Source organism: Prunus mume, linkage group LG4 (assembly GCF_029339155.1).
Source record: "Prunus mume cultivar Tortuosa linkage group LG4, ASM2933915v1, whole genome shotgun sequence".
Classification (NCBI taxonomy): domain Eukaryota; kingdom Viridiplantae; phylum Streptophyta; class Magnoliopsida; order Rosales; family Rosaceae; genus Prunus; species Prunus mume.
Window position 1 is genome coordinate 13850503 of NC_142701.1, and position 113184 is coordinate 13963686.

General features: G+C 37.1%; 10 protein-coding genes and 7 pseudogenes across 16 annotated transcripts in view; 3 read left to right on the plus strand and 14 right to left on the minus strand.

Moving 5' to 3' along the window:
* Positions 1-8297: 8297 nt before the first annotated feature.
* LOC103327576 (uncharacterized) lies at positions 8298-9197 on the minus strand. The gene has a single exon (XM_008229909.3). It carries the CDS (start codon positions 9112-9114, stop codon positions 8530-8532), a length of 585 nt encoding a protein of 194 aa, XP_008228131.2. The 5' UTR covers positions 9115-9197; the 3' UTR covers positions 8298-8529.
* An 811-nt stretch (positions 9198-10008) lies between these two features.
* On the minus strand, positions 10009-17655 carry LOC148917958 (protein disulfide isomerase pTAC5, chloroplastic-like; annotated as a pseudogene).
* Positions 17656-22147: 4492 nt separating this feature from the next.
* On the minus strand, positions 22148-22885 carry LOC103327751 (uncharacterized). Of its 2 annotated transcripts, none has more exons than XM_089051351.1 (2): positions 22776-22885; positions 22148-22424 (listed from the first exon to the last, which is right to left on the minus strand). In XM_089051351.1, the coding sequence occupies exons 1-2, from the start codon at positions 22883-22885 to the stop codon at positions 22148-22150; spliced, it is 387 nt and encodes a 128-aa protein (XP_088907477.1). The 2 variants fall into 2 exon arrangements, with proteins under 2 accessions (XP_088907477.1, XP_088907476.1); XM_089051350.1 differs by having other exon boundaries at positions 22148-22437; positions 22774-22885.
* A 3622-nt stretch (positions 22886-26507) lies between these two features.
* On the minus strand, positions 26508-27291 carry LOC103327574 (uncharacterized). The gene has a single exon (XM_008229908.3). It carries the CDS (start codon positions 26925-26927, stop codon positions 26508-26510), a length of 420 nt encoding a protein of 139 aa, XP_008228130.2. The 5' UTR covers positions 26928-27291.
* Positions 27292-32473: 5182 nt separating this feature from the next.
* LOC103327750 (protein ANTAGONIST OF LIKE HETEROCHROMATIN PROTEIN 1-like) lies at positions 32474-34377 on the plus strand (annotated as a pseudogene).
* Positions 34378-40016: 5639 nt separating this feature from the next.
* On the plus strand, positions 40017-45889 carry LOC148917959 (uncharacterized; annotated as a pseudogene).
* Positions 45890-48030: 2141 nt separating this feature from the next.
* On the minus strand, positions 48031-49974 carry LOC103327572 (GDSL esterase/lipase 2-like). The gene is made up of 5 exons (XM_089050335.1): positions 49647-49974; positions 49394-49515; positions 49047-49259; positions 48628-48883; positions 48031-48507 (listed from the first exon to the last, which is right to left on the minus strand). Exons 1-5 carry the CDS (start codon positions 49906-49908, stop codon positions 48296-48298), a joined length of 1065 nt encoding a protein of 354 aa, XP_088906461.1. The 5' UTR covers positions 49909-49974; the 3' UTR covers positions 48031-48295.
* Positions 49975-64463: 14489 nt separating this feature from the next.
* LOC103327746 (GDSL esterase/lipase 2-like) lies at positions 64464-66460 on the minus strand (annotated as a pseudogene). The gene is made up of 5 exons (XR_016126081.1): positions 66152-66460; positions 65901-66026; positions 65492-65697; positions 65071-65326; positions 64464-64941 (listed from the first exon to the last, which is right to left on the minus strand). The product of XR_016126081.1 is annotated as a GDSL esterase/lipase 2-like (transcript).
* A 686-nt stretch (positions 66461-67146) lies between these two features.
* On the plus strand, positions 67147-69973 carry LOC107880880 (uncharacterized). The gene is made up of 2 exons (XM_089049626.1): positions 67147-67845; positions 68137-69973. The coding sequence occupies exon 2, from the start codon at positions 69103-69105 to the stop codon at positions 69697-69699; it is 597 nt and encodes a 198-aa protein (XP_088905752.1). The 5' UTR covers positions 67147-67845; positions 68137-69102; the 3' UTR covers positions 69700-69973.
* Positions 69974-70671: 698 nt separating this feature from the next.
* LOC103327745 (GDSL esterase/lipase 2-like) lies at positions 70672-73371 on the minus strand. 2 transcript variants are annotated; one of them, XM_089050333.1, is made up of 5 exons: positions 72810-73371; positions 72599-72720; positions 72253-72465; positions 71833-72088; positions 70672-71710 (listed from the first exon to the last, which is right to left on the minus strand). In XM_089050333.1, the coding sequence occupies exons 1-5, from the start codon at positions 73087-73089 to the stop codon at positions 71490-71492; spliced, it is 1092 nt and encodes a 363-aa protein (XP_088906459.1). In that variant the 5' UTR covers positions 73090-73371; the 3' UTR covers positions 70672-71489. The 2 variants fall into 2 exon arrangements, with proteins under 2 accessions (XP_088906459.1, XP_008228340.2); XM_008230118.3 differs by having other exon boundaries at positions 72828-73369.
* LOC103327571 (GDSL esterase/lipase 2-like) lies at positions 73285-75667 on the minus strand. The gene is made up of 5 exons (XM_008229904.3): positions 75311-75667; positions 75059-75180; positions 74712-74924; positions 74293-74548; positions 73285-74173 (listed from the first exon to the last, which is right to left on the minus strand). Exons 1-5 carry the CDS (start codon positions 75597-75599, stop codon positions 73962-73964), a joined length of 1092 nt encoding a protein of 363 aa, XP_008228126.2. The 5' UTR covers positions 75600-75667; the 3' UTR covers positions 73285-73961.
* A 1179-nt stretch (positions 75668-76846) lies between these two features.
* Positions 76847-78696, minus strand: LOC103327570 (GDSL esterase/lipase 2-like). Its single transcript, XM_089050588.1, has 5 exons — positions 78399-78696; positions 78177-78300; positions 77621-77849; positions 77252-77507; positions 76847-77162 (listed from the first exon to the last, which is right to left on the minus strand). Exons 1-5 carry the CDS (start codon positions 78661-78663, stop codon positions 76927-76929), a joined length of 1110 nt encoding a protein of 369 aa, XP_088906714.1. The 5' UTR covers positions 78664-78696; the 3' UTR covers positions 76847-76926.
* Positions 78697-80731: 2035 nt separating this feature from the next.
* On the minus strand, positions 80732-82499 carry LOC103327569 (GDSL esterase/lipase 2-like; annotated as a pseudogene). The gene is made up of 5 exons (XR_016126163.1): positions 82200-82499; positions 81941-82062; positions 81578-81790; positions 81217-81479; positions 80732-81125 (listed from the first exon to the last, which is right to left on the minus strand). The product of XR_016126163.1 is annotated as a GDSL esterase/lipase 2-like (transcript).
* Positions 82500-85861: 3362 nt separating this feature from the next.
* On the minus strand, positions 85862-87622 carry LOC103327567 (GDSL esterase/lipase 2-like). The gene is made up of 5 exons (XM_008229898.2): positions 87356-87622; positions 87152-87273; positions 86630-86860; positions 86269-86524; positions 85862-86155 (listed from the first exon to the last, which is right to left on the minus strand). Exons 1-5 carry the CDS (start codon positions 87606-87608, stop codon positions 85923-85925), a joined length of 1095 nt encoding a protein of 364 aa, XP_008228120.2. The 5' UTR covers positions 87609-87622; the 3' UTR covers positions 85862-85922.
* Positions 87623-94231: 6609 nt separating this feature from the next.
* LOC103327568 (GDSL esterase/lipase 2-like) lies at positions 94232-96031 on the minus strand (annotated as a pseudogene). The gene is made up of 5 exons (XR_016126176.1): positions 95768-96031; positions 95553-95674; positions 95105-95335; positions 94759-95011; positions 94232-94649 (listed from the first exon to the last, which is right to left on the minus strand). The product of XR_016126176.1 is annotated as a GDSL esterase/lipase 2-like (transcript).
* A 7091-nt stretch (positions 96032-103122) lies between these two features.
* Positions 103123-104598, minus strand: LOC103327742 (GDSL esterase/lipase 1-like; annotated as a pseudogene). The gene is made up of 4 exons (XR_016126112.1): positions 104446-104598; positions 103724-103953; positions 103378-103630; positions 103123-103251 (listed from the first exon to the last, which is right to left on the minus strand). The product of XR_016126112.1 is annotated as a GDSL esterase/lipase 1-like (transcript).
* An 8383-nt stretch (positions 104599-112981) lies between these two features.
* LOC103327566 (GDSL esterase/lipase 2-like) overlaps positions 112982-113184 on the minus strand; it is a 2224-nt gene continuing 2021 nt past the window's right edge. Inside the window, 1 exon segment of the mRNA XM_008229897.2 lies at positions 112982-113184. This exon segment is cut by the window's right edge and continues 233 nt beyond it. Within this exon segment, the coding sequence (XP_008228119.2) occupies positions 113182-113184 (3 nt within the window). The 3' untranslated portion in view covers positions 112982-113181.

Sequence of the window (113184 nt, forward strand, 5' to 3'; positions counted from 1 at the left end):
CGAAGGATGTACTCCCCCGCTCCTTGGTTAGGCACTTTAGATACGGCCGTAGCCTCGCTTGTACAGCAACATCGTTGATGACCGTGTATCTTGCCGATCGATAACGGAGTTTCGCCCGAGACTTATCGGTAGGAAGGGTTCCGCTTGCCAGAAAGCATAGATTGGAGACATCCATGTACCGCATCGAACGGTACACACCTCAACACCGCCATGCTTGGTTGGGATAATATCTCCACCGTACCTTCCTTTCGATCTTGTCATTTATTGCCGGGCCGCACGCGAGAGTGCATCGGTGTGGCTGTTTTCGACTTGGGATCCGCCATATTTCAGAGGCCTAAATTTTTTCAAGAGTTGGTGAGCCGCCGATAGGTAAGCCGACATAGAGGCATCCTTCGCCGCGGTTCGCCGCTATCCGATTCACTATGAGCCGGAGTCACCGTGAATGCCGACCGCTTCACGCCATGCTTTTGGCTAGCCAAGGCCGCCAAGAGAGCCTCATATTCCGCCGCTATTGGATGTCCTAAGTTGAATCGGAGGGCATACTCAATTTTGCCACCGTCCGAGTTGTTAATACCAAGCCGCATCGTAGCCTTGCTGGTTTACCGAGCCATCCACATGCGTAATCCGAGAGGAACGAAAGTGTCGGCGCTGTCCGCTCTTCCGGGCGCAGAAGGATAGCACTTTGAAAAGGGCGATTCCGATAGCGCATGTGTGAGTTCTGATATGAAGTCGAGACGACCTGACCTTTTCTCGCAGGCCTTGGCTTGAATCGTATGTCAAACTCCCCAACTTGATTGCCCATTTGACCAATCGCCCGACATTTCGCTTTTGGAGTACCGCCGGGCGGGTTTGTTAGAACTGATCTCGCGGCGCTGGAAGTATGAGCGGCCTTCGTGCCGAGACAACTGCGCCAACCGCTCTAAGGGTGGATACCGAAGCTCCGCGACTTTGGAGTGCCTTGTCGACATAGAAAATCGGTAGCTCGCCTCTCCGCCTCCGTGACGCACGAGCTAACGGCGTTGTTTGATACCGAAAGGTATAGGAGTAGCACTTCTCCGGGAGCGGTTTTGACAACAGCGGTGCCGCTCATGTAGTTTTTCAAGTTTTGAAATGCCTGGTCGCATTCGGGAGTCCACGCGATGTGATGTTTGCCCCTTTCAAAGCTTTGAAGAACGGCACGCACTTGTCGGTGGCCTTAGAGATGAAGCGTGTCGGCGGCGACACGTCCGTAAGGCTTTGGATGTCCTTCTGTGTCTTCGGCGTTTCCATGTCTATTATGGCTTTGATTTTCTCAGGATTAGCCTCGATTCCCTTTGGCTGATCATGAATCCGAGAAACTTACCGAAGATACGCCAAAGCACACTTTGTCGTTCACCTCATTCGTAGTCCTTCAAGATTCAACATGAGGGCCAAGTTTTCCAGATGCCACCCCGCTGCTCGGCTTTTTACCAACATCGTCGACATACACCTCCATAATGCCGCCGATGTGCTTGGCAAAATTCAGTTGACGAGCCGTTGATAAGTTGCTCCCGCGTTTTTCAAGCCGAAGGGCATGACGTTGTAACATTACAAACCGCGGTCGCTGATGAATGCCGATGCTCTATCGCGTGGTACATAAAGATCCGTTGTATCCTCGAGTAGGCGCCCATGAAGCTCGCAGCTCGTGTTCGCGGTAGCGCCGACGAGCCGGTCGATTCTCGCAAGGGAAATCGCCCTTGGGACAAGCCTTGTTCAGTCGGTATAATCTCGACACATCCGCCATCCTCCTTGGCATTCCGAACCATGACCGAAAGCCGCATGTGGTACGAAGCTTCGATAAAGCCGATGGCTTTGAGCTTGTCAACTCGCACGACGCTCGCACTGCTCGCATCATATGAGCGCGCTCGTCTCGACCAGGGCGGTGGAGATGTTGAGCTTGTGGTCGATGATATCGGGTGATATGCCGGGCATATCATTGTAAGACCAGCGAAGACCTCCGCCGCTGCCGTAAGTCGGCGAACCGCTTCGAGTTCGGATCTAGGCCGTGCCGATTTTACCCATCGATCGGGAAAATCCTCGCTCAGACCACGGCCGAGCTCTTTGGCAGCCGCGCTACCGGCGCCGGCGCTTCTCCCGGGTCATCAATGGGCCCGCTACCGCTCGGTAGTTCCCGCACGGTCATGGCTTCCATTGGCGGTTTACAAGCTACCGATTTAAGGGCGTGGCGAGCACGTCCGCGGCGCCGAGCCGGTCACTCTGATGACCCCAGACGCGGCGTAGGGAATTTCATCGAACATGTGGGGATAAGTGGGCTTTGGTCCCGTGAGTGTCGTGGCGCCCTATGATGATGTTATACGCCGCTGGGGAGTCGACAATGAGGAATTGGTCGAGGTCATCGCTTTCCTAGGGGCGGCCGAAGGCGGCGGGCGATCGATACACCGACCGGCTGGACCAGCATCCCCGTAAAATCGAGGAGGGGCGATTTGCCGATTGACCATGCCGCCGGCAATTCCCGTGCCTTTGAACGATCGGCAAAATTACGCTCACCGAACTCCTGTCGATTAGCACCCGCCTACATCAGAATCGCGATTTCGCCGAATGATCATTGGGTCATCGTGGGGTAAATGATCCATTCCTCCTCTTCTTCGCTGAATGTGATGGGCTCCCACCCCACCTTCAGACTTTATAGCACCGATCGCCCTCTATACCAAAACCGGGTAGTGAGCGGATGCACATATCGCTTCAGAGGGGCCTCACCGATGGTGCCGATCATGTTGATCTCGCCGATTCGCTCGTGCCGGGGCCTCGTGGTGGCTCGGCGATGTAATGATCTAGCTATCCTTCCCGAATCAGCGCTCAACGATCTTCCTCGCACTAATGCGTCGTGTTGTGGCCGCTCGCGGTGGTATCGGCAGATTTGCCGTTGTCCCGATTGTCCCGCCGATTGGGCTTTCGGCCGTCGGCCGGATTTGGTCATGCTCGCTCATCGTAATCGCTGTCTCGTATGTTGTTTTCAGCAGGTGAAGACTTCCGGCACGATCGCGATTCGGTAGTGGTGCTCGGTGGTCGTTACGACCGTATTTCCCGCGCCTTTCTTCGAAGCTCCGTGACGACCGCCATGGTCGCCCTTCCGCTTGTTCCCCGCCAAGAGTCATTATTTCGCCCGGATAACTCTTGGTCGCTGACTCCTCCTTCCGAGTCGTAGGCCCCGCTTTGGAGTTGAAATATTCGCCTTCGCATGAACCGCCGCCGCCTCATCAACTCGCCATACGCGGCGCCGCCATTACCGTGCACGAGGTATCCAAATGAGAGGATCGAAGGCCACTCTTGAAGGCGCCGTAGGCTGTCCTATCGTCCGCTCGGACACCTCGAGTACTGTGGATCAAGCGCGCCGCGCATCTCGTAGGGTTCGCCTTCCTTTGCCGAATCGTACGATCATCGGCAGAGTACAGCGGTCCGCTTGGATCATAAAGTGGTTGAGGAAAATCGCCTTGATTCGTCAAAGGAGTTTACCGCCCTCGCTCGAGACGGTAGAACCGGGCCTGAGCAGCCGTAAGGGATGATGGAAACAGAAGCATTGCCACTGTCGCCGAGGCCCTTGCACCCTACCGCGATTGAAGGAGTGAAGGTGCGCCAAAGGGTCCTCCACACCGTATAAAATGGTATACGCAACGGCTGCACCTCCTCGCCTTCTCTGGACTTTTGATGCGCCGTGAAGGGTCCCGCCAAGCTTTCCCAATCGTGACTTGGGACCGGGTTTGGTTGTCCTCCATCTTCCGGATTCTCGAAAAGCATACGGATAGTGGGGTCTCGGCTTGGGACCTCCTCGGATCAAGTCCTCAAGTTCTCCTGACTTGGTGGTTTTGGCTTCAATACCCGAGGGAGTTTCCAACGATAGCTTGATTAGATGCCCTTGGTGGGGACGTACTCATCGCCGGATTCCATTCCCGAATCCAAACCGTGGACCTTCATAAGGGGTGACTTATCTCCTAGGACCTTCATCCGCGAGTCCCGCAGCGGCATTAATCCGGATAGGGACCTATGCCGCTCGCATCCTTCTTGTCGCTGATCCGATGACGACAATCGTGTACACCTTCTTCGCACGTGAGGCTGGTCCTGTGGAGCCGACCACCAACTGTTGGAAGGCGCAGCGTTGCCCTTCTTCTTTCCCTTCCTCTACCGACCGGGTCCGCAGACTGGGAAGATTCGGCGCCCAACGCCTGTGTTTCCTTCTTGTTAAGCCGTGTGTTTCGCCTACTTTGGACGAGAGGAGATTATTATGTTCTTGAGCTTAGCCATTTCTCCGAAGGGAGGTCATCCGAGCTGAAGCCCGCTCGACCGTGGTCCAAGCACCGGGATTACCGGGGGTGCTAGGGTGCAGCGTGGGGCTTGCTCCACTTGGCATACCGTACGGTAATCCATCCTTTGATAGGAACTGTGGTCCTGAAGTGGTTCCCATTACGTTTTTTAGGAATTGTAGGTTGATTATTATCGAATTCTACAGACGGCGCTAATCGCTGACGCAGAAAAATGGTTCTCGCATTTTCCGCAGAACTTAGTGATTTCGCTGCCTTCGGTATGCTATGGCTTCGGTAGTGTTATACCGTAAGATAGCAAATGCTCGTAAGTCCTAGGTACCGTGTGATACCGCCGAAGGCTCTCCGATGCTTAAGTAAGTACGGATTTAGTAAGTTTGAACTACAGATCAATAGGCAGCATGCCATTAGTTCTGATTGATTACCTCCTAGCTGGGATGGTTGTCCTCTTTTATAGGCCTTGGGAGGTGTGCATTTTGTTTAGAGTTTCGATGTGGGACTGTGGACATTGATTGTGAGACTGCCACGTGTCCCAGATGCCAAGGTTGCCCTAATAGAGCGATCGGTAGATAAGATGCCGAAGCTAGATGCCGAAGGCTCCCATAGCTCCAGCCTGGTCCACGTGTCAAATGTTTATTGGCTGCTCATTTTGGTATAAACATCTTTTATTACCTTCCTTGACTGAGATGAAGCAACCGGGCTTTGTGGTAAAATTTTTGTCATGTCTAATTCAAACCTTATATTCAGATACACAGCTCCACTTGACTTTTTTAGCAGTTCCTTCAACTTTATGGACCAAAGAGAGCCGAAGCAAGTGTCCAAGAAGAGCTGAAACTTTAGGTGCCATGGACAAGGAGCATTTATGTTTATCAAAGTAGAAGGAAATTCTCTGCCATCGTACTCAAGCGAAAGTAAATTCGGGGTATCAATCTGAACCTCCAGAAGCTTGTTACACTTGTGGAGCTTCAACCTCCTTAGGTTGTGACTCGAAATCGTAAGCCTTCCTATCCATTTGCAGGCAATGTGTAATTCTGTAAGGAAGGGAAAACTAGAGAGGAGTTTATTGAAAGGCAACCGTGTGATGAGCTCAGCTTCAATGGAAAGTGTTTTAAGATGATGGCACATTCTTCCACATCGATGGTACATAGGTTCATACTCCGAGATGCAGAATCTATAGACAGACTTTGAAGGCTAGGTGCTTCAATGTGAATCCTCTCAAGTTGAGCAGCAGGAGGCAGCAACAGGACCACTTGCTTGAGCTTATCAAGCCCAAATATGTGCAAATTTTTGAATCCGGCACAACAGATGGGAATGATTTCCTCCATTAAAGGGCAGCTAGAGATGAGTTCCCTGTTTATCCACACGCAAAATGCGACATTTAGTGTCACTAGGGATGAGAAATTAGAGTAACAGTTTGTGGAATGGAAATCCTGTGTAAACACTAGATGCAAAGTAAGTCTTTTGAGATCATGGCATGCATCCATGTTAATGGTACATGGCTGGGTATAACCCCAGAGAGTAGAATCTATAAATAGAGTTTGAAGGCTTGGGGTTTCAGTGTGAACCCTTTCAAGATGATCATCCCTAGACACCTCCAGGATCAGTTCCTTCAGTTTATGAAGGCCAAATACATGCAAATTTTTGAACAATGGAGGAGAATGATTTCCTCCATTAAAGGGCAGCCAGAGATGAGTTCCCTTACTGTGTGATCATCCATTCGGACACAGGTAACCGAAAGCTTCCGGAGAAAATGGAAGTTTATGGTATCCTTAGAGTGATATGGCTGCTGAGGATCATGCAACTTGAAAACACAATTGCTTAACACATGTGTAATCAATGCCCTGGCACCAAAAATGGTTTGAGGCCTGCTGTACCAATGACGAAAATCATCTTTTCTACTAGTTAGCTTTATAATGTTGAATGAACCTTCTTAACCCCTTTTTTCATTGCCAAGTCAATCCATTTTTCAACAACAGACTCCAACTCAATATCAACCATGAGGTCCATGGACAGTACGAATTTCTGTAAGGCAAAGAGTTTGCCTACTGCAGAATCCAAATAAAGAGGCATCTACATATTCCATAAACTTGTTGTAAGTTCTAAAGTCTTCAGGATTAGCTTCCTCAAATGTTTGATTGCATAGAGTAGCATAATAATCTAGATCAAGACCTCTTATTCCGAAGTGAGATTGATCGAATTCGAAAATGGGGAAAGATGCATGAACATAGTGCCATCGCTTGGACAAGATACTAGTTCGATCAACATCTAGTTTTACGGGGAGAAAAGACAGGATATGACAGATGATAAAATCAGGCAAAGCTGAGATTCTGTCTGTGCCATCATCTATGGTGTGAAGCTTCATTCATTTGCAGGTTGAGCTATGACCTCAATAGGCCTCCTCCTCCTCCTGTATACAAATTAGGTAGCTAAAACACTTGATGAGATTGAATTGTCAAAGGGCAAGTAAATAATATATAACAGAATGTCAAAGGTTCATCCCTGGATAGACATATGTCACACCTCCATAAATAGAAAATTTTAAACGTAGAGCCGCGCGGCTATACTCCACAAATATATCTTAACAGTATAGCCGTTCGGCTATACGCTATAAATATTTTTAAAGCATAGCCGCGCGGCTGGACTCCATAAATATAATATTTTCAGAGTATAGCCGGACTGAAGATATAGCCGCACGGCTATACTGTATAGCCATACTCTATAAATATTTTAACGGTATAGCCGCTTGGCTATAGGCCAAAGACAGAATATTTTAAAAGAAAATAAAAAACAAAGTTCACAAAAAATTTAAATACTAATTATTCACTAAAGAAATAATAATTAGTAATTAAACTAATTCAAAAAGTCTAAGATATTACTTAATTGCACATATTAAATTAAAGAAGTTGGCTAAAAAACAAAAGTAAAGAAACTAATTATATATTTTTTATATATAAAAAATAGGGAGTTTCACTAAAACACCCAAAATGCGAGTTGAAATTATAAAAAAACCCAAGCACTATTTAAACATATAAACACACCCAAAACCCATTATTACACACACTCAAAATCCATTTATAAACACACCCAAAAAGTTGACTTTGGGGTTGATTTTGGGTGTGTTTCTATGTTTAAATAGTACTTGGGTTTTTTTTATAAATACATGTCTAGGATTGGGTTTATTTATAAATTTGTATAAAAGGTAAGCAAAAACACCTCTCCGGACAAACTTTCGTTAAGCTCCTCATTAATCTTTGTTAAAAATAAGGGGCATTGCATCTGTTAGGTTGCCTATCACTCTACGTATTCTTGTTTAGAATGGGACTTGAATATGCTGGACTTTGTCTCAAAAGTGGCTATGCAATCATTCGCTCCGAAGCTAAGTAAGTAAACAGCACCTGAAACAAATGCGTTCACCCTTACTTCACCCAGTTTCTCCCTCAGAAATTTCGTCGATCACGTTCTTGAAATTAATAATCTGACTTTTAACATCAATCACCTGTTAAAAGGATTTCAAATAAAAAACTTAGACTAGCTTTGATGGAAGAACAAGAGCTAGCATACATATGTTACATTTAGAACAAATTTGTAAGTGCAAGAAATCTGGCACATATATTAATGTCGTGGCAGAGATAATACATACCGATCGCTCCTGGTGAGTTTCAAACAGAGCACCAGCTCCTGCAGATGCAAAGTTGACTCCATACGGTACGGATATGCTAGACTAGAATTACCAACATCTGATCCATAACAAAAAAAAAACTCATCCAAAAAAACATAATGTAATGATGATACCCGCGTCCGAAAGTTTTATATCATCAGCCTCGGCAGAAAACTAGTCTTGTTTAAACAAGTTGTTCGTAAAGAGATATATACACATGGTTGTAACCGATGATAGGAAAAAATTCCTCATCTCCTCATGCCATGCAACCCATTATCTCACCGAGAGATATATGTATTCATAACCACAACATTAAATTCAAATTCTCAAATGACGAATATTGCAAAGGCAAATTTGATAATTATAATCATTAAAATAGTTCTGTAACAGAAAAACTATTGAAATAGTGATTACACAAAAGAATGTCTCTTTATCATTTCAGTGTGCTACAAATTTGAATATAACAAATAACAAATAAGAAATATTCATATCAACATAGAATTTAAATAAAATACAATAAATAGACAATTGAAACATAGTTTATGATTTAAGGCTTAGAGTTTAGTCCGTTCCCCTCTACATAACCAAGACAGCAGCGAAAACCCCACTGGCAAGAGATCCGGCGACGGCCAACCTATTCGAAATGGCACCGCTAGGGGCCGGTGCAGGAGCATCTCCAGACGAAGAGGGAGAAATCTCTGGAGAGGCCACAGGGGAAGACGAGGGAGGAGAAGGTGGAGAGTTGGCAGCTGGCTTGCTAGAAGGAGCAGCCTCCGGTGAAGTGCTCGATGGAGAGGGAGCGGTAGTTGGTGTAGTGCTCGATGGAGAAGGAGTGGCCGTAGGTGGGGTGCTCGAAGGAGAAGAAGAAGGTGGAGTGCTCACTGGAGAAAGAGAAGGTGGAGAGCTTGATGGGGAAGCAGAAGACGCAGCCTTAGGAGAGCTTGATGGAGAAGCAGAAGATGCAGCCTTAGGAGAGCTTGATGGAGAAGCAGAAGATGCAGCCTTAGGTGGATGGCTAGACGGAGAAGGAGCAGCTGATGGTGGAGTGCTCGATGGAGAAGCTGCATGGGACTTGGATGGTGACGATGCAGGGGATAGTGCCCTTGTTGAGGCCACCAACAGAGCAGCCATGATCACCAAAACCACGGCGCTGGGAGCCATTGTAGAGAGAACGTTAGGGTTTTTTTGTTTGTTTGTTTTTCTGAATTTGGCACTTCTCTCAAAAGGTAGAGAGAAGACCAAGAGGCAAATGATGGGTTGATGTCAATTGAGGAGAGAAGAGTTGCTTTTTATAGAAGAAAAGTGAGGAACTTGGTTAACAGATCTTCATTGGATTATGAGAAACTTGTTTAACCTCCGAATTTCAAGGGAGTTCTGGGCGGTGGAGATTCTCTCCTTTGATGTATATAAGGAATGTTTTTTTTTGTTATTAGAAACCGTCACATGACACCAAGAACGTAACTAAAATGGCACCATTGTCGTCACCAACTTGGGAAAAAATCTAAATTTATAATTTATTTTGCCCAACTATAGCAAACCACGTGTATGTTGATAAAACTCTTAAGTTTGTAATTTATTTTATGCTTTCATTAATGGGTATATTTACGTATCAGTAATGGGTATGGGAGGAAAGAGAATGATTTCTATTCCTAACTTTCCCTATATATATATAACAGTTAAATGTTAAATCTCGGTTTATTATTTGCATTAACATGTCCTATTGAGTAATGGTTAAATTAAATTACTTCATACTGGATTTGGTTTTCATCTTATTAAGGTAAAAATTGTTACCCCAGCCAACAATCACAGAGAAATGGGAAAAAGCACAGTAACTCCATGCCAAAAATTGTTAACCCTTGGCCTTGCTTTGCCTTCCATTACACGAGGAGATAGCGTGTATTCATAACAATTGTTAACCCTTGGTCTGTTGAATTATTGATCAAGTATTAAATTTGCCGACTGGCAACTTCCCTTTTTATTTTTCTCTTTAATTTCCAAGTACAACGTCAACTTGTTTTTTTAATTTTTTTTATTAATTAATTTTTTTTTATTTTTTTATAGTACAAGCAATAGTATAAACTTGAATATAGTGACTAAGACGGGAGACAGACAGGAGGTACATGCGCACAATAAGCGACCCTCCCCTCGACAAGTAAGACACCTTGTTGTGGTATTCATTGTCTTGCTTTCACCTACTTTTTTTTGGTTCCTGCTAAGTCTAGACGAATCTTTCTAGCGGTTCTCTCCAAGGAGAAAAGCACGATGCCTAGATACCTCTACTTTTGTAACTCCTTCTTTCACAAGTGTTTGCTGGACCTCTGAAATTTCTGTTCCAGAAGTAACTGCAGCTCCATTTGTATCTTCCCAAACAACATAACCCACGCAACCATTAGAAGAATTACGATGTTTCCGCCTATGTAGTGGTTCGCTATAGCTTATACGAACATGATCAGGTTGCTAGCTCAAGGCCAACCAGGAGAAGAAAATCAGTTTACCAATATAATCAGCTTCATTTATTAGTATCCAAAATAAGTTACGGTGTGTTACCAGTTACCACAGCACATTACATCACAGTCATATCGTATTTATTTGCATGTTAAGTGATTGTCTCATGAACTGGAACCAAGAAAACTGATGTCCTGAAAGTTACTGAAAATAGAGTCGGCGCTTGTGTTCGCTTTCAATTAAGTAACAGAGCTTCTTAGTTGGTACTTAGAACTGTTTGCTACAATTCTTTACAATCTGGTTGAAGAAAATGAAGGCTTAGGTTCACTTCAAATTGAACCATCAAATGAGTTTTTGGCTCCTCTTGAGGAATGCAAGTAATGACTTACCAAACCATTATGTTCAGTTCCAAGTGAGGAATGATATATTGGTACTGAAACTTAAAACATCAATGGCTTCCATTTAATAAAGGCTAATGGTATGTCGTCAGAAGGCTATACCTTTTCAGAGCAATGAGTACTCCTTTGTTATCCGACCCTCAATTTGTGCCACCGTATATAATTGTTCAAGAAGTTCTGCAGTCACTATGCCATCTTGAGGGGCGTCTAAGGAGGCCTGTCAAACAAGATATTATATTTTGCGTTGTGAAATTTTTGTTCAACTTGATGATTTTGAAATTTTACTCTTCATGCATTATACATAGTAACATCTAATGATAATTGAAACTTACTTGCCAAGTCTTGACAGCACGTTCGGTCCCGCTTGAGAACCTGGAAACCTCCATGTCTTCCTCACCCAAGTAAAATCCTAGTTTTTGCGATGCTTCTTGTCAAATAACAGGAACATTATATTAGAACAAGTCGAAATCACAAATATTACATCCAAAAAAGAAGCAAACACTAGAAAAGGAAATAACCACACAAATCCAGTTACAGAAAAAGTAAAGAAACAAAAGTTAACAACTTTCTATACTAAAGAGAAAGTTAATACCCCCTTGTAAGTCTAAAAAACTGTATGCTGCTCAGTTTTCAATTTGCCAAATTTAAAAGTACCATTTTATAATTCAAAGACAACACTAAATCATAAACAAAACACAAGAAATGAATGATAGACTCCGAAAAATCAAAACTCGCATTTCAAAAGCAAGCAGACTGCATAGCTCTGACCTCTTCACCTTCCGACCCTTCCTCAAAGCATTTCTGCTCTTCTTCTTCTCCTTCACTTCCAGAACGGCAGACACCTCCTCAATCTCCTCCAATACGATCCACCCTACGGCTCGAACTCGACCCCTTCGATATCAAAATTTTCTCGGTCAAAATCTGCAACAAGCCGGCGATGTGGGGCTAGGCGGTCGCTAGGCTGTTAGGCGGGCTAGGCGGGTGCTAGGCGGGCGCGAGGCTGCTAGGCAGGGCTAAGAGGGTGCTAGGCGGGCGCCAGGCGGCTAGGCGGGTGCTAGGCGGGCGCTAGGCGGCTAGGCGGGTGCTAGGCGGGCGCTAAGCGGCTAGGCGGGCTAGGCGGCGCTAGGTTATCGGGCGGCCTCCTAGGCCGGTTGTGTCTTTACGATGCCAAGCCGGAGGACGGCACCAAACCAAGAAACCAATCGGAGCTTTAGTTTGATAGAGAAGCGAAATGGTCGTGATCTGCGAGTGCAAGCTTCGTGTTAATATTTAAAGAGTCTAGCCGTTCGGCTATACTATTAAATATTCGAATATATTAATATTTAAAGAGTCTAACCGTTCGGCTACACCTTTAAAATATTCGAACGTATTTACAGTATAGCCGTGCGGCTATACCCTTCAAATATGCATTTTTGTCTTATCGTTTTAGGTTTTTGGGGCTAGAATATCACTTTAGCCCATTGGGCTAGAGTTATTTCTACAATTATTTTATTTATACAAGCGATATTGGGGAATGAAAATTTAAATTCTTTCTGATACCTCTCATTCTAATGATTTCTAACTATCTAACTATTAGCCCATTGGGAAAGAATAAAAAAATAGATTTTATTTATAAAAAATAATACGGGGTAAACCCATAAATACAACAACAAAAAATAGGGATCCACCAACATTTTGTGGATCAAAAAAGGTTGAATTTCATAGTATAAAATTGCTTGGGATTGCTTTTTTTAGCCAAAAACCTTATTCAGTTTAAGGTTAAGCAGTTTAAGGTGTTTGGTAAAAATAAAATAACCCAATTATTTTAAAAGAAATGGCCTTTTGACAGCAGCTTTTAAAAGCAGACTCTGGGTTTCTTTTCAAAGTTACTTTCAAAAAAAGCGGAGATAAACCTTTCATGAATTTTTTTAAATTCCCAAAATACCATCATTCATTTTAAAAAATGACACCACCTCTACTTTCACATCCAACTCCATCACTTGCACCATCACATTCACTACCTCCACTGCCATTGCCACCACCACCGCAACCACCACCTCCTCCAAAACCTCCACTTCCACCACCATCTCCACAACCAACACCACCACATGAGAATATATTGGGAGACGCACAAAAATGAGATGCCTTTCTAGATTCTAACCTTATGAACTACACAAGTAGCTAGCTCAACTAAGAAATGGTTTTGGTCATATAAAAAATTTCTTAGTCAACACCTTTTCTGGATCACCCCCACCTTTAAACATGTTATAGATGTTTCGCATGACAGGTTTCGGATCTTGGCCATTCTGCATTCATCTGGTATGTGGTTAGAAGAATTTTATTCAACTTTTCACTCAATAAATGGGAGTAAAAAGCACTTAAAAAAGTGTCACCTAGAATTATACATTCACTCATAAATATACTTGGTTATGCTTGCTCCTACATATGGCCAAAAGTCACTAGCTCAAAACCTACTTTAACTTCATCCATAATCTTCCTCAGATAAAAAAGATAAAATAAAAACCTTAATTTTTATTTTTTTTCCAATGACATATCTAAGGCTAAAGTGACACACTTTTTTATTTTTTCTACATCAAGTATTATTGTTTTTCAAAATTTAATTATCTCAGTACCTAACAAAATCGTATGGAAACAAGAACCATCAAAGAACTAGTTCCTATCAAGATAGTAAAGTGACAGGCCCCTTTCCCAAAGACCTGATAACAACCTTAGCCAACACCATGCAACTTAATTCAGCAATTCATATCCGTAGCCAACACACACTTTTTTTCAACAATAATGTTCAAAGAGTATAGCCTGCTATACCAGGATATATATATATTTTTTCAATAAATAGTATAGCCCGGCGGCTATACTCGGAACTTTTTGATTTTAATTTTCTATTAATGCTATACTGGGTCCTTTTAAAAAATAAAAAATAAAAAAAATCTCTGATTTTCTTTTATCGATAAGACTAGTTTAGAGCATTATCCATTACTATTACTTCATTACCGGAGTCTCCATTGTGCCATTTTGATTTTTTACTTTTCCACAGTTTTACTCATATAAAGAATTTAGCATTTTCCCGTTTAATATTTGTATTATATACGTACGTATATATTTTCAATAATACTTCCATTTTCCATACACGTTTTAAAGACTCGGTACAATACACGTTCTGTCAAAAGCAAACATACAATACACTTATGGTACACATACATACGTATTTTTCATTTTTAATACACGTGGTTTTTACAAAATTTCAACAATACACACAAAATTCACGTATTATACACATAAATTTCACATATTATTGAATCAAAATAATATATATTAAAATATTATATAGTGGCCGAACTTTTCAGTTGTAACTTGCCAAAATTATGCCGAATAAAACACGTACGGATTTTATTCTTATTTTTCTCGTTCCGTATTTTACTAACTATGAAAGAAATTGAGAGGCTGATATTATTTCTTACTTGTTATGAGAAAAATGCAAGATGGTGATTTTGCAATCCCTTTGCCAATGAGAACAACAATTTCAAACAAGGTTTTATGGGTATAGTAGTAAGAGAGGTGGTAGTTTTCTTCATGTAAAGTGTTGTTTGAAAAGTGAAGCAATTACCAAGACCACTCCAACCCAGCATGCAATTCTCTATGAAAAATAATGTGTGCGGTAACATAATTTAGTAGCACTCTAGAGACCGATGTAAATCAAAGGCAAACATTCTCACGAAAAAAAGAAGAAGATAAAATTGAACTCTCATATTGATTTACTGTGAAATTTCTCTCTTTTCAATATATGCTTTGGATATGTTGAAACTTGGAGCCCCAACTCACTTTGGCCAACTCCGAAATCGGGGGTACTTTTCAAGTGTTTTGACGCGTGGCAAACGCCATTCAAGTGTTTTAGACCACCTAGGTGTTTGGAAAATGCAGCAACAAGCTAGGCGTTAAGAAACCTGACTTTCATAATAAAGCCCAGCATATAAAGAAGCGTAGAAGTAATCACTCTCTCAGCCTTTTGAGTGAGTTCACAGAAAATGATCTTTGATCTCTAAGATTACAATGCATCTACTTGCATGTAGGGTTATTTTCTGTATTATAAAGTAGGGTTTTTATTTTTGATGCATAATATAGTGGGGTTAACATGAAAGAGTCAGGTGATTGTAGATGACACATGATCTCCATGTGAAAAGCATAGCGCAAAATCTGGAAGACCCCCACATAACATTGATTGATTGCGACTTGAAACAACTCAGTATGCCAAGATATACATATGTTGTCTGAAAAATAAGGTAGTAAATGAAAGGTAGGGCATGAAGAAAGAGGTTATCGCCACCATAACCTCTGGACCTCAATGAATATGATTGAACAAGAGTAGGCTATGTCCACCCGACCAAAACATGGACGCTCACAAGCACATTCTTACCAACAGTTCCAAGTTCAAAGTATTCAAGTCCAACATGAGTGAAGTAAAAGTTGCAATGTACTTTTAACATCTCGATAATCGGATAGAATAGTTGTCCACGATATAATTTGAGATTCAAAGGGGTCGTTGGAGCATTTCAAAATTTTACAACTTGAATTTACAGTACAAGAGGAGGAGGAGGGTAAAGTAGAAACTTGTTGAGCTTTGTCATCGCTTGGGGCGGTACTTTGTATGCAGGTTATCAAGATTCTTGGCATACCCAATCGGAGTTGCCTCATTGTCCAACACTTCATCCCATATCTTAACAAGATCTGTTTGCAAGGTTATTGGGTTAGTATAGGATATGAAACTAATGGAAAATATGAATCATAAACCCTATAAAAATGGGCAGGATGACTAACAAATCAGAAATATGGAACGATTCAATCAAGACACCGTGCAAGCATTACCAGTCGCTGAGATTGATATAGGTATACCACATTGATATAGGTATACTCTACTTAAAAAAAACATTTGAAATCTAGGAATTCAACCGTAAGCTTTTGAAAATCTCAAGGAATTTAAAACAGAAGCATGCATACCAGCGCTGTCTGAGGATGAAAGAAACATGATGAGTGTGTCAAATCTTGGAACCCTGGTTAATTGTCCAAATAATTGACGGCCAAATCCATTTCTTCACTGCCAAAGAAATAAATCAAAGGTGGGGCCATAAGCATTTTATCAAGCTCAACAAGAAAACATACATATCAGACATAAACATTACTTTCACGAAAAAGGTTGCCACACACTTGATAATGTCAAAAAGTATGGGAACAATCAAAGCATTTTTGAATATCTGCGGCAATGCACTTGGAGATATAGCCTGTATAGAAATAACACAAAAAATAACATGAAACAAAGTAACAACATAAATGGAAAGTCATAATGAGTGATGATTTCTTAAACAAATACCAACTGCATTCACAATCCTTTATGGACATTTGAAATTGTTCAAAAGGGACACAACAAATGGGGAACTTCTTGGATGGCCCCTAGCATGCAGAAGCCAGATAGGCAGACTGACAATGCAATTACTAGTAATACTTCTGGCAAACATCCAAAGAGGACAATAGACGAGACTAGTAGAATCTTTGCAGTCGTCAACCGCACGGATGACCAACATGCAAAAAGAACACAATCATGGTCACCTACTTTGGGATGACAACGAACATATGAATCTTGCATTTTAGTAGACTATATTTTTTTTTACAGTAAACCACATGAATACTTTTGCAGACGTTCAACAGGCTAGTCTGTCGAGCATTATCTCCAGATAATCCTCGCCAAGAAACCTCAAATTGATATGTCGAATTTGGTGGTGTGATCTTTTCCGCAGCTACAACCTTGACTCGGGAAGCAATATTATAACTAATTGATTATAGTCTATATGGAATATCAATTAATATGAACAAAAAATCCTTGTTAGTGACACAATTAGTTTACCAAAATTCATATCAAATATGAACAAAATCCATGTCAATTACATAATTAATCTAACAAAAGTCAATACCAATTAATCTAATAACCAAAATCAATGCCAATTAATCTAACCAAAAGCAAATGTGATTTGGAGGTCACGAGATAAAGTACATGTGATTAAAAGTTCGGGGTAATTTTCGGTGAATTTTTCGGAACGCATATGAGTTTTTAATGAATTTTTTAAGTTAGGCCAATTAGAAATAGACATATTTCAGCTTGCTATTGGACCATTTAAAAAAAAAAAAAAGAGAAGCGTTGACGCAGAGTCTTCTTCTTCCTCGAACTGTGGCTCTGCAACTTAACTTCACATATTCTATAAAAACTTAGAAAATTCATAACTTTGGTTGTGGAGCTTCGATTGATGAATCGTTTTCTCCTACATGATCATGAGATCGAGCCCAAAAATCTAAGGTAAATATTCAGGGTATCATTGTAACACCCCGACTCCAATTATTTCCTATTTTAATTAACTTAAGAGAAATTATGAATTTACTCTTGTGTTAAGGGTAATTTTGGTCATTTTCTTATCCAGAAGATTTTGGGACCATGAGTGGTTTGGTTGTGTAGGTGGTACTGAGATGAATCCGTAGACATGTGGTAGGCTTGAATCGGAGATTTAATGAAGTTTTGGCGATCAAAATAAGCTCGATGGCAGAACCGTAATTATTTCAAAGTAAATTGGAGTAAAAATCAGATTTTCAGTTTTTACTCTCTCTCTCTCTCTCTCTCTCTCTCTCTCTCGACTCGACCCTTTCTCTCTCTTCGATCTCCCAAAGACCGCCACACCTGAGCGTGAGACCGGTCCGCTCGACTCGTCGTGAAGTCCCGATCAAGACCCACCCAATTTCCGGAAACCGCGAATCTCGCCATCGCTTTTGACTGGTTCAAACCGGAGGTTTTCGCGCTTATCGCACCGCCGTCTCCGCCCATTTCTGTGAACCAGGTGAGGTTTCTTCTCCTTTTTACGTGCTCTAGCTGTTTATGGGGTTAGATTAGAACGATTTTGAAATTTGGAAATTGATTTTGGAAGCTAGGTTTTGGCCGGTTTTCAATTTGAAATTCCAGCCAGTTCCCGTACGAATTGGACCTTGTGGTAGTTGAAGAAAGTGATCTTGACCTTAAGAAGAAGATAGGGTAGGAAGAGTGAGCTTTGGTGTGGAGATTTTCCGTTGCCGGAAATTTCTCTACACACCCACGCGTGTGGCGGCCCGTGGGCAAGGCTGGTGAAGTTGCTTTTTATCTTGATGAGATCCTTAGGTTGTCACGAGTGCATAGGATTTTACGGATCTCAATTTGGATGTCGTTTGACTATCGAACGGATTTCGCATATTGTGCGTTATCCAGGTTCGATAAGTTCTAACCTTTGGATCATTTCCAAATTTAAGTATGTTGATCTAGGTACTCTTAGAAACCTATAGGAATTCGCGGATCGTGAATCGGAGCCCCGGATGTTCCGATTCAATAATTCGAAGTTTGGAGATTAGCGATAACCGTACGATTGGAAGCGATTTCCAAACCCGTAACCGGACCTTAGGATATTCCATTGGACATACACGCACCGGGAACTTGGGGATTTAAGTATTTCGTTTTGTGAATTTCCGTTTTAAAGTGCGTTATATTAATCAATAGTTCGTATTTCGAAATAGGTACTTCGGTCGATCATTTGCAGCAGGCAAGACCCTTTCGGGGCCGGGCAGCTTGGGATTATCTGTGAGTGGACTTTGTTTTAAGCATATGCATGGTTTTATTGATAAAAGATTTGTGCATATATTTTAAATGGTGATTATGATTTAATAATTATTTGGTTGATGGATTTGAATATTCTTATGCGTATTGACAATATATTTTGAATATGGATATATTTGAGTATGAGGAATATGTTTATATGAATTTTGGGATGTCTATCTATATTGCCTATGTATAGAGTATGAGAGGTTGTTGTGGTGAGATTGTGGAAAGATATGAGTTTGAGAGAAGGTTGTGAGATGTATGAGTATGTTAGGTGAGTACCATTCCGTAGTTACTAGGCTTCCCACACACGTCGTTGGCAGTGCCGGTGGGGTGGGAAGGCCATGAGATTGTGGGTCTCACACATGTCGTTGGCAGTGCCGGTGTGTGAGACACTTCCCATACGTGTCGTTGGCAATGCCGGCGTATGGGAAGAGTATGTATATTGCTTAGTATTATCGCACACGTCGTTGGCAGTGCCGGTGGGGTGATGATACTGTCTGCGCGCGTAGGACTTGTTATGAGATTTGTGAGCTACACGTGTCATTGGCAATGCCGGTGTGTGAGGTATGGAGTTCCGTCCCCCGGTTGGACTACTCATCCCTGGACGCCGGTTAGTGCTCGGAAATCCTGCGTACCAGCCAAACAATCCCAGGGTTGGATTGTTTCCCCTATACCTTAGTATGGAGAGAAGTATATGTTATATTATAGTTCTAGTTATGTATATATATATATATATATGTATATGGGTTGATGAGAGTTGCATATCTTTGGGAGTAAAGTTGTGGTTTTGAGATTTGGAGATTTATTGGACTTTGGGATAATGTGTTTTGAGTATTTGGTTTATGAATTGTGAAACTGCATGCTAGAGCATTATTTTTACACGGTGGGGTTATTATGTTGTTTTAAAATGCAAACTTTATTTTTGTCCACTCACATATTTCTGTTTTGCGCCCCCCAGGTAGTAGTTGCTCTTGGAAGCGTTCAAGCAGGTTGCGAGCTCAAAACATTTCATCCGTAGATAGGACTTGTGTAAATTCCTTCTACTCAACTGTTTGTTATAAACAAATTCTGTTAGATGATCTGTTATCGCCCATGTTAGGTTGTTACTTGAGACTGGATGCCACTTTATTTTGGATTGTTGTATGTTGAAAGCATGCTGGCAGTTGGGATTTATATTATGTAAATTATGCAGGTTGAATGTTGTTGGGTTTGAGCATTTTACAAGGGAGGCTCTGTCAAAATTTTGGTATGATGTCTCGGGTTTTTAGTAAGTGGGCCCGGCATCGGTGTGATGTCGGCACCAAGATGGGGTCCGCCGGTTTGGGAAATTGGGGCGGGTCCTGTTAATCACTTATCAGGAAACAAAACAATGTCTTTGAGGTATTTAGTCGAACAATTGGTGGTCACTGACAAAGGGGGAAAATTCCGGCATCCCAAAAGAAGCTTTCGGTGAGGGGAGGTGCAGCTGCACCTCCTTGCGCCTCTGTGGATCTGCCAATGTCCCCTGCGTTTACTTGCAATAAGGAATGAAAAAAATAAGTGGAGACCTCACCTCAAAATCCGTAACACATCTCTTGAAAACGCCGGACCCAGAAATTTTTTAACTGAGATACAATTTTGAAAGGCTAAAAGCTCTTTGTAGATTGAACATCTAAAGCTTTTTTACTTAGATTGACCTTAGGTCCCTTCATGCATTCATATCATACATGAAAAATTGTTTTATGTAAAACTATTGACTAATTATGAAAAATGATTTTTTGAAATAATCATTTTATGAATATAATTTTTGGTGGCTTTTATTCCTTACACATCAAATAAGAAAACTTAATTTTATGGGATTTTATTATGAAGTATATATATTGACTTAATGTGCCATCATTTTTAGCCTAAATCATATTTTGCACTAAAACTGATTTTTCATATTTTGATTTGGTGGGAATTTGATTTTCTAGTGTTTTTATTTGAATACGGGGAGTACTTCTTTATTTACATTATAAACTTAAAGTAAACGGAGTAATATAAAAATAAATAAAAGTAAAAGAAAGACATTTACTTAAATGCTGAAAATGAAAACTGTGTAACTGTGCACCACCACCAGCTGAGCAAAGGGGTAATTTGAAGCACCTACAATGGTTTTTCCAGCGAAAAAAAGTACAGTTGCACCTCCTTGGACCTTAATAGGTTTGCCACTGCCTCAAAACCAGGAATCAGATAAACTAAGGGGTAGTCGATACAATTCTCATTTGTTTTTTCCCTTAATCACACCCCTCAAATCTTATGGCACATTTACTTATAAGTAATGGGAATGAGAAGAAAGGGAATGATTTTCATTCCGAGCTTCCCATGTGTTTACTTACACATAAAGAATCATTAAATATGTGGGTCCTACTTAAAAATCATTAATCAAATACCCCAAGAAATAGGAATCGGATAAACTACCCCTCCTAGTTGATCCGATTCCCATTATTTATTTATACTATTCTATTTCTTCCCATACCATTGATGTTAAGTAGACATGCCCAATGTAACGGTCCTAAATTTCGAGAAATTTCTTAGTGTAAGGTTTGTGATGTTACCAATATTATATTATAATATATATATATACACACACATTAATACTATACAATAAAAAAGAATCACACGATACCATCACATGCAAAAATATTAATATCACTTAAAACAAGTACTTGTTCTTGTTTGATTATGCCAACATAATTAAGTTGCCTCGGCTAGTAACCTATATATCATGGCCATTGGCCATGCACATGTCATGTCAGCCCATGGCTTTAGACACTGCATGTATGTATGCTACATTATCTTCATGCATGATGCGTGCAACCCGTTGTCTCAGCCATGTCGAAGGCAGCATATGCCCGGACGGTGTTGGCTGCCCCAGAAATACATGCCGCTTGTCAGATACGCTGACAAATAATTGCTTGCCATGTTTAGTTTTTTATAGAAAACTTTCACGAATATCTTTGCCTGTTAGCAGATGAAAAGCCAACAATAATGACACGAATTGATTTTTGTCTTTCATAACTTTCTCTTCTACAAACATACGGGTTTTGGAGAAAAAAGTAATTAACCTTGCTTTTAGTCTGACAGAAAAATAAAGGTCAAAATGAATTCATAAGCCAATACAAACAGGAGATGAATGTAAATAGACTACGTACGTACCATGCATGTTGGTATCTGAGACGTTCAGCCCTAATCAAACCGGAGCTAGGATCAATTTACTACGTCCTTTATTGTCCCTTTATTGTATAATAATATTAAAAGAAAAACTCAGTATTGGTTTTAAATTGAAAAACTCTACACGTTTAACATTATATAAAATAGTAATGCTATTTATATACACAATTAAAATTGATTACATTAGCCGACCACCTTATGTGGTGGCTGATGTGATCATGTCATGTAGCCAATTGAAGTAGTAATTATAAAGAAAAGTCTCTTTATATTCTCATATCAATCACACTGTGCTATAAATTTTCATATGCAGTATTAAATTAAATTAATATAATAAAGAGAGAATTTAAAGTTTGCAAAGTAGATTATTCCAAATCATAATTTAAGCGTGTGTACAAACTCATTTCTGTATAATCAAATGTTCGACCCTAATGTGTTTGCAAAGTTTGCAAAGGGTCAAGCAGTGTTTTTTAAAATCCGTAGGCCACCATTGTATTGTCCTCTACATAACCAAGACAGCAGCGAAAGTCCCAACGGCCAAAGATCCAGCAACAGTGAACCTATTCAAATTGGCACCGCTCGGGGCAGGTACAGGAGTCTCAACAGAGACGTCGGAAGAGGAAGAAACCTCTGGAGAGATGACAGGGGAAGACGAGGGAGGAGAAGGGGGAGAGGCAACGGGCTCGTTAGAAGGAGCTGCCTCCGGTGAAGTGCTCGATGGAGAGGGAGTGGTGGCTGGTGGAGTACTGCTCGATAAAGAAGGAGTGGCGGCAGGTGGAGTGCTCAATGGAGGAGGAGAAGATGCAGCCATTGGTGGAGTGCTCAATGGAGAAAGAGATGCAGCCATTGGTGGAGTGCTCAATGAAGGAGAAGATGCAGCCATTGGTGGAGTGCTCAATGGAGAAGGAGATGCAGCCATTGGTGGAGTGCTCAATGAAGGAGAAGATGCAGCCATTGGTGGAGGAGAAGATGCAGCCATTGGTGGAGTGCTCAATGGAGACGGAGATGCAGCCATTGGTGGACTCAATGGAGAAGGAGTAGATGCAGCCATTGGTGGAGTGCTCGGTGGAGAAGGAACAGTTGGAGAAGTGCTCGGTGGAGAAGGAACAGCTGTTGGTGGAGTGCTCAATGGAGAAGATGCAGCAGATGTGGACGGCGATGATGCAGGGGATTGGGCCCTTGTTGAGGCCACTAAGAGTGCAGCCATTAGAACCAGAACCACATGGATGGAGCGAGCCATTGTAGAGAGAGAGAGAGAGAGAGAGGGAGGGAAGGTTAGGGTATAAGAGGGAGAGAGAGAGAAGGTTTAGGGTGTGAGAGGCAGAGAGGCGAAGGATGGGTTTAAGGAGAGAAGGGAGATGGATTTTTATATAGGAACGTTGAGGAGACTTGGTTGACAGATTTTCGTTGGTTTCTGAGAAACTTCTTTGACCTTCCGAATCTCAAGGGATTTATTTGGAGATTGTGGAGAAAATACTTAGGTGTGCCGGTACTCTACACCTATATATCTCTCGTCACGGGTATCAATTAGTAGAAAATCGGTATATATAACCGAGATAGGTAAGTTTTTCTAAAAATCGTTTTACCAACTCTAGCAAAGCACGGTTTGAGTCTTGGGAGGATGGTTTTGGCAGTTGGAGGCCGATCAATATTCAGAGAATGCTTTGGTTCCTTGTTATGTATCACACGACTGTATAATTAAAGGATCTATAATATGAGTTGTCCAAAGAATAACTAATAATCAGTTGTGCTTAACAAACGAACCAAATTTAAATAGATCATTAATTTTTGGCCAATTACCCACCAACATCGTCTTGGGGTTGATAAATTGATTATGTACAACATATAAGTTGCCTTCCTTTGTGGCTTTGCCCAGACAAGTAACTACCATGTACGTATGTGAGTCTACGGTGTGATGGCCACATCGTTTTATGGTGTTATCAATCCACTCATGTTCTAATATGTCTATTATATATATGTATATATACCTAAGTTCATTAAATATCAATCACATGGTTTGCTAATTGAATGAGTAACACTACGTTTGCATTCATTTTAATTAGATCTCTAAACTCAAGAGAAATAAATTGCCCCTCCCTTTAAACTCAAGAAGCATAAGCTCTATTTTACTACTTTTTGTTTAAGCAGAAATAAATATCATCCAGCTTCAAAGTCTATATCAAGAAATTATATAACAGAAAAAGATGATTATTATATACTTTCATGAGGGATCCATAAAGTTCCTTAGAAATTTATTCTAGTAATTCATCATTCAGCTATATATGGTTGTAGAAATTCTTCTTGTCTTGCACAATCACTCTTGACTCATGTATTAATGTATTGGGGGTTCCTTGGGAGAAAGTGTCCTTGGAGAAGAATAATCTACCCCAATCTCATCTTCGCCACCTGAGTTATGCATCGGAGGGGGTTGGAGTGGAGGATGTGTCCTTGGTGGAGCATAATCCACACTGAACTCATCATCTTCATCTTCTGAGTTATGCATTAATATTGGAGGGGGCTGGACTGGAGGATGTGTCCTTGGGGGAGTATAGTTGTCTACCCCAAACTCATCATCTGATTTTCGCATTAATATTGGAGGACGTAGGACTGGAGGATGTGTACTTGCAGGAGTATAGTCTACCCCAAACTCTTCTCCTTGGTCCTGTGTTGGACAATATTAATTCACATTTTTAAACATTAATTCAACTTACTTTTTTTATACCCACATGGATGTCATGTTGGCCAGTTGCTGAAGATCCTTCTCGTGCTCCTCCAGGGCGAATTATTCCTTGGAAAAAAAAACGATTTAGTAAAAAAAAACAAATATAAGACTTTATATTTCATTTAGACCCAAAACAGAAAAAAAGAGATCTATTTTCATGACCATATCTTACCTTCAACATTATGGAGGTGAAGGAACAAGAGAACAAGGAAGAAAAATATGCAACACGTTGTCTGAGAAATTGAGTTTCTCATGTCAGCCTCAGGCCCTCAACCAACCTAATAAGGTTTTGAGATGTATATAAGTATAGAAAATACAAGTGAAGACGAAGGCAATTTTCGGCATGTATATATATATATATACACACACGTATGTATGCGTGCATGCATATGGGACCTCCATTGGAATCCAAGGGAAGCTAGGCAATTGACTCCGCAAAAAGACCCTCCCATTTATGTTTCTTCGAATTAATTGGATTCAACCAATACTTGTATGGGCAGTTGAGCTACTTATATATGAATGTTATGGCCATGCAAAAACCATCACTGGGTCGGTGACAAATCGGTGACAAAAATAAACTTCTGAATGGGACATCAGAACAAGATATAGAATTAAAATCAATGGTCTTGATTTTTCTATATATCTGGGCTGTATGCACAAGGAAACTAATAATTAGATACGATTAGCTAGTTGCTAATTAGTGACCAGAAATGGAAATGGTGGATGCGTATTATCTTTTTTTTTTTTTTTTTTTTTCCACACACGCTACACGAATGGTATGACTCAAACTCAAAAACCTTGCTTGGGGAGCAATTGCGTGTTATCAAAGTTGAAGGACAATATTGTATCTTTACATGAGCCGGTGAACAAAGAAAGTTAGGCCGCTAGGCCTTAGGGTTTAGGTTTAGGAGAGTAGTTAGTGTGGTTTTGGCTAATTAATTTGAACAAGACCCAGATCACAGATGTATTGCAAAATTTAATTTTATTGTCTTTAGGGAAGGTGATTATCAAATAAATAGATTCTCTATGAAAAATAATTGGTACATTATTTAGAGAAAAAAAAAGGTTCATTTAAAAAAATTCATAAAACAAAAAATAAATAGATTATCAAATAATTTTTCATAAAACAAGTAACAGGTACATTATTTAGAAAAAAATAGATACAAAATTTAGCCAAAAAAATAGGTTCATTATACTAGGTAAATTGTTTTACTAGGTGCATTATTAGAGAAAAAAAATAGGTACATTATTTGGAGAGAAAAAATAGGTTCATTATTATTATTATTTTTTTCATAAAAAAAACAATAAAAAGATGATCAAATTATTTGAGAAAAAAATAGGTTCATTTGAAAAAAAAATTTCAAAAAACAAACAATAAATAGATTATCAAATTATTTTTTACAAATTTATAAATAAACCCAATTAGACATGTATCTATAAAAAAAAAACTATTTAAATATAGAAACACACCCAAAATCAACCCCAAAGTCAACAATAAAGTAGATTCAATCTATTTTGGGTGTTTTAGTGAAACTCCCATTATTTTTCAACCTAATTAGAATGTACACTATTATTCATAAAACTATAATAAAATAGATTACTAGTCGTATAATTCATAAAAAGGAAAACAACATAATTTTTTAATTAAATAAACCAAAACATTAATCACCTACAGATTACTAATACGTTAATGTTGAATTTAATATTTAATTTCAAATAAGTTTCTAAATTAATTCCTACATCCACTACAACTATTTGGAGATCTTTCCAAATTCAATATGTGTCATTAGTTACACCTCCCATAACACATTAACTTATAAATAGGGGTAGTTTTGGAATCCAAAAAATACAATAAATCAGATTTTAATTATATTAGGTAACTTGCTTAATTTGATCATAGTTATCAAGTATTATTTGAAAAAATTGGGTATTTTAAATAGAAAAATAAAGGAAAGGGTTGTAGGTGATTTAAAATGAATTTTATGGGTCTAAACTTAATTTACTATTAAATTTAATACAAATAAGCAAATTTAATTTGTATAAATTTGAATATAACAAACAACAAATATCACGTAAAGTAATAATGACTTGTCTTGAAAATCCATAGGCCACCATAACAGAGTTATAGTTTGATTGTGCTCTACATAACCAAGACAGCAGCGAAAACCCCAGCTGCTACAGATCCGGTGACTGCAAACCTATTCAAAGAGGCACTGCTAGGGCCGGGTGCGGGAGCCTCTCGTGAAGAGGGAGAAATCTCCGGAGAAATGACAGAGGAAGATGAGGGAGGAGAAGGCGGGGAGTCGGCAGTGGGCTCACTAGCAGCCGGTGAAGTGGTGGATGGAGAGGGAGCGGCAGCCTTAGGTGGAGTGCTCGATGGAGAAGGAGAAGACGCAGCCTTAGGTGGAGGGCTCGATGGAGAAGGAGCAGCTGATGTTGTGGTGCTCGATGGAGAAGCTGCAGGTGACTTGGTTGGTGAAGATGTAGGGGATTGTGCCCTTGTTGAGGCCACCAAAAGAGCAGCCATCAGAACAAGAACCGCATTGGTGGACCGAGCCATTGTAGAGAGAGAGAAGGGTTTTTTTTTTTTTTATCGAAAGAGGGAGAGAAGGTTTAGGGTTTGAGAAGTTGAAAGGCAAAGGATGGGTTTAAGGAGAGAAGGGAGAGGGATTTTTATATAGGAACGTTGAGGAGACTTTTTTTTTTTGGACGAACGTTGAGGAGACTTGGTTAACAGATCTTGGTTGGTTTCTGAGAAAATTCGTTGACCTCCTGTTTTCAAGGGACATGGGGTGGTGGAGATTTTCTCCTTTGATAAAAGGAAAATTTTTCCAATTGGATTTGGTTAGAAATTGTGAAGAACTTAGGTGTCCTGGTTGTATATAGACAAATTTTTAGAAAATGTTTAACATGGAAAACGCGGTTTGTGCATACATGGAGGAATGAAAATGTCTTAATTTCCTCCTCAAATGCACCAATTAAACTTTCAAATAACAAGATATAGTAGTGCATAAATAAGAGGAATTTGATACACCTTCAAGAGGTTTCAGAATCACATTAATTGCACATTACAAGACTATTTCTGTATAAATAAAGGATCTAATTAGGGTTGATCAGAAGTACAGCCAAGGGCGAAGAAAGACTAGTATAATACAGAAAACATCAAACACATGTATTTAAGCTGTGAATACGTAAATACAACGACGATATCGAGCTTTTATATGTTCTTTGAAACAGAAAATGTGTCTGCAAAATGCTGAATTGCTTATGGAACTATCAATCAAGCCACATTTTGTCTATACTTGAAATAGCTCTCCTTCAAGTCATGGCTCCACCATAGCTTCGACACTTGCTGGTAAGCCCTTTCAGTAACGTTGTTACATCGTTGATACTCCGTGGCACATCTCTTCCCTCCACAGCTCATAATTCCTCTATACAGGCCACTCTTCCTTGAAACATTCTAGTGTACATATATAAGGTATATGTGTAATGTTGAAAATAAAAGGCTCCATTCGTAAATTTCAAAACGTGGATCGGTTTGTCCACTATTTTGGGCCAGGGACTGTTTGTTCTTTGAGCCTTTTATTTGGACTAATCTGTCAACACTCCTTGGACTGTTTGTTCTGAGATTCAGCCTTGTGTAACTTCGATTATGTTAATGCAGTATTCTTTTCTCTTCTTTCAATTGTGTTTTCTCGCTCTCCGTCATGGGTTGTCTCTGGCATCTTGAGTTTCCTTTCCTTTTTCATGGGTTGTCTCTCGCATCTTGTGTTCTCTCTCCCTCTCTTGACTACTTTCTCCTTTTGATGGATGTTACCTTTTCTCCTCTATTTTTGTCTCTCCTTTTTCCATCTTTATTTTGAAAGGATTTTATCTCTATGTGTTTTGCCCACACTCTATTTTCCTTTCTCTGTCTCACTTGGTTTCCTCCTTTATTTCTTATTATTGTTTTTTGGGTCAATCATCCCTCTTTATTTTAATCTCTATGGGCCTCTATCCTCTTGTGGTGATCTTTTCTTTATTACTTCTCTATTCCCCTGTGGTTTTCTTCCCCATACCTTATTGTTTCTATGATGCTTTGAAATTCAAACTTGCTCATGCTCTTGTTTTCTTTTCTCTGTGTCAGAAGTTGGTTTCACCTCCTATTCTCTACTGTTGTGATGCACCCTCTCTTAACCCCTTTATTCCCTTCAAATATTCATTCTGTTCACTCTGCACGCATCCCTTTCTGCTTTCCATGTGATGAATTTTCTTTTGTTTCCATTCCTCATCTTTATTATATTTATAAATAAAAAAATGCACTTGTCTAAATTATTTTTCTTTCTCATTCCTCTTTACAACATTGTCTATTTCTCTTTATCCTACCTAGAGGGTGATTCCTAGGTAGCGTTATGTTTCTCAGGTGCCTAGAGTTGTTTCCTAGGTACATTTGACTTGCATGTCAGCTTGTCATTTATATTCCTTCCTTCCATGAGCCCATGCTCTCCTTCACTTGCTGCCTTTTAATAGGCGTTATGTTTACTTTGTTTCTCTCATGCCGCTATTGTAACTCTGGAGATTGTAGTTCTTCTTTTTAGTTCCCTTTACTGGACTACTACAGCTGACTATTGCCGCAATCTCCATCACCATGTAGTTTCTTCAGTCAAATCTTGTTATGCTGTGGGCACTCGATTTGCAAGGGTGTATTAGGGAGTTACAATAGTTAATCCTACTAATGATAGGAAATGATCAGTTGTCAGTTACGTTGTTATTGGGTCATAACTCCATATTTATGTTTAGGGTTAATGACCTAAATGGTCCTCCAACTATTGCTCCAATGTCATTTTGGTTCACTAACTAAAATTTTCAATTCAAACGTCCTTAAACTTTTTATTTTGTACCAAGATGGTCCATCCATCAAAGTCTGTGTATTATTCCTTGAAATCGAGGGACAAAACCGTATTTTTAGGTGAATATCCTCCTCTAAAAAGGTTATTGATCCCAATGGTCCCTCAACTAGTATCATTTTGGTCCACCAACATTTGAACCGTCCTTCAACTCTTTTTTTTTTTTTTTTTGTATCAAGATGGTCCTACTGTTAAAGTCTGTCAATTTTATTGTTAAATTGAGGAGTAAAAATGTCTATGAATTAAAATAGTAATATATAATTAAAAATTAAAGAAAACTATTATAAAACTTAGGAAATTTTAAAAAATTGAATCTCACTAGCCACATGGCTTTTTTTATCTTCGTGAGACTGACCTAACAATTAATAATAAATAATTATCTATTGTTTAAATTAATTAAAATCACATAAATATAAAATAAAATAATTTTTTTTTAAAAAGAGTAAACAATAATTAAAAATTAAAGGAAACTATTATAGGAACTTGTACCTAATTTTAAAATTGAAAAAATTGAATCTCACCACCAACATGGCTTCTTTTTTATGACATGGACTTAAAAAGTAATATTTTTTTTTTCTATTGTTTAAAATAATTAATTTTTTTTAATAAGATAAATACAAAAATAAATAACAATAAAATTGATGGACTTTGACGATAGGACCATCTTGATGCAAAAAAAAGAAGAAAAAAGTGGAAGGATGGTTCAAATGAAAATTTTAGCTAGTGGACTAAAATGATACTGGAAGCAATAGTTGAGGGACCATTTCAGCCATATCCTTCTACAGAGCTTCTCAAAAAGTCACAAATACCCTTCAAAACTCAATCACGTGGCCATTGCATGATCAAAAGTGACAGAATCTGTCACGGATGGACCATTTTGGTACAAAATAAAAAGTTTAAGGACGTTTGAATTGAAAATTTTAGTTGGTGGACCAAAATGATACTGGAGCAATAGTTGGGGAACCATTTAGGTCATTAACCCTTATGTTTATATTTATGATATGGAGTTGGAGGACTATTGAAATGAAAATTTTAGTTGGTGGACCAAAATGAAATTGGAGCAAAAGTTAGGGGACCATTTCGGTCAATAACCCAAGATGATATATCAAACCATAATTTATTTTTGGGGTTTTAGGTCTAATGGTCCCTAAACTTTGACCAGATTCTCATTTTGGTCCCTCAATTTTCAAAATCATTCTCGTGGTTCTTCAACTTTAGTTTTGTTATGACCAATGGTCTTGCCGTCAATTTTGTTATCTTTTCTGTTAAATGCATAAGCGAAATGGTCTTTTTGTATTATTTTTAAGAGTAATGCTACACTTACCACATTATTATCCCACATTTCTATACCACATGATGTGGCATGTCCATATCATACGACATATCAATTAAATGAATGAAGTGTATTTTAATAAATAAAATTAGAAAAACAGAAACTAGTATTTTATATGATGTGGTATGTACACATCAGCCACCACATCATGTGGTATAAAAAATGTGGTAAGACTAGTATTATTCTATTTTTAATTTCCACCATCTGAATATTCCTTTCAGCATTTGAATATTTTTAATTTACCCTAGGAGTGAAGCAATTTCCGATTTCTGGGTAACCAAAAGACTCCCATTTATAGGCGCTGGAGGAGTAGCATGGATAAGTCTTTGGCCTTTAATGCTGGCAGGTAAGACGTTGGAGGTTGAGTGTTAAATATAGTTTTTAATGATGGATGGTGAGACGGTGGAAGCTGGGTTTTAATGTTAGTGGAAGAGACGTGGGTAGCTCTGGCTTTGATGCTGGTAGTACAGGCTGGTGGTTCTCTCTACTAACCCGTGTAATTGGACTCATGAAAGTGGGCCTGAGTTTTGGTGCCCCCAAGTAGCCTAAAACTTCCACTCTTTGATCCCTCAATGGGCTTATAGGCATTTGTAATCATCCACATCACAACTCGCTCAGTAAGCCTCATGCATGTCTGTGGCTTGAGCCTACTTAAGCGAGTCAGGTGATTTATCATTGGAAAATGTATTAGCTTGCACACAGTTATTTGACATTTTCTTCGCATGACATGTACACTATTTGATCATGTATAAAAAATATTCATATATTCATTTGGGGATAAATTTCTAAAATACAGCTTGAATTAGCATGTGACAACTATTGTACATTATATTGGACTTTGAATATCCTTGGGCTTCTCATGACATTTTGGGCCTCAACAATAGGGAAAAAATCTCTAGTTTTGTTTCAACAACTGGTGAAATAATCTGTGTATACTAACTAGGATGTTATATTTCCTACTCAAAGGTTCTTAAAGGGAGCTTTAAGCATTGATCAACACTTCTACTCAACGCCACATTTGAGAAAAATATACTTGTAAGTGTCCAAAGTTGTTATTGTCATAATTATTGCTAGAGTGATTGTCATGCATTTCCTACTGGAAATGGCAAGATGGTACCTGTAACACTGGTTACAGAAATATATGTGCACAATGATCCTCATCACAGTCATCACAGTTTCACTTCATTCATATAATCTTTTTGTTTCACCTTTTAGAGTGATTCTTCTCTAGGTGAGTGACACCCTAGCCACATTTTTATATTCAAGTTTGGGGTACATTGTTTTGGTTACTTTTTCAGATAGGTGTATAATATATATTAAAAAGAATTAATATATTTTTTTTATTCAATAATATGTGAAAATTATGTGTATAATACGTGAATTTTGTTTGTATTATTGAAAATTTTGTAAAAAAACACGTATATTAAACATGAAAAATATGTCCGTACTATTGTATGTTTGTTTTTTTTTTTTAAATGTGTATTTTAACCGAATCTTTGAGCATTATTGAAAAATATGTACATAAGTGTATAATACGAGTATTAAACGGAAAATGCTAAATTCTTTAAAGATGTAATAACTCTGGAAAAGTAAAAAATTAAAAAAGGACAATAGAGACTCAAGTAATGGCCTAATATTAATGGATAATGCTCTAAACTGCTTTCATCGATAAATGAAAATCAGGGAAAAAATATTGCAAAAAAAGAAAAAGAAAAAAAGATGCTAGTATAGCCGGCTATACTATTTATTATTGAAAAAAGGGCCAAAAATGGCTATACGAGCTTTACATTTCCCTCCCTGCCTGGCTCGCTTCACTGAATCACTTCCCATCAAAGTTTTCAAGTTCAAGGCCAAAAAAGAGGTGGTTATTTCCTCAGTTGAGCTCTCATGGTGCCTCCCAAGAAATCAAAGAAAAGCAAGAAAGATAGGAAATTGAAGAAAAGCTCAAGTTGGTTCCAATCGAGCCTAAAGCCGCATACTCTGACTGGTGGAATAGTTTCTTCAACCAAGGTTTTTCTTTTCACTAAGCTCAGTCCCCAATTACTCTGCTTCCTGCTTTTTAGTGGAACGCATTCAGATTACTTGTAGTTTTAACTAAATTATCTTTATATTTTGTTTATTTTGGAAAATCTATGATGCACAGATATCTAGAACAGGTGGTGGATTTTGTTATGTAATGTTAAATTCGCTAATGATGTTCATAATTAGAGCTCAAAACCTATAAACTGTGCTTTTGTTCAGTTAGGCTGTTGGAAAAATCGGCCTAGGCGGGTCCTTTTTTTTATTTTTTTATTTACATTTTTATTTACGGGTCCTTTTTATTTTATTTTTTTATTTACATTTTTATTTACTTTAGCTCAATTATGAAATCGCTTCAATTTTTGATGGCCGCTATACGAAAACTGGCTTTTGATTATGTGTTTTGCATCCTGAAAAGAGAAAGATGTGGTCGAAAAGTTATTACTAGAGGGAGCAATAGAGATTTTAGCTTGTAAAAGTACTATATAATTATTAGGAATTTGGTTTGGCCTAAGTTGGATGAGTAGTTGGAAATCCTCATTGAATCAAACTTGGGGAATATACAGGCACAGAAACACATAGTCGGGCTTTGCTGCTTGTTATATGGAAGCAAGTTTTTCTGTCTTCCTATTTCCCTTTTTGTAAATTTTTTTTCACTTTTTTTCAAGTTGATTTTTGTTTTGAAATTTACATGATAACTCAATTTTTTCTGTTCCCTTGTAAGAGAAGGCCTTGTGTCGAGGCCACCGTCAGTTATCATCAACATAGAAGGAAGGCTTCTTAGTGTTGAGAAACAGGTTGCAATCGCCACGAGAAGGCTGGCATCCGGTGAGTCTCAAGTCTCAGTGGGAGCTGCCTTCGGGGTAGGCCAGTCCACAGTTTCTCAGGTGACTTGGGGATTCATTGAAGCATTGGAAGAACGTGCCAAGCACCATCTCAAGTGGCCTGATTCCAACAGAATGGAAGAAATAAAGTCCAAACTTGAAGAAGCCTTTGGATTGCCCAATTGTTGTGGAGCCATAGATGGTACACACATCATTATGACCCTTCCTAATGTTCAAACATCAGACGATTGTTGTGACCTGGAGAACTACAGCATGCTCTTGCTGCAGGGAATTGTTGACCATGAGATGAGTTTTCTTGACATTGTAAGTGGTTGGCCTGTGGGCATGATGGTGTCTAGACTTTTAAAGTGTTCAGGATTTTTCAAGCTCTGTGAAGGTGGACAGCGTTTGAATGAAAATGTTAGAACTTTATCTGGAGGAGTAGAGAATTAGAGAATACTTAGTTGGTGGGGTTGGCTATCCTCTGCTTTCCTGGCTCATAACTCCTTATGAAAGCAATGGCCTCCCAGCTTCCATTTCCACTTTCAATGCCCGCGCATAGGGCTGCAAGGTCACTTGCATTAACAGCATTCTCGCAGCTAAAGGGCTCTTGGAGAATCATTAACAAGGTCATGTGGAGACCCGATAAGCAGAAACTTCTGAGCACCATCTTGGTATGTTGTTTACTTCACAATATAAAAATTGACAGTGGAGATATATTACAACCAGATGTTGCTTTATTTGGTCATCATGACTCGGGATATGGCGAACAATGCTGTAGGCAAGTTGATCCGTTGGGGAGGACTATGAGGGATATCCTAGTGAAACACGTGCTGCACAGCAAGCAGACCGCTGCACCAAAGTGATTCTTGTTCTGCCGATCTGGTTTAAATGAGTTGGAAGTTTGGAACGGTTTCAATCTGTAAAATTATTTGCTTCGGCAATTTCACCGGCAACAGCCATACACGACTTGAAATGCTGAATTGCTTATCTTATTCACATTGGCTTGCATAAAAGAAATGTATGTCTGTTTTTGACAGACTGTTAATCAGCCATCTTTGTATGGCGGCTTAGAAAGTAGAACGGAAGCTCATTTTGTCAGTCTACGAGAACTTGTAACACCAAAGAAGTTTAAAGCCAAAGATATCCCACAAAAATAAAACATTTTTATTTTAAGCTGCGGCATACAACTCGCTACTAACAAAAAGTAAGACAAGCAGCAATATATATGTAAAAGAAAAATAATATGATTAAAAAAAAAAAAAGCAAACACCATCAAAGTGGGTTTCCTTTGCTTTGATTAGAAGATGGGGCCTGGCATGTACAGCAGGATCTCAAAACTAAGCAAGACCCAATACTCCTCTCTATAAAATATGGCAAAACAAGTAGAGCTCTCTAAAAGGATAGAAAAAACTTATGGACAATGAGACAAAACTAATGCCCTCATCATTACTTTAAAACTATACCATGGGACCATGAAATTCCATTGCTTCAATCTCCCTTGGTTGGGGGCTGTATGCATGCACAGAAGGGCGCTTTCTTGCGTTTCTGGTTGGTTCTATTGCCACCATAGATATAGTCCCTCAGAAGAACTCTTGTTTGCCGCTCTGTGATCCTTGTTGATCCTCTGCTTTCTTTTTCACCATCAAGTTTCAGTAGAAGCAATTGCAGTTTCTGCACCTCCAACTGTAGCTGCCCGATTTTTTCAGACCCTTCTTTCGCTTGCTCTTCTTCTCACACTCCCACTTTCATCCGACACTACCCCAGAAGCTCCATCAGAGAACAGAGGACCATCTTCAACGTTCTTCATCAATTTTTGATTGACATCAAACAACTTAGTGATTGCCTCGTCTTCTTCTTCCAGCTGCCCCTTCATGGTTTCAAATTCAATACCTTTGCCCTTTTTGCTCTTTTCAGTAATGTCCACCTTCCTCTTCAGGTCTTCCATGGTTGATGAGTCGATTTTATATTAAATATTTAACCCTATTCTTAGTATGTTTTGGAAGAATTTTGATACTTTGAATTATATTTCTAATATAGGACTGTCGACTTCCTCTGGAGCAAAACATAATCAAATGGACGAATTTTGGAGTAATTCCAGTCGGAGGACGCTCGTGAGTCACTTGGTTTGATCGTATCAAAATTTCAGACTTTTCTTCAGAGCGATTATATTATGGCAATAAAATAAAGGAGCAGTGCGCGGTGCTGGAACAGTGATGTTTTGGGCTTTTATTGCATTTTTGGAGCCCAAGATGACCTCGGATGGGTTCGTGTCCTTCTGGAGAATGTTCATAATATTTTTATCTTTAAAACAGGACTATCTTGGGCCAGATTTGGAGGAGATTTGAGGCTAAAACGTGGCTGACCCGTTTGTGGGCAGATTCTCCTAATCCAATTTGGACTTTATATCCTAGTCTTATTTTATTTTAACTTAGTTTCCTTGTGGGGATTGGGTAGCTAGGTTTTAGGAGGTATTTAAGCTCCTTTTCACAGCAATTTAGGGGACCCCCTTTTAACTTCTTTTTGGCTTTAGGGTTTTGGATTTTTGCGACTTTTAGGTGTTTTTGTTCTTTTCTTCTTAATGATATTTTCTTGGATTTCAATTATGAGTATGCGTAACTAAATTTCTTTTGGTAGGGTGAAGCCTTGAACCTTAGCATGAATACGTGATTTTTATTTAATTGCTTATGATTGAGTGCATACCTACTTTGAATTGTTAATCACCGTTTTAAACTATCTAATTGTCTTAATGCTTGATCACTATATTAGGATCTTTAGAAAAGTAATTGGATGCAATTTTGGTCGGAAGGTTCCCTGAAATTGATGCTAGCTTCTTGTGATTAATAATTGTAATTTCACTTAAGATGAACACCACGTCTTAAGGGTTGCATGGTTTTTCAAAGGGTTTTCACAGAACTTAATGAGTCTTCCATGTTCAGATTTGATCCGAACGTCCGGACGGATTGCATGTTGGATATACGTTCTATGTTGGAGGTTCCAAGTAGAATATAAATTAGAAAAACCTAACCTTCAAAGTGGCATGTGCAAATCATAAGTAATTGGTAGAAATTCACAGGATTACTAGGTGATGGTGAAACCCTAGTGCTTTTATAAATTGGTATTTGAAAATCTTTCCTTCATTCGTAATTGTTTATGTTTCAAATTTATTTTTAGTATCACACAAGTTCATATTAATCTTTCTCTACTTTTAACTTTAGGTAGTAAATTGAAAATTGTTTTCACATAAATTGCTAAATAGTCCTTGTGGAGAACGACCTTGCATGAGCATCTATACTACAACAGCCTTGTATTCTTGCAAGTATTTTACGTGATTTTAATCCTGTTTGCACATGTACTAAAAATCCTATCAACAGTTATTTGAAGGTTTGTCAACTTTTGTACATCAGAATCAAGTCTTTCTAGAATCCTTCTCTTGTTGCCTTCTTGACGGGGCTCTGTAAATCTCTTAGAGATCTCTAATTTGTCCACGCCCAATTCCTTCTCAACCAATGATTCTGAAGGGGAATATTTATTCTTGTGTTCCTTTATCGCTTGATGACTGTGGTCGTTGGTACAGCGTCCTTTGGCCCTTAAATCATCAAATCAATGCGGCATCCTGGTCGCTGGTTTCCACAACTCAAGCATCGACCATCAGCCTCTATGGTGTCCCTTCGCTTATCCCATAGGATGAACACTCTGATATCTGATCAAGAATGATGTCTTTTGTCAGAATTTCATTTCCTGAGCCAGATTTCAAGCTTCTTCATAGTGTTACCAACCCCATCCCCCAATTTCTTTTCTACCTGATTTGTGGAAAAATGCCTTTCCTTTTCCACCATTGCCTTTTCAATAGCTTGAATTCTTCTTCGTAAATCCTGCAAGTCCGAAACACCATCTGATACTGTGGCCACTTGATCTCCATCCAAATGAGAGTTTTCAGCATGCACCCTTGAACTATTGAAATCAAATGCAACATGCCATAAGCTGAACAATTCATGTCCAGCCCAATGTAGATAGAAACCAACTTACTTTCCATAAAATTTCCCAAAATTGAAGTACCACTTTTTTTATATAAATATTATATGAAATTTTGAGGCCTCAAAAGTAAAATAAAAGGAAGTTCAAAAGAGAATCCTGGAGCCACAAACAACTTGCATAATTCTGAAGATAAACCATATATTCAAATACTGGCTCCACAATTCATCTAATATAAAAAGCAAGTGTTTCAAAAGACTTTCTGGCTAGAAGACCATACACGATGGCATTGAAGCAAAGGACATAATTGCATTAGTGAGAACTCATGGGTGCATGTCTTGATGATTTTTGAAGAGTTCATACAGGTTCAAAAGAGGATAGAAAATGTGCAGGACCAGTCAAAAACTGCTAATCCATTATGGATAAGGAAATAAATGGAGTAAAGCTTTAAGTTCCAGATAGAAAAAAAGAAGAGAGTATTGAAGCTTTAATAAATGGATCATCACCTTAGTCCAATTTCCCATTGCAGAGGGAATGTATAAACAGATATGGAGATTACCTCTGATTCTTCTGTGTCTAGTTTATGAGATGTGGCGTCTGCAAGCACATGCTTCTCATGTGCTGTTGTACACTCCTTCAAAGAGATGACAGATGGATTGGGTTAAAAAAAAAAAAAAAAAAAGATGCCAGTATAGCCGCGCGGCTATACCATTTAATTATTATTTAAATATTATAGCCGTTCGGCTATACTATTTTTTATTTTAAAAAAAGGCCACAAATGGCCATACGAGCTTCACATTTCCCTCCCTTGGCGTGCTTCACTGAATCAATTCCCATCAAAGTCTTCAAGTTCAAGGCCTAAAAAGAGGTGGGCAATTCCTCATTTGAGCTCTCATGGCGTCTGCCAAGAAATCAAAGAAAAGCAAGAAAGATAGGAAATTGAAGAAAAACTTAAGCTTGGTTCCAGTCGAGCCTAAAGCCGCAGACTCTGACTGGTGGGATAGTTTCTTCAACCCAAGGTTTTTCTTTTCACCAAGCTCAGTCTCCAATTACTCTGCTTCCTGCTTTTTAGTGGAATGCATTCAGATTACTTGTAGTTTTAACTAAATTATCTTTATATTTTGTTTATTTTGGAAAATCTATGATGCACAGACATCTAGAACAGGTGGTGAATTTTGTTCTGTAATGTTAAATTCGATAATGATGTTCATAATTAGAGCTCAAAACCTATAAACTGTGCTTTTGATCAGTTAGGTTGTTGGAAAAATTGGCCTAGGCGCTAGTAGGCGGGTCTAGGTGGGTCCTTCTTTTTTTTCCCCCGATTTTAGCTAAATTATGAACTCGCTTCAATTTTTGATGGCCACTATACGAAAATTGCCTTTTGATTATGTGTTTTGCATCCTGAAAAGAGAGAGATGTGGTCGAAAGTTATTACTAGAGGGAGCAGTAGAGATTTTAGCCTGTAAAAGTGGTATGTAATTGTTAGAAATCTGGTTTGGCCTAAGTTGGATGAGTAGTTGGAAATACTGATTGAATCAGACTTGGGGAATATACAGACACAGAAACACATAGTCGGGCTTTTCTTGTTGTCATAGACTATGAAGCCGCAATCCACCTCTGGAAGGTTGACAAGTTTGACGTTGTTGTCTGCATGAGTGCCTATATCGGCATTGTTTTTGGCAGCCTTGAAATTGGACTAGTCTTAGCGGTACGTATCATTATTATGTGTGACGGTAACACTATATCTAACAACTTAGAACTATGCATTATAACTAATATTTATTTTTTCTTCTGTGTAGGTTTCAATATCTGTGATCAGGGTACTTTTGTTTGTGGCAAGGCCAAGGACTTTTGTTCAAGTAAACCTTCCGAAGTCCATGGTTTACAGAAATGTTGAGCATTATCCCAATGCAAGCAATGTCCCTGGAATTCTCATACTTGAGATTGATGCTCCCATTTACTTTGCAAATACCAACTACTTAAGAGAAAGGAACTAATTAATTAAACCTGAGTAAGAACTAAAGATTTGGGGCTTAAGATAGATAATAGCAAGTACAGGGACTAAGGTTTCGTTGAGTTGTTCTTGAGGTGGTTGTACTATCTTTTTGTTTTCTGGTCATGTTTATGTTCTAGTGAGCCAGAAGTAAAGATTTGGGGCTTAAGATAGATAAGTGGCTTATCTATGGGACTGGGAAAGAGACATCCCACTTTGTTTGAGAGGGTTTGAATAAGACAATTGATTTTTATGATGATCGTACAAATTTTCATTTACAAATTGATTGAATAACTAGTGTAGTGCTTCAAGTTACCAGTCACTTCTAACCAAGGTGCTTTCTGATAGTGCCACCATACTCATTAAACATAGAGACCTCTGTGTGTCATCCGTTTGATTCTAATAATTTCCAAGTGTTAAGTTGGTTAACTGGCCTAGAGTTTGAGCCATAAATTACTGAAACAGTCTCATGATGAAAGAATTGATTGCGTTCTCATGATTATTTGTGATCATAGAAACCGCTTTCCAGAAATCCTTTAATCTTCTCTGATGTATTTTGTTTCATTTGTAGGCACACAGGTTGGAGAGGACTTGATGAAGGCATCGTTGTTGTTGGGACATGGATGATTTAAAAGCTGCAATGGCTGGTTGCATGTCAGCCCCATCCAAAACAATTAAATCACGGAAAAAACACTGTCAGCGGGTCATCAAACGCCATAGAAAGGCAACATGCTCTGCTTCAGATGGTACCAAGAAAAGAAATACCAGTTTCAAGAAAATAAATAGTGATGCAGGAGCTCGCGTGAGTGACTATGCTGTCAGTGAGTTTGTTCATGTGGACTTTGATTATGGTGCAACAACTACTCACAGAATATCTAAAGTTTCTAATTCAACATTCCATCTCACCCAATTGCAATGGCACCACAGTCAATATGATTCAAATGGTGTGTGCTTTCTTTCATCAGATTTCAACTATCTTTCAATTTCAACCAATAGTGCTGACAAGAAAATTCATAGCTCTTGAATCTCATATATTGAAAGTTATTCATTTGCAGTAATTTCCAAAAGGAAGCTTGGTTTGACTCAGTGAGTATTCTAGAGTCTGACTCGGATGATGACTTTATCAGTATACATGGAGGTATTGGCCATCAGCCTGTAACTACATATTACAGAATGAAAGCCTTGTGGTCTTGTTTGATTGCAAAACGTCATTCCTTACAGATGGTTTTCCATTAGCAAGCAATCCAGTTGGGAATATCTCAAGTCGCCAAGTTTTAAATTCATGGTGAGAACTATTTCAAGTATGACTTCGGTTTTTTCTTTTGTCAAAACCAACCTTAATTGAATTTAGACATTTGCAACTAATTACTCTGTTCTGCCTTGCTAATGATAATATTATTTTCTGTTGGTCTACCATCCAGAGATAATGAAAGTCAACTGCTCCAAATTACAGTCCATATACTCCAATAGGTGTTGATGTGTTTGTATGCCCCAAAAAGATACATCACATTGCCTAGCATCCTGAGCTTCCCAAAGTGAAAGCAAATGGGAAAGTGTTCATTGTAAACATATAGGTTTTTTTCAGAATTGATTTATCTTGTTATGTTTTGTTTGTTATATTTTGACAATATCTAATGACATTGCTCTATGCCTAGTTACAGTTGCCTACTTATCATGCTGCAATGTTTCTTGGTGATAGTGATGGAGAGGGGATGATTCTTGTAATGTATTTCAAAGTTTCTGAGAATTTTGATGAAGACATCTCTCCTCAATTCCAGGACAGCATCAAAGTAACTTCATTTTGTATGCAACTTCATCCATTTGGATAGGCATGTACTTTATTATGATGTACTCTCCCTGATGGAAATGTGATCTTATGTTCTATTGGAATACTTAGTCTTTTAATATATTTGAATGTTGCTTTTAGAAAATGGTTGACGATGAGATAGAAAAGGTTAAAGGATTCGCATAGGACTCCACTGTACCTTTTAGAGAAAGACTAAAGATCCTGGCTGGGGTGGTAAATCTTGAGGATCTCGGTTGGAGTTCTACTAAGAAGAAGCTTGTACATGTATATAATGACAAACCAGTTCTTTCACGCCCCTAGCACAATTTTTACAAGGTAAACATTGAACATTTATGTTGCTAAGTGTAAAGATGATGAAACATAAAAACCATGTTGTTTAACTTTATCAAGCTCTCTCACTTGCAGGGTCCTAACTACTTTGAGATTGATCTGGACATTCATCGCTTCAGCTATGTATCAAGGAAGGGCCTCGAAATGTCTTACGGAATAGCCGCGCGGCTATACTGTTAAAATATCTGTTTTACAATATTCTATTTAAGGCGTATAGCCGGGCGGCTGTATATTCTTTTTATGAAGTATAGTCGTGCGGCTATACTTTTAAAATATATTTTTTTATGGAGTATAGCCGCGAGGTAATGCTCTCTTTTAAAATATTCTATTTAGAGTATAGCCGCGCGGCTGTACTTTTGAAATATTGTTTTTATGGAGTATATTCTGTTTATGTTTATAGCCGCGCAGCTATACTTTTAAAATATTCTATTTTACGAGTATAGCCGCACGGCTATACTCTTTAAATATAACAATAAAAATCTGGATTTCTCTATAACAAAACTGAGCCTTGAGTTAATGAATCAATTATATATGGTATGTATTTACGTTCTAGCTTTGTTCCTTCGTGTGCGCTTAGGGTTGAGAGAATTTATGCCTTGTTTGTGTGTTGCAAGTGTATAGAAGTGATATAATGACGTTGCTTATCTTTTTAGGTGCCCTTTGTCATATTTCCTAAATTACTAATTGAAGTAATTAAAAAAGACTAAGATATTACTTAATGACATATATATTAAATTAAAGAAGTTGTACAAAAAATAAAAGTAAAGAAACTAATTTTATATTTTTAAAATAAATAAATAAAGAGCAAGAAGACTTGTGTCAGCGACATTTCGTCGACACAGTGTCTCTACTGAAGAACTATTTGCAGATTAGACCTCTCTCGACGAAAGTTTCCTATGTTGATGAAATGTCGTTGGGAGAGGTCTAATTTGGCAAATTGTGTTGGGATAGACCTGTGCTGATGAAAGTTCATCGGGAGAGGTTTTTTTAAATAATAAGTATAAACTTAGTATCTTTAGTTCAGTAGATTTTTATTTTAAAATTTCTTTTTAGTAATAAAAATAAAATATTAGCCTTACTTTCCTTAATAATCATGTTTTAATTCTTATTTATTTTGTGAATAATTAGTATTAAATATTTTAATTAACTTCATAAATATATTACCTAATAAATAGTATTTGGTTTTTAATTTTTTTTCTTTAATAAAATACTTAAATATTAATTATTCACTAAGTAAATATAATTAAAACATAACTACTAAATAAAGTAATTAAAAAAGAGAAATTCAGATTAAGATATTTCAAGGGTACAACCGTGCGGCTATACGTTTAAAGTATTATGTTTATGGAGCCTTACCAACAGAGGCGGACCTGTTAAAACCATTGTAGGTGCTTGAAATTGCCCCTTTGCTCAACTGGTGGTGGTGTACAGATTACCTTATTTACATAAATGTCTTTGTCTTTTTACTTTAATTTATTTTTATATTACTTCATTTACTTAAGTTTACAATGTAAATAAGGAAGTACCTCCTGTTTGGATTCAAATAAAAATACTAGAAAATCAAATCCCCCCAAATTAAAATTTGAAAAATCGGTTTTAGTGCAAAATACAATTTAGGCTAAAAATGATAGCTCATTAAGTCAATATATACTTCATAATAAAATCTCATAAAATCAAGATTTCTTATTTGATGTGTAAGGAATAAAAGCCGCCAAAAATTATCTTGAGAAAATGATTATTCCGAAAAATCATTTTTAATACTTAGTCAATATTTTTACAAAGAACAATTTTTCACGTATGATATGAATGCATGAAGGGACCTAAGGTCAATCGAGGTAAAAAGTCTTAGATGTTCAATCCACAAAGAGTTTTTAGCCTCTCAAAATTTCACCTCCGGTAAAAAATTTCTGAGTCCGCTAGTGCTTACCAAAACAAATTTACGTCTGGAGTGCTAAATTGAATCAATAAACTTGTGATCATGAAAATACTCTAGTAATTCTTGTGATCATGAAAATACTCTAGTAATTCGCTGACCCACTTGAGAAGTTATTTTATTGCTTGTGTACATATCCACGTGATATGTTGATGTGATTTATCAAAATTTTCTCAAATTATTATAATTCGTGCACAATAGTTATAATATCCAAATTTTACACAAAAGGAAGGAACAATAAGAGAAACAATCATAGCCAAAGGTGGTTCATGTGGTAGATCCAAAGATTCCTATGAAGATGAATCCATTCTCTTCGAAAGGTTAGATAGAATGGTGGTTCATATTTATTTTAAAAAAAAATCGTATAGCGGCGAGGCTATACAAGGTTTTTAAATTTTTATTTAAAAAATAGTATAGCCGAGCGGCTTTCCTCTGTATTTCCTTAATTTTTTTAATAATTGTATAGCCGTTTGGCTATACTCGTTTTTTAAAATTTAATTTTAAAATAGCATAGCCACGCGGCGATACTCGTTTTCCCCTAATTTTTTTTTTTAAAATAGTATAGTCGGACGGTTTTACTACTTTTGACATGTAGCGCCTAGGCGCTAGGCGGTTCTTTTTTCATGCTAAAAATGGTCCCTATGTTTTACTCATTTAACCAATTTAATCCCTGTGTTCTATTCCGTTGGTTAATGTTGTCCATTCCATCAAATTAACTTAGAAACATTCATTAAAGCTTTAAAAATTAATAAAAAAAATATTGAGTTCAGTTCACAAATAAATAAAAAATTATGAACACAAATAACAAAATTAAATATAATTACATAATAAAAAATCTGGAAACCCAACAGCCTTATGTCCTTAATCATTTAAAAAATATATATTTGTATTCAGATTTTTTTTATTTCTTAAATTGAACTGAATCATTTTTTTTTATTACTTATAAAAATTTCAAAGAATTTTTTAATAGTAATTTAACGAAATAGACAATATTGGCTAACAGAGTAAAACACACAGACTAAATTGGCCAAATTAAAAACACAGGGACTAAATCGGCCAAGTGACTATGACACAGGGACCATTTTAACATTTAACCCCTTTTTATATATATAAAAGTATAGCCGCGGCTATACTCCAAAATAGAATATTTAAAGATATAGCCGCAGGGCTATACTCTATAAATTGAGTATTTTAAAGGTTTAGCGGCGCGGCTATACTCTATAAATATAATATTTTTAATGTATTTAAATATTTTATTAAAGAAAAAATAGAAATTTTTAATTACTATTTATTAAGTAATATAATTCATGAAGTTAATTAAAATATTTAATACTAATTATTCATTAAAGAAATAATAATTAAAATATAATTACCAATTTAGCTAATTAAATAAGTCAAAGATATTATTTAATTACTAAAAATAAAATGAAAAAAAATTAATTAACCTAAACATACTTAGTTTACATTTATTTATAAAAAATAAAAAAAAACCTCTTTGGCACATGTCTATCTCCGCGAAATTTGTCGTATTAGAACTTCCTCGACGAAATTTCGTTGTAAAGGTGACTTCGTCAAGAGAGTTCTAATCTGACAAATTTAGCCGGTTTAGACCTATGCCAACGACCTTTCATTGGGAGAGGTCTAATCCAGAGAGGTGCGTTTTTTTTTTTTTAAATTTTAAAAATATAAAATTAGTTTCTTTACTTTTGTTTTTTGGCCAACTTCTTTAATTTAATATATGTAATTAAGTAATATCTTACCCTTTTTGAGTTACTTTAATTAATAATTATGTTTTAATTATTATTTCTTTAGTGAATATTTAAATATGTTATTGTTTTCATAAATGACTTAATAAATAGTAATTAATTATTTTAAATTATTTTGCGGACATTTTATTTTTATTTTTTATATTAAATAATAATTAAAACATAATATAGTTAAAGATGAATGTGGTGTTCAAGGCAACTTGGGCGGGTCATGTCCTTTTTTTTTCTTCTTCTAAATGAAGACAAAAGAAACTTATACTCGTAAAGGAATGTGGTGCGTGAGTGAATTGAAGAGACAGAGAAACGAACACGAAGCTTGCACTCCCAGTCCAATCTTCAAAATTGTATATTTAAAGAGTCTAGCCGGACAACGATACTCTTTAAAAATAAAATAAAAATAAAAAAGTGTATAGCCGAGCGGCTATATGCTTTAAAAATAAATAAATAAAAAATTTGTATAGCCACACGGCGATACGCTTTTAAAATAAAAATAACAATTAAAAGAGTATTAAAAATAAAAAATATTAAAAAATGTATAGCCGCGCGGCTATACGCTTATAAAAATAAATATAAAAATGGTATAGCCGTTCGGCTAGACTCTTTAAAAATTAAATATAAACAAGGGTATGGCCATCCGGCTAAACCCGTTAAAATAAATCACGAGTTTGCTGTGGTTTCTCTTGTTTGGTTGCTGGGAAAATGTCGGGAAACCAGGAAGAAATTGAGTAATTTGTTTGCTGGAATTATGTTTGACGTTTAAAGAGCAACACCAGAGATATATAGAGACGTTTTTGCTCCTTTCTTTTGGTTTGGGGCGGCTACCGCCACAAGATGAGATTCAGCTTTGGATGGTTCTGCTTCTAAATCCTAATGGGTTGTTGGAGAAATACCAGTTCATCAGACGTGCTTATTATTCTGCTTTTGGGAAAAATGATTATCTCTATTTACCTAGCTAGCTAGGTTTGTGTTTTTTTTCTTCTTAAATTCAAGCGATAAACACTTTAAAGCATGATAGTTTATAACTGTACAATATTCTAGTGAATCGGACTCGAACTCGTCGCTAGGAACGTCTAGGGCACAGAGCAAGCCCGTTCCAGGTTTTTAGCAGTGTTCGAAAAATCGGCCTAGGCGCTAGGCGGGAGGACACTGACGCCAGGGAGTTAGGCGGCGCCTAGGCGGCCTGGGCGGATATAGCCGGTTCTGGGGGATCTAGGCGGCGCCTAGGCGGCCTGGGAGGATCTAGGCGGCTCCTAGGCGGCCTGGGCAGATCTAGGCGGTCAGGGTGGATCTAGGCGGCCTGGGAGGATCTAGGCGGCTCCTAGGTGGCCTGGGCGGATCTAGGCGGCTCCTAGGCGGCCTGGGCGGATCTAGGCGGTGTCTAGGCAGCATGGGCGGATCTAGCAGAGGAATGAAGACAGACAAAGATTGCACTCCAAATGAAGACAGACGAAGCTTGCACTTGCAGAGGAATGTGGTGCACGAGTGATATGAAGAGACAGAAACGAACACGAAGCTTGCACTCGCAGTCCAATCTTCAAAATTCAAATACTCGGTCTTGAGCCTCTCTCTCAACTCAAGCTTCGATTTTTTTTCTTCGGTTTCGGCCGCTGCGTTGATTCTATTTTTTTGTGTGAAGGTCACAAGGTCAGATAAACATCCAAGGCAGTTTCTTAGTATGCCAGAAGAAGCCCAGCAGATGGTTCTTTATCCTGAGGCACACCTTGTAGTTTGGCATTGGATTACACCATGCCGGTCTGAATGACAAAGATAGATCTCTGGTTGAGGAGCTTTTTACAAACAACAAGATTCAGGCATTTCTGTTTTACCTCAGTAAGCATGAGTCTTTCCTGAAAAACACATTAGGAAAAGAGTATAAAAAAGATCATTTTCTTACTCTATATACTGATTAGGCATATGTATTAAATTATAGGTATTGGTTTGTACCAGCACATTGGCATGGGGTGTAAACCTTCCAGGTCATCATCTGGTCAATATTAAGGTAAGGCAAAACTTGTGCAGTATCTTTTTCATTTGGTTCCTATATTTACAAAGGTTTCTAGTAGGAGTATATTGCAGCAGCTGTTCTTCAGGACAAATTTACCTAAGTGTTGATTCTCTTGCAAGGAACAGAATATTATGATGGGAAAACAAAGAGATATGTTGATTTTCCAATATCAATCACAGATATATTGCAAATGATGGTTTTGGTCACACATGACTATATAAAATAAAAAATGGAAAGAAAGAAATATGTGAATCAGATTACATGCTTTTCTCCCTTTATAATCAACAGTTGCTCAGATTCTACAAGAAAGATGGGAGTAGATGTCCATCACAATCCGCCCGCCTAACAATCAATAAACACAAATCATATTAGTTTCTGAATATTTGCCTCAAATATTAATACTATGAATCAGGTTGTTTGGGGTTTTGAATATCAGAAAATCTAATAAAGTCTTGCAGTCCTATATCTAATCAATAAAGCATTTTCCTTTTTATTTTTTCAATACTCTACACCTATCTGTTTTTTTGCTGTTAAAGTTTAGAACGCCTATCATTTGCATTGCGGCTGTGACAGGAGCAGCACAATGATCCTCTTGTACTTAAATATGGTGAAGACACACAAGTTAAAAGCCTTTGGTTTTGATTAGTGTCCTTAGTATTTGATTTATTGAGCCTGTACAAGATCTTACATGAGAATAGTTTTCTACAGATGTTTAATCCAGCTTACTATGGCTTGGACAACATCTATCACGTCCATTTTTGAGTTATGAATACATTAATACAAAGAATGATATATCAAACCATAATTTATTTATAAACAGAGCTTGTCTGAGCAAATTCACAGGCGCTTATTCAAACTAACAAATACATAGGTTTCTGAACTTCAAATAACTCTTTCAAATTAAAATAAGGCCCTGGGACATAGGAAGTATGGTTCCCCCAAAACTTGAACACTTGCCCACGTGCCCATGGCTACATCAAACTTTAATTCGCTTCAAAACGGAAATTGTGTCTGCAAATTGCTCAATTTCTTAAGAAACTATCAAGCCATATTTTGCCTAAACTTCAAATAGCTCCTCCAAGTTATGACTCCACCATAACTTGGATGCTTGCTCGTATACCCTTTCAGTTGGATGGAAAGGGTCAAAGAAGACGTACTCAGTAACATTGTTACATAACTTATACTCAGTCACACCTCTCTTCCCTCCACAGCTGTTAATTCCTCTGTATGGACCAGAGCCACAGCACGCCGCCTTTCCTTCCTTGAAACCTTTACAACACAATAATAACGAAAAAGAATATTAAAAAGGAGACATGACTTATCAGCCTATGACAAAACCAAATAAGAGAAACTATAACTTAAAGGAGAAGGTGTCATGGCTATGCATACCATATTTTGATGGATGATTAATTCTTTCTCTAGAGTAAGTGTAGAGATTAAGCATTGAGTATTTGAATCCTTGGAGCTCTATCTTCAGTTTTGTGAGGACTTCAGAAAGTAGTCTATTGTGTAGATTCTCAAGTGCTGTAACTTCCTCCCCGGAAGGGCCCGTGTTTCCTGGTTGAATCACTCTCATGCTTGGCGTAGAAGCAATTGGGCCCACACTTGAAAATCCAAATTTCCTGCCTCCTTTCTTGTATACATCCTGACAAAATGTATATCAAATCACTCCTCCAAAAGATCTTTCCGGATTCATAATCAGACGAACAAAGTTGTACACAAATTGTAATAAGTCATAGAAAAAAGAAGAAACTCGAATTAAAAATTTTCTCCTGCTATGTATGTGTGCAAAATGAAGATAAGATTACTTCGATCCAACTTGTCAGGTTGCCAATAACCCAGCCAACATATTCTTCCTGGCTGGTATTGGTGGCTAATGGGATAGAATAGTCATTGCTTCCAATGCTGATTAAGTAGACAGCTTTGGACAGCAATGTGTAGGCTTCTGCTTCACCTAGTTTCTGCCTCAACTGCTTCTCCACCTTCTTGAATTGACTTCGTTGAGTTTTAAGGTCTATCACCTGAAAACAACAGATCACATAATCAAATCATGCTAACGAAAAGCACGCGAATTACCGAAAATACATATTCAGATGCTGCAACTGTAACTAAAAGTCATAACAAGGGAAAACAAATAATAAGGCAGTGCATATACAAATCCTTGAAAGGTTTCAACTAGAGCACCAGCTCCAGCAGAAGCAAAGTTCACCCCATAAGTATAGTCTTTCAACCCAGGTTGTAAATATGCTGGTATAATTGGCAACTTGGCATACTCAGCTGAAACATGAATATAAAATTTAATAGTTAGTTGTATCATGTGTTTGTATTATCAGTTGCTGTCAGTTGGCAGCAAAGATGTTTGAAGAATTGACTGAAAGAAACAATATTACTCACAAGATGGTTCTTACCAATGAAGTCTGAGATTAAACGCCCATTAGAAAATCTACCAGTTGGGTACCTGAAGAACGTTTCACCATATGGCAACCAATTGGCCTGGAAATCTTTTGTGGTATTTATGTAGTTATTATTTCCAGGATCATAGATTGAATCACCAAAGATGAACAGGGCTACATGCTTTTTCTGAAGCCCAGAATGGCCATGGCAGCTGCTTTGAATAACAAGGCCTGCACAGAAAGCCAAGATATAGATTTGAAACCTGAAAGATGCCATTCCGGTATTTTCTGTTTAGCTTTGTATTTTATAATCTTTTCCTCTGTTTCAATTCAATTTAATAGATGGCTGAAACTGGTGTGAAACTTGGACTTTCGATTTGAACAGAAAGTAAAAAGGAATTTAGGCCATCTCCAGCAGTAGGGCTAAATGTAGCTTATAGCTAAAAATTTAGCCCCCAAAGTATTAATTTTTTAAAGAATAGTGCAGGGCTAAAATTTTCCACCTCCAACCATGCATGACTATATTTTAAGTCCTTCATATTTTATTATTTTGAGAAAAACTATGATACAATACTCATACATTTCACAACTATATATTGTTTAATTTAATTAAACTACTATTTTTTTTATAAAAAAAATAAAGCCAACAAAGGAAATTTAAAAATAAAAATGGAAGGGTTTCAAGGGTCTGACCTTCAACGGTCATGACCTAGAATTTTTTATAATTTTTGTTCAACAATACCAAACATTTAAAAATGTGAAGACAAAAAATTGAGGATGGGTTTCAATGTTTGAGCTCCAATGGTCATGAACAAGACCTTTTTATAATTTTTTTTAAACAACACTTGAAAATATTTGAAAAGCTGACCACATTTATTATTATTATTATTACTATTTTTTTTTCTTTAAAGGGAGTAGGTAGGTCTAACCTCCAACGTCATTGCCAACAATTTTGTGTACTTTTTTCTTAAACATTATGAATTGAAACATTCAAAAGGCTTTTAAAAATCTATATATATTAATGTTGGCAGTTGAAAAGCACATGGATATGCCCCACTACAAATTTGGCTTACGCAAATGCTACATTTATTGGAGGCTAAAGGCAAATGTAGCCCTCCAAATTTGGCTAAAATTTTATTTAAATTTTGAGATGACCTTACTTCCTAGTCCGGATAACATAAAGAAAAGTCAAGGAAAGTGAACTAAAAAAGAAAAAGATACAGTTAAATATTTTTTGTCTTCATTATCAATTGAATCACAAAGAGACTTCTGCTAAGTTGACCATTCATAATCCAATGAAAAGAAAATAGCTGCAGCTTTACTTGAAATAGTGTATCTTAAAATGTTGACATTTACTTCTTCGCTGTTTCATGCCGGTGTATAGGTCTTGTTGATTTGCTTGTGGAAAAAGAAACCATTGGAAATTTGTGTAGTCCAATGAAGTTTCTTGTAGTCCTACAGAGTGGCCACAGATTTTGAAATGTATATAAAGTTGCTGCGCTAACAACATACGTAAAGCTATTGAAAACAATAGTGATGGACGAATATTCAAGCCAAAATTTTTATTTTCTGTTTCAATTGTGTAATGTTCAAATACTATAACCATTAATTCAACAGTTTTTGGGATCCTGCCACGGGTTTACAGAGTTCATTTCTACAATACTAAAAGGCTGGCAATTTGGATATAAACTCCATTTGACTTTTTAAAAGGACTAAATATACAATGCCATCTGGCCTTTTTTTTTCTTTTTAAAAGTGATAATACACTCCCTTATGAATTTGGGGGTTAAATTTTGACTGTTCTTGATAAAAACACAAAGCATAAAGTGGTATTCTAGCCCCAAAAACCTAAAACGATAAGACAAAAATGTATATTTCAAGGTATAGCCGCACGGCTATACTGCCTAAATAAGTTCGAATATTTTAAAGGTGTAGCCGAACGGTTAGACTCTTTAAATATTAATACATTAGAATATTTTAATAGTATAGCCGAACGGCTATACTCTTGAAATATTAACACGAAGCTTGCACTCGCAGTCACACCATTTCGCTTCTATCAAACTAAAGCTCGATTGGTTTTCTTGGTTTGGTCGCTTTGTCCTCCGGCCGGCATCGTAAAGACCCAACCCGCCTAGGAGGCCGCCCAGCCTAGCCCCGCCTAGCCGCTTAGCGCCCGCTAGCACCCGCCTAGCACCCGCCTAGCCCCTGCCTAGCAGTCTAGCGCCCGCCTAGCACCCGCCTAGCCCCGCCTAGCAACCTAGCGCCCGCCTAGCCCCACATCGCCGGCTTGTTGCAAATTTTGATCGAGAAAATTCTGATATCGAGACAGGTCGAGTTCTAGAGCCGTAGAATTGGACCATATTCAGGAGGAGATTGAGGAGGTGTCCGCTGCCGTTCGGAAGTGAAGGAGAAGAAGAAGAGCAGAAATGCTTTGAGGAAGGGGTCGGAAGGTGAAGAGGTCCGAGCTATGCAGTCTGCTTGCTTTTGAAATGCGAGTTTTGATTTTTCGGAGTCTATCATTCATTTCTTGTGTTTTGTTTATGATTTAGTGTTGTCTTTGAATTATAAAATGGTACTTTTAAATTTGGCAAATTGAAAACTGAGCAACATACAGTTTTTTAGGACTTACAAGGGGGTATTAACTTTCTCTTTAGTATAGAAAATTGTTAACTTTTGTTTCTTTTCTTTTTCTGTAACTGGGTTTGTGTGGTCATTTCCTTTTCTAGTGTTTGCTTCGTTTTTGGATGTAATATTTGTGATTTCGACTTGTTCTAATATAATGTTCCTGTTATTTGACAGGAAGCATCGCAAAAACTAGGATTTTACTTGGGTGAGGAAGACATGGAGTTTTCCAGGTTCTCAAGCGGGACCGAACGTGCTGTCAAGACTTGGCAAGTAAGTTTCAATTATCATTAGATGTTACTATGTATAATGCATGAAGAGTAAAATTTCAGAATCATCAAGTTGAACAAAAAACAACGCAAAATATAATATCTTGTTTGACAGGCCTCCTTAGACGCCCCTCAAGATGGCATAGTGACTGCAGAACTTCTTGAACAATTATATACGGTGGCACAAATTGAGGGTCTGGAAAACAAAGGGAGTACTCTGACTGCTACACAAAAGGTATAGCCTTCTGACGACATACCATTAGCCTTTATTAAATGGAAGCCAATGATGTTTTAAGTTTCAGTACCAATATATCATTCCTCACTTGGAACTGAACATAATGGTTTGGTAAGTCATTACTTGCATTCCTCAAGAGGAGCCAAAAACTCATTTGATGGTTCAATTTGAAGTGAACCTAAGCCTTCATTTTCTTCAACCAGATTGTAAAGAATTGTAGCAAACAGTACTAAGTACCAACCAAGAAGCTCTGTTACCTAATTGAGAAACGAACCTGAAGCGCCGACTCTATTTTCAGTAACTCAGACATCAGTTTTCTTGGTTCCAGTTCATGAGACAATCACTTAACATGAAAATAAATACAATATGACTGTGATGTAATGTGCTATGGTAACTGGTAACACACCGTAACTTATTTTGGATACTAATAAATGAAGCTGATTATATTGGTAAACTGATTTTCTTCTCCTGGTTGGCCTTGAGCTAGCAACCTGATCATGTTCGTATAAGCTATAGCGAACCACTACATAGGCTGAAACATCGTAATTCTTCTAATGGTTGTGTGGGTTATGTTGTTTGGGAAGATACAAATGGAGCTGCAGTTACTTTGGAACAGAAATTTCAGAGGTCCAGCAAACACTTGTGAAAGAAGGCGTTACAAAAGTAGAGGTATCTAGGCATCGTGCTTTTCTCCTTATTGTGCGCAGGTACCTTGTCTGTCTCCCGTCTTAGTCACTATATTCAAGTTTATAAACCATTGCCATGCTACGCTAAACTAGAAGTCTGATCTGATTTTTAAATATAATGTTGAACACCAATGGCTTTGATGATGATATGCATTATTTTATTTTTCTACTTTTGCATATTTTGTTTCAACTATCCCGTCCCCTGGTAGCTTATCTGTATTTCTTTGTTGCAGAATGTATGGAACAGGCGAGCCAAACATTGAAGAACAGGTTAAGTTTATAATTCTCACGAGCATTCCGCCAGGATGAAGTTTTAATTATTTTGTTAAATGACAGCAGCGGATTGGGTGGAAGAGGGACAAAATGTCCATATTAAGGTTTACAATTTTTTGAAGGGGCAGAGCTTAGTATCAAAATATACTAAAGACTAGTTTTATGCTTTATCATGTGTTTAATGGTAGTTTGCATTTATAAACAAATGCAGAAAATCATATGTATATACTCGATGAGGTCTATTGAAAAAGGACAATGTGCAAACCAAAGATATTTATTTTGTTTGATCTGATTGCTTGTTTAAAAATTAAATATAATAAAACAAAAAACAAGTTGACGTTGTACTTGGAAATTAAAGAGAAAAATAAAAAGGGAAGTTGCCAATGGCTACTTGATCAACAGACCAATGTTATGAATACACGCATCTCCTCGTGTAATGGAAGGCAAAGCAAGGCCAAGTTAACAATTTTTGGCATGGAGTTATTCCCATTTCTACTTTTGGGGCAGGTATTTTAAGTTTAACCATTACTCTATCCTCAGTCCCCATTACTGATACGTAGCTTACATCTATAGTTGTAAATTTCTTTCAGTGGATGCAGAATGTGATGATATGAATTTAGGCGAGCCAAGAAGGCAACATTGAAGAATGCAGGTTAGATGGATGTTTCAAAGAAAGAGAATATATTAATAGGAGGGCTTTCTCGACAGTTTCGCGGTTTCGAGCATTATCCTGGTCCAGGATGAAGTCCCTTTAGCATGGATTACCTTTTGTTGCCAAATGACAGCAGGTTGCCTCGGATTGTGGTGGATTTGATGTGAAGAGGGAGCAAAATGTCCATATTGCGAAGGTCGTAGGAAATACAATTTGCGACGTATGTGAAGGGGCCAACAGTAGCTTAGGTATCAGCAAATATGTACATTCCCATAACCAGACGTGCAGTTTTATGCTTTAGCATACTCAGCTGTGTTTAATCAGGTAGTGTTTGCATAACATTGATATTATTTAAAGGGCCATACCAATGAAATCTGGGATTAGAAGGCCATCGGAAAATCTACCAGTTGGGTAACCTAAAAAAGGTTTCTCCATATGGCAAGAAATTTGCCTGGAAAGAAGTTGTAGAATTCATATAGTTATTGTTTCCTACATCAAGTACCGAATCACCAAAGATGAACATGGCTTCATGCTTTTATGGTGCCTAGAATGGCCATGGCTAGAGCTACTTGCAATGAGAAGGCTTGTACAAAAAGCCAAGATATATATTAGCAACCTTGAAGTTGCCATTCTAGCAATCTGGTTTACTTTACTTTGTCTTTGCTTCAAATGCATAAATAGGTGTAGAGAATATATTTCCTTGTATTTAACAGATTACACAAAAGTCCCTATTTATACTAGTACAGGATATCTACTTAAGGTAGGAAATAATATAGACATAATACAATCCGATTTACAGTAGGAAATCTGATTTACAGCAGGAAAGGCTAATTGCTAGGAGGAGATTGTGAAGTTGACTTCCGTGTAAGCTAGGAAAGGAAAGCTACGTTAACAACCACCCCTCCCGCCGCTGCGCAAACTGGGCATCACAGGATGCACAAGTTTGGAAGACATATGCTGATGGCGTGGTTTGTGAAGGGCTTTGGTGAACAGGTCCGCAGGTTGGTCGACGGAAGGAACAAAACAAACTTGATGACTTCTAAGAGCAACCTTTTCACAGACAAAGTGATAGTCCAACTCAATGTGACATGTGCGGGCATGGAAAACTGGATTGGCAGCTATGTACTTGGTGTTGAGATTGTCACAAAAGAGTTAGACGGAGAACCAAAGATGGACACCCAATTTATGAAGAAGGGAGCATAGCCGAGTAGTTTCGGCACAAGTATAAGAGAGGGCACGATATTCCGATTCTGTACTAGAGCACGAGATTGTGGGATGTTTCTTAGAACACAATGAGATGAGGTTAGTTCCAAGAGTAATCACATATCCAGTGGTCGACCAATGAGAATCGAAGCACCCAGCCCAATCCGCATCAGAGTAGGCGGAGATGCGAGCAGCAGCAATTTGAGGAGTGAAGGTGAGGCTGAGATCAATAGTGCCTTTGATGTACCTAAGTATCCGTTTGGCGGCAACAAGGTGAGAGGTGCGAGGGGCACTCATGAACGGAGCAACAGTGTTGACGGCAAAAGATATGTCAGGACAAGTAAGAGTGAGATACTATAAACTGCCAATAAGCTCGCAATACTCAGTTGGGTTGGAGATGAGAGCACCATTAAAGACAGAGAGGAGAACCTTGCAACCAATGGAGTAGATGCGGGTTTGGAGTTGAGAAGATTGGCTTTCTGTAAAAGATCATGTGCATATTTGAGTTGATTAATGTGGCGAGTACCATCCTTATGAAGAACCTATAAACCCAAGAAATAGTTGAACGGACCAAGGTCTTTGATGTCAAAGTGGCCACCTAAAAGAGAGATGAGTTGTTGGAGATGAGTGGAATTGACAAGACCCGTCCCGAATTTCCCGGAACCCGAGATGAACCCCGCGGAGACCCCGGCATTACACCCACGCCGGGTTCACTCCTTAGAACTACGTCCTTGTTTACCAAAGAGGATTAAGGGCATGAGACTTTCTGCGAAATTTCGGCAGAGTCTCCCCTGTAAATTTAACATTTCCCAAAATTTCCACCTGCATAAAACACATTTTATAACCCAACCGGCAGCACGCACAATATAATCTCATGCAATTACATAAATGGCCTCCGGCCTTCAAACGATTCTAGCATAACTGCCCACAATACTTTTAAAATAACTTAATGCATCAAATATGCATATAATGAATTCAAAATCTATTTATGTACACCTTCACTCATTCAGTCCACAGGACAAGCCTCAATTCAACCAAGTTTCAGGACCAACAACGAAGTCCGGACCAATCTCAATAAGACCACCTAAGTGGGGTCTAATCTGTGGCTGCACCTAGTAACTTCATGCTGCCTACGTACCCTACTAAGGGATCAAGCCACACGTAGCTCTTTTACTAAAACCCTTTTTCCTCGGAATCACAACTCAATGATACTCACGACATCTCCCCATACGCCAGAACATCCAAAGTTACGTATGGGACCTATCCACACGCCGAATAAACCTACGACACGTGAGAACCCATCAACATATCACATAATCCCCTCATACGACGGGACGTACCCGGCCTCGTATGGGGTCATCAACACGCCGCTAATCCAAAGACGCGTGCGACCTCAACACTAGGTCCTGGCTACATTCTCACCAACCCGCACACAATCATATCTCCTCATACGTCGGGACGCACCCGCCACGATGGGGTCCGTCAACACGCCGGTTAATCCAAAGACGCGTGCGACCTCAACACCGGGCCGACTACATTCTCACCAGCCCGCACACAATCATATCTCCCTCATACGTCGGGACGCACTCGCCACGTATGGGGTCAACACGCCGGCTAATCCAAAGACGCGGCGACCTCAACAGCCGCTACATTCTCACCAGCCCGCACACAATCATATCTCCCCTCATACGCCGGGACGCACCCGCCACGTATGGGGTCTATCAACACGCCGGCTAATCCAAAGACGCGTGCGACCTCAACATTGGGCTGGCTACATTCTCACCAGCCATCATATCGCTCACTTAGGCTGGCTACATTCTCACCACCATCATCTTTTCACTCTAGGCCTGGCTACATTCTCACCACCGCAGTTTAAAGGCCTCAACATAATCACAATATGAGGGGGTACGTGGGGTAGTGCGTATAGCACTGTAAACTAACATTCGATCCCTTTATTTACTTTTTATACAACCACACAATTAAATATATAATATAATTTCTAATCCTATATTAACCTCAATCAATAAAGCATTCCATAAACTCCCTCATTTAAATTCACCAATTTATATTCTAAACCCACAATATCCATTTAACTCAACAACACTCAAGACCTGTCACTAAGGTCATTCTAACCCTCAAATAAAGGTAAGACTATCTCGGAAGTCTCACGGTCAACCTAGGGTCAAACGGCCCTGCGAGGCCCACAACCTCCAAATTCCGATCCGAAAGTTCCTATAGGTTCTACAAGCTCTAGGACACATGTCCTGCAAGTTTGGTCCAGATCGAACGGTTCGGATCGCTCACGATCGCACGATCAGACGGTTACTAAACCTTACCCCTAGGGTTGGCATTTCCGGAGTATCCGGAACTCCATTTTACGATCCGTCGAATCCTATACGATTCTGGTAATACCTAGATCAATATATTATAACTTCAGGACCATCCAACGGTCCAAACCTAGCGAATCAGGAAAATACACGATATGCGATATCCGTTCGGGACTCTAAAAGCACTTCCACCAAAGGGCCCAAGGGAGGGTTGGGGGCAAACCCAAAACAAGTTTCTAGCAACAACAAGCTGCCAGGGCAACAGTGGGGCCCACAAACCGGGCAAGTCGGAGGGGAGGTTGGCCCAGCCGGTGGGATGACGCTTTGTTTAAATTTTTAAAGTGGCGCGTGCAATACATGCGCCGGTTTAAAAATTTGACGCTACAAGATACCAACGGTATGATTACACGTGTCGCATGTCTTTGGGCCATCCGACCGCTTTTAAACTTATCCAACGGCAGCCATTTTTTCGCGAATAAAAAATCAAAACAATAACCCCAACGGCTCTATGCCACATGGAAGCTCTGGGCTCTCCGATTGGTTTTTCCAAAGAATCCAACGGCAGCAATTTTTTGCCAAAAAAATTCAAAAAATTTAAAAAAATACGAAAAAAATATTGAATTTTTTTTTCTATAAATACCAACCAATACTCTTCACTTTTAACACCAACTCTTCATACATTTTCTTCTCATTCTACTATTTTTCACTTTCTAGTCAAATTTTTTTCACTTTCAAGTTGTTTTTTTCTCTCTTTCAAGTTGTTTTTTTCTCTATCATATTATGGGTTCTTCTAGTGAAACCGGTGGAGGAGCATGGAGCATGACGGAAGATATTAGCTTGTGTGAGGCTTGGCTCCAAGTTAGTCATTGTCCCGTAACGGGCAATGAGATCAAATTCTGTCATATGTGGAAAAAAATTCATCAGGAATTTTGTGAAAGGGTAATTGGTTCGACCCGTACGGATCAAGCATTATCTAGTAGGTGGAAAATTCTTAATAAAGAGTTGGGAAAGTGGAGAGATGCCTTGACAAAAGCGATGAACAACCATAGAAGCGGGCAAAACCTTAGCAGTGAGGTAAATTATTTGTAATTTTTTCTTTATTAATTTCTATGTCATATTAAATTTTATTTAAATGTTTCTTGCAATTTATATATTATGTTAATATTTCTTGTATTTCCAATATTAATATGAATGTTTCTTGCAATATTTATATTTTGTTTTGCATTTCTAATAAATGGTTAAAGTTTCTTGCGTTTCCATTAATTTTTTTAATACTTGTTGCATTGCTAATATTTTTTTTAGTTTCTTGTACTTGTTTTCCTTTTTTAGTTTCTTGTGTTTCCATTATTTTTATACTTGTTGCATTGCCAATATTTTTTAAAGTTTCTTGTGTTTCCATTATTTTTTTGTTATACTTGTTGCATTGCCAATATTTTTTAAAGTTTCTTGCCTTACCTTTTTTTTTTTTTATATAGATTATGCAAGCACAAATGTTTTTTGGTGCTACTGGGCAAGGGAAAAAAAGTTTCAACCATACCCTATGTTGGGAGGTGGTGAAGAATTGTAAGAGATTCCAAATTATTCTAACGGGTCCAACGATAGTGTTGAACGAGATGCCACTCCATGAGACACCGACATCGGATTCACCTATGGATTCCCCGATGAGTCAAGACTCACCTATCGAAAAAGAGCCGAGGCCTATTGGGAGGAAGGCGGCGAAGGCGAAGAGAGGGAGTAATTCTACCAAGAATACATCTAAATATTTGGAGGAGCTTTCAAAGATGCAAGCCATGAGAATTGAAATGGATATGAAACAACAAGAGCACGATAGGGCAATGGAAGTAGAATATGCAAAAGAAAGGGAGTATGTACGCCAAGGAAAGATTGAAAAAAATGATCGGGAAACCATGGCTATGGATACAACCCATATGTCCCCCGAAACAAAACAATATTGGAAGTTAGAACGAAGGGATGTTATGAGACGAAGACTTTTTCGTGACGATGGACCTAGCAACACGGATTGGTTAAATGATCAAAACCATTAAGTTAGTTTGCTTGCCTTTCATTTCATTGTACCATTAAGTTAGTTTGCTTGCCTTTCATTTCATTAAGTTAGTTTGCTTGTATTTTTTGTTTTGTTTAAAAAAGTAGTTGTAATTCATGTATTTTATTTTATGAGTTGTATTCATTTTCTTTTAGTGAATGAAGAAAATATTCAACAACATTCCTTTTTATTCAAAACATTCCATACATAAAAAGCAACCTACAACCAAAGCATAAAAAATAAACAAACCACAATCAAAGCATAAAAAATAAACCAACCACAACTAAAGCATAAAAAAACAACAAAGCATAACTAAAAATACAACATAAACAGAATACATTAAAAACACATCTTCACTTTACTTTATTGTCCTTCATTGCCCTTTCACCGCCCACAAATGCTCCATCAAGTCCATTTGACGGTATTCATGAATATATGACGATTGCATCTCCGTGTAGCGCTCAATCATCCGATGCATGAAACTATCGTCTCTAACTAACGGATCATGCTGCACTGGTTCTCCATTTGGCCCCATAGGTTTTTCATAAATTCGTGTTAAGGCGGTGTTCATTGGATCTGGTTCATACTCATCTTCAGCAGCATCATAATCATACTCATCTTCCACAATCATATTGTGGAGGATGATACAAGTCATCATTATACTCCTAAGCACCTCCTCATCAAATAGACGTGCCGCTCCCCTGATAATTGCCCACCGGGCTTGAAGGATACCAAACCACCTCTCCACATCTTTTCTGTACCCCTCTTGATAGGCAGCAAAAAAAATTTCCTTGTGGGATCGGGGATGTGGAATTGATTTCACAAATGTTGTCCACCTCGGGTAGATACCATCAGCTAGATAATACCCATTCTGGTAGACGGTATTATTAATTTGATATGTGATAGTTGGGCCTTCACCTTTCAAAACATCATTGAACACCGGGGATTGACCCACGACGTTCAAATCATTTGGAGAGCCAGCAACTCCAAAGAAGGCTTGCCAAACCCATGTATCAAAACCAGCAACTGCTTCGAGGATGATGCTTTTTGCCCTTTCCGATTCCCATAATCCCCTTGCCAAGCAGATGGACAATTTTTCCATTGCCAGTGCATGCAGTCAATGCTACCAATCATTCCAGGAAATCCATGAGACTCATCTTTTTGTAGAAGTCGTTGCAGTCCTCGGGCATAGGTCTATGGAGGTAGTCCCTGGTGTACAGATTTTCCACTGCATCACAAAATCGCACCAAGCTCTCCAAAATAGTGGACTTCCCCATCCGGGCAATCTCATCCACCTGATCAGCAGATGACCCATACGCCAACATTCGTATCACAGCTGTGAACTTTTGCTCGGGAAGCAGCCCCAAATCTCCAAAGCACAATTTTTCTTTTGAACAAAGTAGTCATCATAATTGCAAATATCATGCATGACTTTATTGAACAGATGAGGTTGCATTCTATATCTTGCTCGAAAATGAACATCAGAGTACAGAGATTGTGGGATAAAATAATCTTCCATAAGATTCTTACCCCGAGAATGTCTATGTTTGTCCACATTCGGTGCTCGGCCTTCTCGTGAACCACAGTGGCTCTGGTTTTCTTCCTCCAAAGAAAGCAACGGCCACACCAAGTTGCTCATCTAATTCTCTCTGCGCCCTTTTGCTTGCAGCTCTTCTACGCATTCTTGCTCGCCTTTCTCGCTCTTGCCTCTCCAAAACCTCTTCCATGTCGTCTGACATTGAGAATAGAGAATGAAATCTAAAATCTGAGAAATGAAATCTAAAATATGAGAAATGAAGATGTAGAGAAGATATGGTGTGGGAGATATGAGCTAAGCCTCTGCATTTATAGAAAAATTTAGGCAGATAGAGATGACACGTGGCGCAATTTTAGAGGGTGAAAATCTTATCTGAAATTTGAATATTCACATGAAATTTGAAATTTGAAATTTATCTGGAATTTGAATTTTGAAATGTATCTGAAATTTGACATTTTGAATTTATCTGAATTTTGAATTTTGAAATGTATCTGAAATTTGACATTTTGAATTTATCTGAAATTTGAATTTTGAAATGTATCTGAAATTTGAAATTTATCAAATTTGAAACCGAAAATCTGATCCAATATGAATAGTATTGACACATAGGAACCCAAAAATCTTATCCGAAAATATTATCCAAATTAACTGTTTAAGTAAACAAAGTTGTGAAAAAAACAAAAAAATGAATAGTATTTGTCATGGCAAGCCTTGCATTGCTGGAAACACAAATTTTTTTTTGCCTAGGCACCACTATTCACGTGAATAGTACTTAGGGCTCCTTGCCATGGCAAGGGGCTAACTAGTGGAAGTGCTCTAACGGTGCCCAAAATGAGATCCGAGCACACCTACGCGCTCGTGACATCGAGAGGATCATAGTGGGACAAAAATGCCCTCAACTACAAAGTGCCCACGCTCCACACGCGGCAGCGCATGGGTGTCCAAAGCAATATCGCATCGCCGGAAAACTTCCAAATCAAGAGCCAAAACTCCTACCCTAGGTAATACACCTAATTTGGAGCCACTTTTGTTCTTGGGCATACCCCAAAAACTGACCGGAAGTGGCCAGAATCTCCTCAAAATTCGAAACCCAATTCAGTAAATCGAGCTACCTACACTCAAAATTGATGCAATCCTACCCACCCGTCAGCTAGATCATGAAAAATAGGTAGGAATTCATACCTCAATCACTAGAAACGGTGGCCGAAGGAGGAGATCGAGCCGCGGTTTCGAGAAAACCGCCAAAACTGCATTTTTCGGCGACTAGAGCGGCGGCCGATGTCGGGAAGGGCCAGTCTTGACGGCGGGCTGAGCCGGTCCTTTTGGCTCCGGTCCCGTCCAAAAGGGAGAATGGACTTAGAGAGTGTACTAGTGATGTAACTAACAATGAGTTGGTCTTGTTGGTACCACTGAGCATGGGCGGGATTGGTTTGGGTAAGAGTGGTGGTGGTGGTAGTAGGTGTTGCAGTGGTAGAAGTGGAGGTTTGGGAAGAAGGTTGTTTATGAGTGTCATCGATAAATTTCTAGAAGTCATGACCGACTAAAAAGGGTTTGAGTTGGCGGAGCCAAAGGAGATAGTTGGAATCAGTAAGCTTGATAAGAATGAGAAGAGTTGGGGCTAGGGAGGGAGATGGTGGATTTAGACAAAGCCATGAGGTGGACCTAAAGGAGAAGAGGATCGAATAAGGGAGATGGAGAAAACCCTAGGTTAGGCTAATACCATGTAGAGAATATATTTCCTTGTATTTAACAGATTAAACAAAGTCCTTATTTATACTAGTACATGATATCTACTTAAGGTATGAAATAATATAGACATGAATACAATCCGATTTACAGCAAGAAAGACTAATTGCTATGAGGAGATTGTGAAGTTGACTTCCGTGTAGGCTAGGAAAGGAAAGCTGTGTTAACAATAGGTTCTGGAGATTTACTTGTCAAAAAGGAAACGAATGTTAACTTCTATGATCAAACCACAGTTAGTGTAGCCCAACTCTCCAACATAGCTGCTGAGCTAACCACAAATATGTAAACATGATTGAAAATAATGTTTGAAGGACTAACAATCAAACCAACAATCTTCTCCTCTGTTTCAGTTCTGTAAGTTTAAAATATTGCAACCTTTAAATTGAGAGAAGAGCTGGTTTCTAAGAGGATCCAATGGTCATTACACAAATTTTCACCATTTCTCATCCACCAAGAGTTATTTTCTTGATAAAATATTTTTCATGCTTGACGTAGACGGTACCAGCAATCATTTATTATTGGGAGTTTATACACAAAATGGCTCATAACTTACTATTTTGGCTAATTGGACCATCTTTAGGCCGAAATACCCTGGATTTACGCGACCATGGCAACTGTTTATTGGATCATTTTATACCAAGGGTAGGGTATATTGGTTAAAAAATGATTGAAAGAGTCTCCAAACTGTAAACTTTTACAACTGGAGAGGTTAAAATGATTGAAGGGTTATCAAAATGAGCCATTAGAGAAAATCATCAGTGACCTTGTTTTTATAGGGAAAGAAAACATGTTCAAGAAAACTTGAATCTCTCTACTTTTTAGAGAGAGTTCCTTAGGGTTCCTGAAAGGGTCCCTGAATCTCTCTACTTTTAAATGTAATTAACAATGGTCATTTTCCCAAATTATTAATTTCATTCACTCATTATGACCATAACCTCTGTGGAATATTGTACACATCAGTAGGATCGCCTGTAATTCTCCGGAACTATGGAAAGAAAACAAAGCAAATTGAGAAACAAGCAACCAGAATAGACCACCTTCACCATTTGCATAATGTCTATTTCCCTACTTAACAGAGCACCTAGTTCTTGGCTTTTGCTTCTATCTTCCCCCCATAAGATCCCTTACAGGATTGAGTAGAATTTATTCCTTGGTTCTTTTGGTGTCAAGAATTGGAGTCCAGAAAACATCTATCACATCCATTTTTGAGTTGTGAATACATTAATACAAAGATGATATATCAAACCATAATTTATTTATAAACAGAGATTGTCTGAGCAAATTCACAGGCGCTTATTGAAACTGAAAAATACATAGGTTTCTGAACTTCAAATAACTCTTTCAAATTAAAAGAAGGCCCTGGGACATAGGAAGTACGGCTCCCCCATAACTTGAACACCTGCCCATGTGCCCATGGCTCCATCAAACTTTTAATTCAATTCAAAACGGAAATTGTGTCTGCAAATTGCTCAGTTTCTTATGATAATATCAAGCCATATTTTGCCTAAACTTCAAATAGCTCCTTCAAGTTATGACTCCACCATAACTTGGACACTTGCTCGTATACCCTTTCAGTTGCATGGGCAGAGTCAAAGAAGACGTACTCAGTAACATTGTTACATAACTCATACTCAGTCACACCTCTCTTCCCTCCACAGGTATTAATTGCTCTATATGGACCAGAGCCACAGCACGCCGCCTTTCCTTCCTTGAAACCTTTACGAGTCGACACAGTAATAACGAAAAAGAATATTAAAAAGGAGACATGACTTATCAGCTTATGACAAAACCAAATAAGAGAAACTATAACTTAAAGGAGAAGGTTTCATGGATGGCTATGCATACCATATTTTGATGGATGATTAATTCTTTCTTTAGCTTAAGTGTAGAGATTAAGCATTGAGTATTTGAATCCTTGGAGCTCTTTCTTCAGCTTTTTGAGGACCTTGGAAACTAGTCTGTTGTGTAGATTCTCAAGTGCTGTAATTTCTTCCCGGGAAGGGCCTGTGTTTCCTGGTTGAATCACTCTCATGCTTGGCGTAGAAGCATAAGGGCCTAAGCTTGAAAATCCAAATTTCCTGCCTCCTTTCTTGTATACATCCTGGACAAAATGTATATCAAATCACTCCTCCAAAAGATCTTTCCGGATTCATAATCAGAAGACACAACCTTGTACACAAATTGTAACAAGTCATAGAAAAAAGAAGAAACTCGAATTAAAAAATTTCGCCTGCTATGTATGTTTGCAAAACGAAGATAAGATTACTTTGATCCAACTTGTCAGGTTGCCAACAACCCAACCAACATATTCTTCATGGCTGGTATTGGTTGCTAATGGGGAAAAATAGTCATTGCCTCCAATGCTGATTAAGTAGACAGCTTTGGACAGCAATGCGTAGGCTTCTGCTTCACCTAGTTTCTGCCTCAACTGCTTCTCCACCTTCTTGAATTGACTTCGTTGAGTTTTAAGGTCTATCACCTGAAAACAACAGATAACATAATCAAATCATGCTAACGAAAAGCATGCAAATTACCAAAAATACATATTGAGATGCTGCAACTGTAACTAAAAGTCATAACAAGGGGGAGCATATACATATCAACTAAGCTCAGAGCATATACAAGGGACCTAGCCTTGGGGAAGGTTTTTTCAACTCAGAGCAAGGCTTCAGCACCACGCTCCATGTGTTGTCCACAGAAGCAAAGTGTTTTCATTGAAATGTTAAGGGACCCCATAGGAGTATAGTCTTTCAACCCAGGTTGTAAATATGCTGGTATAAATGGCAACTTGGCATACTCAGCTGAAACATGATCATAAAATTCAATAGTTAGTTGTATCATGTGTTTGTATTATCAGTTGCTGTCAGTTAGCAGCAAAGATGTTAATGACTGAAAGAAACAATATTACTCACAAGATGGTTCTTACCAATGAAATCTGAGATTAAACGCCCATTAGAAAATCTACCAGTTGGGTACCTGAAGAATGTTTCACCATATGGCAACCAATTGGCCTGTAAACCTTTTGAGGTATTTATGTAGTTATTATTTCCAGGATCATAGAGTGAATCACCAAAGATGAACAGGGCTACATGTTTTTTCTGAAGCCCAGAATGGCCATGGCAGCTGCTTTGAATAACAAGGCCTGCACAGAAAGCCAAGATATAGATTTGAAACCTGAAAGATGCCATTCCAGTATTTTCTGTTTAGCTTTGTATTTTATAATATTTTCCTCTGTTTCAATTCAATTTAATAGATGGCTGAAACTGGTGTGAAACTTGGACTTTTGATTTGAACACAAAGAAAATTACTTCCTGGTCCAGATAACATAAAGAAAAGTCAAGGAAAGTGAACTTTAAAAAAAAAAAGATACAGTTAGAATTTTTTTGTCTTCATTATCAATTGAATCACAAAGAAACTTCTGCTAAGTTGACAATTACTTGACATACTGTATCTTAAAATGTTGACATTTACCTCTTCTGTTTCGTGCCTATGTGTTGTTGATTTGCTTGTGGAAAAAGAAACCATTGGAAATTTGTGTAGTCTAATGAAGTTTCTTTTAGTCATACAGGGTGGCCACAGATTTTGAAATGTATATGAAGTAACAAAGTAACGAAGTGGTTTTATTTGATTGATTGAAGGAGGAAAGGTAGAATGCTTGTTGGATATAAGACAGCTGGTATAGAACAACGGGTAGTTTTAGATTTGATTTGAGTTGGACAGCTGTAGTTTTCAGCTTGATTACTTTGAGTGGGCTGCATGCTTATTTATACAGATGCTATGTCGGCAATTTTCTTTGGACAAATCTAAAGAATTTTCAGCCACAAGTTAGTCCTCTAATTGTAGATTTTTCTAGTTATAATTACAATAGATAATTATTAGGATGATTCTAGTAAGAGTTAACCAACTTTTACTTAGTAATTCTCTCAATTATTCTAGAATTTTCTAGTTTTATCACACAAGTGTGCATTAATGTTTAACACTCCTCCTTAATAAACATTTATGTTATTCCGAGCACGTTTCATAGCAGTTCGAATTTTGGTTTTGGAAGTGCCTTAGTGAAGATGTCTGTGATTTGCTCCTCTGTCTTGCAGTACTTGAGCTCAACTTCTTTGCTTGCTGAGACTTCTCTTAAGAAGTGATGCTTCATGGCGATATGTTTTGTCCTACTGTGGAACACTGGATTCTTCGCCATTGCTATAGCAGACTTGTTGTCGCAAAGTATTTCAGTAGCTTCTGTTTGGCACTCTCCCATATCTTCAAATATTCTTCTAAGCCATATAGCTTGGCATGCTGAACTTGCTGCTGCTATCGGCTTCTGTTGATGATTGTGCCACAGTATCTTGTTTTCTTGATGACCATGAAAATATTCCAAACCCAATTGTAAATGCATAGCCTGATGTGCTTTTCATGTCATCCACTTATCTAGTCCAATCACTGTATGTGTAGCCAAATAGTCTTGGATCTATAGTGGGCTTATACCATATGCCTAGTCAATTGTGCCTTGCAAGTATCTTAATATTCTCTTTGCTGCTCCATAGTGTATCTAGCTTGAATTTTGCATAAATCTTGATAGTAAGCATGTCGCGTACATGATGTTGGGTCTTCTTGTTGTCAAGTATGGTAAGCTCCCAATGAGACTTCAATAAACTGATTCATCTGCTGTACCCATCTTACTTTCTTAATTTCTCATTGGTGATAACTGGAGTAGCCACAATCTTGCACCCATACATCTTGAACTTCTTCAATATATTCTCAATGTATTTTTTTTGGCATATGAAGATTCCTTCTTCTTCTTGGTTTATCTCAATGCCCAAAAAGTAGTGCATCATCAACCCAAGGTCACTCATCTCGAATGTTTTCATCATATCTTTTTTTAACTTTTGAATTATTTCTTCATTGTTTTCAATGTAGATGAAGTCATCCACATACAGAGAGATGATCAAGATATCGGAGTTACCTTGAGTTTTGGTGTAGAGAGTAGGCTCGCTTTTGCTCCTCCTAAAGCCTGCGTTGATGATGTACTTGTCTATGCGGTTGTTCCATGCTCGTGGCACTTGCTTGAGTCCGTACAAGGCTTTCTTTAGCTTAAATGTTTGATCTTCTCCTCCTTACTCAATAAATCCTTGTGGTTGCTCCACATATGTTTGTTCTTCGAGCTCTCCATTTAGATGCAGACTTTACGTCTAGCTGTTAAATTCTCCGTTTCTTTTGAGTTGCTAGTGCTACCAGTGCTCTTATAGTGTCAAGTCTTGCAACTGGTGCATATTTCTCCTTGTAGTCTATGCCCGGCTGTTGCAGTAGCCTTTAGCTACTAGCCTTCCTTTATGTTTTTGTATTGACCCATCAGGATTAAATTTGGTCTTATAGACCCATTTAACCCCAATGATCTCCTTGTCTTGTGGGAGATCAACGAGCTCCCACATTTTGTTTTTCTCAATTGTTCTGATTTCTTCTTCCATGCTTTTCTCCAGATTTCTTCTTTTACTGCAACTTCAAAACTTTCTGGTTCTATAGTTATGAAGTTGCACGTTTCATACATATCTTGGAGTGATCTAGTTCTATGTTGTGGCTCTGGAGAGCCTTCATGTTGTATAGATGGAGGAGTTGTTGTAGGTGGTGAGTCGTACCTGGAGTTTTCTTTAGTTTTCTCTCTGCACAGTTGTGTTATAGTAACACTTTTCCTTTCAAGTTTTTCTTCCTCCCCAATTCCATGATGTCGATTCATCAAACTCAACATCTCGGCTTATCATGAACTTCTTAGTCATGGGATTGTAGACTCGATAGCCTTTAGATTGGTTACTGTATCCCAGGAATATACCAACTTCAGATTTTTCTTCTAGCTTGTGTCTTTTCTCCTTGGGAATGTGCACATAGCAAATGCATCCAAATACTTTGAGATGCTTTGTTGATGGCTTTATATTGCTCCAAGCCTCAATAGGAGTCTTATTTTGTAAAGCTTTTGTTGGGCATTTATTTAGCAAGTATGCTGCTGTATATACAGCTTCTGCCCAGAATGTATTTGGCAAGCCTTTTTATATCATTGATCTTGCCATCTCCATGATAGTACTATTTTTCTTTCTGAGACTTCATTTTGTTCAGGAGCATAGCCAACTGTTAGTTGATGCTCTACTCCTTCATTTTCACAAAAAAGGGAATGAAGGAACCACACCAATTGTAGGAGTCATGAAGCCAGGAGCTGCTGGATTAGGATTGGCAATGAAGGGACCAGCAGCAGCTAAAGAGGAGAAGAAACCAGAAAAGACTGTCTTCGAATTGAAATTGGAGTCATTTGAGGCAGCTTCTAATATAAAACTGATCAAGGAGGAAAGGAGCTTCACTGACTTAGGCCTCAAGGAAGCAAAGGATTTAGTGGACAAGGCGCCATCTGTGCTAAAGAAAGGATTATCAAAGGAAGAAGGAGAGCAACTAATAGGGAAGCTCAAAGCTCTTGGCGCAAAAGCTGTTCTTGAATGAAATCATTAGGACGATGCATATGTACTCCACTTCTAAAGGTTGTGAGATTAGTTAATATTTATTGCGGAACATCAGGACACACCAGCTTTTCTGAAATTTTAGCAATCCATATAAAACACATCTCAGATTTTCTCCAATTGTTTTGAAGTTGAGATATTTTCTGATGATTGATTTCTTTTTGTATTGATATCTAAGCTGGTAAAGGTGAGATGTTGATTAAGAATGGTCCATCGACGTAGAAGGCTTTCCATAATTGAAGGGGGAAGTTTTTGAGTATGTTTGATGTCATATCTTCATAGTGTGTTGTAATTCCATAATAGAAGGCTAACCACATATATGTAAACATATGATTGAAAATAACGTTTGAAAGGACTAACAATCAAACCATCAATCTTCTCCTCTGTTCTGTTTGTTTAAAATATTGCAACCTTTAAATTGAGAGAAGAGCTGGAGGTTAACATGATTGAAGGGTTATCAAAATGAGCCATTAGAGAAAATCACCAGTGACCTTGTTTTTATAGGGAAAGAAAACATGGCCAAGAAAACTTGAATCTCGCTACTTTTTAGAGGGAGTTCCTTAGGGTTCCTAAGAGGGTCCCTGAACCTCTCTACTTTTAAATGTAATTAACCACGGTCATTTTCCAAAATTATTACTTTCCTTCGCTCATTATGACCTTAACCTCTATGGAATATTGTACACATCAGTAGGATCGCATGCAATTCTCCGGAACTAGGGAAATATAACAAAGCAAATTGAGAAACAAGCACCCAAAATAGACCACCTTCACCATTTGCATAATGTGGATCGATTGCCCTACTTAACAGAGCACCTAGTTCTTGGCTTTGCTTCTATCTTCCCCCCATAAGATCCCTTACATGATTGAGTAGAATTTACTCTTGGTTCTTTTGGTGTCAGGAATTGGAGTGCAGAAAACATATATCGCATCTATTTTTGAGTTGTGAACACATTAATACAAAGATGCTATATCAAACCATAATTTATTTTTAAACACAGATTGTCTGTGCGAATTCACAGACGCTTGCTTATTGAAACTAACAAATCCATAGGTTTCTGAACTTCAAAAAGCTCTTTCAAATTAAAAGAAGGCCCTGGGACATTGGGAGTGTTAAACATTAATGCACATTTGAGAGAGATTTCTACAAGACAGCAGAATTTTCTAGAATAATATAGAATGAAAAGTCAGTGGTTGTATTCCCTAAACACTAGTTAATGAAGCTAGTAGAAAGCTCTAGTAGAAAACTACAATATATGGCTGAAATTACTTAGACAAAGTCGGTTACTGTGCAAACCGACCTAACTAAGCAAAAAGCCAATAGATAGTCGGCAAAGCATGCCTATAAATAGGCATGCAATGCAATAAAGCCGAGTGGAGTGAAACAAAAGAATTCCCAATCTAAGGGAGCGAAGAGCTACCCAAATCAAACTATGTTAAGGAGCCAATGAGCTCACCAATCTAAGTGAAGGGCCAAATAGCCTAAACTAATCTAAGTGAAGGGCCAAATAGCCCAATCTATTCTAAATCAAGTGTAGTGGCCAATAAGCCAATATGCTAAGTGTAGAAGGCCAATTAGCCTACACAAAGCCATGTACTATTCTTCTCCAAATATAATAAATTCACTTTGTTTCCCCTTCAATTCTAACAGGGAGTATGGCTCCACCATAACTTGGAGACTTGCCCATGTGCCCATGGCTCCATCAAACTTTTAATTTGCTTCGAAGCGGAAATTGTGTCTGCAAATTGCTCAATTTCTTATGAAACTATCAAGCCCTATTTTGCCTGAACTTCAAATAGCTCCTTCAAGTTATGGCTCCACCATAACTTGGACACTTGCTCGTATACCCTTTCAGTTGGATGGAAAGAGTCAAAGAAGACATACTCAGTAACATTGTTACATAACTTATACCCTGTAACACCTCTCTTCCCTCCACAGGTATTAATTCCTCCGTATGGACCAGAGCCACAGCATGCAGCCTTTCCTTCTTTGAAACCTTTACGACACAGTAATAACGAAAAAGAATATTAAAAAGGAGACATGACTTATCAGTTTATGACAAAACCAAATAAGAGAAACTATATAACTTAAAGGAGAAGGTGTCATGGCTATGCATACCATATTTTGATGGATGGTTAATTCTTTCTTTAGCGTAAGTGTAGAGATTAAGCTTCGAGTATTTGAATCCTTGGAGATCTTTCTTCAGCTTTGTGATGACTTTGGAAAGTAGTCTGTTGTGTAGTTTCACAAGTGCTGTAACTTTTTCCCGGGAAGGGCCCGTGTTTCCTGCTTGAATCACTCTCCTGCTTGGCACAGAAGCAAGAGGAAAAAGGCTTGAAAATCCAAATTTCCTGCCTCCTTTCTTGTATACATCCTGACAAAATGTATATCAAATCACTCCTCCAAAAGATCTTTCCGGATTCATAATCAGAAGACACAAAGTTGTATACAAATTGTAACAAGTCATAGAAAAAAGAAGAAACTCGAATTAAATTTTTTCTCCTGCTATGCATGTGTGCAAAACGAAGATAAGATTACTTCAATCCAACTTGTCAGGTTGCCAATAACCCAGCCAACATATTCTTCATGGCTGGTATTGGTGGCTAATGGGATAGAATAGTCATTGATTCCAATGCTGATTAAGTAGACAGCTTTGGACAGCAATGTGTAGGCTTCGACTTCACCTAGTTTCTGCCTCAACTGCTTCTCCACCTTCTTGAATTGACTTTGTTGAGTTTTAAGGTCTATCACCTGAAAACAACAGATCACATAATCAAATCATGCTAACGAAAAGCACGCGAATTAACGAAATACATATTCAGATGCTGCAACTGTAACTAGAAGTCATAACAAGGGAAAACATATAATAATCCAGAGCATATACAAATCCTTGATGGCTTTCAACTAGAGCACCAGCTCCAGCAGAAGCAAAGTTCACCCCATAAGTATAGTCTTTCAACCCAGGTTGTAAATATGCTGGTATAAATGGCAACTTGGCATACTCAGCTGAAACATGAATATAAAATTCAATAGTTAGTTAGTTGTATCATGTGTTTGTATCATCAGAAATGACTGAAAGAAACGATATTACTCACAAGATGGTTCTTTCTTACCAATGAAATCTGGGATTAAACGCCCATCAGAAAATCTACCAGTTGGGTACCTGAAGAATGTTTCACCATATGGCAACCAATTTGCCTGGAAATCTTTTGTGGTATTTATGTAGTTATTATTTCCAGGATCATAGAGTGAATCACCAAAGATGAACAGGGCTACATGTTTTTTCTGAAGCCCAGAATGGCCATTGCAGCTGCTTTGAATAATAAGGCCTGCACAGAAAGCCAAGATATAGATTTGAAACCTGAAAGATGCCATTCCAGTATGTTCTGTTTAGCTTTGTATATATAATCTTTTCCACTGTTTCAATTCAATTTAATAAATGGCTGAAACTTTTCAAGGCACATATTGGGATAAGGAAAAGATGAGGAAATTTAGGCTTTGATTTGAACACAAAGAAAAGGAAATTACTTCCTGGTCCAGATAGCATAAAGAAAATACAGGAAAGTGAACTAAAAAAGAAAAAGATACAGTCAGCATTTTTTTGTCTTCATTGTCAATTGAATCACAAAGAAACTTCTGCTTCATGCCTATATATAGGTATCTTAAAATGTTGACATTTACCTCTTCTGTTTCATGCCTATATATAGGTATCTTAAAATGTTGACAATTCTCCGGAACTAGGGAAATATAACAAAGCAAATTGAGAAACAAGCAACCAAAATAGACCTCCTTAGCCATTTGCATAATGTCAATTGCCCTACTTAACAGAGCACCTAGTTCTTGGCTTTGCTTCTATCTTCCACCCCATAAGATCCCTTCCAGGATTGAGTAGAATTTATTCTTTGGTTCTTTTGGTGTCAAGAATTGGAGCGCAGAAAACATCTATCACATCTATTTTTGAGTTGTGAATACATTAATACAAAGATGATATATCAAAACGTAATTTATTTTTAAACAGAGATTGTCTGTGCAAATTCACAGGTGCGTGCTTATTGAAACTAACAAATCCATAGGCTTCTGAACTTCAAATAGCTCTTTCAAATTAAAAGAAGCCCCTGGGACATTGGGAGTATGGCTCTACCATAACTTGGAGACTTGCCCATGTGCACATGGCTCCATCAATTCGAAACGGAAATTGTGTCTGCAAATTGCTCAATTTCTTATGAAACTATAAAGCCCTATTTTGCCTAAACTTCAAATAGCTCCTTCAAGTTATGTCTCCACCATAACTTGGACATTTGCTGGTAAACTCTTTCAGTTGGATGGAAAGAGTCAAAAAAGACGTACTCAGTAACATTGCCACATAACTTGTACCCAGTCACACCTCTCTTCCCTCCACAGGTATAAATTCCTCCGTATGGACCAGAGCCACAGCACGCCGTCTTTCCTTCCTTGAAACCTTTACGACACAGTAATAACGAAAAGAATATTAAAAAGGAGACATGAATTATCAGCTTATGACAAAACTAAATAAGAGAAACTATAACTTTAAGGAGAAGATGTCATGGCTATGCATACCATATTTTGATGGATAATTAACTCTTTCTTTAGCGTAAGTGTAGAGATTAAGCTTTGAGTATTTGAATCCTTCGAGCTCTTTCTTCAGCTTTGTGAGGACTTTGGAAAGCAGTCTATTGTGTAGTTTCACAAGTGCTGTAACTTCTTCCCCAGAAGGGCCCGTGTTTCCTGGTTGAATCACTCTCATATTTGGCACAGAAGCAAGAGGGGCCAAGCTTGAAAATCCAAATTTCCTGCCTCCTTTCTTGTATACATCCTGACAAAATGTATATCAAATCTCTCCTCCAAAAGATCTTTCCGGATTCATAATCAGAAGACACAAAGTTGTACACAAATTGTAACAAGTTATAGAAAAAAGAAGAAAATCGAATTAAAAAATTTCGCGTGATATGTATGTGTGAAAAAGAAGATAAGATTACTTCGATCCAACTTGTCAGGTTGCCAATAACCCAGCCAACATATTCTTCATGGCCGGTACTGGTTGCTAATGGGGAAAAATAGTCATTGCCTCCAATGCTGATTAAGTAGACAGCTTTGGACAGCAATGTATAGGCTTCGACTTTACCTAGTTTCTGCCTCAACTGCTTCTCCACCTTCTTGAATTGACTTCGTTGAGTTTTAAGGTCTATCACCTAAAAACAACAGATCACATAATCAAATCATGCTAACGAAAAGCACGCGAATTACCGAAAATACATATTGAGATGCTGCAACTGTAACTAGAAGTCTTAACAAAGGAAAACATATAATAAGCCAGAGCATGTACAAATCCTTGATGGCTTTCAACTAGAGCACCAGCTCCACCAGAAGCAAAGTTCACCCCATAAGTATAGTCTTTCAACCCAGGTTGTAAATATGCTGGTATAATTGGCAACTTGGCATACTCAGCTGAAACATGAATTTAAATTTAATAGTTAGTTGTATCATGTGTTTGTATTATCAGTTGCTGTCAGTTAGAAGCAATGGTGTTTGAAGAAATGTCTGAAAGAAACAATATCACTCACAAGATGGTTCTTACCAATGAAATCTGGGATTAAACGCCCATCAGAAAATCTACCAGTTGGGTACCTGAAGAATGTTTCACCATATGGCAACCAATTTGCCTGGAAATCTTTTGTGGTATTTATGTAGTTATTATTTCCAGGATCATAGAGTGAATCACCAAAGATGAACAGGGCTACATGTTTTTTCTGAAGCCCAGAATGGCCATTGCAGCGGCTTTGGATAACAAGGCCTGCACAGAAAGCCAAGATATAGATTTGAAACCTGAAAGATGCCATTCCAGCATGTTCTGTATAACTTTGCATTATATCATCTTTTTCTCTGTTTCAATTCAATTTAATAAGGAATTTACTTCCTGGTCCAGATAACATAAAGAAAAGACAAGGAAAGTGAACTAAAAAAGAAAAAGATGACACAAATGAGAGTCGGTTGATGCTTAGCATGATGCAGTTGGAAATTTTTGTCTTTATTATCAACTTGGATAAGACGTTTTCAGATATTATTAGCTTCAATCACACAAAATAATAGATTATACAGTAGAAACTTTTGCTAAGTTGACCATTCATTATCCAATGAAAAAAAAATAGCTGCAGCAAAGTTTGGGAACTAAAAGTAAATAAATGGAAAATTTGCAATTTCATCTTCAGTTTCATCAGCAGCCTTCATCCAAAAAATATTCTCATTGAAAAGCAGCCAAAGCTTCTAGAAGTCAAAGTCAATGTAATTGAGCTAACAAAACCAGAGTTAGTTCATGGTTAGGGATTGAGATCTGTTAAGCTAGTTGTGCTTTAACCTGTAGTCGATATAACCGAATCTGATGTATGTCTTTGTTTAGGTTAATAAAAGCAAGAAATTGAACCCTGCTTCACTTGGTTTTCTCTCTTTTTCTTGGTTTCCAAACATACATTAATTGAGTTGTAATTCTTCACAAAGGTAGTGTTGTTGGTATTGTTAGTTTTGGCTAGTGTAGGCAATAGTTTTGGTATTTTATGCCTCGTTTGTGAGGAAATATCAGACTAGACTAGACTAGTAAAGTGGCTACATTTCATGTGCAATCAAGGCATACTATGGATATTGTTGTCTAACTCGGAGGATGAAGGAGGACTATCATAAGAGGTTGATCACTAAAACTTATCCCTCGCGATCCTACCATTTTCAAGGGGATTGGGGGATAAGTTTTAGTCAACAACCTCTTATAGATAGTCCTCATTCTTCCCCTAAGTTAGGCAACATATCCATATTATGCCTTGAATGCACATGAAATGTAGGTATTTTGCTAGTCTAGTCTAGTCATCCCTATCAAACACGCCCCAAAGTTTCCAAATTCCCCCATTCATGATGATCTTGACCTCTATGGAACATTATAAAAAATCACCTGAAAACAGAATATGAAAAGACCCCCTTCATCAGTTGCTTAATGTCTATTGGCCTACTAAAGTATAGGCACTTAGTTCTGACTTACAGGATTTAGTACAACTTTTTCTTCATTTATTTTGGTGCCAAGATTTATATTACATAAAGCATCAAATACGTATATTTAAGAGGCGAATACTTATTTACAAAGATGATGTATCAAACTTTAATTTATTTTGAAACAGAAATTGTCTGCAAAATGCAGAATTGCTTATGAAACTAAACTTCAAACAGCTCCTTTAGATTATTGCTCGTCTTAGTCACATTGGGACTTCCACTCCACCATAACTTGGATATTTGCTGGTAAACCCTTTCTGTTGGGTGGCTAGAGTCAAAAAAGACATATTCAGTAACATTGTCACATAACTGAAACTCTGAACCTCTCTTCCCACCACAGCTCATAATTCCTCTGTATAGCCCAGAGCCACAGCATGCCATCTTTCCTTCCTTGAAACCTTCACAGCATAACAACAATAACAAAAGGAACATTAAAACGAATAAGAGAAGCTAAAACTAAAGGAGAAGGTGCTCTGTCTATATATACCATATTTTGATGGGTTATTAATTGTATCAGTTAAGGGAGTGTAGAAATTTGCATTTGAATATCTGAATCCATGCAGCTGGCTCTTCAGCTTTAGGAGGCCCTTAGCAACTACTCTGCTGTGTAGTTTCACTAGTGCTGTAACTTCTTCCGAGCAGGCACCTATGTTTTCTGGTTTAAGTATTCTCATGGAAGGTATACAACCGAGAGGAACCCCATTTGCAAACCCGAATTTCCTTCCTCCTTTCTTGTATATTTCCTGAAATAATGCGCATGAAATAACTCATCTGAAATTTAGAAAGAAGAAGAATAGTATGGAAACGTGTCATGTGTGTTGTATATTCTTGAGAAAGTAGACATAAATGTATTTACTTTGATCACATCTGTCAGGTTGCCAACCACCATGCCAACATATTCTTCATGTGAGTGGGACGCAAACAAACTTGAATTTGTTAGGACTGGGGTATAATAATCATTGCTTCCAATGCTAATCAAGTAAACAGCTTCTGATAGAAATGTGTACGCTCGGGCATCACCTAGTTTGTGCCTCAACTGCTTCTCGACATTCTTGAAATAACTCACTTGAGTTTTAAGGTCTTCTCACCTGAAAAGAAGAAATTATAGTTATGCTGATAAAGAGATAGAGAACATATAATTTATACATTGCTTCATTACATGTACAATATTTTAAGATAAATGTATACATTTTGAAGTCTCTGTTTTGGGGCAGAGTCCACCAAACAGAATGTATGGTTTTTCATTTAGAATTTAACATTGCGACAATGATTCCTTCCTCAGAAGAGATTGAACAAGTCAGCAAGTCAGCCCTCAACTTTGGTTTCACACCTTGTACAGCCCCATATATGGACAATGCAACATGCTTTTTCAAACCTAAAATCAAAATTCTGATATATAAGGAGGATCCCATACAAATCCTTGATGAGTTTCAGATAGAGCACCACCCCCAGCAGATGCAAAGTTCACCCCATAAGTGTAGTTGTTGAAGCCAGGTTGTAAATATGGTGGTATGAATGGCAACTTTGCATACTCAGCTGCATCATTAATGGAAAATTGATCAATCAGAGATGTGCCTGATCACTAGTGTTGAAGAACATATATAAAACTTTTAGTATTGTTTACAACATCTTACCAATGAAATCAGGGATTAGACGGCCATCGGAAGCTCTACCAGTGGGGTACTTGAAGAAGATTTCTCCATATGGCCAGTTATTTGCCTTAAAGCTAATGGTAGTATTAATGTAGTTATTATTTCCAACATCAAATAGTGAATCACCAAAGACGAACAACGCTGCACGTTTCTCCTGAAGCCCGGAATCGCCATGGCTACAGTTGCTTGGAAAAAGAAGGCTTGCACAGAAAGCCAGGACGAATATATGAAGCCTTGAACTTGCCATTCTGGTTCTGGTTTGCTTTGTATAATCTTCTCTTCTGTTTCACGCCTATATATAGGTCTTGTTGATTTACTTGTGGAAAAAGAAACCATCGGAAATTTGGAGTACAATGAAGTTTCTTGGAGTCATACAGAGGGCCCACAGATTTTGAAATGTCTATACAGTTGCTGCGCTAACCACATACGTAAAGTGATTGAAAACAATAGTGAAGGACGACTATTCAAGCCAAAAGTAAAAGTAATTTGCTTTTTTTTTTTTTTTGGTCAATAAAGTAATTTGCTTATTCACCATGTATATAGCATGCACAGCAGCACATGTAATTACACCAAATCAAAGTCCTCGGTATGCACCAGAGTCACAGCAAGCCGTCTTTCCTTCCTTGAAACCTTTACAACACAATAAAAACAAAAGGAACATTAAAAAGGTGACATGAATGACTTATCAGGGTATGAAAAAACCAAATAACATAAACTATACCATAATTTGATGGATGATTAATTCTTTCTTTTAGGTAAGTGTAGAAATTAAGGTTTGAGTATTTGAGTCCTGGGAGCTCTTTTTTCAGCTTTAGGAGGACTTTGGCAAGTACTCTGTTGTGTAGTTTCACAAGTGCTGCAACTTCTTTCTTGGAAGGGCCTGTGTATCCTGCTTGAATTGCTCTTATGCTTGGGACAGAAGCAGGAGGTGCCAAGCTTGAAAGTGCAAATTTCCTTCCTCCTTCCCAGTATATGTCCTGACAAAATGCATATGAAGTTACTCATCCAAAAGATCTTCCCGGATTCATAATCCAAAGAACAAATAAAGAAGACAAGTTTACTTTGAGTCACAACGCGATTCAATAATATCAACTGCTTGTTGGAATTTGATTGAAATACATGAATTTGAGTCCCACATTGGAAAAGAAGAGAAAGTATCTACTCCTTCGTAAGCTTATGGTTAGGGTTCAAGGCTTGAGAAAGGTTTTGGAACAATTTCGGAAGCTTGGGTTTTTGGTTCGAGACTTGGATTTACTTAATTGCATATATTAAACTAAAGAAGTTGGCCAAAAAATAAAAGTTAAGAAACTAATTTTATATGTTTAAAAAAATTTATAATTGTTATAAATAAAAATAAAAACTCTCTTGACGAAATTGCGTCGGTACATGTCTATCTTGGCAAAATTTGCAGATTAGACAACAAAATATCGTCGGTAGTGGTCTAATCCAGAAAATTTCACGGATCTTCAAGAGATTTAAAAATAAATAAATATAAGTTTAGTATCTTTAGGTCCAATAAATTTTTATTTTAAAATTTCATTTTAGTAAATAAATAATATCTTAGCCTTATTTAATTACTTTCATTTGTAATTATGTTTTAATTTATTAATTTTTTAGTGAATACTTAAATATTTTAATTAACTACATAATTTAATTACTTAATAAATAGTATTTATTTTTTTATTTTTTTATTTAATCAAATATTTAAATACTAATTATTCACTAAGTAAATAGTAATTAAAACATAACTACTTAATAAAGTAATTAGAAAAGAGAAATCAAAATCATGCTATTTAAAGGGTATAGCCGAGCGGCTATAGGTTTGAAATATTCTATTTATAGAGTATAGCCGCAGAGCTGTACTTTTAAATCATTCTATTTAAAGAATATAGCCGGCCGGCTGTACGGTTAAAATCTGTCGTATAGCCGACCGGCTATACTGCTAAAATATTCTATTTATAGAGTACAGCCGGGCGGCGATACTCTATAAATAGAAAACTATATATAGCCGCTCGGCTATACGCTTAAGATATCCTTTTTAGAATTTTTCTTTTTTATTAATTAAATAATATCTTAGCCTTATTTAATTACTTTCATTTGTAATTATGTTTTAATTATTATTTATTTAGTGAATAATTAAATATTTTAATTAACTTCATACATTAAATTACTTCATAAATGGTAATTATTATTTTTATGATGACATCCTTATTTTCATAATTTATCCTTCCTTTCTGAACACAAACAGCTAGTTTAACAAACCTAAAATAATAACCATTTGTCAAAACAAGACAATAACTCAAATAATTTGCTTACGGGCTTTATTAGTATTTATTCTCCATGTCTTACAGGCTTTATTAATTTCGGAAAAAGCAAAAACATCTCTGAGAAAGTTATGAATACTTAAATAAACGGGTAACATATCAAACTTTTTAATTTATTTCGAAACAGAAATTGTGTCTGCAATTGCTTATGAAAGTATCAAGCCACGTTTTGTCTAAACTTCAAATAGCTCCTTCAAGTTATTGCTCCACCATAACTTGGACAATTGCTTGTTGACCCTTTCAGTTGGATGGGCACAGTCAAAGAAGACGAACTCAGTAGCATTGTCACATAACAGATACTCAGTCACACTTCTCTTCCCTCCACAGGAATAAATTCCTCTGTATGCACCAGAGCCACAGCACGCCATCTTTCCTTCCTTGAAACCTTTACAACACAATAAAAACAAAAGGAACATTAAAAAGAAACTATAACTCAGAGGAGAGAGAAGGTGCCATCATGCCATGGCTATGCATACCATATTTTAATGGATGATTAATTCTTTCCTTTAGGTAATTGTAGAGATTAAGCTTTGAGTATTTGAATCCTTGGAGCTCTTTTTTCAACTTTAGAAGGACTTTGGCAAGTACTCTATTGTGTAGTTTCACAAGTGCTGCAACTTCTTTCCTCGAAGGGCCTGTGGTGGATCCTGCTGGTTGAGTTGTTCTCATGAGTGGCATAGAAGCGAAAGGTTGCCAAGCTTGAAAGTGCAAATTTCCTTCCTCCTTTCTGGTATATATCCTGACAAAATGCATATCAAGTTACTCATCCAAAAGATCTTTCCGGATTCATAATTTTGGATGAAGTTACTTATCCAAAATAAAAGTTATGATTATTACTTCGATCCAACTTGTCACGTTGCCAATAACCCAGCCAACATATTCTTCATGGCTGGTATTGGTTGCTAATGGGGAAACATAATCATTGTTTCCAATGTTGATTATGTAGACAGCTTCGGATACCAATGTGTAGGCTTCTGCATCACCTAGTTTCTGTCTCAACTGCTTCTCCACCTTCTTGAATTGACTCACTTGAGTTTTAAGGTCCATCACCTGAAAGAAAAAAAAAAGAGATCACACAAACAAGTCTTGCTAATGGACAAGCACACGAATTACTCACACGATGAAAATACATATTCAGATGCTGCAACTGTAACTAAACGTCTTAATAATGGAAAATATATGATAAGCCAGAACATATACAGATCCTTGATAGGTTTCAACTAGAGCACCAGCTCCACCAGAAGCAAAGTTCACCCCATAAGTATAGTCGTTGAGCCCTGGTTGTAAATATACTGGTATAAATGGCAACTTAGCATACTCAGCTGCAACATGAATGTAATGTGTTTGTATTATCAGTGGCTTTGAGTTAGCACTAAATTAAGGTGTTTCAACTTTCAAGAAATGACTGAAACAAGTGTGATGTTGAAAATAACAATAGTACTCCCAGAATTATTCTTACCAATGAAATCTGGGATTGTACGCCCATCAGAAAATCTACCAGTTGGGTACCTGAAGAATGTTTCGCCATATGGAAACCAACTTGCCTGGAAATCAGTGGTAGTGTTTATGTAGTTATTATTTCCGGCATCATATAGTGAATCACCAAAGACGAACAGGGCTGCACGTTTTTTCTGAAGCCCAGAATGGCCATTGCAGCAGCTGCTTTGAATAACCAGGCCTGCACAGAAAGCCAAGATATAGATTTGAAACCTGATAGCTGCCATTCTAGCTAGTAGGTTCTGTTTAGCTTTGTGTTGTATCATCTTTTCCTGTGTTTTAATTCAATTTTATAGATGGCTGAAACTTTTTATGGCACATAGCGGGCTTAGTCAGCTGTGAACCTGGAATTTAGTAGAAACCCTAGCTAAAAAATAGATTGTGTTAAAGTTTCTTGTCCATACACGAATGGCAAAAGAATAGATTCTCAACCAATACGTCAATCAAAAATACTAAAATATAGTAGAAACCCTTGCTAAAAAATAAAAGACATACTAATCACGCTTTACATTATTGCAGTTGCCGACCCATGGCTCATAAACTATGAAATAAAACTTCCCCTAGGGGTTGATGATGCCCCTGCCGCTCGCCTTTTTCTCAACCCTTCAATACATACAGTATAAAATCCTTGGTGTCTAGGAATATTTTTGGTGACTGGGATTGGAAGGTAAAATTGGATTGCATTAATTGGATTACAATTGATTGGAAATGATAACACAAATCAAATGATGTGTTTAGTACTACACATAAGGGGTTGGATAATTGAAATGTGCTATTACATGGCTTAGTAGGATTAGATATAATACAATCCAACTTAATCCCAACATTTTGTTAGGATTCATAATCCTACTAAGTACATTTGGCCCTAGTTAAACAGTTAAACATAATCCAATCCATGTTGTTTTTAGGCCACCAAACATTTGACTAGAGAGTTATCCTATCCATCATTTGCACCAATGAGAGAAGAGGGAGGTACATGCTCCGACTCTTAAGTCAGTGTTTGTTCATATCTTAAGGGACACAAAACCATATAATTCTATGAGGCATACAAGTCCATTCACTATATAGGTAATATCAAAATATGAAATTTCCCCACCCCACCCAAACACCCCCTTTTTCTCTTTTTCTATTTTTTTTTCTTCATGCATGTTAGAACTCAATTCATATATCACAACAACAACAATACGTAAATAACAATATTATAATTATTTTTTTACAAAATTAAAATTACTTTGCTTAATAATCATTAATCATTATATATAATCTCATGGAAAGAAATTTTATAATTATAGGGGACTTTTTCCTCTAGCAGCTGCAAATGGGTCTTGTAAAAAGATGATGAAATTGTCCCATTTGCCTGAGTTCGAAAATTAAGCTCCAAAATACCTCGAAAGGGCAGTAGAGCCTTAGGAAGTATTTTGGTTACCTTCAGCAACCAAAATAATGGCAACTTACAGGTAATTTCTCCATGCTTACAGATAAACTTCTCAAGCTCAACGTGAGTGGCATGTGGCATGAGAGCAAAATCAACATGAGTTTAGCACTAAGAGAAAATTTAGACTTACTTTGAAGGAAAAGGAAGTGTTAAGGTAAGGAAGAAGAAGTTTTGTAAGAGATTTGGCTAGGAAAGGGAAAATGAAGAGCAGAGTTCTTCCCAGCTGCCAGAAGAACAAAATGGAGAAGAAGATGAACAGTGCACGAGATTGCTGGGTTTTTGTAAGTTAGAAAGAAAGCTTGCTCTCTGGGTCTGAGTTGTGGCTAATGGTGAAGTATTTGTGGTTGGGGTAAGTTTCCAGCAGCCTGACAAAAGCTATATCAGACTCTAGAATGGCATGGCAGAATGGAAAGTGGGAGGAGATGGAGGAATAGGGCACGAAATTGCAGAGATTTCATGGTGAGAGATGAAGCTTGCTCTCTAGATGTAAGTTGATTTCGTTGGGTTGAAGAGGCCTCAATTTATAGCAGTTGGAAACCATCACTTCCCAAGAAACCCTAATGGCTTCCATCCCATTTTGTCAAGTCTTTCCCTTCATTTCTCCCTTCATCCCTTCAATCATCCTTTTTTGGTGAAATCTTCTCTGCCCATTTGCACAAAATCAAGGATTTTTTGGAGTTCAATGCCCTTTTCTCGTGGCTGTTTGGACTCCTATTTTCAGCCATCTTTCGTCCTTCTTTTCTCTCCTCTTCCAAGGCTAGGTCTGATGAGGGAAGGAATTGAATATACATGCTGGTTCAAAGGGTGCTTCTGGCAGCTTGCATGTTAATATTCTTTGGTACTTTGAATGTTTCTTGCTTGGAACCTGCTCCCTCCATGTGCTGGAACCTCCAGACCTCCCCTTCGTGGCTTTTGTTTCCTCTAGCTAGGTGCTGGTGCCTTTGTAGCTTATTATGGTAGTTGTATGGGCCAAGATGGTTTATCAAGCAAGTGGGCTATTTAAAACGTTTGGGCTTTTTAGTTGAGTCAATAGGCTATTTTGATTGGGCTTATTTTTGGTTAGGTTATTGGTTAGGTTATTTCGCTTGGGCTATTGGGCTACTTTTCTCTCTTGTGCTCACCCACATGTTTGGGCCTAAGAAATGGGCTTGAGTCTCGAGGCTCCCAAGCAACCCAAAACTTTCCATTTCTCGGCCCATCAATGGGCCTCATGTTGATTTATTACCATCCATACCACAACCCACTCAAGCAAGCCCCGGGCATTCGAGTGGCTTGGGCCCACTTAGGCTTGTAGCGTGGTTGGGTGTGTAATAATGATTTCCTACTTGGCATGGCATATCGCTTGGCATGCTTTCAATTATTATGCTTGACGGGATAATTAGCATAGATTTGCGAAGATAATGCATTTTATAATCTTAATCTCGATTCCTAACATGACGATTTATTTATTTGGCATGGCGCGTGTGGTGTGACTCGTATATGACGAGCCTTCGTGTACTCAGATATGTGATTTTTCTTAATACAGTAGCGTATTGGACCGAAAACTTATTTGGCCCAACCGTGGACTTTTTTGGGCCTCAACAATAATCTCATGGATCAGCCCCATATATGATTAGTGACAGATCTATTAAGGCGCAAGGAGGTGCAATTGCACCTCTCCTCCCCGAAAAGCCATCATAGGCGTAAGTCTGATGCATATTTTTTTCTTCTTGAGCAAACGCCAATTTTGTTTATTTATTTTTTTCTTGTTTCAATAATCTTTTTTTTTTCTCACCTTTCTAAAAGCACATGGCTATAAAGTATGACATAATGACATTCTGGTTTTTGGTTGAACATGGCTAATAAAATACTGTCATGATCCACAAACAGCCGGTTGAGCAAACCCAAAATAATAACCATTTGGCAAAACAAGACAATAAATACTAATCAGGTTTACAATCTTGCAGTTGATATGATAACAACCTGGTTCAACATTGTCAGAACCCATGAAGTTGACAGTATACAAGTGAAAATGCTCAAATATATATATATATATATATATATATATATATATATCTTCACCAAGGTATAAATTTTTTGTGTCGAAATTATTCCTTATTTTCAATACTCACAAAAGGTACACTTTAACATTCTCATTATAACTCTCACAAAAATTTAAGATCAAAGAGAAAAAAAATAAGTGACTTGGATCAAAAAGTACAAATTTATATTGGGCATCAGATCATCTGCATTTACAATAATCTTACTTAGCTAAGTTTCAAATAGTGCTTTCAGATTGTAAGGCGTGGTGATGGAATTTCCACTCCATATTTGCTTGGCAAACTGTTCGTAGACCCTGTCGGTTGGATGAGCAGAGTCAAAGAAGACATAATCACTAACATTCTTGCATAAATTATACTCTTTGGCGATTCTCTTTCCTCCGCAGTTATAAATTCCTCCATATACACCACTTCCACAGCATGCCGCCTCCCCTTCCACGAAACCTTACAATTTTCCAACAATTTATCACAAATGTATAATAGTATAATGATATCAAAACCATGTATAATTAATCAGATCATTAAGAAAACAAAACATATATAGATGGAATTAATACCATATTTAGATGGGTGGTTCATTCTCTGTGTCAAAAACTCGTTAAAATCAGAGATTGAGTATCTGAATCCCTTGAGTTTCTTCTCTAGCTTCTGTAGGGCTTTGGCAAGTGCTTTGTTGTGTAGTTTCACATATGGTGTAAATTCATCAAAGCAAGCACCTTCTTTTTCCGTTTTAAGTGCTCTTGCGTATGGAAGACAAGCAATAGGCCACAGGTTAAGCAACGCAAAATTTCTTCCTCCTTTCTTATAGATTCCCTAACACAAGACATCGAAATTATGTTAATTAGTAATTAATATGCATAAAAAGGATTATCATTTTTTTTTTTTTTTTTTTGGTCTTTTCAAGGGCTAAGAATTTACTTCGACCACTGAAGTTATGTTGCCTATCACCAGGTCTACGTATTCCTGGTGAGAGTAGGATCCAAGCACACTTGGGTCCGTGTCGAACGGGAAAATGTAATCGTTGCTTCCAATACTAAAAAAGTAAACAGCTCTTGATAGCAGAGATTTGGCTTCTTCATTGCCCAGTTTCTTCCTCAAGGACTTCCTAACGATCTTGAAATTTGACAGTTGAGAAGGAAGGCCTATCACCTGAAACAAGGTTGGTTAAAGTGATTATTTACATATTGTAGAGAGAAATAGTTTATGTAAATCTAATAAGTAATCATTTTCATACGGACATGAGATCATAGTTTCAGGAAGTCAGTACTGCACATTACTGAATCGCATTATGTGCTCAGTAGATTGAGGTGTCAATTAGCAATACCATGAACCCTAAATATTAAACTTGAATCGCTCAAGTCCCTTAAACTCAGAAAACCCGTCTTTTCAACAACTTGAACTTAAGATGCACCCAGATTCTTGCAAAAACGCGTCACATACCGCACCTCGGCGAGTTTCAACCATAGCACCAGCTCCAGCAGACGCAAAGTTGATACCATATGAAAATTCATGATTGTCCGGCTGTAGATATGGTGGAATCAATGGCAACTTCGCATACTCAGCTGCAATGCAACCATAAAATTGTCTAGTAATATTTCAGATATATTTATATAAAAGAACACTCATATCAAATTTTCTACGTACCAATAAAATCTGGAACTTGACGACCATCAGAAAATCTCCCAGTTGGGTGCTTAAAGAAGGTTTCACCATATGGCGAATAATTTGCCTGCCAACTAGTATTAAAGTAGTTATTATTTCCAACCTCAAAGACTGAATCCCCAAATACGAAAAGGGGTGCATGTGTTTTTGGCAACCCAGAATGGCCATGGCTTTGGGTTGTGACAATGAGAAGGCTTGTACATAAGGCAAAGACAAATACTTGGATATTTGCCATTTCTATCTATTAGATTAGATGCATCTTCACCTCATCTAGCTTCAGTTGATATTTATAGGGGCATCTCGAGGCAGTGCATAAAATAAAATGTGCCCAAAACAAGTAAACAACTATATCTCCCCTTTTAAAAAAAATTAAAACGATCAAAATGTGCATAAATCGTAGTTTTCCGTAACGAATAATAATATACGAAAAGCAAACAAATACTTTACTTTATCATCACAACTTCTGATGTCCAAAATGATAAGTCCATATAAATACTAAAATAACGACCTGCTGGAACACATGGCTAATTAAATACCGTGATGAGATCCACAGCCACGTTCCTGAGAGAACCAAAATTAATAAAAATTTGGCTAATTAACTATGAAATTAAAATCCTATACTTTTAAGCTTGTTGCTCCATCAAACAGAATCCTCCACCTCTGTCAAAAGAACTTTTCTTTTTCATTGCATTCTATGTGTTTGTATTTAGCTTATGTTCTTCATTCTTTTAAAATTGAAGATATATATAGCAGATGTGGTCTCGTGGGGTAATGCCATTGGATTTTGCACTTAAGTTCTGATCTGATGTGGACAATCATTTGTGTTAAATTCTGCGTTAGTGTAAGGCATGGAAAAAAAAAATTTGTTGCTAGTTAATGCTCTTTTGGGATCCCTAGAATCTCTGATTGCCCAGCTAGATACAATTATTCAGATTTGATTCAAAGAACTTTTCTTTTTCATTGCTTATTTTTTCATATGATGTGCTTATTTGTAGCTAATTTTTTAGCCAACTATTTTGCACTTAAGTTCCGATCTCCCAGATTAACCTCTTCCACAGCATGCCACCTTTCCTTCCACGAAACCTTACAATTTTCCAAAAATTTTATAGAGTAGTTTAGGAATTAATACCATATTTAGAAGGGTTGTTCATTCTTTTTGTCAGTAGGCCAGAGGTCAAGCAACGCAAAATTTCTTCCTCCTCTCTTTAAATTCTGTCATCGAAATTAATAATGTTTTTTAGTAATATGCATAAAGGGATTTTCAGTTCATAGAGTTGAGGTTGCGTCTACATATTCCTGTTGAGAGTAGGATGATACGAAAAGGTAGTCGTTGCTTCCAGTATTAAAAAAGTAAACCGCATAGCAGAGAAAAAAAAATTGTTGCAAAGAGGTTCAAAGCGATAACACTGTTTTGTTACCATTTCCATGTGGACAGGAGATCTCAGTATCATTAGTGAATAATGTGTGCTTGGTAGACTGACAATGACAAGTGAAAAAGTTATCCACCTGTCGTTTCGACGGCTTTAATTTAAGATGCACCCAGACTTCCTACAAAAACAAATATGTCACATACATGTCAAAGCCCCAGATTGTATTATTAGCCAGAAATAATAATTTGCAACAATAAAATAATGTCTAGTCATATTTCATATAAAAATATAAATTTTAAAACATAAGAACATTCGTATCATATTTGTAAACATATCTTACCTAGAATGACGACCTCTCAGTTGGGTACAAAACAACAAAAGCATAAAGTAGTTATTATTTCCAGCCTGCCCAGCTAGATATATGTCGCACTTATATTTGCCACATCTGTCTATTAACTAATTGATGAAACCCCATATTTTGAAATACGTATATTAATATTTCATAAAATTAAATATTTACAATTATTAGTCTTCAAACTATATAATTAATAATATATCAGGCCCATCCATAAGGCATTATTTATTAATATTATTATATATAGATATATATATACTTACTTTACAAAAACTGTTCTGCACCTTTTGAAGACTGACGTGTTGCAATGTAGTGTCCTCAAAACCAATTAAAGCATGAGGTGTAAGAAAGTTATTCCTATATATATAAACTTGATAGGAGAGTGCTCACTAAGCATTCTACAAAGCCAACACAAAAGGCTATTTGAGAGTCTAGGAACCTAAACTAATTAGGTGGCACAACATTAAGCTTCATCTAACCGACTTACCATAAATAGGTCTACTCAATAGTTCTTTGAAATAAGTGTGTTAGTCTCCTAAAAATTTATTTGATGGCTCTCCTTCTTTGAATTTGAGGTAGTGATTTTTCTTGGGGACCACCACATTAGGCTTGATAATATTTGATTGTTGTTATGCTTGGTTATATTGCTTGGTTGTTATTATAATATGTTGTTATCATTATAATTTGATGAATACAAAGGTCAGTGGTGGTTGGAATTTTTGAGTTGATAAAGAAATTATGGAAAAGAGGATAATGGGAAGTATCTTTTGTGTAGTTGAGTCTAACCATTGTAGGGACCAAGTTCAGGCGAGCCCGTGTGCACAGTAGATTAAGAAATCGGTGGTATAATTGTCGATTGGGTATTCAATGGTGAGACAAGATGATTAGCAAAAGGGGAATTATTGGATGATTGAAATGGGTGAGTTGAGGTTCGGCAGTGGTAAAATGCATGGTATGGGACTGCTGCTTCTATTATATAAACGGGTTGGGTAGTACAAATTTATAAATTGTACATTATAAATCTTATCACATAAGACATAGGACCCCACCATGTAATGCTCACCCCTTATTGAATCTATTGAGCTTTGAAACTGAAGTGTAGTTTTTGCTGAGGAAACAAGAAGAATGGATTATGGATAGTTTTGAGTGTTTTGTTGAAAGTTTGTTACCCCTTACTTAAATGGAAGTTTACTAATTTTCTTGATAATTAAATTTTTAGTTTTAGCTTTCAGATCCTGCTCACCCAATTTAAATAACAAACCTCAGGTTCTCCTCGCAGTGAGTCAACAAAAAGAGGGGGGAATAGCAAAAGAAAAAAAGGAGAAAAAATAACTCACACACACATGTAGAAAAAAAAAATGAAGCACCACCCACCCTTGCATGTAGAGGAAAAAAAAAAGAAAAAATGCTCTTGTTGCTGCTGCACTCACCTTCAAGATGTAATTGGCAATATTTGTCATGTAAGCTTCTCTCAATTTCTTGATACTTTAATTTGAGGATTTTTTTGGAGTTTATAGACCAATTTGGGCATCAATTTCAGTTTATGAGTTATGGTTGGATTTGAGATTTTAGTATTTTTTTATTTTTATTTTAATCATGGTATTGTTGAGTTTTCTATCTACTTAGTACTAAATTTAGCCCACCTATTTTAAAATCTTGAATTCGTCCCTATTTATACACTGAATTAAAACTGCTGCCCAACAAAAAGCAAAATAAAAAGAATTATCAAAGACAATAATTAAGAAATAAGGTGAACGTCTTGTTTTTTTTATAAGGAATAATAATAATAATATACATAAAGCAAGCAAACAAATATTTTACATTATCACACCATCACATCATCAATATATTTTTTACACAATTACTAATTGCTCCATGGCACACATTCCTAAATTGATATACACCAATTCCCGTGTTTGGATTTTTAAAAAAATTATTGAAATTTAGAAATTCAACGTGGAAAAAAACATGAAATTTGAAGGTCATAAATCTTAACTTTAAATTTTATCTAAAGTCGTCATTTCTAAAATTCCAAAAGATATTGAGTTTTTGAAAAAGACAACTTTAACTTCCGTGTTTTAAATCTGTTACCTAAACAAGAAACTTTACAAATTCTAGAACATCAATTTTCGTCATTTTAAATTACATCATTTATAAAATCCTTTGTACTTTTAAATTTCCTCATCCAAACACAGCTTATTTTGTTTCAACTACTTGTTGTGTCTCGGTAACCGTAACTCTCACCCTCATCGACCTAAATCAATGTTTAGAAATGTACTAATCATTGTATTACATTCGGCAAAACAAGATTATTAATACTAACCAGCTGAAACACGTGACTAGTTAAACATTGTGATAAGATCCACAACCACATGGGGCTAATCATGTTTACTCAATTGCAGGCGCAAAACACATGGCTAATAAACTATGATTTTTTTTATTTTTTTTTAATAAAACGCAAATGGACTTCATTCATAATTAGATAAACATCATACAATCAGTCAGAATTACTAGCAAATGCGGTGCAATTGTGTGATTTCGTTAAAACCTTGCCTTAAAAAACACCCCAAAGGAGGAAAATTTAGTCAAAGAAAAAGAGTACCACTGCACGCAATCAAACTAGAACAACACCTAAAATCCTACTTTTAGGTTGTGGCCTATGCTTGAATGAACTATGAAATTAAAATCCCACTTATAAGCTTAGAGGCCCCATTAAACATATATAGGGAACATAATACAACGCCTCTGTTTAGGCGTGGCACTGTCAAAATATCTCATTGGAGTTTGTAGAAAGGTAGAGAAAAGAGAAGATTTGGCTGAATTCCTCAATGATTTGATTTGTGTATGAAATACATTATAACTAACTATAGGAAGTTTCACATATGGTTAGAGAATAATCCTAGCAGCAGTCAACTATTACAAAAGAGGAAAGTACATCTGCTCAAAATAAAAAAGGAGGAAAGTTTATGATTTTATTTAATGCGTATAAATGCACCAATGCTAAATGCAAATGTTAGCTTTAGAATTCTTAGAATTTGCTTTCCTTGCCAAATGTACAATTTCATATAATTCCTCTTAACTTATCTTTAAAAATTAGGATTTAGGTATTTGTTACAGGGGAAGTTGAAGTACATTGAAAAGCTTAGGCTACAAAACTAAAGTAATTTACGCATTCATTTACAATGGACATCATTAGGAAAATTAGCATATGCATCAAAATATTTTGTCTAGATGACTACTCATATAGACCCAATATTTTCAGCACAAAATTTTTAATCAAAGCACGTAATTTTGCTTTTTATAAGTTCAACCGTTGACTAGCCAAGTGTCCTTTTGATAAGTCCAATCAAGGCAAAGACGAAGATTTGGTTATACAATGAATTTTTACTCAAACCGCAAATCGATCGACTATTTACGGTTTGATGATTTTTGAAACCGATGCGGTTGGTTAAATTAGCGGTTTAAAACTAGTTTTCAAGCATTCACAAAAATATAAATTCACAACCTAAATAAAAAAAAATACACAACCTCAATTTCTCAAACATATATAAATTCACAATCTACTCAACTTCTCAAGCATTCACAACCTAAGAAAATTAAAGTTACAATTCTAAGCATTCCAATTAAAGTTAAACTTCTCAAGCATTCCAATTCCAAATCCTTTAAAGTTATAAACCAAAAGGAAAATGCAAAGCAAAATGAATTAAAGTTACAACAAAAAAGAAAAATTCAATTCAAAGTTAATTAAAGTTACAAACTAAAAGGAAAATGCAATGCACCAATGTTACAAACTAAAGTTATAAACTCAAGTGTTGGTGGTGAGTGGATTTGAAGAACCCCATTGTGTTGTTTGAGCACCAATGTTATCTACAAATAAAACAACATAGTTTAGTACATTTTATTATAAGAAAAAGCATAAATAACATTAGCATAAATAAACTAATTACTTACAAGTTATCATATGTTCCTCCTTTGATAAGTAACCGCAAGTTTTCAAAATCAAATCAAATGCGGTTCGTTCTTAATACCGCAAAGTTTCATTACGGTAAATTATCGGTTGGTTTTTGCGGTTTTTCGATTTTTCGGTTTAAAATGCCACCCCTAGGTTATACCTTATATTTGACCTATCTGTCTATTAACCTAATTGCATCTTCACCTCATCTAGCTTCACTTCATATTTATAGGGGACATCTCAAGGCAATGCATAAATCAAAATGTGCCGCCCAAAACAAGCTAAACAACTATATCTCCCCTTACAGAAAAATTAAAACGATCAAAATGTGCATAAACCGTCGTTTTCTGTAAGGAATAATAATGTACAAAAAGCAAACAAATATTTTACATTATCATCACAACTTCTGATGTCCAAAATGATAAGTCCATATAAATACTAATTAATCAGGTTTACAATAACGACCTGCTGGAACACATGGCTAATTAAATACCGTGATGAGATCCACAGCCACGTTCCTGAGAGAACCAAAAAAAAAAAAAAATTGGCTAATAAACTATGGAAATAAAATCCCATACTTCTAAGCTTGTTGCTCCATCAAACAGAATCCTCCACCTCTGTCAAAAGATCTCGATTGGATTTGACGTGGGAAAGTGTAAGGACTAGTTAATGCTATTTTAGGATTGATTTCAGATTTGATTCAGAGAACTTTTCTTTTTCATTGCATTCTATGTGTGTGTGTATTCAGCTTATGTCCATTCTTTTAAAAGTGAAGATATATAGCAGATGTCTCGTGGGGTAATGCCAGTGGCCAGTGAGCCCACTATTTTGCACTTAAGTTCTGAGCTCCCAGATTAATTCAGAGTAGTTTATACAATTCATTTGTTTTAAATTATGCATTGTCGCATAGAGTTGAGGTGCACTTGATATGCATGGAAAAAAAACTTTCTTGTAACAGGGATAACACTGTTTTGTTATTTCCCAACCAATAACATAATAACAAGTGAAAAAGTTATTCCACATGCCATTGTATTATTAAATGAAAATAGCCAATTGATATTCCCGTTGCATTATAGTTTCTCTCGAAACCAAAAGAATGGTGCCCAGCTAGATATATGTCGCAAAGACACTCACAGATGACAGGCCCATCCATAACGCTCTGCACCTTTTGAGACAAAGTTAACAAAACGTTACCATATGAAATAATGTTTATTTGTTGGCTCTCCTTCCACCACCACACAATTATAATATTCAATACAAAGGCTGCATCTTATTTTGAGACAAAGCTTCACATATGAGTTGTTGCCTCTCTTTCAAAAACTACAAATTATTTGCTTATTCACCATCGGATCATCCCCTTACTTAGCTAATTTTCAAATAGTGCTTTCAGATTGTAAGGCGCAGTGATGGAATTTCCACTCCATATTTTCTTGGCAAACTGTTCATAGACCCTCTCGGTTGGATGAGAAGAATCAAAGAAGACATATTCACTAACATTCTTGCATAAATTATACTTTTTGGAAATCTTCATTCCTCCACAGTTAAAAATTCCTCCATATGGACCGCTTCCACAGCATGCCACCCTTCCTTCCACGAAACCTTACAATTTTCCAACATTTTATCACAAAACAAAAACATGGTCGCTTAAATAAATTGTAATTAACATAATTAATGACATCAAAACCATGTATAACGAAGGAATTAGTACCATATTTAGAAGGGTTGTTCATTCTTTTTGTCAGAAACTCATTAGAACTGATGAATGAGTATCTGAATCCCTCGAGTTTCTTCTCCAGCTTTTGTAGGGCATTGGCAAGTCTTTTGTTGTGTAGTGTCACATATGGTGTAATTGTATCAAAGCAAGCACCTGTTTTTTGAAGTGTTCCTCTTCCGTATGGAAGACAAGCCATAGGCCAGAGGTCAAGCAACGCAAAATTTCTTCCTCCTCTCTTATAGATTCCCTAAAACATGTCATCGAAATTAATAATGTTTTTTAGTAATATGCATAAAGGGATTTTCTATTCTTTTTTTTTTAAGTGCTAAGATTTCATTACTTCGACCACTGCAGTCATGTTGCCTATCACCAGGTCTACATATTCTTGTTGAGAGTAGGATCCGAGCACAGTTGGGTCTGTGTCGAATGCGAAAAGGTAATCGTTGCTTCCAGTATTAAAAAAGTAAACAGCTCTTGATAGCAGAGATTTGGCTTCTTCATCGCCTAGTTTCTTCCTCAACGACTTCCTGACGATCTTGAAATTTGACAGTTGAGTTTTAAGGCTTATCACCTGAAACAAGGTTCAAAGCGATGATTTCCATCTCAAAGAGAAATAGTTGATGTATGTTATATGAAAAATAGTAAGTAACCATTTCCATATGGACAGGAGATCATATAGTTTTCAAGAAGTTGGTTAGTACTACATTATTGAATCACATTATGTGCTTGGTAGACTGATGTGTGTCAATTAGCAATAGTCGTAACCGTGAAACAAATATGTCGCATACCAAGCCTTGGCGAGTTCCATCCAAAGCACCAGATCCTGCAGATGCAAAGTTGACACCATATGAAAGATCATGCAGATCGGGCTGTAGATATGGTGGAATCAATGGCAACTTCGCATACTGAGCTGCAACAATAAAATAATGTCTAGTCATATTTCATATACATATATATCTTTATAAAAATATAAATTTAAAAACTAAAAAGATTCAAATCTTACCAATAAAATCTGGAATTTGACGACCATCAGAAAATCTCCCAGTTGGGTACTTAAAGTAGGTTTCACCATATGGCTTATAATTTGCCCGGGCTGTAGTGTTTAAAGTAGTTATTATTTCCAGCCTCAAAGACTGAATCCCCAAGTATGAAAAGAGGTGTATGTCTGTTTGGCAACCCAGAACGGCCATGGCCTTTGGGTTGTGATAATGAGAAGGCTTGAACACAAGGCAAAGACGAAGATTTGGATATACCTTATATTTGCCATATCTGTCTATTAACTAATTGCATCTTCACCTCATCTAGCTTCACTTCATATTTATAGGGGGCACCTGAATTAAAAATTAAATCCAAAACAAGTTAAAAATTAAAACGATCATCGTCCGTAAATCAAAAACAATAATTAATAAATAAGGTGAACGTCATCATTTTTTCATGAGGAATAATAATAATAATAATATACATAAAGCAAGAAAACAAATATTTTACATTATCACATATCACATCATCACATCATCAATATATTTTTTATACAATTTCCAAAATGATAACTCTTGTGGTATGTTTGGATAAGGGAAATAAACTTGAGATTTTGATAAAAGTCAAAATTTTCTAAATTGACATGAACCAATTCCCATGTTTGGATAAATAAAAAAGAGATTTCATATTTAAACCTCACACTTCTTTTTGTTTCACCTCAATACTTAAATCATTAAGCTGTAAGTTTTGTTATTACATCGAAAGACAAAAAAGGTCGTTCAACTTAATACTTAACCCTAGTACATCTATACACATCCTCCACACACCTCACCACTCTTCATATTAAGTTTTAGAAAAATATAAGCTCCTCATCAAATTCTATTGCCATATTACTCTTCTCTTTAAAGATGTAAAACGTTAAGGCCAACATTGTAGGGTGCGATGACCAAATCACGTCCTCTGCTTTCAAGAAAATTCTTCCAGTTAAGCACGACTTATACCGTGAGCTGACTATCACTCCCAGCCAGACTCTTGCAGAGGTCTTCTCGACTGCGGAACGCTATGCGCTCTGGGATGACGATCGAATCTACGTGAAGAAGTCTATGAAGTAGGAAGATCAGCCAACCAAGCAAACTGGCCACTTTTATCGACACATCTCCGGACGTAAGCCAAACGAGCCATTCTCATCGACAAGTCTCCGGACGTAGGCCAAACGGATCACTTTCATCGACACGTCTCCAGACATAGGCCAAATTGGTTCACACTCATCGACACGCCTTATTTCCTAACGGGCCACACTCATCTACACGTTCTCCAGATGTAGGCCAAATGGGTCACTCTCATTCGACACATCTCCGAATGTAGGCCAAACGGGTCACACTCATCCACACGTCTCCAGACATAGGCCAAACATGCCACAACCTAGAAACACTCAAGCAGTTTCACAAGACACTATGTCAATTGAAGTTAGAAAAAGCAACTGAAATTTTCATAGCAAAGTGACCAACCAATCGAGTTCATCAAAAATATGGTCAAGAAAGACCAATTATTATGAACAATAAAGCATACTACAAAAATTGAAAAGGAAATAGAGGAGTCTTCATCTACTCCAGGATGCCAATAGGAGATCCCTGATCTACATCCTTTTCAGCATCCGCCTAATCAACCACGCTCTCAGCAGCTCCACTTGCCCGATCAACGACATCTGCCGACATCTCATCAACTGCATCCTTCATTTGCTCCACCCTTTTCAGTTATCTCCTCTTAGGCCCCCTACTCTTCAACTCCTTCCATGTTCATAGCATTAACCTACTCACTTTGAACAGGGAGCAAGTTAGGGCAGAGCTCTTTGATGTCTTCATCTTCAATGGTGTAAAAGGGAGCAAACCCATTTTTGCAGTACAAACAGCCCAGTTTGTTAACATCCATGGTAGCTTCGAACTTGGATTCTTTAGCAGACTTGTGATAAGCACAAAATCTAGCCAAGAGCTTGTCATAACTAAGAGAGTTGTAAGCATTCTTGCGCTCAAGATGAAAGTATGCATCTTTTCGACTAATCAAGTCAGCATCAAAAGAAGGAGCAATAACAGACGAGTTCCGGATAGTTTCAACAGCAAAAGCTACTCCTTTTTTAAGAAAATGAAATGTTGCTTCCTTGTGTTTTTCCAATGAAAGACTTAGAGAGTACTAAGATCACCAGCCTGACGAATTGGATCAACTAGCTCAGCATAAGTGGATAGACTTGATAGAAAGTTTCATCTTGAGTAGATTAGACATACCTGCATCCCCTGCAGGCTGGACTTGTTCACATTGGGATTCAGCCGCTGACGTTGCAGAAAAGCCCCTCACCCGAGCAAATAACTCTCTCGTCTTCTTAGCCGCCTCCATCCTTACCTCCAATGAAGTTAACGACGCTGAATCAACTCCACGCTTGACTGCTCGTGACTCAACAACTAAACCCTGATGGTTGGGCAGATGAGCAGACCTCCAAGTTTCGATCTTCATCCTTTCACTAATGCAGACAACTAGAACTACAGAGAATAATATCAGCATCTCTTTGCCTCTTAGCAAGTGGACCACTTCCCGAAGCAGATCACGGCTTCCAAAGCTTGTCAGCATGAGGCTTGAGTGGGACATTCCGAGTGTTTTGCATATCGCCAACCTTCTTGATGTCTGTGATGATAGAGGTGCTTAATCCTAGCAGATAAATAGGAGCATATCCTACTTATGTCTTCTCAGTAGAAGGGAGCCTTGATTTCTTCCTCAAAAGAGATACATCATTCGCCCGTGAGCCGCAACTCCATTTCTTGAAGACTGGACATCAGCCTTCCTCTTTGAGAGGGTTGGGCAGAACACTCCTCTGTTCTACAGCAAATCATCAAAGTCTAGAACGTTTTGCTTCCATCTCTCAACATCACAGGCAGGAGGCGGACCATCAACCTTTCTTGATACTCGCTCGACGCGTTGCCCGATGCTCCAGCTCAAATTTGAAGCGATAGGCGTAGCTGGTCCACCTATGTGCACCTGCTCCACCACAACTACCGCCACGCCAACCGTCGACTATCACACGACAACTAGCCGAGCTTCCCCCTGGCCCTCACCGCAAACAAGAATAAAAGATGAAGAAAAAGAAATATACATGCTCGGCTTACCTTGGGATGCACGGCGACTCCTCTCTTAGACAAGCAATCAAATTCTCCAAGATCTCTCTCAAGCTAGAAAGTAGAGAAGTTAAGTTTGCGATGTAAAAAGGAGTGAAGAGAAGCCCTACATTTACACAGGTTGGGCATCTTAGGTCAAGAAGGAATCGCAAGCTCATTCCTACTAGGAACCCAACTCTAAGAACAATCAAAAGCCCACTCCAATTGGGAACCCAATCTGCAAAAGGAGTCCAAATCTAAGAAGAAAGCCCAGTCCAACAGTTAATCAACATCTCCTATAACCAGCCATTATGGGGCATTTGTGGAAGCAAAATATCTCAGATCCTATGTCAAATAATTAGGCCAATCATTTAGGGAATTATTTGACCTAATTGGGAGTTACTTCAATTTAATTATGAGTTACCTGATTAAATTGGGATTTATTTGATTCTTACCTTAATTAGGGATTTGATTCAAATCCCTAATTACACCAATCTCGCCAAATCATAGAAGAATAATTCTTTTCCATTTGTGGAATTATTCTTCTGAAACCCTAGCCTTTGAGGCCCTTATAAATAGATAGTTACACATAAGAGTTGAGGTACGTCTAAAATTCTATCTGAAACTCTACAAAAATTCCCTCTCACAAACTCTAACTATCATTCTCTTTCTCTCTCACACACAAGGCTCCGGCCACCACACATGGCTCCAGCAGCCTAGTTCACACCCTACATACAACTCTGTACCCTTTCTGTTAGCTATTGTTTTCCTACAAACACTTGAACTAACTTAGGCATCGGAGGGTCTTTGGCCAACACCCCCGGGGTGTGGTCCTCTTATTCCAATCTATTTTGCAGGGAGAAAGAGACGACGAAAAAGAAAGGGGAATCAATCGATCGAATATTCTTGTGGGACGAAAATCGCTCCCACATTGTCTACAATGCAAATAAATATCTCCTCATTTAATTTCTAATTTAGAAATCTTTATTTGGTCTAGGATATCTTTCCATTACAGTAAACGATCGAATATTCTTGTGGGACGAAAATCGCTCCCACATTGTCTACAATGCAAATAAATATCTCATCATTTAATTTCTAATTTAGAAATCTTTATTTGGTCTAGGATCTCTTTCCATTGACAGTAAACGATATACTATAATAATCTGTCTGTCTGTCTTGCTGCAAGCACATGGACCTTCATCTTCATCTCAAAAAATAGGGGCATTCTTCATCTTTTCCCCCACTATTCAGTTTAGATATATGTTTTTTTATATAGTTTGTAGTAAGAAGATAGTGGGGTTTAAATAGAAAAACTCTTTTATTTTTTAATTTTTCAACTTGGGGTGTATTTAAGGGTAGTTTGGGAGGATAGTGAGGTTTTCTTAAAAATTGCAAAAACTTAAATTAAAAGTTGGGGTGAACAAAGAGAAGTGCGATGTTTAAATAGAAAATCTCAATAAAAAAACATAGAAATTTAAAAATTCCGAGTGGGAAAAAAATGAAATATACAGGTCATAAATCTCAACTTTAAATTCTATTCTAAAAGTCGTCATTTCTATAATTTCAAGAAAGATTGAGTTTTTTAAAAATGTAACTTTACAAAGAAATGATAACTTAAAACCGTTACCCAAACAAGAAACTTTACAAATTGTAAAACATTAATTTCCGTTATTTGAAATTCCATTATTTATGAAATCCTTTTTATTTTTAAATTTTCTCATTGAAACACACCGTAACATTTAACTTATTTTCAACATTGTGACTAGTTAATACTAATTAGCTCTTGAAACACGTGACTAGTTAAACATTGTTGATAAGATCCACAACCACATGGGGCTAATCATGTTTACGCAATTGCAGGTGCAAAACACATGGCTAATAAACTATGAATTTAAAATCCTAATTGAGGCCCCATTAAACATAATACTCGCATAGGCTGTCAAAATATCTCATTGGAGTTTGTAGAAGGGTAAAAAAGAGAGAAGATTTGGCTGAATTCCTCAATGATTTGATTTATGTATGAAATACATTATATCCAGAATGTAACCATAAGAAGTTTTAGAGAATAATCCTAGCAGCAGTCAACTATTACAAAAGAGGAAAGTACATCTGCTCAAAAGAAAAAAAGAGGAAAGTTCGTGATTTAATTTGACGCCTATAAATACACCAATGCTAAATGCAAATGTTAATATTGGAATTCTTAAAATTGGCTTTCCTTGCCAAATGTGCAATTTCATATAATTCTTCTTGGCTCATCTTTAGAAATTAGGACATGGATATTTGCTACAGAGGAAGTTGAAGTACATTGAAGAGCTTACACGAAACCAAGGTATTAGAAAAAAAGTAAATTTAGATTTTAGCTATATAAAAAAATTTCACTTTTGGAAAAAGCCAAAACTTTTTCAAAAAAGACAGAAAAACCTCTCAACTTTCAAATCAAAGACATGCAAGTGTAAATGATTTCTTAGGAAATCCAAAAATAAATAAGACCAAATTTGTCAATTTTGGCTTCTTTTACAAAATTTCTCTCTCCTTTGGGTTTTTCCAAAGTCTCCCTAGAAAAAATTAGCATCTACATCAAAATACTTTGTCCAGATGACTAGTCATATAGGCCAAATATTTTCAGCACAAAATTTTTAATCAAGGCACATGATTTTGCTTTTTATAAGTCCAACCATTGGCTATCAAGTGTTCTTTGACCTGCCAAATTTTACCAAAAAGGTTGGGATTGGCCCTGGACTTACTAACTTTCTCATTTTACATTTGTCATATGGGTTTTTAGGGAGAGAAAGAGTGCCCAGTAAGGTATATAGTTGTTTTCCTAAATAGATCTAGGATTTCTTAAGCTTGTAATAGCCTTTTCGTATAATAATCTTCTTTGTTTAGTGGATTGCCTGGTTGAATGATGACCCCTAATTTTTCCTAGTGGTGGGTTTCTGGGCGAATATTTCTAATGTTGATTCTGGTTATCTTAACTAGGCATACTTGTTCAATATTGGTGTATGATTCTGATGGATGCTCAGACACTTCATCACTCTAGTTGTTGCTAACACTACAAATGCCTAGATTGATGGATCATTTTGAGTGCCTAGTTTGTCACTTAACTCTCTCTTTTAAGCTTGCAGGTGTTGTGAATGTATTTGATTTGAATCTGTATATCTATTGCTTGCAAATATGTCTATAAATAATTATTGACTAGTTTGGAATATATGACAACTTGTTTAGAATTTTAAATTCTACCCCTTATACCTAATTACCAATTTCAGCAGAGGCTCAACATCTGTTTATTTGTTGGCTCTCCTTCCACCACACACATTTATAACATTCAATACTAAGGCTGCACCTTTTGAGACAAAGCTTGACATATCAGTTGTTAGCCAAAGTTAATATTTTCACATTGTAAGAACTCGTGAAATTGACAATATATAGGTGAAAGAGAAAAAAAAAAGTGTAATATTTTAAAAGAACATAAAATTTCACATCGGATATTTGATTATATAAATTACAATATATAATAAATGATTTTAGTATTAATAATGAAAATTCTCGATATATTTATATATTTTCATCTAAGAGCATAATTTTTTATTTATTAAGTCGAATTCCATATTCTCAACACTCACAAATGGGCACGACTATTGACATGGATTTACTATAATTTGTGACCTATCACACTGATTCTAAAAATAAGAAACGACAAGATATCCGTAGACATGGATTTTTACAAAAAAGTACCAAATTAATAATTTGTATGCATTATTGACCCATAAAATCTGATATTGGATCATCAATATGCTTTAATTAGATTGTATATAATGACAGATGTTGAATTTGGAAAGATCTCCAAATGGTTGTAATGGATGTAGGAATTAATTTTGAAACATTTTAAAAAATTTAACAATAAATTCTTAGGCAGTTTGTTTAATAAAATGTTTATGTTATTTTCTTTTTATAATTTACATCTAATAATCCACTTTATATTGTTTATGAATAAACTTTCTGATTATGTTGAAAAAATAATGTACCTAACTTGTTTGTTTTATGAAAAACATAATTTACCTAGTATGAAAAGTGTACATAATTATCTATTCCAAATAATGTACCTACACACATTTATAGGTATATTGAATTTCCTGTGGGTAAATAATGTACTACCTATAATTATTTCAATTGGACATAACCTGTTCGTAGACGAGATGTGAGAGGGAATGACAACTGTGCGGTATGGATGATGCAGAAGTCAATAGTAGACATATTCACTAACATTCTTGCAATAAATTATACTCTTTGGGAATCTTCATTCCTCCACAGTTATAAATTCCTCCATATACACCACTTCCACAGCATGCCGCCTCCCCTTCCACGAAACCTTATAATTTTCCAACATTTTATCATAAGGCTTAAATGTCAAAATGGTCGGTTAAATAATTAGTACTTAATTAAAAGAACGATATCAAAATTAAGAAAGCAAAGCGTATATAGATAGAATTGATACCATATTTAGAAGGATGATTCATTCTTTGTGTCAGAAACTCATTAAAATCGGAGACTGAGAATCTGAATCCGTTGAGTTTTTTCTCTAGCTTTTGTAGGACTTTGAGAAGTGATTTGTTGTGTAGTTTCACATATGGTGTAAATGCATCATAGCAAGCACCTTCTTCCGGATTAAGTGCTCTTACGTATGGAAGACATGCCATAGGCCAGAGGTTAAGCAACGCAAAATTTCTTCCTCCTTTCTCATAGATTCCCTAACACAAGACACGTCGAAATTAATGTTAATTAGTAACTAATATGCATAAAAAGGATTATCATTTTTGTCTTTTCAAGAGCTAAGAATTTACTCTGACTACTGTAGTTATGTTGCCTACACCAGGTCTACATATTCCTGATGAGAGTAGTTTCGAAGCACACTTGGGTCTGTGTCGAACGGGTAAAGATAATCGTTGCTTCCGATACTAAAAAAGTAAACAGCTCTTGATAGCAGAGATTTGGCTTCTTCATTCCCTAGTTTCTTCCTCAATGACTTAGTGATGTTCTTGAAATTTGACAGTTGAGTTTGAAGGCCTATCGTCTGAAACAAGGTTATTTTCAAGAAGTCAGTACAACATTAGTGAATCTCATTATGTGCTCGGTAGACTGATGTATCACTTCGGAATAGTCATAAGTCATAACCGAGACCCTAAATACTAAACTCGAATCGCTTAACTATTCGGGTCATTTAAATTTAGACACTTCCCATTTAAATAACCCCAAGCTCAATAATTCAGGGAACCAAAAATGAATACACCCCATATATGACAAGTAAAATTGTAAGTAGGGGAATTTTTGGATTTGAAAAATACAATAAATACTATATTAAGCTAAATTAGATCATTTTCTTATGCAATGCTAGTTATCGGGCTTTAGTTATATAAAAATAAAATGATAGGCTGCAAGTAAGAAAAAAAATAGTTTAAATGGGAAAAATCAAATTTACTAAAACTCGTAAACCCAGAAAACCTGTCTTTTCGACGTCTTTAACTTAAGATGCGCGCACATTCTTCCAAAAACACATGTCACATACCACGCCTTGGCGAGTTTCAACCATAGCACCAGCTCGAGCAGATGCAAAGTTGACACCATATGAAAATTCATGATTGTCAGGCTGTAGATATGGTGGAATCAATGGCAACTTCGCATACTCAGCTGCAACAATAAAAGTATGTACTCTAGTCATAATTCAGATATATTTATAAAAATATAAAAGAAAAATTATTTTTTTTTTAAACATTCATATCATATTTCTAATATATATATATACTATGTACCAATAAAGTCTGGAACTTGACGACCATCAGAAAATCTCCCAGTTGGGTAATTAAAGAAGGTTTCACCATATGGCAAATAATTTGCCCGCCAACTAGTGTTAAAGTAGTTATTATTTCCAACCTCAAAGACTGAATCCCCAAATATGAAAAGGGGTGCATGTGTTTTTGGCAACACAGGATGCCCGTGGCTTTGGGTTGTGACAAGAAGGCTTGTACATAAGGCAAAGACGAAGATTTGGATATAGCTTATATTTTCCATATCTGTCTATTACTTAGTTGCATCTTGACCTCATCTAGCTTCAGTTGATATTTATAGGGGCATTTGAAGTAGAAAGACTTCTATGGAATCGGTATGTCTAATAACGTTATAACACGCGTAATAACACTTACACGTACTATAGCATTATTAATCGGAAAATAGTGTTATCCTCATTACAACTAGGAGCTAGTGCGTAAATCAAAATGTGCCGACCAAAACAAGAACACAATTATACCTCCCTGTAAGAAAAATTAGACGTTCATTGTCGTCGTTTTCTGTAAGGAATAATATGCACAAACAAACAAATATTTTACACCGAGCCACAATTGAGAAGTCCATATAAATACTAATCAGGTTTACAAGTAACCACCTGGTGGAATGCATGGCTAATTAAATACTGTGATGATGAGATCCACAGCCACGTGGTTGAGAGATAATAAAAATTTAGCCAAACAAGAGAATAAATACTAAATAAGTTCACACTTTTTGCAGGTGCCGAACACATGGCTAATAATAAACTAGGAAAGTAAAATCCACCAATGTTTAGGCGCGGTGGGCTGTCACAAATGTCGATTGGATTTGATGTGGGAATTGTGAGGACTAGTTAACGCTATTTTAGGATTGATTATAATAATTCAGATTTGATTCAAAGAACTTTTCTTTTTCATTGCATTCCATGTGTTTGTATTTAGATTATGCCCTTCATATTCTTTTAAAATTGGTTTTTTATATCACAAAACGTATTTGAGGTTCATGAAATTATCAAGTTTCATCCTTTATTTATTTTTATTTTTTATTATTAATAGTCCTTAAAGTTAACATCCTTAAGGTTATGTCAAAATAATAATAAAAATATGTCAAAAAAATGAGCTGGTGAGCTGGTCAAAAAATACTCACAAGTAGTCCATGTCCTTAGGTTATGTCAAAAAATATATGTTAGTGTTAGGTGTTGCTTAGCAAAGTATTTTAGCTTTCCTTAACGAATTGTAATAGTTTATTATTTTCACTCAAACTCGAGTTTAGAATTAGACTAAGATGAAGAACGATGAATCATGGCTGTTGTACAACACAAAAGTGACTTGTTGACAATGAGTTCTCGAAGGTAAAATCATTCATGAAGCATGTTCATGCATTAGAGCATCTTAAGGTATGGCTAGTCATCTGAATTTCCAGGTCACTAGCTCATTTTTATTGTCATGTGTTTTTGGAGACCCAATATTTTGGAGAGCCTTGTATTAGAATTGTGCTATAAGAGTCAATACATTTGATGTAATCTTCTTAGAATACGTTTCGTATAAGATATATAAAGGGCAAATTTATTTTGTTATCTTTTACATCGTGTAAAGAAACAAATGTTCAGGTATGCTAAATAAGAGATAAAGTAATCAAAAGAAGATTAGATTCGGGAGACCTTTAATCTCTAACTGTAGTATCCTAAAATGTTGCTAATCTTAGGTTATCAAATGGGCATTGATAAACCGTCAAGATTACCACATATTATGTATATTCAACTAGAAAGATCGTTAGTCTCAAACCATTTGTGTAGTTGACACTAATACAAGTATGTGGGTGCCCATTAGTGAATGAGTACACTAAACGCAATTCAACTGTAGTTCTCGTATAGAGTATTTATCTATATGTCTAACGAGAACTCATAGTTGCAATAATGCAAATTAGTCCTTTCTCCTAAGGCATCATTGGTAGTCATGTGATGTATTATTGATCTTTAATAGCTTTCAAAGGCAAGTCGTACAAGATTTGTCTTAAATGTTGTTGGGATCTCTTAATTCATCATAGGGGCATGTGAATGTACAATAAGGAATCTCTACCTTCGATAAAGAAGGAGAATGTTTCGAGATGTTGTTAGTATGAAAATTGTATTGTCATTTCCGAGACTTTAGCATAGGTTGGGAATTAGTCTGTGAATATTGTTTACTGGAAGTTTTAGCGCAACACATTCAATCCCGGATTTTTGTAGTGTGACTTGATCGATATGAGGAAGCTGATTTCAGGTAAATCATGACATAATCATGCATTCGTTATAGGATTCCTAGTTTGAGTAATTTTCAATCAAGTATTATTATGTTAAAATAGGATTAGATTTTATCTCTTAAGATTACTGTCCTTGTTGGACACTATTTTTACTTAAGCTAAAATATTAGCGTTTTGGTGTCATCACTTTGAGTTTATATTAAATCAGAATTCATATTCATAATTGGATAGTATTTTGTCTTCTGGTTTGTGTCTTAATGAAAGGAGCATATATTGGATCAGGTTGTAGAGTCATAGTTGGAGAGAATTAATGGTATCTTGGGTTTCTCTTCTTCAAGAGAAAACATGTATTGAATAAAAAGGGTGGTTTTCTTTTCAAATTGTGAGCTTTTCAACGTGTTGAACTTTTGAGCATGCTGAATTTTTCTTTTAGAAAGCTGTCGTGCATATTGTTTAGATATATAAGTCATCAAGTGTTCCTTATTTACTTGATGATTTATCAAACACTTTAATCATTCATATTGCATTCATTTGTATTGTTTGGTGACTCATACGGTGGAGGGCACCAAGACCGTGATTGCGGTTTTCCTTCAGCAAGCTTGAAGCAATTGTGACCAGTATTGCATTCAACATAAGGAGTGTCGAAGATCATCCCGTGCAGAAGTTTAGTTACGAAGAAGTTGGTAAACATTATCTAAAATGTGTCTAAGGATAAGTGTGTGAGTACTTCTTGTAATCATTGTTCTATAGTGGATTTGTATTGGACTGAGGAGTCCCTTAGATTTTTTCCAAAGGTAGGGTTTTACCACGTAAAATAATTCTCTGCATGTTCTTTTATTTTATGCCCAACATGTTTCAGGATTGATAAGTCATATCAATCCTGCTACCGAAGTTTAGTTTTCATTCATTGATTATAATTTTAAAGTGGTCTATTCACCTCCCCTCTAGTCATTTTTAGTCATCTTACAGGTAATTTCATATGCATTAAGCAAATCTTTGGCCAAAGTATTTTGAGCTTGATTTAGAAAGTTGTTCTTAATCATGTTCTTTTGAATCACATGAGGTTATAAATCATATTAGGGGTTTGACATAATCAATATCTACCCTAATAATATGATTTGAAACATTGTATAAGAGAAGGACAGTATTGTATTATAATTCCAACTAAATAGGTTCTTCATCTATTCTGGTTAGCTTGGGTAACCTTGATATATTGCTAGATGTCACTCTTGGCTCGTGGAAGTCCTAGGATTGATTGTGATCGATCCAAATAAAGGAAGAATTAAAAGGGGGTTTTAATTCCAATTGATTAGAAAAAGTTCTAATATATTCTCATTGTCTTACTAATTAGAACCTAATGGATTGCACACTTTAAATGGTTAACTTTGAGTAATACAAATGAGAATGAGGAAATCAATTTGATTGATTTGATGTGGATAATTTACTAGGTGTAAAATCGTATTTGGGCCTTGGTAATGATTGCGTATCAAGCCCAAGGGCTTAAGAGACCTAAATATTATAATTTAAGTGTCACAAGACCTGATTTTGGAAGCCCAATGGGGTTTGGCCGAAAATGCTTAAGTAAATGTGTATTTGAATTGTTTCCATAAGCTAATTGACAGACAAACACAATCTAACTTCAACCAAATAGGTTTGGAAGATCAAAAAGAGATAAAAGAGAGTTTTCAAGAGTGAAACACTTTCATCTCTCAAAGGGTTTAGATTGAAACCAATCTTGAGAATATTGCACTAGCATCCTTGTATTTTCAAGATACTTCCTCTCATCTCAAGGCTCCATTGGTGTGGAGACTTAGAGGCCATATACTTTTGTGGCTCACATGGAGGAGAAAGATGAAGAAGCAAAGATCAAATATCAAAGAGGAGATCAACAAAGAGGAAATCATCAAGAGAAGACCAAACACAAATTGGTTCTTATAATTGCTTCAAGGGTAATTAGATTTTATCCTTTCTCTTGAACTTTCCATTTATGAAAAACATGTCAATGTTCATGGCTTAAGATACTTGGAAGAAGTTTTGTTTTTGAATTTAAACAACCACTATAGACTTCCGCTGCGATTAATTTGATTTAATGCATGCTTAATATTTAAATGAACTTCTTAAAAATGTTTTAAATCCTACACTTTGGTCCTCCCTTAACTCTCTCTCTCTCTCTCTCTCTCTCTCTCGGAGTGAGAAGTCATTCTCTTGAAAATGAGCTTTTCAAATGGCATTTGTGAAATTGGTACTTAGGTGACGAGAGGTAAATTTCACAACACTTAAACAAAATGCAACAATCTTCACACACTTTAGACCTTAACCAAAAACATTTATGACTAGTCAACTGCTAGTCATGAACAGCCATAATCAAGAATACACACAGAGCATGCCACAATATAAATAGAAGATTACTAGTGACAACCTAGGAACTACCCGTCAATCTAGGCATCCCCTATACTAGCAACAACTATGATGAAAGTGTGTGAAATCATCATAATCAAGTAAACATCAAACATTAGATAATGATGACTAGTCAACTACAAGGACACAAACCCAGAATTCATACGATGACTAGTCAACCACTAAAAACACAATCCTAAAAAAATTACAGAGATGCAATCAGAAATTGTTCACCCAAAAACCCATCGAAAAACTGGGGGGACCAGGCAATTCACTAAGTAGAAAAAGATTCTTACAAAGGAACACAAGCAAACTCAAGAAAAACCTAGATCTATATAGGAAGATGAGCTATACCTCTTTTGTGCAATCTTCTTCTCCAACTTAGCAAAGCTTGAAGCTCAATTCTTCATGGCAATGGCAGCTCCTTCTCCAGCTCATTCATCACATGGCACCAGCTTGCAAGCTCTAATTCAGGAAACCAAAATTTGGATTCAAAGGAGAATGACCAATTTCTTCAAGAAACCATACTCTTGAAGAAATCAATCTTGAATCTGACCTAAATATATATGAGAGAGTGTTTGATCTAGCAAGATGAGGTTTTCATATTTCAAATGCAGTTTTCAAAAAGAAACATTTTGGAAAACTCAAAGATGAAAAATATGAAGGTTACACTTGAGGAAGAAGAGAAAGTTTACAGAGAAACTTTTCAAAACTTGCCTACAAAAGTGACCTACCAAATGAGGAATGCATGCATTTTTACACAAAAATTCCTAAGTTAGAATCATAAAAGGCAGCAAAGGATTTCGTAGAATATGACAAAAAAGTGGGTAGGATTGGAGTGACCTGGAAAACCTTACAAACACAAAGGTTGACTAGTCATATAGAGGAAGGATGACTAGTTATATGGAGGATGACTAGTCATACGGAGAAAGGATGACTAGTCATAATCTTCAGGAATATGTTAATGCAATGTAATGCAATGCAAAACTTACCTTTGTCAAACACAATGTTGTCCATCATAATATAGCTAGACAAGAACAAGTAGAGAAGTAATTCTTAATCTAAACTTAGTGCTTGAGAAATTACAATGATTGTCCTATTACAAAATTGTCAAGGGAAGCCAAATGAAATCACAAAATGCATACACTTACAATTTGAAAATCCGCTTTCATGAGTTTTGAAATATGCATCTAATATATTCATACACTTCTTCTTTCCCAAAAAGATTTGAAAGCTTGCTCATATAGCTTTTGCACCACATTTGTTTTAGAAGTCATGTCTTTTGAAAATGATTTTTTAAATCTGCATTTGAAAATTGCTTTCATTAGTTTTAAAATCAGCATCTAGAAAACTAAATTTATATCATCTAGATCTTGGTCAGATTCTAGATTGATTTCTTCAAGAGTATGATTTCTTGAAAAAATTGGTCTTATCATTTGGAATCCAAATTTCTTATTCCTGTTCGGATTTGAGTCGTGTAAGCCGATGTCTATGGGATGAACGAGCTAAAGAGGAAGCTTTCATTGCCATGAAGGACTTGCTGCAACCTTTGCTAAGTTGGAAAGGAAGGTTGAACATAGGAGGTATATCTTGTTTCCTAAATAGACCTAGGATTTCATAAGCTTGCTTGTGAATTCTTTGTAAGAATTTTCTTTGCTTAGTGAATTGCATGGTCGGATGATGACCCCCCCTCCCCCTAGTTTTTCCCAATTGTAGGTTTCTTGGTGAATAATTTATGGGTTTGATGTTCTTGATAACTAGACTAGTCATATCCTGCTGAGTATTTACTTATTGCTACAATGAATGTTCACACACCTTTCACTCTATTTGTTACTAGCACAGGGGATGCCTAGATTAACGAGTGCTTATGAGTGTCTAGATTGTCACGTGGTCATCTTTCAGGTTTGCAAGGGCTTGAGAATTGATTGGTGAATGGATGTGTATTATGCTGTGTGTTCTTAGGTTTATGACTAGTCATATTGCTACTAGGAACATTTGATTATTGTTGACTTAGATCTATCCATTGGGGTTTTTAATTTACCCCATTCACCTAAGTACAAATTTCAGTTAAATTTCTGACGTGGCATATATGTGGAGCCTACATATCCAATAAACCAATACCACGTGAATTTAAATGGAAAACAAATATTTAAACATGATTTAAAATTTAAAAATCATAGAAAAAGAAGAAAATGTATTTATTTTAATTATATAAAAAACAAAACAAGACCCACAACTTTCTTTGTCTCTCTCTATCTGCTTCCTCTATCTCAACTCTTCAAAGGCTCAACCAGATTTAATTTCCACAAAAATGCTATAAAGAGAGTTCTAAAGATATTCATTGTGAAATAACTTTATCATGTTATAAAAGAATAATATATCACAAATATGCTTATTTGTTGTAAATGTGGATGGGCCACAAGGTGAGAGTGAAAAGCAAAAATTTATGGAGAAGTGAAGATTTGTGATGAACTTATACACTAGGTACAACAACGTAATGAAAGATGGGATTGAAGCCATTACTATTAAGGAAAAATGAGTCAGTGCATTTTGTTTACGCAATGTATTTGAGAAGTATCATAAAAGTCATTACAATTCCACTATTATCTAACTAGTACTCTCATATTCTCTCTATTTTACAATATTATTCATATTATAAAATTTTCAGAGCAAGCAGAAATAATAATCCAAACCAGACTAAGATTGAGGGAAAATTTGTAACTTGGGCCTGGGTTTGCAGCTCTTGAAACCAATAAGAAAACCCAAAACCTTGTAACCAAAAAGAGAAAAACCCAAAACCCCAAAGCTGAGGAGCAGATTCAATCCCTTAGAAAGTAGGGGGCATACAACAATGGAGTCTGTGGGTAGTCGGAGGCACGATGGGCCATAGCCCCATTCGGCCCGATATTTAGGTTCGATCCGTTTTAAGAATGAGTAGGGCTTGAACAAAGGGTTTGAAACCTCGGCCCGTCCCCAAAAAACATGTCTAGGACCCGACTCGGCCAGCCCATAATAAAATAAATAATAAATAGAATAATAAAGTTAGCCCAATGGGCGGGTCTAGGCCAAGGCCTTTGAAACCTCAGTCTGGCTCGAAAAATAAAAAACCCCATAAGACCCAGCCCGAATTCGAAAATTTCAAACTGGGCACAAACCCTAGTTTTGAATGTATGAGTAATGTACTATAGCTTTTCTCAAAATGATAAAATATGGAGAGCCTTAACATATTGCCTTGTATGGCTGGAGGTTAAAAATTTAGCCCTACACTACTCTTTAAAAAATAATATTTTAGAGGGCTATAACCCGGGGCTAGATTTAGCCCTCTCATTGGAGATAGCCTTATGTTCCTCGTTGCCCGCATCAGATGCCCTTTTCTCCATTCTTCTCGCCCCATGGCCTTCCTCCACGCCATGTGTTTTAGTTTTGGTAGTTTTATGGGTAGATGAATTCTCTAAAATGGTTAATTTATCAACAAATTAAAATGATATGTTCATCATGTGGGTGATTTTGGTATTCATGGGGTTTGGTTAACTTTGTTTGATGAATTGGTAGGAAAAATTTCCACAATACAAGAATTTTTTCATTTTTCAGGAATAGTTTATTTATCATTTATCAAACACAATTAATAATAATCTCCAAAAACATTTCACACCCATAAATGTGTAACCCACTGTATTATTGCCCACGTCACATACAAAAAAATTTGTTATGAATTTACAATACTAAACACTCATATGTAACCATACACGCACTGGTTTGGTAGAACAATGAGCAAACATTTCTCACTACATATGGGGGCAAAATTGGTCTAAGACCCTAAATAAATAAACAATATTCTCATACGTTA

What these genes read in the sequence shown, in the direction of transcription:
- LOC103327745 (XM_089050333.1), bottom strand. Translation starts at nt 73,089, where the DNA reads ATGGCATCTTTCAGGTTTCAAATCTATATCTTGGCTTTCTGTGCAGGC. An exon ending in TGGTAAGAAAGAACCATCTT is followed by an intron (nt 72,721 to 72,809) that starts GTGAGTAATATC and finishes TTCATGTTTCAG; the next exon opens with CTGAGTATGCCAAGTTGCCA. An exon ending in ACCTGACAAGTTGGATTGAA is followed by an intron (nt 72,089 to 72,252) that starts GTAATCTTATCT and finishes ACATTTTGTCAG; the next exon opens with GATGTATACAAGAAAGGAGG.
- LOC103327574 (XM_008229908.3), bottom strand. Translation starts at nt 26,927, where the DNA reads ATGGCTCGGTCCACCAATGCGGTTCTTGTTCTGATGGCTGCTCTTTTG.
- LOC103327751 (XM_089051350.1), bottom strand. Translation starts at nt 22,885, where the DNA reads ATGGCTCGCTCCATCCATGTGGTTCTGGTTCTAATGGCTGCACTCTTA. An exon ending in ATCTGCTGCATCTTCTCCAT is followed by an intron (nt 22,438 to 22,773) that starts TGAGCACTCCAC and finishes CATCTTCTCCTC; the next exon opens with CTCCATTGAGCACTCCACCT.
- LOC107880880 (XM_089049626.1), top strand. Translation starts at nt 69,103, where the DNA reads ATGCATCCAAATACTTTGAGATGCTTTGTTGATGGCTTTATATTGCTC.
- LOC103327570 (XM_089050588.1), bottom strand. Translation starts at nt 78,663, where the DNA reads ATGGCAAGTTCAAGGCTTCATATATTCGTCCTGGCTTTCTGTGCAAGC. An exon ending in GAAACTCATCAAGGATTTGT is followed by an intron (nt 77,850 to 78,176) that starts ATGGGATCCTCC and finishes TCTTTTCAGGTG; the next exon opens with AGAAGACCTTAAAACTCAAG. An exon ending in TAATAACCCATCAAAATATG is followed by an intron (nt 77,163 to 77,251) that starts GTATATATAGAC and finishes TATGCTGTGAAG; the next exon opens with GTTTCAAGGAAGGAAAGATG.
- LOC103327571 (XM_008229904.3), bottom strand. Translation starts at nt 75,599, where the DNA reads ATGCAAAGTTATACAGAACATGCTGGAATGGCATCTTTCAGGTTTCAA. An exon ending in TTGAAAGCCATCAAGGATTT is followed by an intron (nt 74,925 to 75,058) that starts GTACATGCTCTG and finishes TGTTGTTTTTAG; the next exon opens with GTGATAGACCTTAAAACTCA. An exon ending in TAATTATCCATCAAAATATG is followed by an intron (nt 74,174 to 74,292) that starts GTATGCATAGCC and finishes TGTGTCGTAAAG; the next exon opens with GTTTCAAGGAAGGAAAGACG.
- LOC103327572 (XM_089050335.1), bottom strand. Translation starts at nt 49,908, where the DNA reads ATGGCATCTTTCAGGTTTCAAATCTATATCTTGGCTTTCTGTGCAGGC. An exon ending in TTGAAACCTTTCAAGGATTT is followed by an intron (nt 49,260 to 49,393) that starts GTATATGCACTG and finishes TGTTGTTTTCAG; the next exon opens with GTGATAGACCTTAAAACTCA. An exon ending in ACCTGACAAGTTGGATCGAA is followed by an intron (nt 48,884 to 49,046) that starts GTAATCTTATCT and finishes ACATTTTGTCAG; the next exon opens with GATGTATACAAGAAAGGAGG.
- LOC103327567 (XM_008229898.2), bottom strand. Translation starts at nt 87,608, where the DNA reads ATGGCAAATATCCAAGTATTTGTCTTTGCCTTATGTACAAGCCTTCTC. An exon ending in TCAAGTTCCAGATTTTATTG is followed by an intron (nt 87,274 to 87,355) that starts GTACGTAGAAAA and finishes GTTGCATTGCAG; the next exon opens with CTGAGTATGCGAAGTTGCCA. An exon ending in TTGAAACTCGCCGAGGTGCG is followed by an intron (nt 86,861 to 87,151) that starts GTATGTGACGCG and finishes ACCTTGTTTCAG; the next exon opens with GTGATAGGCCTTCCTTCTCA.
- LOC103327576 (XM_008229909.3), bottom strand. Translation starts at nt 9,114, where the DNA reads ATGGCTCCCAGCGCCGTGGTTTTGGTGATCATGGCTGCTCTGTTGGTG.